At 53.3% G+C, this 140234-nt stretch overlaps 1 protein-coding gene across 2 annotated transcripts; it reads left to right on the top strand.

Moving 5' to 3' along the window:
• The first annotated feature begins 24730 nt into the window (after nt 1–24730).
• COLEC12 (collectin subfamily member 12) lies at nt 24731–137297 on the top strand. 2 transcript variants are annotated; one of them, XM_068165453.1, is made up of 10 exons: nt 24731–24902; nt 40307–40357; nt 114221–114343; nt 122730–122828; nt 126221–127267; nt 130015–130503; nt 131499–131635; nt 133261–133370; nt 135036–135181; nt 136389–137297. In XM_068165453.1, exons 1-10 carry the CDS (start codon nt 24896–24898, stop codon nt 136406–136408), a joined length of 2229 nt encoding a protein of 742 aa, XP_068021554.1. In that variant the 5' UTR covers nt 24731–24895; the 3' UTR covers nt 136409–137297. The 2 variants fall into 2 exon arrangements, with proteins under 2 accessions (XP_068021554.1, XP_068021555.1); XM_068165454.1 differs by lacking the exons at nt 24731–24902; nt 40307–40357; nt 114221–114343; nt 122730–122828 and adding an exon at nt 124839–124882.
• The last annotated feature ends 2937 nt before the right edge of the window (nt 137298–140234 follow it).

Here is a 140234-nt window from a genome sequence, read left to right as displayed (position 1 = left end):
GCACCGGGAGACAGCTCTGCCCTTAGCTTGCTTCACAGCAGTTTGTTACCCTGTCCCGCACCCTGATGGGGTTACACTTCAGCGTGAGAGCACACTGGATGATGCAAGGTAACTGTGCTCCCATGTGAAAAATGCTTCTCTGCTGGCATTTTGATGTTGCTGGTGGGAAGAAGACCCAAAGAGCAGAAGGGATTTCATGTTTAAAGCCACTAGGACAGTCTCACACCCAGAGCTCCTCAATGTGTGGTCTCTGAGACAGCAGAAGGGAGGCTGAGAAACAGTTGCAAAAAAGTCACCAGAGCATCCCTGGGCAGACACATCCAGAGGTGCAAACAGCTCCCCAGTGTGCTCTTCAGCCTGAGGCTTGGTGAAAGCTATCTTGGCAGCCTCTGCCCTTGGACTTCATTCTTTTTCTCCCAATCCATTGCACAGAGTCACAGGTTGCATTGGGTTTGAAGGGACCCTCAAGGTCATCTTGTTCAAGCCCCTGCAGGCAGCAGGGACACCTCCAGCTAGAGCAGGCTGCCCAGGGACACAGCAAGTTTGACCTTGGATGCCTCCATGGATGGATCCTCCACCACCTCCCTGGGCAGCCTGCTGCAGTGTCTCCCCAGCCCCACTGTGCAGAGCTTCCTCCTGATGTCCAACCTAACTCTGCCCTGCTCCAGTTTCAAAGCATTGCTCTTTGTCCTATCCCCACAGCCCCTTCTGAACAGTCCCTGCCCAGTCTTCCTGTGGGTGCCCTTCAGATAATGAAATGCTGCTCTGAGGTCTGCCTGGGGGCTTCTCTTCCCCAGGCTGGACAGCCCAAACTCTCTCAGCCTGTCATCAGGTGGTAGCTCAGTGAGGGGATGGATGGATGAGCACTGCACACCTGTAGTGAGGGCAGGACCTGCACCAATAAAAGCAGTTTTCTGCTCACACGGTGACAGAACTTCACAGCAGAACATCACAAATGCTCACAGAGATGTCCCTCCATGAGTGCTCCTCTCTGCTAAGATACAGGCCAACAGCACCTCACAGCATGCCTCTGGCCTTCCACCACCAGGCAGGAGGCACTGTGGATGAAACAAATCTGCTAGGAAGTGCAGCTGGGGTTTCTTGTAGCTGTAATGGGATTCTGCTTTGGAGGAAACTGCATCCCTCTGGGCCGCTCCTCCAGGAGTTAGTACCTGCAATGCCCTGCCCCTCCTGTGAGCACAGAAGAGATGGGCAACATCCAAGGATTCCTGCTGCTGCAGCTCTCTCTGATCCTCCCCTCCCACCTCTGCAGGGCAGCAGGTGCCAGCTGGGAGGAAACACAGAAGAGCTTCTGCAGGGCAGCTGTCTTGCTCTCTGCACCTCTTCAGGCCCTGGGGTGACACAGCCGAGCCAGGAGAAGCCTGCAGGACAGCCAAGCCTGCAGTCAGATACAACAAAATGCTTCTGTGCCCACCTCCCAATTTATACAGAGCCCCCACCCACAGCACCACTTCTGCTGCTGAGTGCTCACACACATGTGCTCAGCTGATGCAGCTGCTGCTCCCATCAAAGCTTTGCTGCTGCTTCCTCATGGCCATCAGTGACTTTGACTTGTTCCTTCCAATGCTGTGCAGCTCGCTCTGGCCAGCTCTCCAAAGTCACCAATCAGAGCTGACCTGAGCTGCTTTTCTTCTCCTTTTTCCTTTCTTTTGCTGTGCTTTCATTAAATTCTCTCCTCTTTGCTCTTGTGACTGGAAGGAGCTCATGCAGGTGTCCTAAGATGAGGGAGAAGAGCCAAGAAATCCCATATGGTATCACCTCCATGTGGGCTGATGTGTCTGAGAGCACTGAGCTCTTCCCTGTCTCTGCCTGTCTCCTTCCCTCAGGTGTGCTGAGTCCAGTTGTTTTCTTTGCCATGAGCTCCCATGTGGGGACTGGTGGCTCACCACCAAAACAGTGCAGCAGAGGTTTAGAATGCACTACAGAGCTTAGTGATGAAAAATGTGCAGACCAAAATAAACCTAAGTCTTACTTTTGGGCTGGGACTCGTGGAGGGAAGGTTGTTCTTGCATTTAGTGTTCAAGGCTTCATCCAGTGATGTGATGGAATCACAGAATCAACCAGGTTGGAAGAGACCTCCGAGATCATCAAGTCCAACCTATCACCCAGCCCTATCCAATCTACTAAACCATGGCACCAAGTGCCTCATCCAGGCTCTTCTTAAACTCCTCCAGGGATGGTGACTCCACCACCTCCCTGGGCAGCACAGCCCAATGGCCAATCTCTCTTGCTGGGAAGAACTTCTTCCTAACACCCAGCCCAAACCTCCCCTGGCACAGCCTGAGACTGTGTCCTCTTGTTCTGGTGCTGGTTGCCTGGGAGAAGAGACCAACCCCCACCTGGCTACAACCTCCCTGCAGGGAGTTGGAGAGAGCAAGAAGGTCTCCCCTGAGCCTCCTCCAGGCTAAGCAACCCCAGCTCCCTCAGCCTCTCCTCACAGGGCTGTGCTCCAGACCCCTCCCCAGCTTTGTTGCCTTTCTCTGGACACCTTCCAGCATCTCAACCTCTTTCCTAAACTGAGGGTCCCAGAACTGGACACAGGACTCAAGGTGTGGCCTGCAGAGCACAGGGCACAATGACTTCCCTGCTCCTGCTGGCCACACTGTTCCTGATGCAGGCCAGGATGCCCTTGGCCTCCTTGGCCACCTGGGCACACTGCTGGCTCATGTTCAGCCTACTATCAACCAGTATCCCCAGGTCCCTCTCTGCCTGGCTGCTCTCAGCCACTCTGACCCCAGCCTGTAGCTCTGCCTGGGGTTGTTGTGGCCAATGTGTAGAACCTGGCACTTATGTGTGATTGCACTCAGGATGTCCTGTTCCATAACCTTGCCTGGCACTGAGGTCAGGCTGACAGCTCTGGAATTCCCTGGCTCATCCAACCGGCCCTGCTTGTGGATGGGCATCACCTTGGCAGTTTCCAGTCCTCTGGGACCTCTCCAGTGAGCCAGGACTGCTGAAAAATGATGGAGAGTGGCTTGGAGCTCATCTGCCACCCTAGGCGCTCTCTCAGCACCCTAGGATGGATCCCATCCAGTCCCATGGACTTGTGAGGATCCAAGTGGCTCAGCAGGTCTCTAACTACTTCCTCCTGGATCAGATGGGTACTATCCTTCTCCCTGCCTCCATCTGCCAGCTCAGGAGGCCACTTGTCCTGCAGACAACCTGTCCTGCTATTGAAATTTGAGGCAAAGAAGGTGTTAAGCACCTCTGCCTTTTCCTCACCTAGGAAGCTATCTGCTTTGGTTTCAGCTTTGCAGAGCTCTTCAGATGCAATTGTCTGTAAGAGGCAAAAGCTACACTAATCATGAGACAACAGAGTCAAGGCAGCTCTTTACTGTCTGCTTCCAATAGACTAGACTAGAGTAGAATAGAATAGAATGGAATGGAATGGAATGGAATGGAATGGAATAGACCAGAACAGGTTGGAAGAGACCTTCAAGATCGTCGTGTCCAACCCATCAACCAATCCAACACCACCTAAACAACTAACCCATGGCACCAAGCACCCCATCAAGTCTCCTCCTGAACACCTCCAGGGATGGTGACTCCACCACCTCCCTGGGCAGCCCATTCCAATGGGCAATCACTCTCTCTGTGTAGAACTTCTTCCTAACATCCACCCTAAACCTCCCCTGGCACAGCTTGAGACTGTGTCCTCTTGTTCTGGTGCTGGCTGCCTGGGAGAAGAGACCAACCTCTGTCTGTCTATAACCTCCCTTCAGGTAGTTGTAGACAGCAATAAGCTCTCCCCTGAGCCTCCTCTTCTCCAGGCTAAGCAGCCCCAGCTCCCTCAGCCTCTCCTCACAGGGCTGTGTTCCAAGCCCCTCCCCAGCTTTGTTGCCCTTCTCTGGACACCTTCCAGCAACTCAACATCTTTCTTAACCTGAGGAGCCCAGAACTGGACACAGGACTCAAGGTGTGGCCTAACCAGTGCTGAGCACAGGGCAGAATGACCTCCCTGCTCCTGCTGGCCACACTGTTCCTGATGCAGGCCAGTCCCAACTCTCTCAGCCTGTCTTTACAAGAGAGGTGCTGTAGCCCTTGGACCATCTTTGTGGCCTCTTCTGAATCTGTTCAGCTGAGATCTTTGTTTTGAGCATGGGATAGTCACAGTTTGACAGCAGGCAACGTCTTTAGCACATCACAGAAGGCTTAGCAGACAGGGGGACAGCAAATAGATGTCTCTTAATCACACAGCCAAGCATTTAACTGTGACCAGCAGCACAGGGAGGGGATTCTGCCTCTCTGCTCTGCTCTGCTCAGACCCCACCTGCAGCACTGCCCCCAGCACAAGAAGGACCTGGAGCTGCTGGAGAGGCTCCAGAGGAGGCCATGAAAAGATCAGAGGGCTGCAGAACCTCCCCTGTGGGGCCAGGCTGAGAGGGTTGGGGCTGTTCAGCCTGGAGAAGAGAAGGCTATGGGGAGACCTCAGAGCAGCCTTCCAGTAGCTGAAGGGCTCCAGGAGAGCTGGGGAGGGAGTTTTGACAAGGGCTGGGAGTGACAGGATGAGGGACAATGGCTTTGAGCTGGGAGAGGAGATTGAGACTGGAGATGAGGAAGAAATTCTTTCTAGTGAGGGGTGGGGAGACTCTGGCACAGGCTGCCCAGGGAGGCTGTGGCTGCCTCCTGCCTGGAGGTGGGAGGTGTCCCTGCCCATGGCAGGAGGGTTGGAACTAGGGAACTGAGATCCCTTCCAACCCAAACCATTCAATGATCCTATGAGTTGAGCTGCAAAAGATGATTGTGTCTAACATAAACTAACAAAGAAGTGTTTTGTCAAGGCCTCCCAAGATGATGTCACACAAAAGAATATACAAACAGAGGAAAGAATCAGTGAGGTTTTGCACTCCTGACAGGACAAAATGGATCTTTTTCCACAGAAGGAAAGTTGATCCTAGCAGCAGACCAGAGACACTTTCCAAGCAAGACATGTGGGAAGGAGGCTGCATTGGGTCACAAATAGCTCAGATCTGTGCAGACCTTGGGAAAGCTGCAAACAAAGCAAGCCTGGAACCTTGCATCAACAGACTGGTATGGATGGAGCAGGAGAGGGAAGGCAGTGGTGGAGAAGCACCTGGAGAAGCAGCAAGTCAATGTTCATGAGTGCAGCTGCTGCTCATGGTGCCTGCACCAGCAGCCCATGGAGAGCCCATGAGGCTCAGCTGGGGGTGATCTGTGTACAGCTTCCCAGGACACCAAGTCTGGGAGCCAGAGGTAGGCCAGGCTGGAGCAACCAATGCCTCTCAACACCTGCATGGTATGATAGAGGCAATAGAAACCCAGGCCACATCACCAACTTAAGCAGAGACTAAGAGATGTCAGGAAGCCTTCAGAGGTGGCATCCCTTGTCCTAGCTGCCAAGCAGTCACGATGAGACCACCTGGGTACTCACATCTGTATGCCAGAATGCATTAGTTTGGGTGTATGCCCTCCTGCTGCTGCTCAGGCACAGCACATGGGCAGAGAGGTGTGATTGAGAGTGAAAGTTGCTCCCTTTCTCAAACAGAATCACCTTCTCCTCTCCCCACCATTGCTTTCCTCATGGCTAGGGCTGCAGGCTTCTCTCCTACAGCTGGGTGGGAAACTCTGGCTGTCACCCCCCTGAGCGGGCTGCTCTAAATCAGCAACCCTGCTGCTGCCTGCTGCCCATGAGCACAGGCAGGTTCCAGCTCCACTTGCCTCTAACAGGCATGCAAAGAGGATTTGCACATCCAAACCCAGGGGCTGTTTGTTTAGCTGTAGTGGATTTGCACGGCTTTGCTTCCTGCCACTGAAAGACAACACGCAGTGAAATCCTGGCTCCACTGAGACCGGGGGCAGAAATCCCACTGACTTCAAAAGGGCCAAGATTTCAGCAGTGGCTTCTGGGCTTCCAAGCTATTGATTGTGAAAGTTTAATATTGTGAATCTTGTGTCCAGTCCTGGGCCCCTCAGTTCAAGAAGGATCTCAAGGAACTGCTTGAAAGAGTCCATCCCAGAGCCACAGAGCTGCTGCAGGCAGTGGAAGATCTCCTGTGAGCACAGCTGAGGGAGCTGGGGCTTGGAGCCCTCATTGCTGGTGATAAAGACGTGCAGGGCAGTGCTGGGACGATGGAGCCAGGCTCTGCCCAGGGATGTCCAAGCACAGCACAAGGGGCACTGGGGACAAGCTGGAGCAGAGGAGGTACCACAGGAACAGGAGGGTAAACTTTGTCCCTGTGAGGGTGCTGAGCCCTGGAGCAGGCTGCCCAGAGAGGTTGTGGAGTCTCCTGCTCTGGAGCCTTTCCATTGCACCTGGATGTGTTCCTGTGTGACCTGCCCTGGGTGCTCTGCTCTGGCAGGGGGTTGGACTTCCAGCCCCTAACTTTCTGTGGCTCTGTGATTAATGGCAGCTCATCTCTCAGGGAACAAGCAGCAGCATCTCCATCCCTGTCTGCACAGGTCCCTGTCATGCTCAATCCCCCCACACTCAGGTTTGAATAAACTGCCTGAGAACTGTACCTAGATGCAGAGTTCCCCACCCAAACATCTTCCCATACAGTGGCTCTTTCGTTTCATAATGGAGACACCTGGCAATGCAAAGGAACTCCACTCCTAAAGGCCTTCAGCACAGATGTTGACTATCTCAAGGAAATAAAATGAATGATACATTAATGAAGCTTCAGTTCAGTCTCCTGGAATCACAGAGTCACAGAATGCTCTGGGCTGGAAGGGACCTCCAAAGCTCATCCAGTCCAACCCCCTGCAGTCAGCAGGGACATCCCCAGCCAGATCAGGTTGCCCAGAGCCCTGTCCAGCCTAGCCTTGAATAAGTCCAGGGATGAGGTCTCAACCACCTCTCTGGGCAGCCTGTTGCTGTGTTCCAGCAGTGCAGAACTTGCTGCTATTTGCCTTGCATTCATTGTCAAACCATTTCTGTAACTCACAGCATGTCACACACCACTGCAGCTGGCACTGCCAACGTGGGATGATGTAGTAACAAATAACATCATAGCTGAAAGGTTTCATCACCTTGCTGAGTGGCAATAGCTCTTACATTCACCTCTGTGCCCTGATTTCTGTCACTGAACGCAGCCTCCTGCCTCGTGCTCTTGCAGTGAGCTGCTTCAGCCCTCCCGGCCAAGCACTTCCTGTTTGTGTTGGAACTGAGCACTCTGATAAACTGCTTTGACTCAACAGAAACAGAAGACACTGAGAAGACAAAATGCTTTACTGAGTAGTAAACAGAAGCCCTACTTAATGATTTCTGAAAATAGCTGAATAAAACCTAGTGCCACTGCAGTGAAATCCTGTTCCAAAGTACTGAAACCAGTCCAAATACGACAACAGAAACACAAACCAAGGCACACAGCCATTTCAAAAGCTTAAACCAGCATCTCAAACTCCAAACCAAAAAATACAGCATGGCTCAGGCTGGAAGGGGCCTCAGAGATCCTTTACTCCAGCCCCTCTGCCATGGGCAGGGACAGCTCTGAACTAGACTTGGCTACCCAAGGCCTCATCCAACCTGGCCTTGAACACCCCCAGGCAGGAGGCAGCCACAGCCTCCCTGGGCAGCCTGGGCCAGAGTCCCACAATCCTCCTACTGAAGAACTTCTTCCTCAGCTCCACTCTAACCCTGCTCTGCCTCAGCTTCAAACCCTTCCCCCTTGTCCTGTCTCCAGACACCCTCAGGAGAAGTCCCTCTGCAGCCTTCCTGCAGGATCCCTTCAGGCACTCAAAGGCAGCTCTGAGGTCCCCCTGGAGCCTTCTCCTCTCCAGGCTGCACAGCCCCAGCTCCCTCAGCCTGTGCTCACAGCAGAGCTGCTCCAGCCCTGGGATCCTCTCTGTGACCTCCTTTGGTCTCCAGCAGTTCCATGTCCTTATGCTGGGGACACCAGAACTGGAGGCAGTACTGTAAGCACCTCTGCAGCATGAGGGGCAGGGGCAATAGGCTTCAAAGAGAATTTCTCTTTAGATTGAAAGTGCCAACATTTCCTGGACATCCCATGTTTTGTCCAGGACAGGGATTTACACAAACAAGGCAGAAGAAAACTGCTCTTTCTACAACCCACCAGGTGGCCATAAACCAGCATGAATCGAGCAAGCATCTCATCAGAGCTGTTTGAATTCGGAGTGGTATTAACAAAGCAGGAAGGAATTCAGTCACTGTTCCACTCCCACTTCATTCATCATCACCACGCACGGTGCAGGGCTACACAGATTGCTCAACAGCCAAGAAGGCTGCCCATAAGCACAGTCAGGAAGCACAAAGCCAAAGCAGAGTCTCACAACTGCACACAATCCATTCCAGCTCCCCTTGCCAAGAAAAACAGCAGCAAAACACTGGCTGCATGACCAGTGAATTCCTGCAGACAGCCTGCTGCACCACACCGTCAGCAGGGCTCCTCACCTGGGATGCCTGAGCCCTCCAGCCCCACACTGGCTGCACATCTGTCCAGGCTTGGGTGTAAATGAGATTAGACATCAGTGGCTGACAGTCACAGGGCTACAGAAACCCCAAATCACAGGCTGACAGCACCAGCAGCAAGAGACAAAAGTCCAGAGTCATTCAGCTGATTCTGTATCATTGGGGTCCAGAACCAAGCAAATCATAGAATCCCAGAACTGTCTTGGTTGGAAAAGCCTCTGAGATCATTCAGCCCAACCAGCAACCCAGCACCACCAGGCCACCAAATCCTGGCCCCAAGGGCCATGGCCACACCTTTCTGGAACACCTCCAGGGATGGGGACTCCACCACCTCCCTGGGCAGCCTCTGCCAGTCCCTGACCACTCTTGCAGCAGGAAACTTTTCCTCATTTCCAACCTCAGCCTCCCCTGGCACAACTCCAGGCCATTTCCTCTCCTTCTATCACCTGAGACAAGGGAGCAGAGCCCAACCCCAGCTCACTGCAGCCTCCTCTCAGGGAGCTGCAGAGAGCAATGAGGTCTCCCTCAGCCTCCTCTTCTCCACACTCAACACCCCCAGCTCCCTCAGCTGCTCCTCCTCAGCCCTCTTCTCCAGACCCTTCCCCAGCTTGGTTGCCCTTCTCTGGACCTGCTCCAGCCCTCAATGTCCTTCTTGCAGTGAGGGACCCAAAGTTGAATCCAGCACTCAAGGTGTGCCTTCACCAGTACCCAGTACAAGGGCACAATCCCCTGCTCCTGCTGGCCACATTATTCCTGAGCCAGGCCAGGATGCCACTGGCCTTGGCCACCAGGGCACACTGCAGGCTCATGTTCAGATGGCTGTCAACCAGCACCCCCAGGTCCCTTTCTGCCAGAAAACTTTCCAGCCACTGTGCCTGGAGCCTTCATGGGCGTGCTGTGACCCAAGGGCAGGACCTGGCAGCCACACCTGAACAGCTCAGTCATGGAGGTGTTTTGCATGATGAACATTAGGCTGCCATAAAAGCTGCAGCAATGGAGTTGTTATTGTTTACCTTAAAGTGTCACCAAAACATCCGCCCACCAGGGCCCACCTGGACACAGCCAGGGTGTGAACCTTTGCCTTCCACATCCATTCTTTGTGGTTGCAGCCTTGTTTTCACAAGGCTTCAGGTTCAGTGACCTCTGGGTAAGAGGAAGTTGTTATGAGAACTGCCAGCACCCTGGAAAAACCTCCACTGGGATGAAGTGCTGCAACCTGCTTGGTTAGCAGAGTAGATCACAGCCCAGTGCTGCATTCTGCACATTTTGACCCCACCACTCATCCCAAGAGTTCTTCTCTGGTGGTCAGATGCCCACACAGTTCTGTCAGTGGCTGCATCATCCCCTCCTGGAGCAGTGGTGTTGCAGAGGCAGCCACCAAAAGCAGCACAGAAGCTCCCAAGGCCTGGCAACGGAGGGCTCTCAGGAGCAAGCTGCTCCTAGCTGGCTGGCTGGTGATGGCTCATGGCCATGCCATGTAAGATAGGAATATGGATTGTACCTGGTGTCAGTGCTGAGATGGTGATGGTGTTGCATGGATTTAAAGTTGAATTGGGACTGAAAGACACCAACAGTGTCACAGACTCCACTTTTGTCCCAGTCATTGATGCAGAATCCATGTTTGTGATGTAGCTTCAACAGCTCCTCATGGGCACAGCAAATGCATTGCAGTGAGTGGAAACTGGGCACAAGACGGTATTTGTGCTCTGCCATCCTACTGCATGACTGACTCTCCTCTGCTAGGTTGGACTTGATGATCTCTGAGGTCTTTTCCAACCTTTTTGATTCTGAGATTCTGAGCACCTCCCACACTGGAACAGGAATATGCATTTGGAGCTTTACTGAAATGATTTCTTTGATTCAAAGGTTGAAGATGTTAATGAAGGGGGGTTGGAGTAGATGACCTTTAGAGGTCTCTTCCAGCCCAGGTGATTCTATGATTCTAAGTGGGCACATGGGCAAGCACTCACCCTGTGCAGCTAACCAGGCTGGCATTAGAGCCCCACTGTGACTTGGGACGTGTGTCAGGACAGGGGAGGCCTTACCCGTGGGAAGGGACTGGCCACCCATCAGCTCCTTCTGGTAGATGTTGGACCCTTTTTCTGGAACTGGAGGTTGCACTTCCATGTCCCTCTCCTGCATGCCAAGACTGTGGGAAAGCCCAAGGGCATCAGCAAAAGTGACCAGGAAGCACTGGTGACCAGAGGGAGCCCAGGGCCTGTGGGAGGGGGAAAGGAGAGCTGGCTGCAGCAAGCGCCCAGGCTCTGCTAGCTGACTCCACGTGCTGGCAGCAGCTTGGTTCCCCTCGGGCAAGGTAAGGTTTGTCCTGCAGCCAGCAAACACAGGCAGTTCTCACCCTCCCTCTTGGAGGCACGGGGCTGCTGCTGAGCCAGGCTTACACAAAGACAAATGAGCCCAAGGGGAAGGGACAGGGACGTGGAGACAGCTCACAGTGACAAACTGAGAAACACAGAGTTACAAATGCAGAGCTGATAAAAGCCATCTGCACTTGGGAAGCTCTGTCAGCAGAGCCTGGGAAGTCCTTCCTCCCCAGGAATTCATCTCCTATAGCATCCAAACCTCAAATTCCTCTCTGGAAACGCATTTGGATGGGGCTGTATTTCCCTGTGGTTATTGCTGAATGACTCAAAACTTTTCCCTCCTTTTTCCTGTGGGACCAAGGGGCTACATCAACCACCAGCAGAATTCTGCATTCTGTGTTCCAGTCCGGTGAGAGAAGCAGCATCTGGGCCAGCAGGCCATGGAAACAGCTCCTAAGGTTCAGCTTTTCCTTTCTTTCCTCCTTTGTTTTTGTATTGCAAACACAAATACCATCAACATGCAAAACACAACATTATAATGCAGTCAAGAGCTTTGGCTGCATTTAGGGAGGCTTGCAGAGGTCAGCAGATGCACAGCTCTGTAGCAGATCCCTCAGACCAAAGCAAACTGCCTTGAAGCATCTCTGCTGTATTGCCTCAAGCAGCCCACACCTAATGTATCTGGGCAGGTCTCCAGCAGGTTCTCCTTAGAGAGGCCACCACTGTCAGCAGCACTTGGAGTGTCCAAGCTGGGCCCCACTGCTGAGTGCTGCAGTGCTAGAGGATGCCATGCTGATCACCTCCTTGCCTTGGTCTTCACCAATAAGGTCTCTCAGGCCTTTGTGCATATCAACAATGGTCAGGGAGAAGGGAAACAGAACAGAGAGACAAAGAAATCAATCTGTGCTCTCTTGGGACACCTCGGTGTGTGTGTGTCCATGGAGCTGGAGAGGGTTTGGCCAAGGGTCCCAAAAGAGCTACTTTGTGTCACTGTAATGTCCTTGAAGGCATCTGTAATCTCTGACAGGGCTTGGAGAAGAGGTCATCAGTGACTGGGGAAAAAACCCTTCTTGCACCCATCTTCAAAAGAGGGCAAGGACCCCCTGGGGAACTACAGGCCAGGGAGCCTCAGCTCAGCCTCTGGGAAAAGCCCTTGGCAAGGCTCATTGGCAATGGAGAAGGTGGTGGCTGGGAAGAGAGGGTAAATAATGCCTGGCCAAGCTCAGTGCCTTGTGCTGAAGTGCCTGGACCTGAGGATGAGAGGGCAGCAGTGGATGTCACTTACCCCATTCAGAACAGTTTTGGTACAGTCTCTGTGTATCCAGGCTGGGCTGTGGTGCAGATGGGTGACCTACTAGACTGATGAAAAACTGGCCCAAGGGGCAGCAATTAATGGTTCCCCCTGCCCTTGTCTGGAGACTGGCTCGAAGTGAACTCTGTCCTATTTTAGCCTTTCCTCCTGGCCTGAGGGAGTTGATGGGGCCTCCTGTCACTGAGGCTGCAGGTGAAACCCAGCTGGGGAGAACAGTGACTGACTGTGCTTGGGAGCAGTGCTGGGACCTAGGAAGGTTGGAGGAATGGACCAGCAGAAATGCTTTGAAGTTCAAGAACAAGTACAGGTTCCTGCCCTTGGGGTGGACTAATCTGCTGCAGTGGGACTGAGTACTGGGGGCAGCTGGGGAGCAGCTCTCCAGGAAAGAGCTGTGGAGGACAGCAAGATGAGTAGGGGCTAGCAGTGCACCCCAGCAGCTGAGCAGGTGATAGCAGCTTCTGAAGAGGATGTTAAGGAGAACATAGAGCTGGGCTCTTCACTGTGGTCCATAAGGATGACAGCAGGCATGAGGTGAAACAAGAGAGAGTCACAGTACCACAGTATCACCAAGGTTGGAAGAGACCTTGAGGATCATTAAGTCCAACCTGTCACCACAGACCCATGACTAGGCCATGGCACCAAGTGCCACATCCAATCCCCTCTGGAACACCTCCAGGGATGGGGACTCCACCACCTCCCTGGGCAGCACATCCCAATGAGGAATGACTCTCTCGGTGACAGGATGTAAGGAGAAACTTTTCAGCCTGAGTATGTCCAGGCAGGGGCACAAGTTGCCCAGCAAGGCTGAGCAGTCTTCATCCCTGGAGGTTTTCAAGACCCAGCTGGGCAACCTAGTTTGATCTCATAGCTGATCCTACTTGGAACAGGACACTGGACCAGAGACCTGCTGAAGGTTGTGTTTCAGTTTTGCTGCCCAGGTGATTTTTGTTCTCCGATGCTTCTGCATGTCTTTGGATGTTTGTTTCTCTGCAAGTGCTTTGACAAGACTCCTCTAACAAACACAAAGATGGGATTTGATTGCACAGATCTGTGTCTCAGGGGGAAAACCAAAGAACACTGTGAGCAGCCCAGCTGCTTGTAAAGCTTTTAAAGGCTAAAGCAACATTAAACTAGCAACTCTCCTAAACTCAGACAATTAAATGGCAGCAGAGGAACCAAGCCCGTCCATACTTAAACCCCCAGGGAAGAGCAGTCAGATGGTGCCTCCTGTGCCTTGCCTTCTTCTCCCTCCCCTGGGAAAATGTTTCTTGCCTGCACTGCATGTGGCACATGGACTCAACAGAACCTCTTGCTGCTGCATACTTCACACTGTTCCCTGCTCTTATGGCTCTCCATTGCCCAAGAAACCCCAGAGACTCCTTGAGGGAAAAGTTGGCGTGAGCAGGTGTCCATAGACTTGTTCTGCACTTCCTGCTGACTCCCTGCTGCTTTCTGGCGTGTTTAGATCCAAACCTGCTCAGTCCCCAAGCAGATCTGGTCTCCCTGTGGAGGGCACACTATCAGAAACGACAGCATGAAAATGCTGCACTTCCAAGGTTTATTTTCTAACCCTGTAGCAGAATCCTCTGCTCCCCACCCCAAGTGTCCCTGCAGTAACAGCACAGTAGGATGAGCTCTGTGCCTTGGGCCCCCCAGAGAGAGCTGCTGGCCTCTGCTGTTAGCTCAGCAGATGTGCTGCTGCCAGAGCAGGAGGAGGCTTCAACCCCAGTACCCCTCTGCAGCACCTGCACTGAAAAGGGCTGCTAACCACTCTTGTTTGCTGACCTTTCAACTGAAATGCCAGCACGATGAAGTGCAGCTGAGCACTCATCTTCAAATAAGAGGAAGGGCGGTCCACATCCTGCCTGGGGAGGTCTGTGTGGTGGTGCTGAGCCAGGGGGCACCAGCTGGAGGCTGTAACTCGCTGCACAGGCAGCCTCCTAGGTAATCTGATGTGGATCCCAGACAGATACAGCTGCAGATATCTCTTTTAAATAAACTTCTCAAGGAGAGAAAATGGACTTTGCTGCTGGGGGAAGAGAGCTTTGTAGTGCTCTTAGAAGACCTGACACTCTGGAGTGACAGAAGACAGGTCACAGAACACATCCAGCTGGGAGAGAGCTCCAAGCTCAGCCAGTCCAACCCAAGGCCCAGCACTGCAGGCTCAGCACCAAACCATGTCCCTAAGCCCCAGGGCCACAGCTGCTGGAACACCCCCAGGGATGGGGACTGCAGCACTGCCCTGGGCAGCCTCTGCCAATGGCTGAGATCCCTTCCAGGGCAGAAACATTTCCTGAGCTCCAGCCTGAGCCTCCCCTGGGGCAGCTTGGAGCCATTGCCTCTGCTCCTGTCCCTTGCCACCAAGGAGCAGAGGCTGTCCCCTCCTCACTGCAACCTCCCTTCAGGGAGCTGCAGAGAGCAAGGAGGTCTCCCTCAGCTTCCTCTGCTCCAGCCTCAACACCCCCAGCTCCCTCAGCCCTCCTCTAGCCCAGGGGCTCCAGGCCCTTCTCCAGCCTGGCTGCCCTGCTCTGGACAGGCTCCAGCCCCTCAGTGTCCTTCCTGCAGGGAGGGCCCAGAGCTGAGCACAGCACTCGAGGTGTGGCCTCCCCAGTGCTGCCCACCCTGCTTCTAGAGTCTTTGAAGCATTCTCCTCACTTGTAAAGCTCAGAGAAGAGGCAGGGGAAAGGAGACATTCTTGTTTTCAAGGCTGGTGGCTTCAGTGCTACAGAGCAAGACTCTGACCCTGCCAGGCAGTGCCTGTGTGATGTCAGCAGCTGTGCTGGGTCTGGTCAGGGTGCAGTTTATGTTCTTCCCAGCACCCTGCATGGTGCTGTGGTTTGGATTTATGACCAAAGGAGTGCTGATAACGCACCAGTGTTTCTGAGCAGTGTGTGCACAGTACCAAGGCCTTCTCTGTTTGCAAGTGAGAGGTTGGGAGGGGACAGCTGGCCTAAAACTGCCTGAGATGTTCCATCATCATGCTCGGCAACAAGGCAGGGATTCCAAAGGAGCTGCTGCTTGGAGCCTGGCTGGACATCACTCTGCTGCTGGGAGGTGATGAGTGTCTGCCCTTGCATCAGCTGGGAGAAGTTTCTTTCTGTTCCCTCATTAAACTGCTTTCATCTCCACCCACAAGTGTTTCTCACCTTTCTCCTGGTTTCAGCTGCAATAGAGCTGATTTTCTTCTCAGCATTTCACTGCTTACTAGCAAGGCCAGGCCTTTGTGTTGGAGTCAGCATGAGAATGCTGATAATGCACTGATGGCTTTAGCTGTTGCTAAGGGATCAGGACTTTGCAGCTTCCCACCTTTAGCTGGTGTGCAGGAGCACAAGAAACCAGGCAGAGCACAGCCAGGAGAGCTGACCCCAACCATCTCCTTCCACAGCATGTCCTGCCCAGGATATCAACAGGGGGGGATCACTGCTGGGGCTGCTAAACAATTGTGTTGAACATCATCTGTCTTTGCTTGGCTCTTAGATATCTCTATTCCCTTCTGTTCTGTCCTGGTTTTGTTCTGTTCTGTCTCTGATCTGGTCCAGAAGAGGGCCACAAAAATTCTCAGAGGGCTGAAGCACCTCTCCTACTAGGACAAGCTGAGAGTTATAGACAGACTGAGAGAGATACAGAAGTGCTACAGGCATAGAGGAAATGAAGTATTTCCTCTATGAGCAGAGTGTGGATGTTGCAGTGACTGGGACCTGGAGGAACAATGAAGAGAAGATGAAATACTGAATGGGTGCTCACTCAGTGAGTTTGGGCCCTTCTCTGCACTGAATAAATGAAGTTACTGGAGAAACATTATGATAGTGTTATACATTACCATCCATATCAATCCTGTTTACCAGTAGGAACAAGGACACCTTGACAATAACTCCAAACACAGGCAGGTCAGGGAAGGTCCCATGGACATCTTTCTCCTGGCATTTCCTAGCTTGTGAGGGCTCCATTTCATCACCTCAGCAGTGTCCTGGGACAGCAAATCTGTGTGTGGTATTTCTGGAGCCTGACCAAATGAGAAAGCCACAGGATGTCCCCAGAGCTTCCATGAGTATTTCCAGTGAATACCTAATGCCCTGTGAGCTGCCTGGAAGCAGGGAGAAATGCTGCAGCAGGGGCAGCTCCTGAAAATGGATTCACAGAATCACAGAATTAACCAGGCTGGAAAAGACCTTTGAGATCACCCAGTACCTTCTCACCAGCTAAACCACAGCACTGAGTGCCTCATTCCCACTCTTTTTAAACACCTCCAGGGACAGTGACTCCACCACCTCCCTGGGCAGCACATTCCAATGGCCAATCTCTCTTGCTGGGAAGAATTTCTTCCTCACATCCAGCCCAAACCTCCTCTGGCACAGCTTGAGACTGTGTCCTCTTGTTCTGTCGTTGGTTGCCTGGGAGAAGAGACCAACCCCCTGGCTACAACCTCCCTTCAGGTAGCTGTAGAGAGCAATAAGGTCTCCCCCGAGCCTCCTCCTCTCCAGGCTGCCTCAGCCTCTCCTCACAGGGCTGTGCTCCAGACCCCTCACCTCAGACAGACAAGAGCTGATCTATCACTATCTGTCCTTTGGTTCATTTGTTCCTTTTGAAGTCTCTTCACTCTAAAAATGCAAACCTGGTAAACAGGAGTGAAAATGCTTATTCAAGTGGCTACCCTTTATTGTCCTTGTACCTCTACAAGCAAAACTTCATAGCTCAGCATTCTCCATAAGCAGTAACTGACATAAACTACAGACCTGCTCTGCATCAGGAGGAAAATGCTTGCAAAGTGCAGTCATGATGTTCCCCATCTTCAAAGCCTTTTTCTGCACTTCTGGGGCCTAAGTCAGAGATGAAGAGCTCTACTTTAATATTCTCCTGGGCCCACTTACACCCACTTGAAGCATCAGGGAGCAGTGGTGGGTGTAACTCACAGGCTGAAGAGCCAAAATACACTGCAGTGATGTTAACTGAATGTTGTCTTTGATTTGCTTCTCTTGCTGTGCTCCTCTCCCAGGGCCAAGCAGTATCCAAGCTGTACTCACTAAGATCTCACAGGATCACACATCAGAGGATGTTAGGGGTTGGAAGGAACCTCCAGAGGTCTTTGAGTCCAATTCCACTGCCAGAGCAGGACCAAGGAATCCAGCACAGGTCACACAGGAACACATCCAGACAGGGCTGGAAAGGCTCCAGAGGAGACTCCACAGCCACTCTGGGGAGCCTGCCCCAGGGCTCTGACCCTTACAGTAAAGAAGTTCTTCCTCATGTTGAGGTGGAACCTCCTGTGCTGTAGTTTCCACCCATTGTCCCTTGTCCTGTCACAGGACCCCCAGCTCTCAGGTATTTATAGACATTGATCAGATCCCCTCTCAGTCTTCTGCAGACTGAACACCCCCAGGGCTCTCAGCCTCTCCTCCCCAGGCAGTGCTGCAGTCCCTTCAGCATCCTAGGAGCCTCCCTTGGACTCTCTCCTGCAGATCCCTGTCCCTCCTGAACTGGGGAGCCCAGCATTGGATGCAATATTCTGAGTTAAGCAGAGGCTGCACTGCAAGGCAAGAGGTCAGGCAGCCCATGTGAGATGCATTTGGACTTGCCATGTGGGTCTGTATTGGCACCAGCAGCCAGTCTGGAGATGGGCACAGCCAAACACCCACCTGTGTCTGTAAGTGCAGGGCCTCCGGTGCCAGGTGGCCTTCCAGAGGCACCTCTGTGCAGCACCTTGCCCCTGGCAGCAGCTGCACAGCCAGGCAGGAGCGTGCAGAACTCAGCCTGCCGGCCCTGAACCCCAGAGGCAACCTGTGGCATGTAAGGACTGCAGAAGGATGCTCCTTTGTGCTGGCAGAGACAAGTTGGGGTTCTTGCCTGCTGGCTCCCATTGAAGGTAACTGGAAGCTGAACACCACCAGAATTTGGTCAGTCTGAAAACACAGCAAGATCTTTACCTCCCCACATCAACATGAGCCAAACCCTGGCCAGTAAGCTTGGTAAGACTCATGCAATCAGACATCATTTCTGAGGAAATCAGAATCCTTTGACCCTGTGCTGGAGCAGCACACATTACAGACAGCCCAAGTGGCTAGCAAACAAACTGTGTCTTTTATCATGTGTAGACATCTACTTCTGCAAGCATCATCATAACATCTAGTCACTTGGTCTTGGGTTTGCTGTCTTCACTATTTAAGCTCCATAGCAGCAATGGAATTTTCATTACATGCAGTTTTGGCACACAGAAGTTGAATATTTTATTGACTTCTACTCAGTAGACACAACAGCTACAGCTGTCTTCAGTGATATGCAGAAAATATTGTGCAAGCAGATTGGTCCATAAAGTGCCACAAGAAAATCTATCAACTTTCTGAACCAGAAGTTATTGCTCTTCATCCAAAACATGAATAAAACTCGAAATGATGGTTCATCAAACATCAGAAATGTAGGACTGGTTCCTGATCACCATCTGCAGCCATTGTAACAGCAGTACCTTTAGTTGCATTCAGTATAGTTTAGTTCAGTATTCCTAAGGTTGGAAGGGACCTCAAAGATCATCGAGTCCAACCTGTCACCACAAACCTCATGACCTCCTCAGGGAGGATACTACTGCCCACTGTAGTCTTGAACTCACAACCTTCCCATTAAGGGTCTGATGCACTACCAACTGAGCCACAGCTTCCCCCTGAATCACAGGTGATTAAGGGTTGGAAGGGGCCTCAGGAGATCAAGTCCAACCTCCATGCCAGAGCAGGGACATAGAATCCAGCACAGGTTGCACAGGAACACATCCAGGTGGGTCTTGAAAGTCTTCAGAGACGGCGACCCCACAACCTCTCTGGGCAGCCTGCTCCTGTGCTCTGTGACCCTCACAGTGAAGAAGTTCTTCCTTGTGTTGAGGTGGAACCTCCTGTGCTGTAGTTACAGCATTTTGCTTAGCTTTACATTTCAGGCTATTCCAGAGCTGTCTTGTTACTCTTCCAAGAAATCCATGTGAGCAAAGATGACAGCAGTTGAAAGCCAGAAGACCTGGCTCATGGACCTCTGTGTGATCATGTCCTGGGTTGAGGCCTGTGTCCTAACCATGGAGATGATTCCTCCAGATCCCAGAGGGCACAAGGAGCTGAACAGTCCAGCCCAGTGGGTGGACACAACAAACGATGTTATTCCATTCCCAGAATGCCTGCAGCTGCCCTTTCTAAGAGAGCAGCACAAGCTGTCCCTCCTCCTTCTCCCTCACTCTCTCCCATCCCAGCTGGCTCCCTTCTCTTTGGGATGTGTGGGAGTGGGGCTGGAGCAGCCTGGCTGGGGCCTGCAGCTGGCAAGACGAATTTTAGCTGTGTCACTTGGGTTTGGTATGGGGAGTGGGTAGAGAGGCATGGGAGGGACATTTGAGGCCTGGGGTTTGGGGCTGGTTTGGAGGAGGTCTGTGGAAAGCTTTGACCTGAGGAGGTCTCCTTTGGAGAGCTGTCCCCGAGGCATGCTGTGGATTTGTGCATCTGATGTGCTCTGCACTGCAGGATGCAGTTATGAGCAGCATTCCCAGTTAAACTTCCCAGCCCTGTCCAGTCCTGTGTGCAGTGCTTGCTTTAGCTCCTCTGAGAGGGGTTAAAGAGCTCTGTCTTGCTCCCTACACCCAAGGCAGATCAACACCCAAACCACAGCTAGAACGAGTCTGTGTCTCTGACTAGGTGGCACCTGAGAAGAGAGCAGCTGCTTTGCTGCCTTCAGAATCAACATCAGTTTGCCAATTAATCAACTATGGGAAAGGAAAAACAAAATCCCAACCTCATTGGTCAGAGAGAAGTCAGACAAAAGTCTACACAACTGGATGCTTTCCCATCACAGTCTCAGTCAGCCAGGTCAGTGCAAGGCTCATCATGGATCTGCCAAGCTATTAGTAAATAACTCTGCCGTTTGTTCAGGATCATTTGAAAACTCATTGCCCAGATCCAAGGATAATGTCTTCACTCTGGGCAAGGACCCAAAAGGGTCATTAGTATGAAATTCTTGTGCAGAAAAAGATTTATCACAGAAATATGGAATAATATTCAACTCTTCCTTTGTAAATGCACATTTTGTCTTGAACCCAAGCGAAGCTTCACACAGATGACCTCCCACGTGTGGCTCCCATGTCACATGCAGCTCCCCTCCATGATTCATGCAATTCTTTCCCAAATGTGTTCATTTAAATATTTCCCTTTCTCTTGGAGGTGAGCTCTGGCAAGGAGAAGGCTGCCACTCCAGAGGGAATGCCATCCACACCTCCATGCGCCCGCCGGCAGCTCGAAGCCTCACCAAGCCAGCAAAAAGCCTGAGGCTGGAGAATAGAGGAGCCACGCTGGGAAAGTGTTGTAAGCTGGGCTGTTGGACAGAGGTGAGGGCAGGAGTCCAGTGAGAAGTGGAATCCAAGTGAACAGGAACTGAGCACATTACCTCTGGGTTTAGATCACTTCAGCAGAGGCCACACAATTTATTCTACAGCACATGCAAGGAGATTAAATTTGCATCTTTTTTCTTTTGGACTGCTGACAAATTCAAACACACTTTGCAGAGCAAAGGGGGGAAGTATTCAAGAGAAGGAAAAATGAACACCACACACATGGCTGGTGAGTTCTTAAAGTCACACTGTGGCACAGCAACTGCAGAGCACTGCTTAGATCCCTTGTTTAGCATGTGATGGATAAATTGTGATAGCTCCCTATCAGCCAGGCTCAGGAAGCCAATCTGGAAACACTCCCAAACAGGGATGGTTGGTTTGGACCCTCCAGACTGAAGCTGAGCCTGGAGGTGGTGGCAATGTGGGGTCACTCTGTGGCCTGTTGCAGTAGCAAGCTGTAGTTATATTATTGTTATTGCTATTAATGTTAATATTGTTATTGTGATCTTGTTGTTGCTCTCGTTGTTCCTGGTGATAATGAAACCAGCAACGCTATTGACAGCAGGTGTCACCATTTGTGTCCTGAACGAGGGTAACAAAGAAGTAGCTCTGAGAAATTACATTTTCCTAATCTAATTTCCCTGAAGTTAAAATAATAATAATAATAATAATTAACAAAAAGAGAGACAGAAAACATGCTTAAGACTTCTCCTGCAAGGGTCAGTGGGCAGAAGCAGAGAGGCAGTGTGTACTTAACTCTCTTTGGCAAGTTCCACCACAGCCTTAAACGAAACTTGAAAAACATAACAGGGTATAAAAAGTTCAAGCCTGTGAAAGCCCAGGGCCAAGCAATGCCAGTTACATGTTGCTCCCTGGATCACCTGCTCTATTCTACCCTAAACATGTATGCACTTAGCTACTGGGAGCATCTCTTGAGCCCCTTGCTGTAAGAAACGGAGATAAAGTTCAAGGCCTGGGAGGTCCAGCTTCATAGAATCATGGAACAGTCCAGATTGGAAGGCATCTCCAAAAGTCACCCAGACCAATTTCCCCTGCAGCAAGCAGGGGCATCCCCCACTTAGATCAGGTTGCCCAGAGCCCTGGGACCATAGAGGAGCTTCCACCTAAGCAGAAATGAGAGGAAGCTGAATGCAGCACCTGATTTTGTTCAGGGTCAGCATCTGCCTGAAATGCAGCCAGCCAAGGGATGCTGGTGAGAGGCTGCTCTGGTGACCCAAAATCAAATGTGCTGGGGGATCTGCAAGGCAGATCAGGATGAAACCTCAGGCAATTGATCTCAATTTCTTTTTGGGCCAAGGGTTGTGTCTCTAGGTCCTTGTGTCTGAGCCTCCTTCTGAGCAGAGCTCACAGGACATGGGAATAAAAAGGGAGAGATGCCCACCTCTCAGTGGAGCCACACCAGCCATCTCTGAGCAGTCCCCCTAAAGCAACCCAGTGTCATCCGAACCAGAAGTATCTGAAAGCTTGGGACCTGCAACTCCACTACTAACTAAATGGTGCTGACAGGTTCGCTGGCAGAAGTGCCACAGGGACTGCTGTGCCTCTGTTGGCATCGCCCACTGCAGCAACCATCCCCCGGTACCTTCACCGTAGCCTGCCCCAGGGCACACCAACAGCCCTGCAAGGGGCTGCACCCCACAACCCACCTCCTGCAAGCAGGGTGGTGTGCTGGATGCCAGGCTAAACATAAAGCAGGTCTCCCCTGGACACAGTGGCTCAGATCATCATTTTCAACCTGGAAATCTGGGGAGCTGTTCATACAGAGACAATGGAAAGTGCAGAGCCAAATCCCTCCAGGAATTGAAAGGGACGTGGTCTCCTTGCCTTCTAAACCAGTAGCTGTACATGATGCCACTCAGTGGCAGATGTGGGGGTTTTAGGATCAAGAATTCTCCTGTTTAATCAAACTGGCTTTGATGAAGGCAGCACATGCTCCATGGCATCCATAACCCACTGGCATCCAGCTCATGAGCTCTGCTTGCTCAGTCACTTCATCTCCATGAGCCATCAGCAGTCTGCCTGCCCCTTCATGAATCCCACCAAAGGGTGGCCACCGTGTCCAACAGCTCTGCCTCCTTCTGGGGGACAGAAGGAAAAAGGAACACTTATTTCAGAACCCCAAACTCTCAGTACTTGTTTGAGGAGGGACTGCACAGGTGAAACAGTTTGTGAGCTTCCTGAGCGTCTTCACTAACACAACATTTCCAGAGCAGCTTTGGCAGAAGCCTGGCAGCCACATGCTTAAGAGATATCCAGTGTGGAATCTGACTGACAGAATAACAGGTAATACAGAAATGTACCTTGGAAATAGCAAGTGTCCTGCCCTGCCCACCACTGAAAGCACTCTGAAGTCCCAAGGATGGGGGCAGATTTCAGGCCCAATGAATCACTCTATAGGAGTAGAACTTTTTATTATTTATTTACATATTTTCTGTGTTGTTCCTTCAGTTAGTAAGGAAAATGTTTTTCTCCACCACAGCAGCTCACTCAGCAGCCTCTGCAAGGTCTGGTTGCTGCCCTTGAGTCACCAAGGTTAGTCTGAAGAACTAGAGAAGTGCCAGTGGTCACAGCTTTGGAGGGACTGTCTGAACTCCTTGTACACTCCCTGGCAATGTTCTTTCTTCTTCTTCCTGCTCTGGCAAGGGAGTTGCAGTGGATGATCTTTCAAGGTCCCTTCCAACCCCTAAGGCTCTGTGATTCTTCGTTTAAAGCACACCCTCTGCACTGTGCTGCTTCTCCTTCAGAGGAAGGGAGCTTCATTACCGATCTGCGAGGATCAGTGGGAGGATTTCTTCTAGGGTTTGGAGCTGAGCCTGGAATAGTTTTTCTTTGGGAAGCTGAATTATATTGATTCTTCAAAACAAAATGTGTAGGTTAACTTAGAATCAAACATTAATCAAACAACTGAGCAAGCTTCAATGGGTCTTACAAGCCCTACAAGAACTGAGTCCAACACCACAGCTCATCCATAATGACCTGGTGACTGCAGTGATTTAAATGTTTTACTTAGGACTTGTACCAAAAATAGATATTCCAGTGCATTACCTGAGGGAAAACTAAGAGCTGAGTCAAGTCCTTTTGATAGCTGAGCCTGGCTTTCAAGTAGCAAATGGCTACCACAGCTAGCAGCTCCCAAACTGAAGGCACTGCCTCCAAGACAGCAAAATACACTCGAGCAGGTGCCCACTGAAGTCATCAGACCAGATGAAGGAATCCAGGTTTCTACTTTTGTTCTTTAATTTCCCCCCTAGAATGGTTATTTTTTGTGGCTCTAATCTTCCATTTCTTGCCCAGATGAGACTGCACCAGAGAGGTTTCCAGTGGTTTTTGACCTTGTATTAAACTAATGCTGGTATATTGCACCATGACCTCTCTATGGCCCTTAGCAGAGCCACAGACCCCCTGAAAAGACCACGCAGCCGAATTATGTCTCTGGGCATTCCCTCATTCAGCAGACCTGACACCAATAATTGCACATACAAAGTTCTGTGCATCTCCTGTCAGTGAAAACAGCAATTCTCTGATGCCTCTGCTACTGTTTATCCTCAGAATGAGCTGCTGTGGAGTGCTCTGCTTCATCAGCACCAACCTTAAGTGTTGAAGCTATCCCTGAAGGCGTTCCAGAAACGTTGGCCATGGCACTTGGGGATACAGTTTAATGGCCATGGTGGAGTTGGGTTATGTTTGGACCAGAGGACCTTCGAGGTCTTTTCCAACCAGAACAATTCTATAAACACTTACTGAGATCCTCATAGGCTAAAACTGGGCTGGTTTGCGGAAAATCAAAACTTGCCTTTCACGGATACAGGCTCCTGGAAGCGATTCACCACTCCTGCCAACGTGCAGAGCCAGAGGGGCAGGAGGTGAGCAGCCTGCCCCTTCACAACCCCCCAGATCATTCACAGGCGCTCTCCACTGCGTGACCTGTCTGCAGCTCCCCCGAACCCACCCGGACCGCTCCCGGTGCGTCCCCCAGCGCAACGCCTCCGGTCGCGCTGCCCCTTCCAGGCCGGCGGCCGTCGGGCACAGCCTCGGGCTCCCGGGTTCCGCGTGGCGAGCCCGGGTGGCGCAACTTCAGCGTGAGCCCAGAGCCCCCGGGGGCTGCCGCTGCGAAGCCACGTCCCGCTCAAGCTCCCCGGTCACCGGTGGGTGCCCTACGAGCGCTGTCCCCGGCTGCTCCGGCTGCCGGCGGAGGGGGCTCTGAGCCCGCCTCCCACCGCCCGGCCCCGGCCGTAGCCTCGGCCCCTTCCCCGGGGCGGAGAGAGGGAGGCGGGGCCAGACCGCGGCTTCGCGGGGCCGGGCCGGGCCGGACTGGCGGCGAGAGCGCGGGTCGCCGGCAGCCGAGCAGCGAGGGCGAGCGGCGGCGGCCGGGGCTGCGCAGCAGTGCCCGCGGCAGGGGCGCGCCCGGCCCCGGCATGGCCTTGCAGTAGGCAGGGAGCGCCGCCCGCCGCGCCCCGTCCGTCCCCGGAGACCCGCCCGGCGCCAAGATGAAAGGTGGGGACGGGAGCGGAGACCCACTTCACCCGCACGCGCGCGGCCCCGCACCGGGGGGCGGGATGTGGGGCGGGATGGGAGCGGGCAGGGTACGGGATGGGAGCGGGCAGGCAGGGTGTGCGATGGAAGGGCAGGCAGGGTGTGCGATGGGAGCGGGCAGGGTACAAGCGGGGTGCGGGATGGATGTGCAGACAGGAGACGGGATGGGAGTGCAGGGAGCAGACAAGGTGTGGGCAGAGGGCAGCTGAGGGAGATTGCGGGCAGGGTGCGGGCAGCTCCGTGTGCGGGTGCAGTGCGAGCAGGGTTTGCTGGACAGGGGCTGGGAGCACCGTGCAGGCAGGGTGCGGGCAGGACAAGCTGGGTGCGCGCAGGACGCCGGCAGGGCGCAGGCAGTCGGTGCCGGGAGAGGCAGCGAACGGCGGCTCCGCGGCTCCGCGCATCGGGCTCTGCTCCGCCGCTCTGGCTGCGCTCGTGTCGGGGAGCCCCGGTCCGATGAGCTCCGTGTCTGTGTGTTCCCTGCACGTCCGGGGTGCTCTGCCTAGCACGCTGTCTCTCGGCACCCCGCTCTTGCCTCTACCCTCCCCGGGCTCCTGAGAGACTTTTATTTCTCCCTAATTGATTTGTTTATTTTTTGTCAGCGTTTTTCGGTGTTCTTGGTGCTGCCTCTAAACATCTGGCAGTGATTAGGTGCCAGCAGAGCCTTAACGGGCTTGTGAAATGTATTTGGCATATTTCTCCTCAGCATCCACCGACTGGAAAATATTTGGTCTTCACTTTGCATCTGTTAAAACTGCAATGTTGTTCTTTTCTCTTTCTTCCCCCCTTTTTGTTTCAAGTGGGCAAAAGGTGCACTTCAGGTTGACCTCATCCTGCAGAGTTCTGACTATCCGGATGATACACTTTTACAAACCAAATGAAGGAGCAGGACTGCCAGAGTGCTGCACTTCCACCTATTAAAGATGTATTAGGGGAGTTGCAAGGAAGCCTTCTGTGTGTGAAAATTGATAGCCTCACAGCAGAAGGCAGAGGGAATACTTAAAATGAGAACATCAAAGGGCATTATGGAAAGTTTAGGAAGCTGTTGGGACTTTGTGAGAGCTGAATCTAGTTTGTCTTCAGAGGCAAAAATAAACTCGAAGGGTGGAAGGAGAAAACCATACACAGAAGAAAATTGGTGTGGGGCACCAGTGTGCCTGTGCTTGAATTGCAGAGTTTGATGCCAGATGCCAGGAGCCCAGTAAATATGATAGTTACACTGAGTTTCCAGGGGCTGGGATAGCAAATGATGTGATTATTTATTCACTTGCCAGAGCAGCTGCCTGAAGGCAGGACCTTTTGGGTTTTGAGGGGGGGGATTTTTGCAAGCCCACACAGGCTGTTTATTTCTGACACAGCCTCTACAGGGCTGTGCAACGTATTACAAACAATGTATTTACAATGTTCTTTATTTACAGGCATGTTTATATGCCAAAAGCGTTGTCAGCAGCTTGTCATTGTCACCATTAATGTAATGGCAAGAACAAACCGAAACAGTGAGGATCCAGTCATGTAGACTCGTGGCTGTGATCACTGAAAGCCTCACACTCTGCTTTTGCTGGGGCTGAGCCTGGGCCAGCTTGGGCAGAAGGTGGGATGCCAATAACACAGCCCGCATCTCCTTCCACCCTGCCTCCCTCGCTCCTTGCAAAGCAGGAAGGTGGCAGCTGGAGGGAAGATGCTGCTCCTGCTGGGAGCAGGAGTGGGTGACCTGGACTCCATCCAGCAGGAGGGAGCCGCTGGTCCTTCCCTGAGAGTGCTCACAGCCACCCTGCCACTGCACCTCGCAGCTGTGGAATCTGTAACAAAAGATGCAGAGGGGAACCCTCGAATTGAGAGACTGCAAACACATCATCACATCAGGTGCCCTTGCCAGCGATGAGGAAGCCAGAGAGCCAAACCAAATTTTAATCCTGGGATTTCCTTTTCTGGAACAAACAGAGCACAGACCTGATCTTGCAGGTCTTGTCCTTCATCTTGGTGGTGGTGGCCATGGCAGGGCTGCAGAGCTTGCTGGAGTTACAGGCTTTGCTCAATAACAGCAGAACGAGCTGTTGATCGCAGCTGTCTCTGTGAGACCCTCTCTGGAGAATGGGAGAATATCTAAATAATTACATCACTAAATATCTGTAAGGGAAAAAAAGTCTCTTTTCCATTGCTGGTATTCATCATTGGCTGTGTTTTACATCAGTAAAAGCAATGGAAGTGTAGGGTTTAATGTAGTGGTGAGCTCCACTGAGCTCTCAACCTGTGGCACTTTTCAGTACCAATTCATGTGATTGATAAAGGGGCTTGGCCACCTTTGGGGCAGATGTGTCTTTATCAAAACATATTCCTAGGCTGTGGATGTTTATTGGGGTGTGAGGGACGATTTGTTGCCTGGGAAATGAATGGGAACAGCTTGCTCACAGCCAGACAGCACCACCTGTTCAAAGCTTTGGCCTTCGTTTAGGGTAGGTGCAGGCGTGCTTGGAGCTGAGAACTTCCTCCTGCCTGTGATGCATTTTGTAATTATTACTTCCAACTGTGTCTGAAATCACTGCTGTCAGTGCTGGTGCTGAGTATCTCCATCTGAAATGTGGGTATTGTTTGGTTGACAGCTTAATGCTAGTGCTCCAAAGTGGGCAGTGGCAGCCAGGGTGGTCATCTGGGGGCTGTTGCTCCAGGATGACAGAGCAGCACTGAATGACAACGCTCAAGGTAGCTCAGCTGCTTCTTTCCACTCCTCCTCCTCCCCCACTTTCCCTTCTGCCATCACAGGCACCTAGCTGTGTACCCCTTGTACACCCCCCTTGTGCAGCAGTGGTGCTGGAGGAGGAAATGGCTGGTGTCTTGTGCTTGAGAGCTGAAGTGTGACCATATGCCCTGGCCTGCGCAGCTCCTCTACACTGAAGAGTGAACCAGTGGCACAGGTTCATCCTCGGCTGCACTCTGCTGGCACTGGTGAAGCCAGCACTGCCTCAGGAGTGGGCTGCTGTGGGTGCCCAAGTTTCTTAGCAGCCCCCAGTCTGCCTCAAAGGCAGCTCTGTGTGCTTTGTGCACAGGGTTTGTAGCACAGGGAGTACACTGAGCTTTTGTGGGAAGTGCCAACTCCTTGTACTTCAGGTTTGCCTTACACAGTGCACCCTGTAACTACAATTGTGATGCACCAGCCCATAGTGCTGGAACAACCCCTCCTGTGTTTTAACTTGGAGCCTGGATGTGAGGCAGAGCCTCCAGTTGCAAAAGCTGAGCCTGTGTGCATGCAAATTCTAAATATCCTGATTCTGGGGAGAAGGGCAGAAGTGTCTCTCTAACCTTTGTGTGCAGGAAGGCAAGGGAACAGTCACCTGCAGCTAGAGCTCTCCTGGAGAGAAACTTCACATTTCAGAAAAAATCCAGTCCAGAGCATTTTGCAGAAGCCAGAAGGCATCTGAAACCCAAGGATGAGTGAAGGGATCCAGCAACCTCTGCTTAGTGCAGTCAGCACAGAGTTTATATGAATACAGTGACACAGACATGAAACATGCGCAGGAGCTGGGAGTGGTGTGGGGGCCGTGTGGCAGGACCCTCCCAGGGAAGTTCAAAGGCATCAGCAGTTACAGTAAATGTGTGAGACAGCCCAGAGCAAGTCCTGGGCAGTGCTGCTAGGCAGTCACTGTGCATGCTGAACACGGTGGTGGCACAGAGGGTTTGCAGCATAGGGATGAGGAAGGTGATGGTGCAAGCCCCTGTCAGATGTTCTTATTGATGCTACGGAGGAAAGCAAAGTGTAGGAAGCTGTGGAAGTGCGAGAGAGGACTGGTGCTGCACGGTAGGAAGGTTGCTGTGCAGCAGCGAAGGACACTGAGCAGAATCAGCAGGGGAGCTGTTGGTGACAGGAGAGTTTTCAGGGGAAGCTGCAGTTCATCTCCCCGTGCCATGCTCTGCTTTTCTCAGGGGGCTGAGCCTGGCCCTGTGAGGAAGGGACTTGTGTAACATCTCTTGTGGCTCTTTCTTCTCTGACTTTGGAGAACATAAATTTACTCTGAGGGGTAGGGGTCAAGTGGAGAGGGCCAAGCTCTTTTGGGTGGCACACAGTAGTAAGCCAAGGAAGAATGGAGACAAACTGGAACATGGAAGGTTCCACCTCAACGTGAGGAGAAACTTCTTCGGTGTGAGGGTGCTAGAGCTCTGGAGCAGGCTGCCCAGAGAGCTTGTGGAGTCTCCTCTGGACACATTCCAAACCCACCTGGATGCATTCCTGTGCCGACTACCCTGGGTGACCCTGCTCTGGCAGGGGGGTTGGACTGGGTGATCTCTGGAGATCCCTTCCAACCTCTAACATTCTGTGATATTCTAGATTGACTTTGCTGCAGCTGGAAGCTGAACAGAGCCCTTTATTGTCACAGCCACTTAGATCTGCACGTGAGGACCATTGTGCCCAGAGATTCCAGCACCTTTGTCTGCTGGAATAAAGAGGGAAAGGGAATCTGCAGAGGAAAGTCAGGGCTGAATAACGAGAACTGGCAGAAATGTCAAGGATAGAAACATTTCAGTGCCGTGGAGGATGTGTGCCCAGTTATCTTCAGCTTCACAAAACCTTCCTTATCCTGAGGTTCTCTGTGTTGGAACACAGATTCTGCCCTTCCAGCCCTCCCCCTTGGAAAGCAGAATAAAGATGCTTTTCTACCAGGCACTGAAAGTGAACCTAATCCTCCTAATAATGTGAGCATGGTCTGTATGAGGGAGGGATCAGCCCAAGATTAATTGTCTTTGGAATTTGACTGCTTCCACCTAAAACTGCAGTCCCTTTTGGTGCATGAATTTAAGGTGAAGACTGGGACCTCGCTGGGGAGCAACGTGGATGAGTTCTGAAGGGTAACAGAGGCTGTGCTGCTCAGAATGTGAGGGCCATCCAGTGCCTCCTCTAACATCCAGACAGGGAAGGGCAATTTTTCAGTGCCCTAATGAGAACAGATCTGTTTGCTCTTAAACCATTACACTGAAATAGGAGAGGATTTAAGCTTCCAGGTTCTAAGGTCGACCCTCCACACCGCCGCTGGTCCTGACCCCAGCACTGTGGCAGTGCTGTGTGGGGCTTTAACAAGCTGTGTTCTAGAAGCACTCCTGTTGGCTGTCTCCATGCTGCACAGAAAAAGCAGATCTAGCACCTTTGTTCTTACACCTCTGAGGTTCTTAAATCTTCTCTCTCTCCAGTTTTGTTCAACATCTTTATCAATGACTTGCATGAGGACACTGAGTGCCCCCTCAGCAAGTTCTCTGATGATACAAAGCAGGGGTAGGGGTGGCTGACACCTGCCAGGCTGTGCTGCCATCCAAGCAGAGCTGGACAGGCTGAGAGCTGGCTGCAGGAAGGTCAATAAGGAGAAGTGCAGGGTCCTGCACCTGGGGAGGAATAACAGCAGGCACCAGGACAGGGTAGAGGCTGCCCTGCTGGAGAGCAGCTCCATGGAGAAAGACCTTGGAGTGCTGGTGGGCAGCATGGGACAGCAAAGTGTCCTTGTGGCCAAGAGAGCCAATGGGATCCTGGGAGGCAGCAAGCAAAGTGTGGCCAGCAGGGCTGGAGAGGTTCTGCTCCCCCTCTGCTCTGCCCTGCTCAGACCACACCTGCAGCACTGTGTCCAGTGCTGGGCTCCCCAGCTCCAGAGAGACAGAGACCTGCTGCAGAGAGGCTAAGGGAGAGCCAGGAGGATGCTTAGGGGACTTGAGCATCTCCCCCATGAAGAGAGACTGAGAGCCTGGGGCTGTTTAGTCTGGGGAGGAGAAGGCTGAGAGGGATCTGATCAATGTCTATCAATAGCTGAGGGGTGGGGGGCAAGTGGAGGGGGGCAAGCTCTTGTGGGTGGTGCACAGCAATAAGCCAAGGAGCAATGGAGACAAACTTAAACAGAGAAGGTTTCAGCTCAACATGAAGAGAAACTTCTACGTAGTGGCAGAGCCCTGGAGCAGGTTGCCCAGAGGGGTTGTGGAGTCTCCTCTGGAGACTTTCAAAACCCACCTGGCTGCCTTCCTGTGCAGCCTGCCCTGGGTGCTGCTGCTCTGGCAGGGGGTTGGACTGGGTGATCTCTGGAGGTCCCTCCCAGCCCCTCAGGTTCTGTGATTCTTGCATTCTCTTTCGGGCCTAGCAGTCTGGGAGTGGATCTGCAGCAGAGCACTCAAACACACCTACTTGTCATCATTCTTTGTTTTGTGTGGGGTGATGAGAGACACAATCCATGTCTTAGAGAGGATCTCTGGTCTGGTGCCTTACCACTGCTTCCTTGTGATACTGAAAGCAGTTACAATCCCAGATCAGTAACTGAAGGACAGAGGTGGGGAAAAGCATCAAGCTTCTTGTTAGAATCCAGGCTCAAGCAGCATCCCAAAGGATGACTTCCTGCTGACTCCCAGGAGTGGCTCAGCTGAGTTTGTGCCAGTGCTCCTCTGAAGAGCAGGTACTGTGCAGATGCAGGGTCTGTGTCACTCCTGTCTGGAAGAGCTTGCTGTATGACCTGGCTGGGAGACACACACTGCCAGCACAGTGCTGTGGCAGCAGGGAAGGGTTTGAAGTGTGGGGTAGGTTTTTGTGAGGGAGAGTTTACCAAAATAGAAGCAAGGAGAGAAAGACTTGAATATGAAAAGGGCCAGTAGGAGAAGCCAGCAGAGAGACAGAGCAGGAGGAGAAGTGAAATGAAGCATCTGTGGAGAGGAAGGGGAATGAGCAGCACTTCAGCACAGGCAGGAGACTGTCCAGAGTAAAAGCTGTGTCCAGAAGAAGTGGAAACCGATGGGGCTGATGAAGTCATCGATGTCTTGAAGGCCACTGGTGCTTGCTGTGCTTCTGCTGGCTCAGTTTCACCGCTGGGTCAGCACTTTGAATGCAGAACCAGTTCCTAGTGATCAGAAATGCACAGCTCTGGTGACCACTCACAGAGCTTTGGGAATGTCATCCGGGAAATGCATTCTCTCAGTTGTTGAGCAGGGGTTACTGTGAGGGAAACCTCACAAGGGGACAGGTTTGGCTTTTCCCTGGGAGGGCTGAGATGGACAGAGTGGGCAGAAGGAGCTTTTTGACACCGCAAGTATTCCCCCCAGCTAGGCCCTGGATGCAGCTGTTCCACAGCTGGAAGCAGAGTTCTGCATCCATGCTGCTTCAGCTTTCCAGATGGTACCCAAACAATTTATCCTTGGTTGCATTAACATTAACTGTACAGGGTTGCAGTCAGTGGGGAACATGAGGCCCTAACCACTAAAGCTTTGTGAGGGAGCTTTGTTTTGAAGGAAACTCTTGCACTGCATGTCATTGTTACTGCAAATTGATCTCACAGCCCTGAGCTCCCAGCATGGTGCTTGGTTGCCCAGGGAGGTGGCTGGGGCCTCATCCCTGGAGGTATTCAAGGTGAGGCTGGACAGGGCTCAGGGATCTAGTTGAGGATGCTCCTGGGTTGGAGAAGGTTTGACTGGATGACCTTTGGAGGTCCCTTTCAACCCAGACTGTTCTGTGTGAGTTCTAATGTACTGCAAACCAAATTTTCAGAGGGATTGTGAAGGGGCTTCTAAAACCTGAGCTGAAAGTCAGCAGGACAGTTTTCAGCCCTGATGATTGTCTCCTGGAACAGATGTCCTCAGATTTGGAAATGCCATGTAGGATATCAGTGTTTTCCTTAATGCAAGGCTTTAAAACAAAGCCTTTAAACAAAGACCTTCAAGCCATGTTTACTGCACACAGCTGTTGTAGACATGATTGGACACCACCTGTCTGCAGGTGGCCAGCATCTGCATGCCATCTAGGAGGGCAAGGAGGCTGGGGAGGGGTCTGGAGCACAGCCCTGTGAGGAGAGGCTGAGGGAGCTGGGGTTGCTTAGCCTGGAGAAGAGGAGGCTCAGGGGAGACCTTCTTGCTCTCTACAACTACCTGAAGGGAGGTTGTAGCCAGGAAGGGGTTGGCCTCTTCTCCCAGGCATCCAGCACCAGAACAAGAGGACACAGTCTCAAGCTGTGCCAGGGGAGGTTCAGGCTGGATGTTAGGAAGAAGTTCTTAAGAGAAAGAGTAATTGGCCCTTGGAATGTGCTGCCCAGGGAGGAGGTGGAGTCACCACCACTGGAGGTGTTTAAAAAGAGTCTGGATGAGGCACATGGTGCTATGGTTTAGTTGATTGGTGCTGGGTGGGAGGTTGGAATTGATCTCAAAGGTCTTTTCCAACCTGGTTAGTCCTGTGGTTCTGTGAATGACTCTGCGGTCTAGTTTACTTCATTAGTGAATCAAGTGGCTGGGCAGGGTGTGCTGTTAGAATCATAGAATCAGTAAGGTTGGAAAAGACCTCAAAGATCATCAAGCCCAACCTGTCACCCAACACATCCTGACAACTCAACCATGGCTCCATCCTCTTGAACACCTCCAGGGATGGGGACTCCCCCACCTCCCTGGGCAGCACATTCCAATGGCCAACAACTTTCTCTGTGAAGAACTTTCTCCTCACCTCCAGCCTAAACCTCCCCTGGCACACCTCAAGACTGTGTCCTCTTGTTCTGGTTCTGCTTGCCTGGGAGCAGAGACCAACCCCCACCTGGCTACAACCTCCCTGAAGGGAGTTGGAGAGAGCAAGAAGGTCTCCCCTGAGCCTCCTCCAGGCTAAGCAACCCCAGCTCCCTCAGCCTCTCCTCACAGGGCTGTGCTCCAGACCCCTCCCCAGCTTTGTTGCCCTTCTCTGGGCACCTTCCAGCATCTCAACCTCTTTCCTAAACTGAGGAGCCCAGAACTGGACACGGGACTCAAGGTGTGGCCTCAGCAGTGCAGTGTACAGGGGCACAATGACTTCCCTGCTCCTGCTGGCCTCACTGTTCCTGATGCAGGCCAGGATGCCCTTGGCCTTCTTGGCCCCCTGGGCACACTGCTGGCTCATGTTCAGCCTACTACCAGGTCCCTCTCTGCCTGGCTGCTCTCAGCCACTCTGACCCCAGCCTGTAGCACTGCCTGGGGTTGTTGTGGCCAATGTGCAGAACCTGGCACTTGGATGTGTTCAATCTCCTGCCCTTGGCCTCTGCCCATCTGTCCAGCCTGGCAAGAAGGTGCCACCTGGACATGTGTGCTAAGCAGCTTTCTGCAACACCTTCAGTGTGCCAGCAAGGACACCCTCAAAAGAAAGAGGATGAAATGGAAACCGATTCCCTAAACCCAGATTGCCCCCAGGGCTCCTCAGCCCCGAGGCTGTGGCGGGGAAGGGACCAAGCATTCCAGGGGCTGTAGGCTCTGTGTAATCCCAGGGCAGATTTGGCATCCTTCTTGGCTCCAGGCCAGCTCTTTCTTACTTGACCTCAGAGTGACTCCTAAGTGGTCCATGATTAGTTTATTGAAGCTTTAAGAACAAGAAGTAGAAATTACCTAGCTCTGCTCCGCAGATTCTTGCTTTGCCTGCAGCAAATTCATCCAATGAGAGTCTAAGGTGGTTTGGATTCAATGAGTTCCCTCTGTTTGCTGTGCTAATCCCCAACTGCACTGCTGGTTTGTAATTTCCACTCCCTTCAAGTATTGTGCTGTAACTTATTTAGCTGTAGAGCTGTATTTATGAGAGGTGTTGCAGTCATAGTTCGTAATGGGAAGGCAGCAGGACTTGGCATCGGGGCTCTGCTGGGAGGGGTCTTGCCAAAATGCCTGAAAGCCTCAGAGACCAGAGCTCTGGCTTTGAACTGACTCTGCAGTATTTGATGTACTACTGCTGGGCTACAGCAAGCCACTCATCTGTAGCAGTTTGCTGTGAGCTCCACATGGCAATCTGCTGCAGCCCCCGAGGAGACCCTTGTAAACCTGATGGAATGGGAGACCCGCGGTGGTCCTTCCCCTGCTTGGCTAATGCGATTGATTGCACACATGTGTTTGTGTCCTGCCCAAAGTTCACCTCTTTTATGGACCTTCCTTCTCCCAGAGCTCAGTAAAAGTCAGTGCAATAAGCAGTCACCTTTGAACCAGCCTTTCATGCTCCTGCATTTCATTCTGGCTTCCCTGGCTTCCAGCTCACAGCTGAGAGCAGAGCAGCTTCCAGCTCAGGCGTGGCTGGGGGCTCCAGCACTAAAGGGTTAACTGTTCCAGCTGGAGCACAACAACTGATCCTGCATTATTGCCTGCTTCAAGGAGGAGTCTGCCCTCGGTATTTCTCACTCGGGGAAATCAGCCTTGCCTATAAATAAATGTACATGTAAGGGAAACACTGCTCTCGTTCCAGCCCTCTGGAACCAAGCAGGGCTGCATCTAAGCTAAAGACAAATTTCTGCCTTCCAGCTTTTTGCAATGTCAAACAAAACCCAGCTGCAGCCCCACTCAAGTGGATCAGCACCCCTGAAGTAACCCCATACCACTTCCCTCTGCAGTGTCAGCCACCAGTGCTCCAAACATTGGTTTCCTCCCCTCCGATTCCTGGTTCAGCCTTGAAAGGCACCAGGCACCAGAGCCTGCCGGAGCTTTGCTCACTCTCTGCCTCCCTCCTTGGAGTGTGTTCTCTTGACCTCTGGCCCTCCTCACAGAGCACATTTCCATCCTTTTCTCCAGAAGAGCTGCTCCCTTCTCAGTGAAAGCTTGGGCACTCTTGTGTTTGCCTGAGCCAAGGCTATCAGGAAGCTTTTGAGTTCTTGTAAAACCAGTAACAAAGCTTCCATGGCTTTGTGAAGGGAGCAGAGAGCTGAGGGTCAAGGCTCTACTGCCTCCAGCGAGTGCAACAGACCCCTGAAGGCATGGGCTGGGCAGCTGGCTTTGCCTGGCACTGGCATTGGCAGGCTTGGTGTCAACTTCATTGGGAATATTTCAAACACAGGCTGGTTTGAGCATCCCCCTTCTGAGGAAAGGCTGAGGGAGCTGAGTCTCTTCAGATTGGAGAAGAGGTTGTTCAGCCTGGAGAAGAGAAGGCTCCACAGAGACCTCAGAGCTACATTTAAATGTCTGAAGGACACCCACAGGAAGGCTGGGGAGGGGCTGTTCAGAAGGGCCTTTGGGGTTAGCACAAGGGGCAATGGTTTGAAACTGGAGCAGGGCAGATTTAGGTTGGACATCAGGAGGAAACCACAGTGAGAGTGGGGAGACACTGATGGTTAAAGTCCCATCCCTGGAGACATTTAGGATGAGACTCAATGTGGCCCTGGGTAGTCTGATCTAGCTGGGGCTGACTGCAGGGAGGTTGGAGGGTCCCTTCCAACCCAATGCAATCTGTGAATCTGTGAGCCTGGGGGGTGGGGAGGGCTCACTGCTGGTGCTAAAGATGTGCAGGGCAGCGTGGGGAGGGCAGAGCCAGGCTCTGCTCAGTGGTGTCAGACCCTGGAACCCAGGAAGTTCCACCTCAACATGAGAAGAAGTGTGAGGATGAGAGCGGCCTGGAGCAGGCTGCCCAGAGAGGTTGTGGAGTCTCCTTCCCTGCAGATTTTCAAAGCCCCCCTGGATGCATTCCCCTGCACACTGCCCTGGGGGGTCCTGCTTTTGGCAGGGGGCTTGGACTGGATGATCTCTGGAGGTCCCTTCCAATCCCTGATATGCTGTGATTCTTTTGAAGCAGGGCTTCCAGGCAAGTCCAAGGTGCTGTTCCTTTTGGAACGCTGAGTCTAATCTTGGTTTGTTCCTTTTCTTCCTCCCATCTTGATTTTCCTTAAGCTCTTTACATTACAGCTCATGCTCTGCAATATTTCACTGGCATGTGACTTGAGCAAAGTGCCTGGTGGCAGCTGGGACTGGAAGATTGCTAAGCTCAGTCTGTGAAATATTTTTGTAGTAGACTTCCCTAAAATGCTGCCTGCTGCTGGATCAACTCACAGGGACTGAAGGGAGATTTTTCTGATGTTTTAGCTTTCAGTGAGCAGAAGCCAATATGCCAGCTGACAGAGCTGGCCTTGCCTGCCTCCACTTCCTCACAAACACCACAAGGACTCTTCCAGAGTCAGAGATGAAGAAATGAGGTACTCAAAGCTTACACAAATGACAAACACAACCACACCTTGCAGCACAGCAGGCAGTGCTGCTGACATTTCACAGAATCACAGAGCCTTAGGGGCTGGAAGGGACCTCCAGAGAGCCTCCAGTCCAACCCCCTGCCAGAGCAGGGCACCCAGGGCAGGGCACACAGAACACATCCAGGTGGGGTTGGAAAGTCTCCAGAGCAGGAGACTCCACAGCCTCTCTGGGCAGCCTGCTCCAGGCTCTGGCACCCTCACAGGGACAAAGTTTCCCCTCCTGTTCCTGTGGCTCCTCCTCTGCTCCAGCTTGCCCCCAGTGCCCCCAGCGCTGTCCTTGGCCATCCCTGAGCAGAGCCTGGCTCCAGCCCTGCACATCTTTATCCCCAGCAGTGAGGGAGGCCTCAGGCTCCTCTGCTCCAAGCCCCAGCTCCCTCAGCTGTGCTCACAGGGAGATGTTCCACTGCCTGCAGCAGCTCTGTGCCTCTGGGATGGACTCTCTCAAGCAGTTCCCTGAGGTCCTTCTTGAACTGAGGGGCCCAGAACTGGACACAAGATTCCAGCTGTGGCCTCAGCAGGGCAGAGAAGGGAGCAGGAGAGCCTCTCTCCATCTGCTCCCCACAGCCCTTCCAATGCACCCCAGGATGCCATTTCCAGTACATCTGTGTGGATGGAAATGGATCTGGATACAAACCACACAAATGTTTGTCACCAATAAAGAAAGCTGCAAAGCCCCTAACTATTGTTACAGATTCAGGGCCAGAGGGCAATGTGTGGAAAAACAAACAGCTAGGGAAGAGGCTGGCAGTCTGGGAGGAAGCTCTTGGGGCATGGGATGGAGCTGCAGGATTTAACCCCAGCCTGGAGGCCTGTGACACATATGCATCAGATAAGGCAGGTTAGAGCCCTGAGAGACAAAGGAGGGCAGGGGAGGGCAGGAAGCTAAGAACTCTGGTGCTGATAATCTTTCTTCTGTGCAGTGTCTTATCTTTTGTGCCAGTGGGGAAGGTCTCTCCAGAGTAGCTCCCTGCTGGGATGAGAAGCTTGGCTGTTGCCTGCTGTGGTTTGCTGTGTCAGGTGACCCTTGCACATTAGGCACAGTTGTGAGGCTTTGGCTCGTTTGGGGGTTTAGAAGGATTCTTTTTACCTTCAGAACCAGGATGTCCACTGGTTCTTCCATTTCTCACATGCACCCTTGAACTGGGGGGTCTAGCTTAAGCTCCAGACAGGAGTGCCCCTGGCAGTGGGCAGGATTTGTGCAATTTGGTGAATAAACAGACATTCTGAGCTATCTTTTCAGAAGTGCTGAATAAAGGCTGAAATTCTGCAGAGTGATGCCTGTGAGGGACTCTGCTGCTGCTTCAGGCAAGGCTGGCCTCAGACTTCATTGCAGGGCCCCTTTGCAGGTCAGGAGGAGCTGCAGGTCAGATTTGCTGCTGGACATACATTCAAATGATTCAGACTTTGCTGAGTCTGGCTGAGGACCATCTCTTCACCTTTGAATCCATCCCCCTAGGGCTCTCAGTCTGGTCTCATGATGCAGAGCAGCCTCATGTGCAGTAAGTCTGTGGCTAGCAAAAGTCTAACTGAGCACAGAGCTCTCAGTCCATGACATCTCTTCATCTGCTCTGACCTTGCTTTCCCACTGCCACTCATTAAATGTTCACTTCTGGGGAATCCCTTAACTGCCTTTTTGCTTCTGTTTCCATCACCCTTCATGTCGGGGAAGGCTCTGGATGGAGAGGTTGCATGGGAGTGAGCTTCCTTGGCACCCCATTCTGGAAGGCTGGTAGAGGGTGGTGACCTCCTGCTGAAGCTTCCCAGGGTGCTAAGTCCACCTCCCTGCTGCTGCAATGCCAGCAGAAGCCCAGGAGTTGCCCAGGAGTTGCTGGGTCTGGGGGAGCGCAGGGGTAGGGCTGCCCAGCAGTGCTCTGGCAAGCACCGCGAAGGTGCCGTGGTTCCCGGGGGCTGCCTGGGGGCTGAGCAGCCAGAGCTGTGCTGCCTGCCAGGGCGCTCGGGCTCCTGGTGCTGTTGCCTTCTCTGACTCAGCAGAGGGAAGGCTGTGCTGGTGGCAGGAGACTGAACAGAGGGAAGATGTATGCAGTTCTGGAGCCCCTGTTATAGGAAGGATCTGGAGGGGCTGGAAGGTGTCCAGAGCAGGGCCAGGAGGAGCAGAGGGCTGGAGCTGCTCTGCTATGAGCACAGCCTGAGGGAGTTGGGGTTGTGCAGTCTGGAGAGGAGAAGGCTCCCAGGAGACCTTCTTGTGGCCTTCCAGGATCTGCAGGGGGCTCCAAGAAAGCTGGGGAGGGACTTTTGAGGGTGTCAGGGAGGGATAGGACTCGGGGGGATGGAGCAAAAGTAGAAGTGGGGAGATTGAGATTGGCTGTGAGGAAGAAGTTGTTGCCCATGAGGGTGGTGAGAGCCTGGCACAGGTTGCCCAGGGAGGTGGTGGAAGCCTCCTGCCTGGAGGTGTTTGCAGCCAGGCTGGATGTGGCTGTGAGCAACCTGCTGTAGTGTGAGGTGTCCCTGCCCATGGCAGGGGGTTGGGACTGGCTGATCCTTGAGGTTCTTTCCAACCCTGACAGTTCTGTGATTCTAAGATTGTGCTGGTGAGGGAGGCTGAGCAGGGGGCAGGCTGAGCAGGGGGCAGGCTGTGCTGGTGAGGGAGGCTGAGCAGGGGGCAGGCTGAGCAGGGGGCAGGCTGAGCAGGGGGCAGGCTGTGCTGGTGAGGGAGGCTGAGCAGGGGGCAGGCTGAGCAGGGGGCAGGCTGTGCTGGTGAGGGAGGCTGAGCAGGGGGCAGGCTGAGCAGGGGGCAGGCTGTGCCGGTGAGGGAGGCTGAGCAGGGGGCAGGCTGAGCAGGGGGCAGGCTGTGCTGGTGAGGGAACCAGAGGGCTTCAGTGGGTTTTGTTTTCCTCATCTCTTTGAGGTTGTCAGCTCTGCTTCCATGTTTATTGGCTCTTGCCTCTTCAGGCCAGGCTGTGGGAGGTGGTGGATGGAGGGACAGCCATGCCCTCTGACTCCTGTCTGGCTACTCCCCATAGCTACATGTGGCCCTTCTGCAGCGCCCCCAGCTGGTGCTGGATGACCTGAGCCTGACCACCTGGGCAGCACAGGCAGCGAGCTGGGGCGAGTGCCAGGGCATGGCTGAGCCTGCCCGAGTGGCGGCCTGGTGGCAGCTGTCATGAGGAGGGATGTCTGCTCTGTTCTGTACTTGGGTGGCCAGGCAGGCCTCAGGACAGCTGGCAGGTGACAAACCATTTGTAGTCTGGATTCTGCTGCAGGTGGTGCCCGGGGGAAGGTCTCTGAGCTGCCTTTCCTGCCCCGGGACAGGGGTGGTGTGGGTGGTGTGGGAGGTCAGTAAGGCACCTTGCAATGAAGCTGTCCTGTGCATCAGTTCATCAACATCCACCTCTCAAACTTCTTCCCATCTGTTCCCGGTGGCAGTAGTAGTAACCTGCTGCTGTGTCTTCCTTTTTGCAGACGACTTTGCAGAGGAGGAGGAGGTGCAGTCCTTTGGCTACAAGAGGTTTGGTAAGTGGCCGCAGCGCCTCCTGCACCCTGCTGTCCTGGGGCGCTTGGGGCGAGCCCAGCACCGGCTGGGAGAGCCTCCCTTGCTGGCAGCATGGAGACACACGGGTGCAGGCCCGTGGCCCCTGCAGCCTGCGCAGAGGAGGGTGTGAGTTCCAGGCCTGGCTCACTCTGCTGGTGCTCAGCACGGCTCAGGAGCAGCCCTGGGCAGAGGGCCGTGGTTGGTTTCATTGCTGGCTGGCGGTGTGGCGCTGCAGGTCACACCTGAGCAGAAGGGAAGGTCTGGCTGCAGGACAGGACCCACGGGCTCTCTCTGCCCAGGCTTGCCTTTGGGCTGTGCAGTGGGCTTGGCAATGTGGGACCTTCTGTAGGCTTGCAGAGGTTGCAGTCCCAGCTGAGCCAGGAGGTGTGCTGTGCTCGCCTCTCCAGGCAGAAGGCTGTGGTGGGAATGCCTTCTGATGGCAAGAGCTGGGACCATGAGGTCAGGCAATTTCTTGTTTCTGCTGTCCTTCCTTTCTTTGGATGTTTGCTCACTGAAAAGGGCCTCCTCTTGGGAAGGCCACACACCTCTGAGCAGGAGGCAGCAGCCTGTGAGGTTCCTCTTTTCAAGGCTCTTATCTTCCCTTTCCCTCGAGGAAACATTTCAGTTTCTGCAGCCAATGGACTGAGGCAGGCTGACTTCTGTCACTGTGTCCACAGGGAGGTGACTTGGTGGCCTCTGAGCATCCACAGTGCCAGCTCTGTCTGAAGCAGCCAGAGGAGTTCATCCTTCGTGCTGCCAGCTGCCTGTCCATCTCTAAGCCTGTGGGAGAAGAGTTTGCTTTGTCTTTTCTCTCCTGTGAAAGTGGCTGCAACAAGAGTCACTTTCAACTTGCCTGCTTGGCAGAGGGATAGGAAAGGCCAGCTGAAAAGGAAAAACAAGTCCATGCCCAAAGGAGCAGTGCAGGCAGTGTAAGGCGATGTGGCATCTGGGAGGGGGGGTCACATTCCTGTGCCCTCTTCTACCCCTGAACTCCTGTGCTGCTCCCAGCTGCTGAGCTTTACTTTGGACAGCTCAGTCACAGAGCCAGCGCCTGTGGCTTGGCAGGTCCTGCCCTAAGGTTGCACCCAGGGCTCTTTCCTACTCTTGTGTTGGGTTTTTCTCTGGGGTAGGCCTTGAAACATCACACAAAGAAGAAATGTCTTGTTCAGTGGGCAGGAATGTTAGCTGTTCCCTTCTGTCCCCTCAGCTGAGTGCAAAACACTCACTACAGTAGCAGCTGTAAAAAAGCTCCCTGGCTGTCCCTGGCCAGCCTGCTCCTGCAGTGGCCTGTGGGAGGTTGTGGGCAGCAGTGGGCAGCCTCTGTGCTGCCATCCCAGGGCACTGCTGTGGCATTTTTTTGTAGCTGGCTTTCATGTCTTTCTCCTGGGTGGTGTGGTGCTACCCATCTGCACTGCTTCCCTCCTGAGACGTGCCAGGTTACTCTGAGCACTGCCAGAAACACCTCTGCTCTTCTGCCTGCTGGGGCAGGAGGAGAGGACCAGCAGGCTGGCAGTGGGCGGAGGAGGAGACTTCACCACAAAAGGAGGAGACAGGGTAGTTCCACCCTTAGGAAACAGCCATAACCTTCTGCTCCTTCACACAAACAACACTGCTGAGGTGAGGGAGCTGTCCCAGAAGCCTGCTGCATGGAAGAAGAGCCTTGACTAAAAGGGGAACAGGGTCATGAAGCCTTAACTTTGGCACTGGTGAGAGCTGTGCAGTTCAGTGCACAACTGAATGTCCTGCTCCGAGAAGCCTTCTTTGTCTCTACTGCTTCTGAGCCCAAACTTCCTCCCATAGCCCTCCCTCATCTTTCCTCATCGTGGAGCAGCACAGGAAGGAGCTAGCTTGACCTGGTTTCCATACATCCCTGCACCAGCAAGTTTGCCTGCAAGGGCTTTTGTGTGTCCCCCCCTCAGGACACCCAGCTCAGTGCCTTCCCTTTGCTGCAGTCCCTGACACGTTTTCAGGCAGCCTCTGAGCCACCTCTGCAGGGAGTGAGAGCCAGCAGCCTCCAGCAGCACTGGCTGCCTCACCTGGCACCAGGCCCTCCCTTCAGGAGGGTGACCTGCATGTCCTTTACAGCCCCAATGCCCTGGCCAGCTGGGTTGGCATTCCCAGGGAAACCCCTGAGGTTGCTGTTGGGGCCAGCAGGCAGCTGAGCTGCTCCAGCTGCAGCCTGGCTAGCAGACATGTTATGGCTGCTGTCCTGATGGTGTTCACTCACCTTTTACAGAAGGCAAGGCAGGGCAAGTCCAAGGCAATCCCCATGTTTTGTGGTGCAAACTCATGAGAAAAGGTGATTTTGAACGGAGTGCTGCCCTGGCTGCTGGCTGCTGCTGCAGCAAGCCCAGCTCTGTCTGCCTATAGCCTGCTGGAGTGGGCAGCAATAGAAGCTGACAGAGTGTGGGGGTTGCTTCGTGGTGTAAGGGCAGTTGGGTTAATATTGTGTGGCCAGAGCAGTCCCTGTGTGCCTCACTGACAGGAGACATGGGAGGAGGACCATGCCTCAAGTGCCTTTGACTCCATCATTTGGAAGTGTTAGGCCTCCTTTGGAGCAAAGTGTGCTCTGAGGGGGAGATGGCTGAAGTGTGACAGGCTTATAAAACACAAAGGCAGTGCTGGCAGCTGGGAACAAGTCTTGGTCAGCACTTGGCAGGCAAAGCCTTGACCAAGCTGCTTTCCTAGAGTTCAGCTGAAGAGTTTATTATTAGCTGCCTTGTTGCTAGAGCCTGTAGCTCAGTTCGAGGAAGGAAGAGGTCTACAAGGGGAGGGAGGGAGAGAGTGAGGCCTTCTCCAACAGTTCTTATTTCCACAGTTATAGAATCATTTAGGCTGGAAAAGACCTTTAAGATCATGGAGTCCAACTCTTAAGCTAACACTGCCGACTCCACCAGTAAACCATGTCACTGAGCACCACATCTACACATCTTTTAGATCCCTCCAGGGATGGTGACTCAATCCCTTTCCTGGGCAGCCTGTTCCAGGGCTTCACAACCCTTTTGGTGAATAAATTTTTCCTAATATTCAACACAGACCTCCCTTGGAGCAACTTGAGTCTGTTTCTTCTGCCCTATGGCCTGTCCTTGGGAGGAGACTGACTCCCACCTAGCTACAGCCTCCTTTCAGGGACCTGCAGAGAGCCAGAAGGTGTCCCCTCAGCCTCCTTTTCTCCAGACTGAACACCCCCAGAGGGGCCCAGCACTGAGCTGAGTACTGGGGGGTGGCCTCACTGGTGCTGAGCACAGAGCACAACCACTTCCCTGCTCCTGCTGGCTGTGCTGATCCAAAAGATGAAGCTTCTGAACAGAGGACTGGATACAAACTGTCCTGCACCACTTCCCCTTTCCTGGCCCTCCTCCTCAGATAAACTAATTTCAGAGAATTTGTGAGGCTCCTTTATTTTTAGCTCAGCAGCCTAGTGACTGCCCATAGGAAGCACAGGAACACAGGAAGCACAGAGCACCAAGGTGCTGACTAACAGTGCACAGAGGTGCAGCCAGCTCCATGGTGCTAGGAAAACACACACCAGCACTCTCTCTCCCTTGAGCCTGGGACAGATCTGCTGCAGGGGCTGAAGGAGGCTGAGGGAAACTCCTTCCAGCTGACTGGTGCTGTTTACTTCTTCTCAATGGATGCTGCAGATGTGCAGGGATGCTGCCAGGAGTGTGATGCTCAGCTGCAATGCCTCCAGCTTGCTGCAGTGGGGAAGCACTGAGGAGGGCAGTGTGCTGCTTATCATCATCACTTCATCACAGCATGGCAGAGTGGGGGGGTTGGAAGGGACCTCTGGAGATCACCCAGTCCAACCCCCCTGCAGAGCAGCATCATCCAGGGCAGGTCACACAGGAATGCATCCAGATGGGGCTTGAAAGCCTCCAGGGAAGGAGACTGCATCAGCCAGTGCTCAGGCTGCTTTGAAGTTGTCTGCTGCAGATACCAAGCTGTGCCTCTCTGCTGCCTTCCCCAGCACACTGCTGCTGCTCTTCCCATCCCAAGGCAGCATCCTTGGCTCCCTTACACACCCCACTGTGGGGAAGAATGGTGAGGAAAGGCCAAAACACCTTGGCAGTACTGCGCAGTGTGGGTAAGTCTGCAGCTGTGGAAACCTTCAGGCCTCCCAGAAAGGAGCTGAGAGCCCTGCTGGTGAGGAGAAAGCTCCTGAGGAGCCTGAAGATAGGGCCAGTACCCTGCAGATGAGCAGAAGGCTAAACAGGAGTGAGATAATTGCACCTTGCCCGTGGCAAACACAGCCATGCCCTCCATGGAAGGACCCATCTTGGGCACTGCCATGCTCTAGGTCATGGGTCAGGGGCCTCCCTGCTTCCCTTTGCTGCTGAGCCAGGGGCAGGGGACAGTCCCTCGTGTCCCTGGGTATCTTCAGTGCAAGGCACTGGTCCTGCAGTCTTCCCCACACCCTGTAGGTCAACAACTGCCAGGCAAGGAGGGGTAAAAATTACCTGGGGGCCTCCTCAAGTGAAGTAGGTCCTCTTAAAGGTATCTTCTATAGGGTTATATCCACAGGCTGGATGTGGCTCTGGGCAACCTGATCTAGTGTGAGGAGTCCCTGCCCACGCAAGGGGGGGTGGAACTGGATGATCCTTGGTGTCCCTGCCAGCCCTGACCACTCTGTGGTCCTGCATGCAGGAGGTCATCAGTCAGGATGTCTCTCTTGTGCAGTTACAGCAATCTAGCTCCTGAGCATGGCTGCAGGTGTGAGAGAGGGGTGAATCTAGGCACTTCTGGGCCAGAAGTGGATGAATTATCCTGCCACCCAACAGTCAAATCTGCTATGCTACAAAGAGGCGAGGGGGAAATGGAAAATAGGGTTTTTCCCTCTGCTGAGTGGCCTGGGAGCAGCTGAAGCAGCCCCTTTCAGGAACTGCTTTCTTGTTGTTGTTTATTATTTGATGCAATGAGGAGCTGTTTGATATTTCTCCACCTTTGATCAGATACAGCTGGGGAATCTTAGGGGTGTAGCAACAGATAAAAGCCTTATGAGTGGCTTACAGATAAGAAAAACTTTGAGAGAGAAAATATTTTCAGCCAACATGACCATGGTAACCACAGCTCCTGGCCTGGAATTGTGCCAGGGGAGGCTTAGGTTGGAGATTGGGAAAACTGGTTTTGCTGCAGGAGTGGTCAGGGACTGGCAGAGGCTGCCCAGGGAGGTGGTGGAGTCCCCATGCTGGAGGTGTTCCAGAGAGCTGTGGCCATGGCACTTGGGGCCAGGGTTTGGTGGCCATGGAGGGGATGGGCTGATGGTTGGAGTCAATGATCTTGGAACAGTTCTGGAACAGTTCTGGGATTCTGTGATTCATGGCCTGTTCACCAATGGCATTTATCCACTAACACTGCACAGATGGAATCACTTCAGACCTTGTCTCTGCATACCTCCAGGCCATTGCTCACATCCACAGTAACATGCACCAAGAAATGCCTGGCAGCAGCATGGTGATGTGCTGTATCCACACTAACCTTAACCCTCCTACAGAACAAGCAAACACTAAAGTGTTTTAAGCTGTAGGAGTTTGTCAGCTCTTCCCAGGGAGGGATTCCAGGTGCCACAGGGCTCATCCCTCCCTGGGCACTCTCTCACAGGTGTGCCTGCAGCATGCAGGCTTCCTGCAAAGCCACAGAGTCTCTGTGGAAGGCAGAGGGAAGCCAAGCACCTTGGCTGCAGCTCACTGCCAGGCTGTGCTTGTCAGCTGAGGTGTGCTTACATCTGCACTGAGCAGTGCTGCTCCTGTGGCTGCTCTCCTTAGTCCAAGACATTTCATTTGGAGAGGCCCTTCAAATTGCCATGGCCAGCAAGGTGGAAGGTGGTGAGGCTGCCCTCTGCTAGGTGAGCCTGAGTGCCAGGGAGACTTCAGTGTCCCCAGTGGCTCCTGGCTTTGTGTTGAGGCTCCAGTCCAGGGGCTCCACACAGAGGGTCCTCCTGTCTGAGTGCTCTGTGGCTTTTGTTTCCAGCAGGCACTGAGTGCTGGGGAAGTTGACAAGGAATTGCAGTGCCAGTTTCAGTGTGTGTGTGAATGTTGAGCTGCTCATGAGCTGTCAGGTATCTGCATGCCAGCAGTGTGCCCTCTTTGGTCAGTCTGTCTCTTGTGATGTGAAGGCATAGGTGAGAAACTGCTGATCTAGCCAAACCACAAGCTGAGCACCACCAGTTTCCTAAAGATGGAGAATAGTTGATCCAGCCTGAGAATCCCATCTGTGTCAGGCAGCAGTAGTAAGATGCCAGAAGGTATCAGCTGTGTGTGTCCTGTGCTCCCTCACCCAGGAGCTGTACCAGCCCTGCAGGTCTGTGGGTTTGGAGCTGCCCCCCTCACCTGCTGTGCCTGGCTGAAGGCACTTCTCCCTCTAAGCCAAACCCATAAAGAGGCCTCTTAGCAGCACCGTGGGGACTCAAGTCATTCCAGCTGTGTGCTCTCAGGCAGGCAATCTATTTTATCTCTGCTACAGAGCTTTCCCCTGCAGTAATTCAAATTCTTGAGGTGTTTCTTCATATGCTGCATTTGCATGCTTGAAGCAGCACCTGTTTGGGGCTCTGCTCCCTGCAGGGGTGCACTGAAGAGTGGTGGTCACCATCAGGTGTGAGTTTTGCTCTGTGTTATTTATTAGAGCTATAAAGTAGGTGTGTGGGCTGAGCACAGGAAACACAGGAGACTTTGGGAGAAATGAGCATTGCAGATGTGAAGCCATCACAAGGAGGGAGGAAAGCATAGCTGGAAATCCTGGCAGTGGAGTCTCCCAGTGCTGCTGTGGCACACACTAGGGCGAGTCCTGAGCTCCTCTTGCCTCCTATTCCAAGTGCCAGTCTGCATCTGAAGTCATCTGCTGCTTTACTGCACACTGTTAACCACAGGCTTGCAAGTGCTCAGATGTGTCCAGGTGTTCCTTGGCTTTTCTGTACCTACTTCAGAGTCACAGACACACTGGTGTCTTGGGAAGGAGAGGATGTGTTGTTAGACCAGACACACAGACCTGAAGGGGCCTGCAAGAGGGCTGGGGAGGGACTTGTGACAAGGGCTTGTAGTGCCAGGATGAGGGACAATGGCTTTGAGACTGGAGATGAGGAAGACATTACAGTGAGGGTGGGGAGACCCTGGAACAGGTTGCCCAGGGAGGTTGTGGATGTCCCCTCCCTGGAGGTGTTCAAGACCAGGCTGGATGAGGCAACCTGGGCTGGTGGGAGGTGTCCCTGCCCACGGCAGGGAGTTGGAACTGGATGAGCTTTAAGGTCTCTTCCAACCCAAACCATTCTAGGATTAACTTCTGGAAGAATAATCTCTGATGTCTCTTTCAGCTCAAACCACTCTGTGATTTCATCCTGCAAATGAAGCACCTGCCTGCAGGGTGCTGCTTATGTTGGTATCCCTAGAGTCCTTCTATGTCTTGGGAATTGCCTCAGAATATCCTGGAGCTCTGCCACCCGTGGTAGCTGATGTGGTGGAGGTGATTCTGCAGAGCACAGAGCCCTTTGCACATGGTGCTCAGCACCACCCCACGGAGCCAGGCCACTGTGACAGGCAGTCTGCAAGAGGTGGTGCTGCTTCCACTCCTCTGCCAGCAAGTTCTGAGCATGAATGCTATCAGCAAGGAGCTCTGTGCTTTGAACTGCACAAGTTGGTGCCAGTTAGCTTGACAGACACACTGACAGCCCATGCACAGCCTCATCCAAGAAGCCTCTAGCTGTCAGGTTAGGAAGTCTCTCTGCCATTGGCTACCTTGCCCAGAAGCCCTGCAGTTGTTGCTGCTTGCTGCAGTTACAGGAGCAATTGTGTCTCCTTCCTGCACATTTCAGCAGCATCCCAGGAAAGAGGAAAGGTCCAACTGAATTGTTAGTGTGGTGCACCAAGCTTGTCTTCCTTTCTGTGGCTGGTGCCTGCTTCCCCATGAGCTGGGGGAGCCTCTGTGAAGAGAATGCAGAACCAAACCACCTTGACCCAGAGCTGAGCCTAGACAGAGACCCAGAGCAGCAGCCTCTGCTGTCCCCAGCTGTCACACTCAGCAGTCATAGAATCACAGAATACCTCTGGTTGAAGAGACCTCCAGTCCAACCCAAGACCCAGCACAGCAGGAGCAACACCAAACCATGTCCCTAAGCACCAGGTCCATGCTGCTGGAACACCCCCAGGGATGGGGACTCCAGCTCTGCCCTGGGCAGCCTCTGCCAATGGCTGAGATCCCTTCCAGGGCAGAAACATTTCCTGAGCTCCAGCCTGAGCCTCCCCTGGGGCAGCTTGGAACCATTGCCTCTGCCCCTGTCCCTTGCCACCAAGGAGCAGAGGCTGTCCCCTCCTCACTCCAACCTCCCTTCAGGGAGCTGCAGAGAGCAAGGAGGTCTCCCTCAGCCTCCTCTTCTCCAGCCTCAACACCCCCAGCTCCCTCAGCCCTCCTCTAGCCCAGGGGCTCCAGGCCCTTCTCCAGCCTGGCTGCCCTGCTCTGGACAGGCTCCAGCCCCTCAGTGTCCTTCCTGCAGGGAGGGCCCAGAGCTGAGCACAGCACTCGAGGTGTGGCCTCCCCAGTGCTGAGCACAGGGGATGGTCACCTCCTGTCCCTGCTGCCCACCCTGCTTCTGACCCAAGCCAGGCTGCCAGTGGCTTCCTTGGCCCCCTGGGCACTGCTGGCTCCTGCTGACAGAAGCAGTGCTAAGCCCAGGCAGTGCCCTGGGACAGGGGACACCACCATGCAGTCCATCTTCTCCTTGTGCCTGGCAAATTTCTTTGCCATTTTCAGAGGAAATTTCACCTCTGAAGCTTGGCTTCCATATGATACCTGGAGACAGGTCTTGGACTGGGAGTCACTGCAACTACTTTGAGGAAGCCTGGACATGTACCTCTTTAAAAACATTTGTCCTTACAATGGCAGTGTCAAAGAGAGGCTAATGCTGCCAGGAAGGGGCTCCCATGGTGAGCAAACCCAGCACATTCTTGGTTGTGTTTGAGATGCAACAGAGAGATCTTCATCTCCAGGTCTCTATATTACAACAGGATCACAGCTCACAGGATGTTAGGGGTTGGAAGGGACCTCCAGAGGTCATTCAGTCCTGAGCAGGAGCATAGGATCCAGCACAGGTCACCCAGGAACACATCCAGACAGGGCTGCAAAGGCTCCAGAGAAGGAGACTCCACAACCCCTCTGGGCAGCCTGCTCCAGGGCTCTGGGACCCTCAGAGTCAAGAAATTCCTCCTCATGTTGAGATGGAGCCTCCTGTGCTGCAGCTTACAGCCATTGCCCCTTGTCCCCAGGGCACAAGTGAGCAGAGCCTGTCCCTGTCCCTTCCTTCCTGACCCCCAGCCCTCAGATATTGATAGACATTGATCAGATCCCTCTCAGTCTTCTTTCCTCCAGACTAGGCCCCAGGTCTCAGCCTCTCCTCACAGGGCAGTGCTGTTATGTCCTAATAAAGGCCTAGAGAAGCCTGTGAGGGAAGACAGTATTCTCTAAGTATTTCAGGCTGCTGCAGACACTAACAAGGGACACTGTTACTTTGCTCTCCTGTGCTGCAGTACGAGAGATGAGCCAAAGGAAAGCCAGAATAAAGTTGTACCCAGGCTCTGTTAGCTCCTGCACGTGGGTAAAACCTAAGTGAAGCATCCAGGAAGGAGGAAATTTCCATTTGTCCTGTTTTAGCCTGGGTTAAGTGAGTGGGCTGAGATTCTGGAAGGCAGAGAGGGGTCAGGAGGGAAGCATGAGTGGGAGGGAGTCTTGCTTGGAGCCAGCATGGAGGAGTGTTGTGCAATGGAGAGGTTTGTGTCCTGCAGATCAGCCTCTTCGGCTCAGTCAGAAATGCATCTGAGCAATCCACCCAGCAGAGACAGAGAGGGGTGCCTTAAGTAAACAAAGCATGAATGTGTGCTTTGTGGCTCATCTTGTGAGGCAGCTGGAAGGCTTGCAGGAGGTAAGGTGCAGGGCACAGAGATCCCCTTCCCTTCAGCCCAGCTGAGGCTGGTCAGGAGGTTTGGTTCCAGGGCTTTGTAACATCTCCTCTGACGGCTGTTTTGTGATGCTGGGAAGATGCAGGATGGGTCTGGTGTCCTTTAGGGATGTCTGGGCACTAGGATCTGCTCTCAGGGCTGCACTGCATGTCTGCCAGAATCTGAGCCTGGAGAAGTTTGGGACATGCTCACCAGTGTGCTCTGTGTAACCTGTGCCTGTCTGCTGGGCTCCAAGGCTCAGGAGCACGCAGGACTCTGCCAAGCTGGGTTAGCCCAGGACTGGCCAGGGATGCTTTCACTTGCCAGGCTCACTGAGGCCAATATGCCCTGTGCCTGGCAGTGCTCAATGGCAGAGCAAATCCTTGCTTTCTGTGTTTTGCTGTGAGGTTAAGTTATGTTTGCAGACCACCTGTGTGCACACAGGGGACAGCCAGAAGCCGAGGCGTCCCTCACCTACGTTTACTGACTGCTGCTGATTCTTGCTGGGACATAGTTCTCCCTCCCTAGAAGCTAATTGCTTCAAGGGGAAAATCTAACTGATTATTTCATTTTAAGTCTGACCTGTAAACTTCAGTGTCATGGCTTGAGGCTGGGTGCCTTTAAGACACCACAGAGAAGTCTTCCAGAAGGACTAGAGAGGGCCAGGGGTGGACCAGAACGTGTACCTCTTGTTCTTTCACTCCCAGAATCCTGCACCTGGCCTTTAGAAGGGGACAGCACAAGCTGCCTCTTCCCTGTGTCTCTGCCCCTTCCCTTTGTCTCTGCCTCTTCCCTTTGTCTCTGCCTCTCTGCTCCTGGGAGGATGCATGGAGCCTTATCTGGGGTTTGGTGCAGGGCAGTGAGAGCTGGCTCACCCCAGAGCTGGCGAGCTGGAGTGGTGACTGCATCGTGTGAGCATGGGGGCGTGCAGAGAGAGTTACTGGGGGGGGGCAGGCCTGGGGTTTTGGGCTGCTTTGGAGGAAGGTTTGTGGAAGTTTTGGCCTAAAGAGGATTTGGAGACCCGTGCCCTATGGCCTGCTTTGTGTTTCCTGTGCTTTGCACTGCAGCATGTAGTTTATGAATAGCATTTCCACTTCCCAGTGCTATCCAGAATTCATTCCTGTCCTGTGGAGTGTTTTCTTTAGCTCCTTTGAGAAGAGTTAGAGAGCTCTGTCCTGCTCCCTAAACCCAGACACTCAGCTTTGGTGAGGGAAGAATCTTGCCCTTGATTGAGACTTTGAAGTCTGAAGCCAGAATAATCCAAACAGCTGCTGTCAAGGTTTCAGCCCAGCATCTGTGCACAGCTACATTCCCCTGTCCCCAGCAGTGATTGCATGTCCCTGCTCGTGTGCACAGGTGTTTATGTTCAAACCTGTGTGCTCTGCCTCATGGGGATTCAGCCCAAGTGCTCTGGGTCAGTGTGCTGCACTGCCTGACAGCATGACTTCAGATAGACAGAATCCAGACCCACGGGCCAGGCTCTGGGTAGGTTCCAGCTGGACATTTGTGCTCCAGACCTGTTCCTGGATCTGTTGTTCTCCAGGTTTGAAAAGCCAAAAATCTGAGAGGTGATTCTTGTCCTCCCCCTATCCCAAGTACCCAGCACAAGCCCTCTGCTGCCTCAAACAGGGCAGCTCATCATTGCTCTGTAGCTTACTTGTCTCCTTAAGAAGGCAGGTCTCTGCTGGATTGCTGATGCCACAGGGTTGCCCTCTTGTTAAAACCTGTACAAGTGACCATCTGCATATTCCAGCACTGGGCAAAACTGCCTTGCCAAGTGCCTTGCAGAAAGCAGCAGAGGCAAGGACTGGAGGACTGCAGTGTGGCTCACTTCTAAGGGGAAGCAAACAAACCAACATCAGCTGCCTCTGCTCATTCCAGAGCATCAGCAAAAGGGTCATAGAATCATAGTATCAGTCAGGGTTGGAAGGGACCACAAGGATCATCCAGTTCCAACCCCCCTGCCATGGGCAGGGACACCCCACACTAGAGCAGCCTGGCCAGAGCCTCATCCAGCCTGGGCTTAAACACCTCCAGGGACAGGGCCCCAACCACCTCCCTGGACAACCCATTCCAGGGCTTCACCACTCTCATGGGGAAGAACTTCCTCCTCCCCTCCAGCCTGAATCTCCCCACCTCCAGCTTCATTCCATTCCCCCTAGTCCTAGCACTGCCTGAGATCCTGAGCAGTCCCTCCCCAGCCTTCTTGGAGCCCCCTTCAGATCCTGGAAGGCCACAATGAGGTCACCTGGAAGCCTTCTCTTCTGCAGACTGAACAGCCCCAACTCCTTCAGTCTGTCCTCACAGGAGAGGTGCTCCAGCCCTCTGCTCATCCTTGTGGCCCGTCTCTGGACACCTTCCAGCCCCTCCAGATCCCTCTTGTCATAGGGGCTCCAGGTGGGGTCTCCCCAGAGCTGAGCAGAGGGGGAGAATCACCTCCCTTGCCCTGCTGGCCACACTTCTCCTGCTGCAGCCCAGGCTCTGATTGGCTTTCTGGGCTGCAAGGGCACACTGAGAGCTCCTGCTGAGCTTCTCCTCCCCCAGCACCCCCAAGGCTCTCTCCTCAGGGCTGCTTTCCAGCCAGTCCCTGCCCAGCCTGCATTTGTGCCTGGGATTGCCTCCACCCAGCTGCAGAACCCTGCCCTTGGTCTTGTTGAACCTCCTGAGGTTGGCTTGTGCCCACCTCTGCAGCCTGTCCAGGTCCCTCTGGATGGATCCCTTCCCTCCAGCTGTCTGCTGCACCACACAGCTTGGTGTCAGCAGCAACCCTGCTGAGGCTGCACTCAGTGCCACTGTCCATGGCACCCACAGAGATGTTGAACAAGCCTGGTGCCAGGACTGATCCCTGAGGGACTCTGCTTGTCCCTGGCCTCCCCTGGGACATGGACCCATGGACAGCCACTCTTTGGGTGCAGCCATCAAGCCAGTTCTGTATCCATCCAGTGGTCACCCATCACACCCATGTGTCACCAGCCTGGAGACCAGGATGTGGTGCGGGACAGTGTGGAAGGCTGTGCTCAGGCCCAGCCAAACGACATCAGCTGCTCTCCCCTCAGCTCTTGATGTTGTCACCTGTTCAGAGAAGGCCACCAGGTTGGTCAGGCAGGATTTGCCCTTGCTGAAGCCATGCTGACTGTTCCCAATCACCTCTTCCCTATTCTTCTGAGCCAGCAGTGCCTCCAGGAGGATCTGCTCCATGATCTTTCCAGGCACAGAGGTGAGACTGCCTGGCCTGGAGTTCCCTGGTTCCTCCTTCTTACCCTTTTTGCAGATGGGGGTGATGTTTCCCCTGTTCCAGTCTGTGGGGACTGCCCCAGACTGTCATGACTTTTGAAATATAATGCCATGACATTCCAGTCATGGGAATCATCCCACCAAGTGTCAGTAACAGCCACTATGTCGTGGCATCCCAGCAGCACAGTGCCCTTAACTCATCCTGTTTGTTGCCCCAGCTGTGTGCATTTGCACAGAGGCACTTCAGCTGGGCTGGCCCTGTCCTCCTCTGCTGCCAATTCCCCTTGGTTTCCACAGTGTCCTGGTGCATCATTCCTCGCTTGCCTCAGGGCAGCAAGTTGACTTGCCTCAGGGCAGCCTTACCAGCTCTCCATCCCTCTGCCTCTCTGGTGAGCTGCCCCTCTGTCTGACACAGGCCAGCAGGAGACTATTAACCCCTTCCCCCTTCAAACCTAGTTTAAAGCCCTATCAATGAGCCCTGCCAATTCCTGCCCCAGGATCCTTTTCCCCCTCTGGGACAAGTGCATCCCATGAGTTGTTTTCAGCTCTGGTGCCTTGAAAACCAATCCATGATTGTAGAACCCAAAGCCCTGTCAATGGCACCAGCCCCTGAGCCATGAATTGACCTGTTGGCCCTTCCTCAGTGTTCCCTCATCCATTGCTGACGTTAGAGGGATAGCAGAGAACACAACTTGAGCTCCTGATCCCTTTAGCAGTTGCCCTAAGGTTCTGAAGTCTCTTTGAATTGATTGTGAGCCTCTCATTGTTGCATCATCACTACCCACCTGAAAGACCAGCAGTGGGCAGTAGTCTGAAGGACTCAGGAGGTTGGGAATTTTCCCTACCATGTCCTTTACTTGGGCACCAGGGAGGCAGCTGACCTCTCCCGGAAATGGCTGTGGTCTGCATATTGGGCCCTCTGCTCCCTTCAGTAGGGAGTCTCCTAGGACGACGGCCCTACGAGGTTTCTTTGCCGGATCAGTGATGCAAAGGTACTGAACATTTTACAGCTGTGCATTTGAAACAGCTGCTGAAGGTTAGCTGGGTTAGGAGAAAACTCTGAGCTGTCAGAGTAGTGAGTTTGGTGTTTGTCAGGGTCTAAATCAGCTGAAATACTGCAGGAAGAGAAGGAGGAGTAAGCAGGTCATAGAATCACAGAATGTGAGGGGCTGGAAGGGACCTCCAGAGATCATCCAGTCCAACCTCCTGCCAGAGCAGGGTCACCCAGGGCAGGGCACACAGGAACACATCCAGGTGGGGTTTGAATATCTCCAGAGAGGGAGATTCCATGACCCCCCTGGGCAGCCTGCTCCAGGGCTCTGTCACTCTCACAGGGAAAAAATCCTTCCTCCTGTTTCCATGGCACTTCCTCTGCCTCAGCTTCCACCACTGCCCCTTGTGCTGGCATTGGGCATCCCCCAGCAGAGCCTGGCTCCAGCCTCTGGGCATCACCCTGCACAGCTTTAGCAACAGCAAGGAGCTCACCCTCAGGCACCTCCTCTCCAAGCTCCAGAGCCCTCAGCTCCCTCAGGCTCTCCTCATGAGGAAGATCTTCCACTGCCTTCAGCATCTTTATGGGTCTGTGCTGGACTCTCTCAAGTAGTTCCCTGAAGTCCTTCTTGACCTGAGGGACCCAGAACTGGACACAAGATTCCAGATGTGGCTTCAGCAGGGCAGGGGAGGAGAACCTCTCTGACCTGCTGACCACAGCCCTGCTAATCCACCCCAAATGTCATTGGCCTTCTTGGTCACCAGAGCACATTGTCTCTTGGCTCAGCAGACAGAACTGACCTAAAGATCATTTCTTAGAGACCCCTCTTTGCTCCATCCCTGCTGGTCCTGGATCAGACACATCCTTTCTGCAGGGTCCCAGACAGCTCCTGACACCACATCTGTGAAGGTTCCTCTGTCTGGTGTGGTGTTCACAGCTCCAGTTTCACTTAATTGGGGAGCAGAAAGCAGCATGGTTTGTGGGATACTGGTCTGTGGTACCCTGGTCTGTGGTACCCTGAGGGACCCCCATGTTCTGCTTTTTCTGTTTAAGAGGTAGCAGAGGCAAAGCAGAGCATCATTCCTCTCTTTTTTCTGTTTAAGTGAAAAATTGCTTCTCACTTCCCCATTCCCTCTACCACATGGAGTAGAAGGGAAATCTGGAAGCTGCCATTGTCAGAGGGTGATTCGCACCCCTTCAACTCTGCAGCCTCCACTGCTTGCTTCTTGCTTCACCAGATCCTGGCTCCGATGATGGAAGAGTTTGAACCTCTGTGCCCAACGTTGCCACTGTGAGTGCAGGGTGGGAGGGTGTTGGCTGGGGCCCACCCTTGCCGCAGCAATCACATCTACTCCTGCTCTGCATCTCAGCTCCTGAGGCACTCATGCTCTTGGCAAGCTGCTCTGTGAAACGCAGCATGCTGGAGGTTACCCTGCCTGCTTCTGTGCTTTAATAAACAGGCGTGGAGTTGTGCTCTACACAACAAGCTCTTTATTGCACTGGGTTTGAACAGCAATTGAGCCTCTAATCATGTCTGCAGTGGGAAGAAGACCCCTTCTGAAAGCCTTTCATTTACTGCAGAGAATGAATTTTCACATGCCAGAAACCAGATTAGCCAAAAACCCCAAAGCCCAACCTTGTAAAATAACCAAGAGATCTCCCAAGAGTGTGGGTAGACCCAGGGGGTGTTCAGGGTGGCCTAGAAGAGAAGTGGAAGTGTCTTTGTGAAAGGAAGCAGAACAGCTGACTGTGAAATAGCTTCTGAGTCAAAGCAGTGCTTAGCCACTGCAGCCCTCTCCCCTCGGAGCCCGCTGCTTGTGCTGATGTGGCACTGGCATGGTTTTATCTCTCTCCCCTTCAGGAGGTTTCTGAAGCAGTGGTTAAGGAATAAAAATAAATGATGCCTAATGTCTTTGCAGTTGTTCTTCTGGGAGGCTCTGTGGTGAGTTAAGAGCAAATGCTGAGGGAAGCTGTGAATGGGAGGTGCTGGCAGGGTGGGTGTGCTCTGAGGTTTGTTTGGGTTTACTCTACTCTTAGGTCCTTTTTTAATGGTTTCCATATGCTTTCAGTGCAGTGGATGCTGAATTAAGAAACTCCTCCTTACTCTGCCAGTTAAGGGAGCTTTGCAGGGTAGCATCACAGCCTTTGCAGATGCACCTCTCAGACAGTTCTGCTGGAAGGAGGCCAAGGTCCTGTGCTGGCTCTGCAGCCTTCACTCAGAACGATTCCCATCAAGGGTTTTCTGGCAGGCACTTGGCTCTTCTTTTACTGTAGGATTTGTGTAGGGGATGGATTCAGAGCCCCTAAGTGACTGCCTTCCACCTCCTGAGATGGCTATTTCCAGACTGTCAGTGTGAACCAAGGATAGTGCTCATTATGGTCTGGTGAGGAATGTCCTCTCTTCCCCACACATCAGTTTGCAGATCCTGCAGCTTGCTCCCCTTCACTTCGTGCCACAGGAAGGCCTTGTTCCTAAAGCCTTCTACCACAAAGAGAAAATCTAACACCTGAGAGCAGGTCAGTGTGGGGGCACTCAGTGATGTGTTCACACAGCTCCCTTTAAGCTGTTGTAAATGAGAGTCCTGCAGAGCTGTTGTGTTTCAGGAGAGACATCCCCCCTCGCACAGACGCTGCAGTTAGCTCGGCCACCAAAGCCCAGCAGTCCAGGCCACAACTGCATTTGTGGTGCTGGAGTTAATAAAGCTGCGTGGGGTCAGCTGGGGTTTTCCTCCTGCAGCCGGGGGAAGTGCAGTGCTGAGAGCAGCAAAACGCGGGGGGCCAGGCGGGAGGGCGGCGGAGGCGCTGCGCCCCGGGCAGGCTGCAGCCCTGGCGGCAGCCAGGCACAGCCGCACGGAGCCGGCAGGGAGCAGCAGCCGCAGGGTCGTCCCGAAGCGCAGCCCAGGGCCGCAGTCGCGGCACTTTGGTTACTCTTGTTTGGATGCTGGTCGGCAGGGCTCAGATTTCCATTCATAGAAAGTGATGTGAAGCTCTTTGCCTGCTCCAGCTGCTGCCCCTTGGTGCTGTTCCTCAGCCGCATCGCTTTTCTGTCGTGTGCTGGGGTTGACTCCATGGGAGCAGTGTGCCACACCGGCGTGCTTCAGGACAGGGTTAAGCCCACAGGCAGCCTGGAAGCCAGCAGGGTCCCTGGGGAGGGTGTGAAGCCCGGGGAGTGCTGATCTGTTTCCTGCCTTTGTTATGATTCCTGCTCTTAGCCCGGGCTGAGCCTGGCCCAGCTGTGTCAGCAGGGCAGAGACCTCCACTGCTGCCTCTGCTGGAGGCACCACCAGCCTCTGAAGCCTGGCAGACAGCTCAGCAATGTGCAGCTTAAGTTGTGCTGGGTCTGCCCCCAAATCCTGGGTGCCCTCCCCTGTGTGCTCCACAGACGAGGTGGGTGCTGTGTGCCCCTCTGAAAGGGAACAGGGCTGCAAACGGAACTCCCTGCTTTTTAGATGGTTCTCAACACAACCCCACAGAAAATGGCATTTAAGGCTCTGGGTGGGGACCCTTTTTCCATCTTCACTTCCAAGGCTTTTAGGTTTCATGTCCCTAATGAGGAAAGAGCATCATCTGCATGCTTGTGCATGTTGTTGGCACAGCACTGCCAGTGTGGTCTCACAGACATGAAGGATAAAATGTGTGATGTACAGAGCTGTGCCAGAGCTGGGCAGTGCTCACGCTTGGCACAGCCCTGCAGGGTTTCACCTCCCACCCTCAGAGGCAGCTGGGTCCTACCTGCATGTCAGCAGTCTGCCTGCAGGCAGGACCAGTGTCCCTAGATCCCATGGCTGGAGGAGAATCCCCCAGGCTTGGTTCCTGTCCCCGGGAGTGGCAGCCCCGCAAGGAGGGCACCGAGAGAAGAAGCTGCTGCCAGAATAGAGTCTGATGAATCCCTCTGGGAAGAGGGATGGGGTGGAGATGTCTGGCATGGTCGTCCTCACCCTGCTGCCCCATGGCAGCCGTGCTAAGATGTGCCCAGGAGCTTTCTGCGTGTGTGGGTAGCTTGAGGTGTTGCAGCAAGAAAACCTCATCTGCTCCGTTTGTTTATTTCTCCTCTTTCTCGCAAGGCTGCTGTGAGCTGGCCCTGCCATCTGATCTGCCTTTGATCTCTTCCTAGCAGGGCCTGTGTGTTTTCTGAAGCCTTTCACTGCCAGAGCTGACCACTGCTAAGGGAAAAAGCAGTCGGAGGACTTTTCCACTTAGACATGTGCTAGGTTAAAGCTTTGAAGATGACATTGTTTGTTTTCCAACCAGCTCAGAAGGATGTTGACAGCAGATTTCCAGTAAAGTGGACAGTGACTCAAAGTGGCTTCTCTGAAATATTTGGACAGTGGCATGGGGAGGGTTTGGTGAATGATGGGGTGGAGGAGAGGGCAATCTGTAATTTATCTGCAGCTCTGCTTGGTGCTGATGAGATCCCCACAGCAGACCATCATTCTCGGCAGGCTATGGTTTGCTGTCAGGGTTTGTGATTTCCCACACTGGTTTCCCAGACCTTCAAGTACTGAGTACTGATTTTGGTTGGTTGCTGGGTTTGGGGGCTTTGTTCTGGATTTTTTTGCTTCAGGCTCTTATTGAAACCCACAGGAGCTGTCTGTAAGAGCATTTTTTCATTGTCAGTTTTAAATGACTTTTAGAAGTCTGAGGAGGATGGAGAATTTTCTGACTGTTCCTCACAAAGCCCTTTCCCAGGTCCCACACAGCTCTGCTGTGGGGTGGGTGTCTGCTGTAGGTACAGCTCCATTGGTCAAAGCAGCATCGTCCCTGCCAGGGGAACAGCTTGACTAGATTTGTGTGGCTGGTGGAAGGCAGGGAGTTAGGAGTCAGCTGCAAGGCCTAGTCAAGTACATTGCTTTAAATCACAGTAAGAGCCATCTTTTATTTTCTTTGTGTTTAGTGCCTTGGAGCCCAGCCTGTGCTGGACAGGACTAGATTGCTCTGTAACTGCACACACCTCAGAATTGTATCAGAGAATGGTTTGGGTTGGAAGGGTCCTGCCCATGGGCAGGGACACCTCTCACCAGCCCAGGCTGCTCAGGGCTTCATCCAGTGTGGCCTTGCACACCTGCAGGGAGGAGGCAGCCACAGCCTCCCTGGGCAACCTGTTTAGTGTCTCCCCACCCTCACTGCAAAGAATTTATTCCTCTGCAGTCTCACAGTCTCACAGTCTCACAGTATAACTAAGGTTGGAAGAGACCTCGAGGATCATCGAGTCCAGCCTATGTCCCCTATGTCCCCTCTTCCAGATCAAAGCCATTGCCCCTTGTCCTACCACTACAAGCCCTTGTCAAAAGTCCTTCTGGCCATCCTTTAACACTTGTCAGAGGAGCTTGGGTTATGGGTTAAAAGAGCCCAGCCCCAGGTTCCTTTGTTCCATGGGTGAGCTGAAGGAGGCTGTCAGATTGGAAGAGAGAATTCAGGGTTTCCACTCAGAGCGCAGGAGCTGGACCGAGACACAGGCACTTGTGCAGCAGAGCATTTGTCAGCTGTACAGGGGGAAAAGTGCAATATTCCAGGTGATAAGGTAAAGCAAAGAGATTCCTGTGTTCTGTGGGTGAGTTGCAAGGAGACTGTTGGAAAGGAACAGAGAGTTCAGGGCTACCACTTTCTCTGCAGGGGCTGGAACATCTGCAGTTGTGAAGCAGAGCCCTTTCTTGGCCAACACTGGAAGTTAAAAGCTAAAGCAAAGAGCCTAGCCCCAGATTATTTTGTTCTGTGGGTGAGCTACAAGGACAGTGTCAGAATGGGAGAAAGAATTCAGGGCTGCCAAATGTTTCTGCAGGAGCCGCAGCAAGGCAAGTCCACCTGTGAGCCAGAGCCCTTCTCTGCAGCACCTAAGGCATCAAAGTGTGCTTTATGATCTCAGATACCTTTGTGGATTGGTACCTGGACGTTTTAATTTTGCAGCCTTGTACTGTGTTGTAGATACTGTAGAAGTGAGGAGAGGTTGCATTATGACAGCATTCTATCTGTGAACTCCCACAGGGTCCTCTCTCCCCAGCCCCTAGCTCAAGAGCATGATACAACTGCACAAGCCGCAGTTTGCTACCCCCTGAATGCTATCGCAGTGTTACTGCATCTCACTGTGAGTGTTGGGAAGTTTTGGAACAGTGAAGTTAGTCCTGTCATGGTGTCCTGGCTTTAGGAGCAAGACAGAGCTCTCTAACTCTTCTCAAAGGAGTGAAAGGAAAACTCCACACAGGACTGGATAGAATTGGGAAGTTTGAATGGAAGTGCTGCTCATCAACTACATGCTACAACTACATGCTGCAGCATGGAAAATACACATAATCCCTCGGCGGGGCTTAGCACAGGAGCCCATTAAGCTAAAGCTTTCCCCAACCTCCACCAAACCAGGCCAAAAATTCAGGCCTCAAATGTCCCTCCCCTCCCCCAAGCCTCTCTGCACCCCCCCATTCCCAAACCCCTGTGATGCAGATGCAGTTCTGCTCACCAGCACCAGGCCTTTGCCACCCCAGGGCTCACTCCCCTGCATCACAAAGATGAGGCAGCAGCATTGGGAAAGAGAGAGAGGCAGGGGAAGGGAAGAAACTCTCCATGCAGCCAGTTTTATGTTGGAGGTGCAGGCATTATGAGAATGAAATAACAAAAGATTGCAGTGTCCTGTCCACCCCTGGATGCTCTGGACCCCCTGAAGTCCTCAACTCTTAAAGGCACCCATGTCAAACCATGACAGCTGGAGATTTGCATCATGCCAGTATGGGACTGAGAGAACTAAACAACATTTTGTTCAGCACTGGATCTTCTCAATAAGAAATAGAATTAAGAGAGTGTTTCCCCTTGCTTACCTAACCCATTGGTATTTACTGCAGGCTGATTTGAGATGGATGCTCCTGCATTCCCATTGCTGTGCTGTTGGTGGTTAATGCACAGATGAGGTGAGGAATGTGGTCCTAGGTGACTGGATGGTAAAAGGACTAAGAGCTAAACTTGGGTTTATGGTATTTTGTGTTTCAGCCAGCATGGATTTAGGAAGGGCAGATCCTGCCTCTCCAACCTGATCTCTTTCTATGATCAGGTGACCCATCTGGTGGATGTGGGGCAGGCTGTGGATGTGGTCTACCTGGACCTCAGCAAGGCCTTTGACACCGTCCCCCACAGCAAACTGCTGGCTAAGCTGTCAGCCCGTGGATTGGACCATTACACTCTGTGCTGGGTTAGGAACTGGCTGGAGGGCCGGGCCCAGAGAGTGGTCGTGAATGGTGCCACAGCCAGCTGGAGGCCAGTCACCAGTGGTGTGCCCCAGGGATCAGTGCTGGGCCCTGTCCTCTTCAACATATTCGTTGATGATCTGGATGAAGGGGTAGAGTCAGTCATCAGCAAGTTTGCAGATGACACCAAGTTAGGGGCAGATGTTAGTCAGTTAGAGGGTAGAAAGGCTCTGCAGAGGGACCTCGACCGACTGGACAGATGGGCAGAGGCCAACAGGATGGCATTCAACAAGTCCAAGTGCCAGGGGCTGCACTTTGGCCACAACAACCCCAGGCAGAGCTACAGGCTGGGGTCAGAGTGGCTGAGAGCTGCCAAACAGAGAGGGACCTGGGGGTGCTGATTGAAAGCTGCCTGAACATGAGCCAGCAGTGTGCCCAGGGGGCCAGGAGGGCCAATGGCATCCTGGCCTGCATCAGGAAGAGTGTGGCCAGCAGGAGCAGAGAGGTCATAGTGCCCCTGTACTCTGCTTTGGTTAGGCCACACCTTGACTCCTGTGTCCAGTTCTGGGCTCCTCAGTTTAAGAAGGACATTGAGAGACTTGAAGGTGTCCAGAGAAGGGCAGCAAGGCTGGGGAGGGGTCTGGAGCACAGCCCTGTGAGGAGAGGCTGAGGGAGCTGGGGTTGTTTAGCCTGGAGAAGAGGAGGCTCAGGGGAGACCTCATTGCCCTCTACAACTACCTGAAAGGTGGTTGTAGCCAGGAGGGGGTTGGCCTCTTCTTCCAGGCAACCAGCACCAGAACAAGGGGACACAGTCTCAAGCTGTGCCAGGGGAGGTTTAGACTCGAGGTGAGGAGGAAGTTCTTCACCGAGCGAGTCATTGGGATGTGCTGCCTAGGGAGGTGGTGGAGTCATCGACCCTGGAGGTGTTCAAGAGGGGACTGGACGTGGCACTGGGTGTCATGGTCTAGTCATGGGGTCTGTGTTGATAGGTTGGACTCGATGATCCTCGAGGTCCTTTCCAACCTAAGTGATACTGTGATACTGTGAGACTGTGATACTGTTTCAAAACTATATCTAGCACCATGTGTATTTGGTAACATGTGTGATCCCATTCTGACATTTTCTTAGCTTTTATTGGATAAAAGGTTGTAAGAAACTAGCTGCAGAGCTCAGAGACTGTCACCTTGCACCTTTGTTCTCCAAGTATGGTTGTTTCTTGCAGTGTATTGAGGAGCCATGTTAGTTACTGCTCCTTATGCCCCATCTGACTCCACATCTATGCCAAAGCAGAAACATCAAGGACCAGGCTTCTTCTATTTTGCTCACAAAAGCATCTATACTCACTCAGCTCCCTTGAGGCAGTCCCCTGTCCTCAGCTTGGTTTTAGAAAGTTGTTGCTGCTTTCCTGTATCCAGCCCTCTTCATAGCTGAGCTGCTGCAGCCTCCTTTGTGCTCCTACCCTCTCCCTCTGCAGGGGTGGGCAGCATGGGGCAGAGCATCCCCAGGATAACTGCCTAAAATGCATAGGCAGAAATGGAGAGGTGAGCAGGCAGGAAGGCTGAGCCTTGCTTTCGACATGGAGTGTGGCTCTCAGTGTGATCCTTTGGTTTCCCAGGGGCTGGTGCAGGATGGGGGCTGTGACACCTCCCTCTCAAGGCCATCTCTGTGGGCCAGGTGTCTGTGAGGCTGTCCCAGTGTCTGAGCCAGGTCTCAGGGGTGCCATGTCACCGTGAGCCCTGCTTCCCAAGGCCCAGGGCAGTGTTTCAGGTAGTGCCATGGGGCACAGGGCAGCTTTCCAACCATGCAGTGGTTGCTCCCACTGCTGTGAGCACAAGGCACTGCCTGGGTGGCTGGTGGCAGTGATGGGGTCATCTGCCAGGCCTCTCCACATCTGTATGGCAGCCCTTGCCCTCTGTACCACAGCAGCTTCGACTGCTTGGCTTGTTTGCAGCTGCTGCTGAATCCCTCTGTGCATTAAACCCAGTTTTCAGTGCTTGCTGGTTTCTTGCTTTCTCTTCTTTCCCCCAGTGTTGGTAGGCAATGCTGCTTTCCCCCAGGATTTTCTTCTTCCCTAAGCAGATTTCTATTGCATGTAGGTATCTGTAACATCACAGCCAACTACACTCCAAATATCTGCCCTACAGGATGGGAGAAAAAAGGGAAACCACAAGAGGAAGAAAAGTAATCATGGGAAAAGTCTGTGAGGGCTAAATGCACTTCCACAAAGAAAAATGACCATTAAGTGTGTACAAAGCTTGAGCAGAGTCACATTCAGATCCTTTAAGTCTTGGAAGAGAAACATTTGTAAACCATGTAGTGCTCCTGTCCAGAGCAGGGCAGCCAGGCTGGAGAGGGGCCTGGAGCCCCTGGGCTAGAGGAGGGCTGAGGGAGCTGGGGGTGTTGAGGCTGGAGAAGAGGAGGCTGAGGGAGACCTCCTTGCTCTCTGCAGCTCCCTGAAGGGAGGTTGGAGTGAGGAGGGGACAGCCTCTGCTCCTTGGTGGCAAGGGACAGGAGCAGAGGCAATGGCTCCAAGCTGCCCCAGGGGAGGCTCAGGCTGGAGCTCAGGAAAGATTTCTGCCCTGGAAGGGATCTCAGCCATTGGCAGAGGCTGCCCAGGGCAGTGCTGGAGTCCCCATCCCTGGGGGTGTTCCAGCAGCTGTGGCCCTGGTGCTTAGGGACATGGTTTGGTGCTGACCCTGCCGTGCTGGGTCTTGGGTTGGACTGGCTGAGCTTGGAGCTCTCTTCCAACCAGAGGTGTTCTGGGGAAAAAACTAAAACAGGAACAAAAAAGCCAAACTGAAGCCCCCAAACTTGTCACATTCTTCACTGTGGTTTAATCAGCAGGGATCTGCTCTAAAAAATACTACAGGCTGCCCCTCCATTTCCAGGAATGATGCAGTTCCTGTCTGCAGGGATTTCATGGCTGCAGTGAACAACCTCCCAGTGTGCCTGAGGATGGGCTGTAGCTCTTACTCCTGGTGCTTTTTCCAGCAGCATCTGCTGCTAACCAAAATAAATGGTAAGAAGCGTGCAGGGTCCCAAAGAGCTGGTGGTCAGCACTGCAGACAAGCAAAGAGCAGGTCATGATCTGCAAGCCAAGGGAACGGTGTCACAGCAGCAATTATAACATGCCTGCTCTCCTGGCTTCCAGGCTTGAGATCTAAACAGAGCAGAAAGAGAAGACAGCAGAGTTGAGTGCAGGTTGTTGCAGCACTGCAAGATGATTCCTGGAGAGCCTCCCCACTGAGTGGCTGAGTCCTTCAGTCTTCAAGAGCAGGGGACAAGGTAGCTCTGTTGTTAGCTGCCACTGCAAAACACATTTCCATCTGTAGCGCTTGTCACAGCAGTGCTTGTGAGCAGGGAGTTGCTTCTAGGACAGCTGGTGAAGAGGAGGCTGAAGGGTCATGCAGCAAACTCACAATTGTTTGTTTCATCTAACATCTCTCAGTGGAACAACTCAAACATCTCTTGGTACAGACTGAGGAGGGGCTTTGTGTGGTGATCATCTTCATCTCATCATCTGGAGCCAGCTCAGGGACCTCTTCCCTAAGAGGTTTCCAGTTCAGTTTGAATACCAGACTACAGTGTCAGCTGGTCATGCACAACCAAAACATCCCTGAGAGAATGTGTGGTAGAGCTCCAGGCATGGAGAACAAGAACCTCTCTAAAACTGGGAGATCTCAGAGGCTGGGGGGGATGCAGCATTCCCATTTCTTCTGACCAGTCTGGGGAAGGTTTAGCATCAAGTGAAGGAGCTGTGGCTGCAGAGCTGCTCAGCTTCCCACACTGACCAGGGCTGTGCTGGCTGAAGTGTTGTTTGCTGCCAGGACTTGTTGACAGAGTGCTCGCTGCAGCAGCATCATGGAAGGTATTACAGCAAATTCAGCACGTCTCTGGCAGGGGCTAGGAAGGTTTGAGGCTTCTGTGGTCCCACATCAGCGTCTGTGAGAGCTGACTCAGCTCTTTATAAGCAAATACAAAGGAACCAGTTCAGGTTGTACAAGTTGCAGGGGTGATGGCAGTGCTCAGTGGCAGGGCAGCAGTGGTACCTGCCCAGCACAGAGGGACAGTGTTTGTCCTGATGGCCTCAAGGGCAGGGAAGGGAAGAGGGAACCTGCTGCAAACTCATTTTTACTCTGATAAAATAACATCCACAAAGTCACTGCATTTCTGCTATTTACCTAATTCTGTTCATCACCCCAAAGGATGGCATGGGCCACTTCCTCCTGCTGTCCTCTCTGTTCAGATCACTGAACCAAGCTGCCTGGCGTTGGACTGCAGCAGAAATCAACAAACTGAGATTTATGATGAGTGAAGAGAGTAGCAAATGGGAGCTGAGCCTCAGGCAGTGCTTCCTGGCAGAAATCCCTGATATTAAATTGTGTCTTTGCACTGTGGCTGTGGAGCCAGGCAAGGTGCCTGCTGAGCCTGAAGACAGGCTTCCCTTGGGCTATTGAGGCAGCAGAGTCAATCAGCTCTGCTTGGTTTTTCATCTGAATTAGCTTGGATATGATGTAGCCAGGTGTGGTAAAGCAAGCTGGGCAGATCCTGCATCATTACTCAACCTGACATTCAGCAGGCTCTTCAGGGACCTGCAGCCCATCCTGCTGGCTGGTTGTGGGTGGGTGCTGGCTGCCTTCACTTTCCCAGCCAGGCTGCTGTGAGGGCTGCAGCTCTGCAAAGGGAGCTCAGCCTTGAGGGCTCTCATGGCACATTGCAGACTGGTCGAGGAATCATCTGTGAGCAGTCAGAGAGCTGCAGCTTTGTGCCTGAGCTGTTGTGACCCAGCTCCAAAACGTGTGACATGAACACAGTGAGCATTTTGCTGCTTCTGGAGGAGTCTTGAAGGAGTCTGACTGACCTGTTGTATTCCTCTCCAAGAGCTCTTGGGTGACTTAAAGGAGCTAGGGAATTGCTGTGTGGGGGTGTGTGTGTGTGTCAGGGATTAAATTGCAGGGAAGGTTTTTAGAGTCAGTGTAGGGAGTGCTCAGTGCTGAGGACTAATGAAGTGTAGCTGTCCTTGACTGGCAGAGGCTGATTCACCCGTGGCTAGGTCAGGGGGGTGGAGCTGCTTCCTCAGGGAAGAGGAGCTGCCCTGGGGTGATGGTGCTGCTGGAGTCTTTGCACTTTGGATGCCTTCAGAAAATGCACTGCAGGCTTGTGCCAGTGAGTAAGAAATCTTCCTACCCAGCTCACTTGGCCTCAGGACTTGCTCCTCCCTTGCCCTGCCATCTCTCCAAGCCACACCAGGCTTTCTCATGGAAGCTCAGTTTCTGGCTCCCCTGGCTGGAGAGAGAGTGCCCCTGAGATGCCCCTGTGCCTGTTGTGGTTTTGGGGGGGTAATGCCAAGTACCAGGGGGTTGGACTTGATGATCTCCAGAGGTCCCTTTCAACTCCTTCCATTCCACGATTCTATGACTTAGAGATGGCCCAGGTCCATGTAAACTAAACCCTTGCTGCCTCCCCAGGGACCTGGGGGCTGGACATGCACCATTCCCTTTTCTGCTCAGCGTGCTTTTGGGGTGGCCATAGCGCTTCTGAAGCTTGCATGGTCTGCACCCCAGGCAGTCTCCGTGCCTGGACCTCTCTTTGGTCCACCACCACCAGGTCTGGGCAATATGCTAACAGGGTGGGTGGCAGACTGACCACCTCCAGGTTAACTCTATGCCTGTGGTCAGTGGCAGAGGTCATGGAGCTGCATTTCTGGCTCCGCCCCCACATTTGAGCCTTGTCTTTTTCATACTGAGGAGTTTTCACTTCACCACCCTGACCTGGCTCATGGCTATTGATGACTTGCTTGGACAGCAGCACTCTGAGCTGGGTTAGGAACTGGCTGGAGGCTGAGCCCAGAGAGTGGTGGTGAATGGTGCCACAGCCAGCTGGCAGCCAGGCACCAGTGGTGTGCCCCAGGGATCAGTGCTGGGCCCTGTGCTCTTTAACATCTTCATTGATGATCTGGATGAGGGCATTGAGTCCATCAGCAGCAAATTTGCAGATGACAGCAAGCTGGGAGCATATTTTGGTCAGTTAGAGGACAGAAGGGCTCTGCAGAGGGACCTCGACCGACTGGACAGATGGGCAGAGGCCAACAGGATGGCATTCAACAAGTCCAAGTGCCAGGGGCTGCACTTTGGCCACAGCAACCCCAGGCAGAGCTACAGGCTGGGGTCAGAGTGGCTGAGAGCTGCCAAACGGAGAGGGACCTGGGGGTGCTGATTGACAGCTGCCTGAATATGAGCCAGCAGTGTGCCCAGGTGGCCAGGAGGGCCAATGGCATCCTGGCCTGCATCAGGAAGAGTGTGGCCAGCAGGAGCAGGGAGGTCATAGTGCCCCAGCACTCTGCTTTGGTTAGGCCACAGCTTGAGTCCTGTGTCCAGTTCTGGGCTCCTCAGTTTAAGAAGGACATAGAAACACTTGAGCGTGTCCAGAGAAGGGCAACAAGGCTGGGGAGGGGTCTGGAGCACAGCCCTGTGAGGAGAGTCTGAGGGAGCTGGGGTTGCTTAGCCTGGAGAGAGGAGGCTCAGAGGTGACCTCATTGCTCTCTCCAACTCCCTGAAGGGAGGTTGTAGCCAGGTGGGGGTTGGTCTCTTCTCCCAGGCACCCAGCAGCAGAACAAGAGGACACAGTCTCAAGCTGCACCAGGGGAGGTTTAGGCTGGAGGTGAGGAGAAAGTTCTACACAGAGAGAGTTGTTAGCCATTGGGATGTGCTGCCCAGGGAGGTGGTGGAGTCCCCATCCCTGGAGGTGTTCAAGAGGGGATTGGATGTGGCACTTGGTGCCATGGTCTAGTCATGAGGTCTGTGGTGGCAGGTTGGACTCGATGATCCTCGAGGTCTCTTCCAACCTTGGTGATATTGTGAGACTGTGAGACTGTGATACTGTGAGACTGTGAGACTGTGACTTTTGTAATGGCTCACTGAAGTAAGGAGGTATTGATGAGAGAACATTTGTGTCCTGAATCCCCCATGCACCATTACTGAAAGATGACAGTGAACTGCAGACCTTTTCCACTCTTTCCCAGTTGGCACAGGGATGTCTCCATGATGAGACTCAATGACCTTCCTCAGGATGTGGGCAATGGGGTGAAGGGCACAGTCACTGGAAGAGGATAGAGCAGCCTGGAAGGATGTTAACCTGGGCACTGAGAGAAGCTCTGGATTCCTGAACACCTCTTGCAGGAGCTCTCCCAGAGCCTAGGCAGCTGCAGTGCTCCATGCCTGTTCCAGCTGTTGGTGGTGATCACCTCCGCGTGCATGACTCACCCTGCATCCCATGGTCTGTGTCTCTCTGCCTGTTAGATCACTGGCACAGGCAGTTTGCCATCCATTGAAGGAGACCTGGAAGCAATCATTCAGCATTCAGCTGGATGCTGTTAGTGTTAAACACCAGGGCATGTCACACACAGTTGGACTGAGCAAGCTACACGGAGGAGTACAGCAGGGCCAGGGAGACAAGGGCTGGTGCTCAGCAGAGGCTGCTGCCTGTGGAGCTTCAGTGCTCATGGCACAGAGCCACGGTGCACATTAGCCAGGGCCATTCATTTTGGCTCAGCCTTCTCTTCTGGTACAAGAGAAACACTGAGATTACCAGGGGGTGACTAATGGCAAATCAACCCTGGCCTGGCATGGGGGAACAGGAGACTTCTGTCGCCTAAGGTGAGCACATGCCCAGACTAAGAGAGGATAGAAAGTATTTCAGGCTGGTACTTCTGCTTTGTCACTGGGGTGGGTGTGAAGGTCCTGGGGAGGCCTCCATCCCTGTGTAACAGAACACTGGGAGCCACACAGACCACTGTCAGCAGAGCTCAGCAGGGACTCCTCCTCATGCGTGTGCCTAGCGCTGTGCTCCCCACCTGCCTGTGTAGCTGCAGTGCAAGGCAGGGACACACAAACACACCTCCCCTGGTGCCATCAGCAGCCAGAGCAGTGATGCCAGGCAGTGTCTGGGGCAGGCTGCTTAGTCTCCAACTCCACCAAGCACCAAGCCTGTTCCTGACTGCCTTGCATCCAGTGTGCAGCTTGCACTCAGGCTTGGACTGTGAGTGAATTCAGTCTGCTGAGCTCCTCTGGTCGGGGGTCAGCCTTTGCTCTGGCTAGGTGCAAGCCTTGCCAGTGGAGCTGTGCTCAAGGGCTCACTAAGATTTCCTCTTAGCACTTGGAGCTCTGTGCATGTGTGATTTGAAAGGTTGGGGTAGAAAATGCCTCAACATCAAGGCACTCTGTCTGCCATTTCATGTTCTCAGCATCAGTGCACTGCTGCACTGGGCCAGTTGTAGCAGCTGCAGTCCACCACAAAGAGACAAAAAGGATTCACCTTTAGTCAGTTGCTGAAGCTTTCCTTGTTGATGTGGTTGGTAAAGGAAGCTTCCTGACTTTTTAGTAAGCAAGAAATAAAGTAGCTGTGGAGTTCAGTTTATACCTCACATGTTGCAGCACAGCACGGGAGACAGGGCCAAGAGGCACAAGTGCTGACTGCAGTGATGGTGGAATTAGACTTGGTGGAGCTAGGGAAGCATCCTGGTGATTGTTGTTGCTCTTCCTGTTTCATCAGAGGCCATGATCCTGCCACCTTGTGTTCCAGAACTGGACTTCAAAAGCGATTCAGGGACTGCCCAGCTGTCTTTCAGAAGATGCCATTCTGGCAGCAGGCAGCTCCACAGGAGGATGCTCAGCTGCATCGTGCACATCCATCTGACTTATTAAAGACAGTGAAGACAAAGCAATCATTTGCTAGCCACTCTTCTATCAGAAAGAGTGAAATCACTCTGTCACCAGCATGGGTCTCCTGTGTCCTGCCACTGGCAGACTGCACATTCATCACTAAGGTGAGGGGAGAGGAAGACTTTTGATGGAAGTCTTTCCCTCAGCAGCAGTAGGAAAGTGGTGGTGGTGTCACAATGGTCACTGGAGGGGATCACCCCCTGTGCTCAGCACTGGGGAGGCCACACCTCGAGTGCTGTGCTCAGCTCTGGGCCCTCCCTCCAGGAAGGACATTGAGGGGCTGGAGCCTGTCCAGAGCAGGGCAGCCAGGCTGGAGAAGGGCCTGGAGCCCCTGGGCTAGAGGAGGGCTGAGGGAGCTGGGGGTGTTGAGGCTGGAGAAGAGGAGGCTGAGGGAGACCTCATTGCTGAGGGTGTTCCAGCAGCATGGACCTGGTGCTTAGGGACATGGTTTGGTGTTGACCCTGCAGTGCTGGGTTGAGGATTGGACTGCATGAGCTTGGAGCTGTCTTCCAACCAGATGTGTTCTGTGGTTCAGTGATTGATCCTTTCAACAAGGCCAATATGTGTCATCATTCTCTGGGTACTGGAGAGGAGTCTGGAGCCAAGACAAGGAAGCTGTTGGCAGTTGTGGTAGATCAGTGTTCCTGAGGAGCCTGTGCAGCAACTAGTCATGAATTTGAGCACTGATGTGGGGCAGAAAGAGGGTCAGGACAGCCTGAGGGACTTTAGAATAGAATAGAATAGAATAGAATAGAATAGAATAGAATAGAATAGAATAGAATAGAATAGAATAGAATAGAATAGAATAGAATAGAATAGAATAGACCAGGTTGGAAGAGACCTTCAAGATCATCAAGTCCAACCCATCAACAATCTAACACCACCTAATCAACTAACCCATGGCACCAAGCACCCCATCAAGTCTCCTCCTGAACACCTCCAGGGATGGTGACTCCACCACCGCCCTGGGCAGCACATCCCAATGGGCAATCACTCTCTCTCTGTAGAATTTCCTCCTAACATCCAGTCTGAACTTCCCCTGGTGCAGCCTGAGACTGTGGCCTCTTGTTCTGGTGCTGTTTGCCTGGGAGAAGAGACCAACCTCTGCCTGTCTACAATCTCCCCTCAGGTAGTTGTAGAGAGCAATAAGGTCACCCCTGAGCCTCCTCTTCTCCAGGCTAAGCAACCCCAGCTCCCTCAGCCTCTCCTCACAGGGCTGTGTTCCAAGCTCCTCACCAACTTCTCTGGACACCTTTAAGCAACTCAACCTCCTTCCTAAACTGAGGAGCCCAGAACTGGACACAGGACTCAAGGTGTGGCCTAACCAGTGCAGTGTACAGGGGCAGAATGACCTCCCTGCTCCTGCTGGCCACACTCTTCCTGATGCAGGCCAGGATGCCATTGGCCCTCCTGGCTGCCTGGGCACACTGCAGGCTCATGTTCAGCCTACCATCACCCAGCACCCCCAGGTCCCTCTCTGCCTGGCTGCTCTCAGCCACTCTGACCCCAGCCTGTAGCACTGCCTGGGGTTGCTGTGGCCAATGTGCAGAACCTGGCACTTGGATGTGTTCAATCTCCTGCCCTTGGCCTCTGCCCATCTGTCCAGGTCCCTCTGCAGAGCCTCTCTACCTAGACTTGTAGGTCTAGTGAGAAGGCCTAAGTTATGTTGGGAAATGCACTTCATATCTGTCTGAAAAGGTAAGGAGAAACCACTGTACAGCAGCTGTGTGGCTCTCAGGTGCTCCAGATCTGGCAGGAATCTGTGGTTTTCAGAAAGATAAAACCTTAAACTCCTGGCTAAGAGAGGCTTCTGCCGTCCAAAATAAGTTTGTCCATGTAGCAGCTTCTTCAGTCCCCTCTGGGAGCTGTGCTTGCCTGTCTGAGGTGAAGGAAATGTCCAGCTGCAGGAGGTAAGCGTAGGACAGCTACACATTCTGCACCAGCCACACCACTGGCTGAAGAGATCACCTGGGAGGCATTTTCAGACAATCCTTACTGCTGTTTCCAGGTAAAATACTAAACACAAGTGCTGTTCCTCAGGGCTCAGTGCTGGGACCACTTCTGCTTAATCTCTTTGTTGATGATCTGGATAAGGACACAGAGTGGTTCAGCAGTGAGTTCACAGGTGGCACCAAGTGAGGTGGAAGTGTTGATCTGCACCAGGGCAGGGAGGCTCTACAGAGGGACTTGGATAGGTTGGATCCATGGCCAAGGTTCCCAGGAGGAGCTTCAACAAGGCCAAGTGCCAGGTCCTGCACTTGGGGCACAACAACCCCAAGCCAGGCTCCAGGCCTGGGGCAGTGTGGCTGGAAAGCTGCTGGCAGAAAGGGACTTGGGGGTGCTGAAGGGCAAGCAGCTGAACAGGAGCCAGCAGTGTGCCCAGGTGGCCAAGAGAGCCAAAGGCCTCCTGGCTGGATTAGAAATGCTGTGTCCAGCAGGAGCAGGGAGGGGATTGTCCCCTGGCACTCAGCCATGCCTGGATTGTGCTGTTCCTCAGCCCCTTCTTGGATCCATTGGAGCTGCCATGTCCATAGGCTGGGAATAGATTAATGTGTGGTTTCCAGCCTAGTGGAACAAGCCCTGCCCAGGTGTATGCAGGACCTAGGACAGAAAAGCAGCCCCATGAGGCAGCAGGGAAAGTGCAGCTCTTTTGCTGCTGGTTGCTGGAAATGAAGTCTGTCTTTACACAGCAAGGATGAGAGCTGTGCTCTGTGACTCCTCCCTGGCAAGGGCAGTCTCCTTGTTTGCTAGTGTTCACCACTCTCCTTAACCTTGGGGAAGAGAAGCTTTGGAGGAGAGTTTCATCTGTTGGCATGCTTGCTTGCTGAGCTGGCTGAGACTCGTTTCTTGCTTATGGAGCTCCAGATACAACCTAGCACTTCACAAACTGTTGAGAGAAGTCACTCACGGACACCCAGCCAAGGTGGCCATGGAAAAGCAGCGTGGCTGGAAGGGCTGTGGGAGTTCCTAACATGGTTTTCAACACCCTGTGCTGCAGGGGGGAAGGCACTGATGAAGCAATGCGAGTCCTTTGTGGTGCTGTAACCTGGGGAGTCAGCTGCAGGATGGTTTGGAAGCTGCAGTCCTGCTGGAGGGGAGGCTGCAGCCTGCCAGGGCCAGGCACTGTCCTTGGCTCATCAGGGATGTGGCAGCCTGTGATGCCAGCTGCCAGCCCAAGGGTTGCTCTTTGAACTGGGGACCCCAGAGCAGAGTTTCTTGGTTACACAATAAAATAACCCAAAAGCCAGTTAATGTTGAATTAGCAAAGGACTATTTTTGGCTGTCTCAGAGGCAGCATCTGTAAATAATCAGGAGAGGCCTTTCCATAAAGCAACACGGCAAAACCTCAAAGAGCATTTAGATTCTGCAACATTTAAACAAGATTCTGAGCTGGTAGGGAGGCCAACATCAACACAATGCTTCCTGCACATGAAAGCATGGAATTTCTGAGCAGTGTGGGGGCCATAAATGACTATCACATTTCCCTCCTTGCTCAAGCTAAATATTTTTTCAATGGAAATAGTAATATTGATGGAAAAAAAGACAGGAGGGCCATCAGTTATGTAAGAACTGATTTCAGCTCTGCTCTACCACGCAGTGCAGACCGGAGGGCAATGAAAGGGAACCCTGAGCAGTTCAGTTCTGCTTTAGTTGTGCTCCGAGCACATCAAATGTGCCAGCCGGGACCCCTCTTGTAGTCATCCACATTCATGACCCAGCTTTGGAGTTCATTCCTGCTGCTCTCAGCCAGGTCCAGCCCTAATGCAAACAGAGGAGGTGAATTATATACTCTTCATGATGTCAGCTACAAAGCCATGGGGACAGGGTGATTAAGCCTGGCGCTGCATGCTCTGGCCACAGTGTCTGACCCCCAGCGTGCGTGGACCCGCGCCTCTCCGTACCCACGTGCACGTGGATGGCTCATTTGCTAAGGAGAAATGTAAACGCTCTCCAGTGTAAGAAACTGCCCACTTCACTCAAGGAACCTTGGCCTCCTGGCTCTTGCTGTTGGTTTGAGGGGCTGCTAAATCAGGTTCTAGTGCATTTGAGTGGAAAACTGCATATGAGCAGCCCTATGGCTGCCCTCCTGGGCAGTGGGTTGGCCTGGCTGAAATCTGCAGGACCTGGGACAGGGGGACCAGTGCAGGCACACAGAACCTGGGGAGGTGACCATTTAATAGGCTCCCTGAGCTAGCTGTATGTGTTCACAAACCAACTCTGGCCTGGGAACTGAGAGGGCTGAATGAAGTGTTTATTCCCACTGTGTGTGAAACTCTGGGTGAAGAAGCCAAGCTCCCAGTTGCTGTGTGCCAGTCTGATTAGTTTTCAGCTGTAGTTTGTGAGTTGTTGGGGAGGGTGACTGTGTAGCTTCCTACAAACAGCAGCTTTGTGTCTTTCCCAGATGAGGCACTGTTACACAGTGAAGCAGGCAGGATGAGGGCATGCCTAACAGTGCCTTAGTCTGCTTTTCTCTGCTGAATTATTCACTCATTTTGGTGTTCTGAAGGATGCCAAAGCAGTTTCCCAAAACCTGGTGCTTGCTTCATGGGCAGAGGAAACAAAAGGTTGTGGTTCAGACACGGGGGAAAATGGTCACAGAGGCACTGAGCTTCCCAAAGTGCATCCATTGGAATCACTTCCCAGCACCCTCACTCAGTGGGGCCTGGGAGGCTGGCACAGCTGTAGGACACAACTATGGCCCCTGGCCACCTCCTGCTTTCAGGCTGCCCCAGGCAGGCAGTGCTGGAGCACAGACATGGAGAGCTGTGCCCTTCCCCGGGCTGGTCATGGTCTCTCTGGAGGTCAGCTCAGACACTTCCAGAGGGACAAAGGACATCTAACCTGGATTTATGCTGGGAGGTCATTCTGCCCTGTGCTCAGCACTGGTTAGGCCACACCTTGAGTCCTGTGTCCAGTTCTGGGCCCCTCAGTTTAAGAAGGACATTGAGAGACTTGAAGGTGTCCAGAGAAGGGCAACAAGGCTGGGGAGGGGTCTGGAGCACAGCCCTGTGAGGAGAGGCTGAGGGAGCTGGGGTTGCTTAGCCTGGAGAAGAGGAGGTTCAGGGGAGACCTCATTGCTGTCTGCAACTACCTGAAGGGAGGTTGTAGCCAGGTGGGGATTGGTCTCTTCTCCCAGGCAAGCAGCACCAGAACAAGAGGACACAGTCTCAAGCTGTGCCAGGGGAGGGTTAGGCTGTAGGTGATGAAGAAATTCTTCTCAGCAAGAGAGATTGGCCATTGGGATGTGCTGCCCAGGGAGGTGGTGGAGTCCCCATCCCTGGAGGTGTTTAGGGAGAGACTGGATGGGGTGCTTGGTGCCATGGGTTAGTTGATGAGATGGTGAGTGAGGCTCCTGGGGTGAGGGCCCAGAGCTGAGCACAGCACTCGAGGTGTGGCCTCAGCAGGATGTAAGCTGCCATCAGAAGGGCACAAAGGCAGCATCAGTTTGCTCTCCCAAGTGGCAGAGTGCAGGGCTGCAGGTGTGGCACAGCAGTTTGCTTTCTGGTTAGTGTGTCTTGGGGCTTTGACATTTTGTTGCAGTCACATTGACGGTTTAAGAAGATCTCTTCCAGATTCTCTTCAGGAGGATGCCAGGCAGAGGAACTCACACAGGAGGCAGCAAAGCAGGGCAATGCTGCAGCCCTTCAGAGTCGAGTAGGAAAGTGTCACTTGGCTGCCACGTGTTGATGGCAAGGTTTAGGAGCTAAGTTCTGCACGGGACAGCAATGTGCCCTGGTGGCCAGGAAGGCCAATGCTTTCCTGGGGCACATTAAGAAGAATGTAGGCAGCAGGTTAAGGGAGGTTCTCCTGCCCCTCTGCTCTGCCCTGGTGAGGCCATACCTGAAGTATTGTGTCCAGCGCTGGGCTCCCCAGATCAAGAGGGACAGGCATCTGCTGGAGAGTGTCCAATGAAGGCTACAAGGATTGGGGTTGGTGTGAAGAAGGGGCCAGGCTCTTTTCATTGTGGTCTGTGATAGGACAAAGAGGCAGTGATACAAACTGGAACCCAGGAAGTTCCATCTCAGCATGAGGAAAATCTCCTTTGGTGTGAGGGTGCTGGAGCCCTGGAGCAGGCTGCCCAGAGGGGCTGTGGAGTCTCTTCTCTGGAGACTTTCCAACCCCACCTGGATGTGTTCTGTGTGACCTGCCCTGGGTGACCCTGGTCTGGCAGGGGGCTTGGACTCAATGATCTCCAGAGGTCCCTTCCGGCCCTACCTTGGCTGAGTCATGTCTTCAGTAGGCTCCCAGGTGACCTCATTGTGGCCTTCCAGTATCTGAAGGGGGCTACAGGAAGGCTGGGGAGGGACTGCTCAGGATCTCAGGGAGTGACAGGACTAGGGGGAATGGAATGAAGCTGGAGGTGGGAAGATTCAGGCTAGATGTGAGGAGGAGGTTCTTCCCCATGAGAGTGGTGAAGGCCTGGAATGGGTTGTCCAGGGAGGTGGTTGGGGCCCTGTCCCTGGAGGTGTTTAAGCCCAGGCTGGATGAGGCTCTGGCCAGGCTGATCTAGTGTGGGGTGTCCCTGCCCATGGCAGGGGGGTTGGAACTGGATGATCCTTGTGGTCCCTTCCAACGCTGAATGAAACTATGAAACTATGAAACTGATACAAACTGGAACCCAGCAAATTCCATCTCAGCATGAAGAAGATCCTTTGGTGTGAGGGTGCTGGAGGCCTGGAGCAGTATGGTCTGATGATGACAGACTTTTAGTGCCTGAACTGAAGACAATGCAAGCAGCCACCTTTCCCTGAGTTACTTGACCCCCCCTGGCTCATGCTGCTGCATTTCATACAGCAACTCCAACTTCTCACATTCCATGCAGCTCCCATGCAGGTGACAACTTCTCATGGGACTTTTCATGAGGGCAGAAAGTCAAGGTAGGAACAGGGTTGATGTAGCCTCATAGGTCAAAAAGCAGCAAATGAGGTCCTGCTGTTCAGGTGCTATGCAACCTTTTCCATCATCTTAACTCAACAGGTAATGAGCACAGTGAGAGCAGCAGAGAAGCAGGAGGATGCAGCTTGGGTTTGCATTCTTTGTTCACATCTTGCCCATGCACTCTCTTCATACCATGCGGGTAGCAAGCAGATGGATCACATTAGACTGTGTTAAACCCTGTGGAGGCAACAGTCCTAAGTGCTGTGTCAAATATTTATGATGTGGGGTTATTTTAGGAGAGGAGCCAAGAGCAATATGGCTTCCTTCATGGTGCCTCTCCTCTGTTTGTCAGCGGAACTCAGCTACTGCCTTAAAACTCTGCTGCTTCCCAACCTTCCCCATCCCTTCTCCTTTGTCACCATCTGAATATCTTCTACTTGTTAGCATACATTAGGGTCTCTGTTGCTTTCTTTGCTTTCTCTTACTGAAGCTAGGAAGGACCAAGTTTTCAAAGGCCCCTTTGGGACCTCACCTGGGTGGGCAAGACCCCAGTCTCTTGTGCCTGGGAGGTGCAGCTCACACGTGGGGAGGGCAGGCACCCAGCCTGTGCCCCCATCTTTAGCATGGCCACAGCTACAGACAGGATGCTGGGCACAGCCTGCCTGTAAGTCATCAACACAGCCTCACAGCCGTGGCAGGGGGCCCAGGACTTGGCTTCTTGGTGCTTTGGGTCCAGGCATGAGAGGATACGGCGCAGGTTGTAGGGCAGACAAATAAGCCTGGCACATCCTGCCAGCTGTTCCACACTTTGGGCATTGGAGGGATGTGAGAAACTCTCTTCTGTGCCAGCACACGAATAATTTCAGTAGCAAAAAGGAGTTTCCACTCTGAAAGCTTTTTCTGCCTCTTTCTTTCTCTGCCTTTATCTGAAATCCTTGCTCTGCCTGACGCTGTGTTTGTAGGCAGTGTGCTGCTGCTCTTATTGCTCTGCACAAATGGGGATGCCAGCAGCCTGTCCCAAAGACATCTGAAGTACCTGCAGCTTCCTCTCCTTACACATCTGAAGTACCTGCAGCTTCCTCTCCTTGCACATCTGAAACACCTGCAGCTTCCTCTCCTTACACATCTGAAACACCTGCAGCTTCCTCTCCTTACACATCTGAAGTACCTGCAGCTTCCTCTCCTTACACATCTGAAACACCTGCAGCTTCCTCTCCTTACACATCTGAAGTACCTGCAGCTTCCTCTCCTTACACATCTGAAACACCTGCAGCTTCCTCTCCTTACACATCTGAAGTACCTGCAGCTTCCTCTCCTTACACATCTGAAACACCTGCAGCTTCCTCTCCTTACACATCTGAAACACCTGCAGCTTCCTCTCCTTACACATCTGAAGTACCTGCAGCTTCCTCTCCTTACACATCTGAAACACCTGCAGCTTCCTCTCCTTACACATCTGAAGTACCTGCAGCTTCCTCTCCTTACACATCTAAAGTACCTGCAGCTTCTCTTCAGACAAGCAGCTCGCTGGAGGAGGTTGCTGTTCATCTACAGCCCTGTGCCTGCTCGCCATGGCTCTGTCTCGCTGCCAGCATTCTGCATGCGTCTTTCACTTCTTTGCCTCCCTTCCCTTCTTTGTACACAATTCATCTGCAGCTCAAGTTAGCCACTAGAAATTCTTTATTTAGAAATATTGGCAATGTTTTTCTCTTTACTCAGCAATGTGTTTGTTACTGACCCAGCTGTGTGACTGGCTTCCAAACTCAATTGTTTAGTTCCTTTGGTTGCTGTTTTAATCAACCCACACGTGCAGGGGCACAGCTTCTCGCTGTGGCACCCCACAAGGGAACATCCTATGGGTTGTGGATGGTCTTCTGCTTTTTTATCATGTAGATGAGTTTTGGAGCATCATCCTTGCCTACAGTAATTCACAGGGTTTGAGCTTGATTGTGGCAGGCTGGGGAGGGACTGTTCAGGAGGGCCTGTGGGGATAGGACCAGGGGCAATGGTTTGAAACTGGAGCAGGGCAGAGTTAGGTTGGACATCAGGAGGAAGTTCTGCACAGTGAGGCTGGTGAAATGCTGGTGCTTGAGGACCCATCCCTGCAGACATTCAGGATCAGATTGGATGTGGCTCTGGGCAGCCTGCTCTAGCTGGAGGTGTCCCTGCTGCCTGCAGGTGACTTGGACAAGATGACCTTGGAGGGTCCCTTCATGCAGTCTGTGACTCTGTGAAAACGGAACATGTCAGGAGATGCATAGTAGCTCATGGACCAGAATGAGAACATTGCTCTTCATAGCTGCCCTGAGCCCAATGGAGAGCTTGGTGCTTCCTTCTGTGCATGGCTAAAGTAGCTTGGAGGATGCTCAAGCACAAGGGAGCAGTGAACCATTGAGGAGAGGAGAGGAGAGGAGAGAGGAGAGGAGAGGAGAGGAGAGGAGAGGAGAGGAGAGGAGAGGAGAGGAGAGGAGAGGAGAGGAGAGGGAGAGGAGAGGAGAGGGAGAGGGAGAGGAGAGGAGAGGAGAGGAGAGGAGAGGAGAGGAGAGGAGAGGAGAGGAGAGGAGAGGAGAGGAGAGGAGAGGGAGAGGAGAGGGAGAGGGAGAGGGAGAGGAGAGGAGAGGAGAGGAGAGGAGAGGAGAGGAGAGGAGAGGAGAGGAGAGGGAGAGGAGAGGAGAGGGAGAGGGAGAGGAGAGGAGAGGAGAGGAGAGGAGAGGAGAGGAGAGGAGAGGAGAGGAGAGGAGAGGGAGAGGAGAGGGAGAGGGAGAGGGAGAGGGAGAGGAGAGGAGAGGAGAGGAGAGGAGAGGAGAGGAGAGGAGAGGAGAGGAGAGGAGAGGAGAGGAGAGGAGAGGAGAGGAGAGGAGAGGAGAGGAGAGGAGAGGAGAGGAGAGGAGAGGAGAGGAGAGGAGAGGAGAGGAGAGGAGAGGAGAGGAGAGGAGAGGAGAGGAGATGTTACTTTACTCTGCACAACAGATGTACATCTGTGGTGCCACTCCTCCCCTCTGCAGGGGAGAGCATTCAGTGCAAGTGCTACCACTTGGAAAATTTTCTCCACATTTAGGAATTTGAATATTCAACTACATCTTGGTATTTTATTGATATTGCCTTGTATTTGAGCTGATTTCCAAACTAAAATCAACATCTTCTCTATTCTAATGGTCACTGTAGTTTGAAGGGGGACAGCTATAAGCAGTGAGTAGCAGGGAAAATGAGGACAGCCTCCAAGTTCCTCTGTAAGGACCTTGCAATAGTCCCAGTCCCAGATCCTGGTGTGAAAGTACCACAATTGCTATCATGGTATCTTATCCTTGTCTGCACTGAGAGAGTTGTGGTCAATGGCTCAGAGTCCAAATGCAGAGCAGTGGCAAGTGGTGTCCCTCAGGGGTCAGTGCTGGGAGCAGTGCTGTGGAACAGCTTTGTCAGGGCCATGGGCAGTGGCACTGAGGCTCCCTCAGCAAGGCTGAGAGGACACCAAGCTGTGTGCTCTGGCTGCACACTGGAGGGAAGGATCCATCCAGAGGGACCTGGACAGGCTGCACAGCTGGGACCAAGACAACCTCATGAGGTTCAACAAGGCCAAGGGCAAGGTCCTGCAGCTGGCTCAGGGCAATCCCAAGCACAAATCCAGCCTGGGTGAGGAGAGCAGCCTGCAGGAGAAGGCCTTGGGGGTGTCAGTTGGTGACAAACTCCCCAGGAGCCAGCACTGGTCCCTGGCAGCCCAGAGCCAGCTGAGTGCTGAGCTGCAGCCAGAGCAGGGAGAGCAGCAGCACAGGGAGGGGATTCTGCCCCTCTGCTCTGCTCTGCTCAGCCCCCACCTGCAGCACTGCCTCCAGCTCTGGGGCCCCCAGCACAACCTGGAGCTGCTGGAGAGGCTCCAGAGTAGGCCATAAAATTATCAGAGGGCTGCAGAACCTCCCCTATGGGGCCAGGCTGGGAGAGTTGGGGCTGTTCAGCCTGGAGAAGAGAAGGCTCTGGGGAGACCTCAGAGCAGCCTTCCAGTAGCTGAAGGGCTCCAGGAGAGCTGGGGAGGGACTTTGGGCAAGGGCTGGCAGTGCCAGGATGAGAGGGAATGGATTGAAACTTGAGGAGGGCAGATTTACACTGGAGAATTTATTTCCAGTAAGGGTGGGGAGACTCTGGCACAGGCTGCCCAGGGAGGCTGTGGCTGCCTCCTGCCTGGAGGTGTTCCAGGCCAGGCTGGATGAGGCCTTGAGCAAGCTGTGCTGGTGGGAGGTGCCCCTGCCCATGGCAGGGGGGTGTTGGGAATACATCTTTAAGGTCCCTTCCAACCCAAACCATTCTATGAATCTATGAATCTTGACAACCTTAATGCTCTCTGCTGGCACAGATTGTGACCTGCTCTTCAGACTCTCTGCCTCTGGAAATGGCAGCTGCAGGGCTGTTATTCCAAAGGCAGCTGGAACAGAAGTGTCTGGCACACAACTCCAAGTTGCTCTTATTTTTTGTTTCCCAAATTCAGTGTAGCATTTTCTCATTCCACAACAAAATAACTCTGAGGCTTCCAGCTCCTCTGGGTGGGCTCCAGTGCCACTGAAGCAGAGAGGTCATTTCTGCCAAACTCGTCTCAGATCTTGTGTAGCAGCTCCTGAACACCATGATTTGCAGCACCTGAGGCACAGAGGCTGTCAGTCGGCACTTCTGAGGTGCCAGGGCCATTCTGAACATGGATGAGCTGAAAGGGCACCCACAGGCTGCACTCAGTCTCCTCTGCAGTCACCCCCACACCATCCCTGGCCCTGGGTTGTGTTTGCAATTCAGTCAAAAGGGAGACAGCTCCAAGCTGAGACCATTCAGCCTCTGAGCCTCTTGTCAAGCATCGTGTGAGGTGCTCATGAAACTGTCTAAATGTCCAGGTCTCACTCAGACAGCAGTGCCTCAATTGTCAGCCTGGATTGCATTTGCCCTCCCTCCAGCTCTGCTGTATTTATCATTGGTTATAGTTAATAAATTAGTGTGCCCAGGGGGCCAAGAGGGCCAAGGGCATCCTGGCCTGATCAGGAACAGTGTGACCAGCAGGAGCAGGGAGGTCATTCTGCCCCTGTGCCCAGCACTGGTTAGGCCACACCTTGAGTCCTGTGTCCAGTTCTGGGCCCCTCAGTTTAGGAAAGAGGTTGAGATGCTGGAAGGTGTCCAGAGAAGGGCAACAAAGCTGGGGAGGGGTCTGGAGCACAGCCCTGTGAGGAGAGGCTGAGGGAGCTGGGGTTGCTTAGCCTGGAGAAGAGGAGGCTCAGGGGAGACCTTCTTGCTCTCTCCAACTCCCTTCAGGGAGGTTGTAGCCAGGTGGGGGTTGGTGTCTTCTCCCAGGCAAACAGCACCAGAACAAGAGGCCACAGTCTGAGGCTGCATCAGGGGAGGTTTAGGCTGGAGGTTAGGAGGAAGTTTTACACAGAGAGAGTGATTGCCCATTGGGATGTGCTGCCCAGGGAGGTGGAGGAGTCACCATCACTGGAGGTGTTCAGGAGGAGACTTGACAGGGTGCTTGGTGCCATGGGTTAGTTGTTTAGGTGGTGTTGGATGATAGGTTGGACATGATGATCTTGAAGGTCTCTTCCAACCTGGTCTGGTCTATTCTATTCTATTCTATTCTATTCTATTCTTCTATTCTATTCCATTCTATTCTCTGTGGCTGCTGTGCAGCTCATGCAGGCCTGTGTGTGGCCTGGGTCCATGCAGCACCTGCTCCAGGGGCAATGAAAACAACCCTGGGCAAAACCCATAACTTGTACAGCACCTGTTTTGCTTTCACAGGACCTGGACTAGGTGATCCCAAACAAATTCTGCTTTTCTAACTCCCCTCTCAGTGTTGCAAGGTGATGCTTTCAGTGACTCTCTGATTTCAGCAGGGTTTAGTTCTTGAGGCACTCCCTTCAGGCACAGAAGGTTTGCATCTTCAGATGGCAGAGTGCTTTAGAGAGGCTGTGCCTGAAGGACTTGCTCTGACCCCAGCAGAAGCCAACAGAAGGACATTGTCCATTTCAAGCCAACTTCCTGGCTTCTGAGCTGGTTTTCCTTGGCTGTGCCAAGGAAAATGTGGGAATAAAAAGGAGGAACTGGGGGAAATGTCAATTAAACCATTAAAAAATGAATTAGTTAGGCCAATTACTTTGTGCAAATTGTGGCACCTGGGCCTGAATCCTCCTGAAGCCACCTGGTACTTCTTAGGCCCTGAAGAGCCATTGCAGTCTGACTAACTGGAAGCCCTGCATCCATGCTGAGTGTGCTGTGCTGTCCCTCTGCTCCCTCCAGCAGGCTTGAAGGGGGCAATTCTGCCAGTCAGGCCTTCTGATGTATTATCCTCTGCCCTACTCAATGCCTGCTATGACAAACAAATCAGCTTCATTCCTCACATATTTTCTCACCATTTGCCTGTCATTGTTCATTAGTGTTCCAGACACAGGAGTGGCTGGGTGCATGGTGTGTGCTGCTGGCTGGCAGCCCTGAAGTTAATTTAGTGCCTAGCATTCTTCCAAAGGGTTTCTTGCCAAAAGCATTCAGACTCTGGGTGTCTATTTCATGGATTTACATCTTCCACATCCACATGTGATGACAAAAGTAATACCTGAGTTGGAGATTTGTACTCTGGTCTTTTAGAAGTAGACATTTGCTGACCATATATTGTTTAAAGTGGTGAATGCAGCTGCTGTCCTGCCAGTTGTGGCCTCATCTCCTTTTCTTCATCTCCAAAATATGGAAATGATTTAATTTCTAGTATTCATTCGTACTCCCAAGTAGTATTTTTATAACAAGCCAGTAACAGTTTGGTTGGATGGTGCTGAATGCCACTTAGAGCTTTGCCTGGTGGCTGAGCTGTCACTTCACAGTCTCACAGAATCACCAAGGTTGGAAGAGACCTCAAAGATCATCGAGTCCATCCTGTCACCACAGACCTCATGACTAGACCATGGCACCAAGTGCCACATCCAATCCCCTCTGGAACACCTCCAGGGATGGGGACTCCACCACCTCCCTGGGCAGCACATCCCAATGGCTAACAACTCTCTCAGGGAAGAACTTTCTCCTCACCTCCAGCCTAAACTTCCCCTGGCACAGCTTGAGACTGTGTCCTCTTGTTCTGGTGCTGCTTGCCTGGCAGAAGAGACCAACCCCCACCTGGCTACAACCTCCTTTCAGGTAGTTGTAGAGAGCAAGAAGGTCTCCCCTGAGTCTCCTCTTCTCCAGGCTAAGCAACCCCAGCTCCCTCAGCCTCTCCTCACAGGGCTGTGCTCCAGACCCCTCCCCAGCCTTGTTGCCCTTCTCTGGACACCTTCAAGTCTCTCAATGTCCTTCCTAAACTGAGGGGCCCAGAACTGGACACAGGACTCAAGGTGCAGCCTAACCAAAGCAGAGCACAGGGCACAATGACTTCCCTGCTCCTGCTGGCCACACTCTTCCTGCTGCAGGCCAGGATGCCCTTGGCCTTCTTGGCCCCCTGGGCACACTGCTGGCTCATGTTTAGGCAGCTGTCAATCAGCACCCCCAGGTCCCTCTCTGTTTGGCAGCTCTCAGCCACTCTGACTTACAAGGGCAGGGCCATCAGCAAGGTTGTGCTTGTTGTTGGTAAAGGTTGTGCTATCTGGCTTACAGAGTGGCACTCTGCTCCTCCCCCAGGAGTGAAGTGCAGCTCAGCTAACAGAGATGGCTGTGGGGAGCTTGCTCTGGCACAGGCATGGGAGGGTGTGCTGGGGAAGCCCTGCACTCCTGCAGAGGTTTGTCAGGGCTTTCCTGGGGGAACACTGATGCCCCAAAACATTTAGTGTGATTAATAACAAATGTTGGATTGGATATAAGGAGAAGAATGTGCTTGTAAAATGAAAGCCAGATCTAGCTTTGGGTCAGTCTTCTGCCAATGCTTGGCTCTTGCAGCCCTGATTGTATTAATCAATGCAGAGGAACTGGAATGCCTTGGTGATGAATATCGGTTGGAGAGAAAGAAGGGAGCTCAAATGCACCTCCTTCCTCTTCCTCATTTTTCAGCACCTACATTGAATAAGGTCCAAAAGACCAAAGCAGATTCCTTTCCTGGTGCTTCTTTCTCAACTGATTTTACCTCTTTTGGACAGCTGCATCTCAGTGCAAATGCAAAATGTGAGCTCCCTGCTGAGTATCACGTTTGGAATAGCTCAAACCTGATCTGAACTGCTCCCAAGCCTCAGTGCTGCCACCAGCCTTTGTACACATATGCAGGGCAAGCTTTTGGTTTTTTAACAGGAACATTATTGAAAGAAACGTTTTCCTTGACTGAACACTGATTGTGCTTGATGTCTTTAACTCCAAACCATCAGTGCCACGGGTGACCATCAAACGCTTCGGCTGGCAAGCAGAGGCCATCTCTTTATTGCAGGTTTGTCATGTAAATACATCTGTCTCTCTCCTAAGGCTTACAAACTACGTGCAGCCAGTAAGGGTGCTGGGAAAGGTGCACTGTGCTCCTGTGTTGCTGTCTACACACCTGCAAAACACACCTGTGCTGCACATAGCCAAGTGGCACCCGACACAGCTCAGGTACCTCACTGGCCACAGTTCTGCTGGGTAAGTTAGTAGTAGGTTTCCAATCATATCCTGCATGTGTCACACTGGGAAATAATGAGAGCTTTCCAAAAGACTCTAGATAACACAGAACTATTTTAGCAGCTGTGGCTTCAGTTACCTTTAATTCCCCCTGCAGCTCTAAATGAGGAGCAGCTCCTTCTGTCGGTGGCATGGTAATGTAATGGAGGAAATGTGATTGTTAATTGAAGACAGTTTCTTCATGGATTATTCATGATTTCCTGTCACTATGGAGCCAGGCTCTGCTGGGTGATGCCCAGTGACAGCACAAGGGGCAATGGTGGAAAGTGAGGCATAGGAAGTTCCATGGAAACAGGAGGAAGGATTTTTTTTCCCTGTGAGGTGACAGAGCACTGGAACAGGCTGCCCAGGGAGTGGAGTCTCCCTCTCTGGAGAGGGAGAAGAGAAGGCTCAGGGGAGACCTCATTGCCCTCTACAACTACCTGAAAGGTGGTTGTAGCCAGGAAGGGGTTGGTCTCTTCTCCCAGGCAACCAGCACCAGAACAAGAGGACACAGTCTCAAGCTGTGCCAGGGGAGGTTTAGACTCGAGGTGAGGAGAAAGTTCTTCACTGAGCGAGTCGTTCGTCATTGGAATGTGCTGCCCAGGGAGGTGGTGGAGTCCCCATCCCTGGAGGTCTTCAAGAGGGGATTGGATGTGGCACTTGGTGCCACGGTCTAGCCATGGGGTCTGTGTTGATAGGTTGGACTTGATGATCCTCGAGGTCTCTTCCAACCTTTGTGATACTGTGATACTGTGATACTGGGACCTGCCTGGAGGTGTTCCTGTGTGCCCTGCCCTGGGTGACCCTGCTCTGGCAGGGGGTTGGACTGGATGATCTCTGGAGGTCCCTTCCAACCCCTCACATTCTGTGATTCTGTGGTTCTGTGGTGCTGTGATTTCAGAATGTTCAGCCCTAGATTTTTGCCAGCTGACACTGCTAAAACAGTTAACTTAGGTGCTCGAGAGCTGGTGAGATAACCTCCACCATGGAAACAAATGGTACTTTCTTTTCCCTAAATCGTTTCCTTGGCTCAGTGACCCTGACCCCTCTGAAGTCAGAGTGTGGCCTGATCTCTCTGAACACATTGAGCAGATGAAAACGTCTCCTAAAGAGTATTTCTTCCTCTCACATATAGGACACATTCTCAGCCCCCATTCACACCAGTGTGCTTTTAAAAGATCTCAGATGGAAGCTGTAGTGCCCCTTCACATCTCCCTGGGACCGAGTGCTGTGTCCCTGCTGCTGCCCACAGGCAGTGCTTCAAGTCTCTGCCCTCGGACTCTTCAGTCAGGTCAACAAAAGCCACATGGAGCAGAGTGAGGTTTACAACACCCTGGCCTGAGGCTTGAGGGTTAATTTTTGGTATTATTTTTGTTTAAACAAACACACATCAATAAATATGTCTGACTTGTATGCTGCTGAGTGAGGAGGAGGAGTGGTGTCAGTCTGGAATTCATTCCCTGTGAGTGAGCTTCAGCCTGGCAGGCTCTGTGAGATGGAGTGCAGTGGATCTCAGTGGGCAGCAGGTCTCTGCTGGCTTTGTTCTGCACATTCTGCATCATTTAATTAACTAAAGACTTGTTTCTCTTGTGACCACAAACGTTCCAGTTTGCTCTGTTACCCGAGGTCAGAGCTCACCTGACCTCCCTGGCAGAGGAAGAGAAGAGTAAGGAAATTGGGGAAGAAGAGAGTAAGCAAATCAGTTCAAGGAAGCCTTGTTTCCCTTACCCCGAAGCCCAGCCGAACAGAAAAGGCTGAATTGAAAGGAGAAAGGGCTAAGACTGATTAATTAAGAGAGGTCCAGCCTGAAGAAAAGGCAAAGAATGAAACAAGTAAGACAGAGAAAAATAAACTACAGTAAGAGTGAGCTCAGATGAGAGAATCGGCTGCTGGCCAGGAGGGAGCAGCTGCAGCAGAGGGCCGGATCCCACTGGAGCTGAAAAGAGGCCATCTCTGCTGGAGTGAAAGGGGAAACAAAAAGTAATTCACCTTTAAAGGCACAGAAATGGGATTCAGGGCTAGCATGAGGGCAGAGAGGAACGGGAGTTTGTGCCTGAGATGAGGTCTGTGCTGTGGGAGCCAGGCAGAGGCTCTTCAGTGCTCCCCACGAGCTGCGTGACGGCGCAGATGAATCAGAGCGGCCGGCACAGGGACACTGCTCCCAGCAGCCTCATGGTGCTTCAGGGCTCTTGAATGAATGCTGAGCATCCAGCAAACCTCCCATTTTTAGCAGGAGAGATGAGGCAGATGACATACCATAGTGATGGCATCATGCCTTGCTCCAGATGTGAACAAAGGGGGAAGAAAGCGGGAGAGGGATTTTTCTTCCCAAGCCAGAGTAATCCTCAATAGCAAGGGGCTGCAAAGCTCAGCACACTGAGCTTCAACAGCATGAAACAAACAGAGAGGGAGGCTCTAAGTGAAAATTTCAGGTTCAGGGAACAAAAACAGACATCTTGGATTGAATATTCTTGTCTGCTAGCAGACTGAGCGTGTGCATGAGCAAGTGCCACAGGGTCAGAACAAAAGGCTGCTGTGCACTGTGTGAATCTGGTAACACAGGCTGGGGGAGAAGCAAAGGGAGGGGAGAGAGCAGGCACCTGGATGTGTCCATGAGGAGGTGAGTTAGAAAGCTCCTGAAAGCACTGAGCTGCTGCTACATGATACTGGATATCCTGCTTCAAGAACTCTTCCCAGGGGAGATGCTCAAGTCCCCCAAGCATCCTCCTGGCTCTCCCTTGGCCTCTCTGCAGCAGCTCTCTGTCTCTCTGGAGCTGGGGAGCCCAGAAGTGGACACAGTGCTGCAGGTGTGGTCTGAGCAGGGCAGAGCAGAGGGGGAGCAGAACCTCCCCAGCCCTGCTGGCCACACTTTCCTTGCTGCCCCCCAGGATCCCCTTGGCTCTCTTGGCCCCCAGGGACACTTTGCTGTCCCATGCTGCCCACCAGCACCCCAAGGTCTTTCTCCATGGAGCTGCTCTCCAGCAGGGCAGCCTCTACCCTGTCCTGGTGCCTGCTGTTATTCCTCCCGAGGTGCAGGACCCTGCACTTCTCCTTCTTGACCTTCCTGAAGTTTGCCTGCAGCCAGCTCTCAGCCTGTCCAGCTCTGCTTGGATGGCAGCACAGCCTGGCAGGTGTCAGCCACCCCTACCCCTGCTTTGTATTGTCAGAGAACTTGCTGAGGGGGCACTCAGTGTCCTCATCCAGGTTGTTATTAAAGGTGTTGATCAAAACTGGGCCCAGTACAGATCCCTGGGGAACACCCATGGCCACAGGCCTCCAAGCTGACTCTGTGCCACTGGTCACAACCCACTGAACTCTGTTGTGGAGCCAGTTTGCAACCCACCTCACAGTCTGTGCCACATTTCCTGAGCTGTTCTATGGGGATGTTATGGGAGACAATATCAAAAGCCTTGCAGAGGTCAAGGTAGATGACATCCACTGCTGGTGATGTATCAATAAGGCTGACAGCTCCTGGGACAGTTCTGGAATCCATGCACTGAAGTGTGGGAAATGGAGCATGCAGCCTGAGCTCAGGCTGCCTGCAGGCAGCCCCTCTGAGTCTGGCAAAAGGGAGTGAGCAATGCTGTAAATCCTTCAACGTGGGGAGGGTGCTGGCACCTCCTTTGCTTGATCTCAAGATGTCTTATACCTCTTTTTCACCATGGTAGAAGTTACTGAACAGTGAACTGGTTTGAATCTCCTGGTAGTGTTTGCCTCACCTTTGGAGAGGTGACTCCTCCTGTGTGCCTGCAGGAACACACAACTGGCCCAGGCATGGCTGCTGCTCAGCACTGCATAAATTGTCCCCAGGTTTCTGCTGACAAACTACTCACAAGCATCCTGGGATTTTGCAGTGTGATGGTGCATGCTCAAAGCTTCCTCCAACTCTAAAGGTGAAGTCCAAAGAGAGGCTGTTGTGAGCAAACAAAGCCATGGGAACAGCTGCAGTCAGCAGTGGGAATGGGCAGCCTCAGGATCAAAAGAAGGGCAGGCTGAGGTCAGGCAGTTATGGCTGTGTTCTCAGGTGGAAGAGGTTGGTTGGAGTTTGAAAGACCCTATCCTGGCTTAGTTGTGCCAGGCTTTCCCTTGGAGGGTGTTTGAAAGACCCTATCCTGGCTTAGTTGTGCCTGGCTTTCCCTTGGGGTGTGTTTGAAAGACCCTATCCTGGCTTAGTTGTGCCTGGCTTTCCCTTGGGGTGTGTTTGAAAGACCCTATCCTGGCTTAGTTGTGCCAGGCTTTCCCTTGGGGTGTGTTTGAAAGACCCTATCCTGGCTTAGTTGTACCTGGCTTTCCCTTGGGGTGTGTTTGAAAGACCCTATCCTGGCTTAGTTGTGCCTGGCTTTCCCTTGGGGTGTGTTTGAAAGACCCTATCCTGGCTTAGTTGTGCCTGGCTTTCCCTTGGGGTGTGTTTGAAAGACCCTATCCTGGCTTAGTTGTGCCTGGCTTTCCCTTGGGGGGTGTTTGAAAGACCCTATCCTGGCTTAGTTGTGCCAGGCTTTCCCTTGGGGTGTGTTTGAAAGACCCTATCCTGGCTTAGTTGTGCCTGGCTTTCCCTTGGGGTGTGTTTGAAAGACCCTATCCTGGCTTAGTTGTGCCTGGCTTTCCCTTGGGGTGTGTTTGAAAGACCCTGTGCCTGGCTTTCCTGCTGCAATACAGCCCTGAGGAGCTGTGCCTCAGCTTTGGCTCTGTGATGCCCAGCACAAGACCTGCACCTGGCACAGGCCTTACCTCTGCATCCCTGCTCAGCCTGGTGCCTTCTGAGCCATGCCTTGGTTTCCCGAGGCAAGCAGGGCACACACAGCCTGAGTTACAGCTCAGCAGCCAGCTCTGCAGGGACCTGAGCTTGCATTGCACCCCTATGTGACAGTGGCCCAGCAAGGAGAGAAGGCAGGAGGGCAGAGGGGCTCCACAAAGCCTACTGATGAGGCCTGTGCAGATGGATGATCCTGGAGCAAAGCAGCAGCAGAGGGCAGAAGCTCTAGCTCTAAAGGGCTTCACTGTACCCAAAAGTGAGATGCTTCCTAAGCCTTGTGTTGATCCTCCCTTGGCTTTCCACCCTCAGCACAAGGATACCAACATCCTTGTGTCTCTCCCCGTCCTGATCAATGAGCTTTGAGCATGCAGGATGGGAATCTGTACAGCCTGCTGACAGAGTTGTTGTGACATGGTGCCTGTGGTGAGCAATTCCCAGCAAGTGGGAAGCCACAGTGTTTGCCAGCTGCTGCCTCTGATCTTCAGGGGCAGCTCCAAGTTTTAGTGCATTGCAGTAATTAATTGTGGATGAAAAAGTAAATGGAAGTGGAAAGCTTTAATTAACTATGGCAGGACCTGAGCCTGAAGAGAAGGCTGTAAAGCTCCAGTGAAGCAAATACTCTGTGGGGATTCAGTAAGGGAAGTGTAAAGTCTGCATCTGGGGAAGAACAGCCCCATGGATCAGCACAGGTTGGGTGCTGACCTGTTGGAGAGCAGCTCTGAGGGAAAGAACCTGGGAGTCCTGGTGGACAACAGGCTGACCATGAGCCAACAATGTGTCCCTGTGGCCAAGGCAGCCAACAGCATCTTGGGATGCCTTAAGAGGACTGTGGCCAGTAGGTCGAGGGAGGTTCTTCTCCCCCTCTACCATGTGCTGGTGAGGCCTCTCCTGCAGTGCTGGGTCCAGTTCTGGGCTCCACAGCTCAAGAGGGACAAAGAGCTACTGGAGAGAGCCCAGCACAGGGCCCCTGAGATGCTGAGGGCACTGGAACAGCTCTCATGGGAGGAGAGGCTGAGAGCTGGGGGTGGTTAGCCTGGAGAAGAGGAGGCTGAGGGTGAATCTGATTCATGCTTACAAATACCTATGGGTGGGAGTCAGGAGAATGAGGCCAGACTCTTGTCAGTGGTGCCCAGTGACAGGACAGGAGGGAATGAACATAGACTTGACCATAGAAGTTTCATCTAAACAGGAGGAGGAACTTCTTTACTGTGAGGGTGACAGCCCTGGAGCAGGCTGCCCAGAGGTGGTGGAGTCTCCTTCTCTGGAGATGTTCAGAACCTGTCTGGACATGTTCCTGTGTGACCTGCTTAGGTGACCCTGCTCTGGCAGGGGGGTGAGACTCAATATTCAGAGGCCCCTTCCAAGCTCTACCATTCTGTGATTCCCAGTAGCAGATCAGATCTCCAGCTCTTGAGCTTCTTGGGTGCAGGGGGAGTCAGAGTCCTCAGCAGCAGCAGCAGAAACAAACCCTGATCTGTGTCACTGCTCTGCACCACTGCAGTCACATCCCAGGTCAAGCCTCAGCACAAAGAATCAGTCCAGTCCCTGTTCCTGTGCAAGGCAGGAAATAGAGAAGTAAAGGGAACTGCCTGCACTGCTGCAGTGGCTCCAAAGGCACATTCTGCCTCTCTGGCAGCCCTGGGATCTGCAGAACAAATGGCAGTCACGTTTTCCATCTTCATTTGGTTTCTTCATCTCTGTTCTGTCCATCCACCCTGGCCTGGTCACTGCAGTTTTAATGTCCCTTTACTGACAGAACAGAGATGCTTGCCCCTGGACTGCTTTCCAGTGCATTGCATTTCAACTGCAGTGCAGCTGAGCCGTTGTTTAAATCCAGCCCCCAGCTCCCTTGGTTTTCTCCAGACACAGCCAGAAACACTGACTGCAGGCAAGCCTTATGCTAGTTTGGGCACAGGAACATGAGAACTGAGGCACAGTGCAGGTTAGACCTAGCTTTGGGCTTGACCTGTCTGTACCCCAGGGCTTCCTGGTTAAGTTTGCCAGTTGCCTGTCTTGGGTTATTAATGAGCAGGAGGCTGTGAGTGGCTGTGCAAACATCCCCCAGGGCACGAAGCAGGCAGCCTGCTTGAAGCTGTCAGCTGCAGAGGCTCCTCCACAGGAGGCACTGAAATCCTGGTGACATTCACCTGTGTGCACTCTGATGAACTCTCTTGGGCTGGGTGGGAGATTTTCATTCTTTTGGGGGGTTGGTTAAATGAAAAAGATGGCAGACACCTCCTGTCCCCTCCCTAGTGCTGCTGGTACTGCAGGGAGCAGCTTCAGATGACTTCTCACATCTGAGCTGGAAGTCTTGAGCCTGGCATCGTAGGCCTCTCCTCTGTGTCCTGTTGCAGAGATGTCCTTTGGGAGCAGTGAGAGCTCCAGCAGCCTCACCTGATGCAAAGCCTTTGGTACCAAACAGTGCGGGGAGGCAGTCTTGGCATTCTTGAGGTTTCCTGAGGTCCCATGGAGACTTTCAAACAACTTCTTAAGCTGTTGAAATACTTCTAGGTCAAAACAAAAGCTAGAGAGGGGTCACTGGTGGCAGTATTCATTTCATATTAGACAGCAGGAAGCACAGAGCTCTGCTCTGACTTGCAATCATAAACAATTACCTGCAGGGCTGGCCCTGCACAGGTTTTCTAGAGGGTTAAGAAAATTATGAAGAGCTTTCTCCTCTGTGCAAGGAGGAACCAATATCCTTAGCATTTTGCTCCAGAATGGCAAAGGTCTGGAGCTGATACTGCAGTTTGCTCTCTGAGACAGAGAGGAGCTGGATACTGGCTGTAAGAGCAGAACCTGAAGTGGATTTCCTGAACATCAAAAGTACTGAGTGGAGCTGTGTCGCAGGGTTGGACGGGTAAGGCCAAGAAGCCTCCTCCCTCCCCCCAGTAAAGTAAAGGGAAAGAAAATTGAAGGGAAAGGAAAAAAAACCTCACAGCTGAATTAGCAAAGCAGTGGAGCTGTATATTTACAAAGCAATGCAGGATATGCAGGGGAATATATACAAATTTACAATATTTACAATATATACAAAGATATACAACAGAGTAGCACAGAAATGAGAGTTCCCCCCTCTGCTGAGGGGGGTCCCCACCTCCGCTCTCCCCCCTCTCCCCCCTTTCCCCAGAGCGGGTTAGAAAGAGAGAGAAAGAGAAAAAAGGTTAGAAGCAGTTGTGTTAATTGGAAAGCAGTTAATACAGGCCTTATCAGTTTCAATTTTCAAGGCCAAAGCCTTGGCTGAAAGCCCAGGAGCTGCAAGCTGCTGCCCGAAGGAGAAGCAGAAGAAAGACTGAAGATAAAGGTGCTGGAGTGCCCAGGATACCCTCCTGCACTCCCAGTTCAGAAGGTGCTTCCTCCCACTCCACCAATGAAATTAGTTTAGGTCCTTCTTTTCGTTTATCAACTTCCATCCACCATATTCCCTTTCTTCAGGGGACAGCATCAACCGGTCACAAGCTGCTGCTATCATATGGCCTGAGATGCATCTCAGACTCTGAGCTGAAGCTTAGTCCTGCATCAAGCTTCATGCTTCACAACAAGCAGGGCTTCCTCTGAGCATTCTGCCCTGATGCAGGTGTTTGTCCTTGTGCTAAGAGGAACACAAGGCTTGTCTGGCCAGCTAAGCAAAAGGGTCCTGCAGACTGTGTGCACAGCCTGCTGTGAGAAGCTGGTCTCAGGAGATGCCATCCTGCCACAGTGCAGGCAACCAGCATTTGTCAGGGTTTGATCTGAAGGCCTTTGCCCAGGACCATTGCCACCTCTCCCTGGCCCCTCATTGTTCCTCACCACACATTACCATCAGGAGGTGCCTCAGCTTTGAAGCTGCCTGTGCAGGGAAGTGAAAGCTTTGTTATTCTTCTGAATAAGAGGAACAAAAAACCCATGAGGCCTTAACTGCTTTAATTCACATGCAGTGTGTCCTTACGTCTAATTGATTTATCTTAGCTCCCCCAGGTGTCCTCACCCGGGCATGCTGCAGCCCAGCCCGGCGGGAGGGGGTGCAGCCTCATGGCTAAAAGCTGATGGTGAGTAATTAAAGCTAGCAGCAGTGAGAGCCCCTGAGACACACTCTTTGGCAGCTCTCTACACCGTGTAGTGAGCTTGGGTCACCGAGGGCCTGTAAATAGCATCGTAATGACTGGTTGCTCAGCGGGGATAAACATGTGCTTTGAGTTTGCTAACTGATTCCGAGGCACGCTGTGAGATAACTACTGATAACAAGCAGATGTGAACTGTGCCGCTCAAGACAGGGAGGCTGGGGCAAAGGCAAGCAGGCTCCGCCTGACGGTCCTCTCTCACGGAGCAGTGCTTGAGGATCCTTAAAGTTCTTCCTTCGTAGCAGGGGAGGAGCTCAGCTGTGTCCAGCGCTGTTCTACAGCTGCCCTGGTGAGGGCTGGTGAGGTCCGGTGGGCACAGCCTGCGGGGAGCTTGAGCCTGCAGGGCGAAGCAGGAGGTCGCTCTGCAGTTAGGATGATGCTGTCCTGGCAAACCCACGGCACGTCTGCATTTCCCAACGCTTCCCCAAGACTTGCCTTTGTGCAAGCCCTTCTTCAGGTCACTGACCCCAGGGGTGGGGGGGGGCTGGGCACCGGGCACAGGGTGCCAGGCACAGGAGGCTGGGCACAGGGCACTGGGCACCGGGCACAGGAGGCTGGGCACAGGGCATTAGGCACAGGAGGCTGGGCACAGGGCACTGGGTACAGGGCATTGGGCACCGGGCACAGGAGGCTGGGCACAGGGCACCAGGCACAGGAGGCTGGGCACAGGGCACTGGGTACAGGGGACCGGACACAGGAGGCTGGGCACAGGGCACTGGGCACCAGGCACAGGAGGCAGGGCACAGGGCACTGGGCACCGGGTGCAGGAGGCTGGGCACAGGGCACCAGGCACAGGAGGCTGGGTACAGGGCACTGGGTACAGGGCACCAGGCACAGGAGGCTGGGCACAGGGCGCCAGGCACAGGGCACCCAGCCGAGGTGTGGCGCTGCCATGCCCAGGCTGGTGCAGCAGCACTGCTCAGTGGCACCGCTGCAGCACGCTAAGGTGCTGCGAGACCAGGGCCAGGGCAGGCTGAGCCCGGGGCTCTCAGAGCTGCTTCTCACATCTAGCAGGACAGAGACACAGCAGTGCTGTGGGGGTCACAGAGTCACAGACTGCAGGGGGGTGGGAGGGACCCTCCAGGGGCATCTTGTCCAACCCCCTGCAGGCAGCAGGGACTCCTCCAGCCAGAGCAGGCTGCTCAGGGCCACATCAAGCCTGATTTTGAATGTCTCCAGGGCCTCAACCCAATCCCTGGGCCACCTGTCCCATTCTCTTGATACAGAACTTCCTCCTACCGAAATCTGCCCTGCTCCAGCTCCAAGCCCTGGTTTTTAATGGGTGGTGCATTTGTCAGGGCTCCAAAGGAATCTGCCAGCCTCCCACCTCAGAGGCTCTCACCTGGTCACTCGCTCTTGCTCAGGGAGGTTTGGAGGTTCATCAAGACTGCAGGAGTGCAGTAAATTGATGATCTTTAAAGCCAAAGGACATGTCAGGCTTTCCTCTGTTACAAGAGCTGCCAGCAAACTGAAAGGTGAAAGCTGTCTTGGTGTTCAGTGCCATGCAGTGAGAGAAGTGGCTGCAGCCATGCCTTGCCCACAGTGACTCCTCTGGAGCCTGCTGGCAGAGGTGTGGCAGTGGCTGTCAGAGCAATTCTTCTGTCTGCTGGTTGGGAGTTCCCTCCCAAGGCTTTACCTGGTGCCTCACAGGACTTTCAAAGAAGGTTTTTCCTGAAACACCAGAGGAAGAGGAAAAGTTTCTCCCTGCCCTTCTTTGAGGTGCCAGAAGAGACATCACCAAACCATGCTGGGGCTCCTTGGCTGCCCGGTGTGCCTGGTGCCTCTTTGGCTTTTGCCTTGTCCTGGATTTCCCAGCAGCATGCATTGGTTTCTCCTGAGCTATGCCTGCTGCCACACTTGGAGTGCTGGGTCCAGGTCTGGGCACCTCAATCCACGAGAGATGTGGAGGTGCTGGAGCCAGGGCAGAGCAGGGCAAGGAAGCTGGGAAGGGCCTGGGGAAGGAATCTGCTGGAGAGCAACTGAAGGAGCTGGGGAGGGTTAGTGTGAAAGAGAGGAGGCTGAGGGGAGACCTCCTGGCTCTCTGCAGCTCCCTGAGAGGAGGCTGTGCAGAGGTTGGTGCTGGTCTCTTCTCACAGGCAATTAGCCCCAGAACAAGAGGGAAGGGCCTCAAGCTGCACCAGGGCAGGGTCAGACTGGACACAGGAAACATTTTTCCCCTCAAGAGTGGTCAGGCACTGGAGCTGCTGCCCAGGGAGGTGGTGGAGTCACAACCCTGGAGCTGTTTAAAGGTCATTTGGATGTGGTGCTTGGGGCTATGGTTTAGGGGTGACCCTTGCATAGCAGGGTCAGTGGTTGGACTTGGTGACCCTGAGAGACTTTTTCAGCCTGAATGTTTCTGATTGTGGAGCAAGCCAGGTTTTTAGGCTGGGAGTCTCCAGCACAGTGTGGCTCCTGCATGCCCAGGCAGACTGACCGTGGCCAGCCTCACCACCTGGCTTTGCAAATGCATGTCCCAGCTGAAGGGCAGCCACTGAATGAGAGAGAGGAGGCCTGGGTGGCTGCTTGGTGCAGCAGGAAAACTGCCTTCAGTTTAAAACCTTTCCAAACACACAACATGAATAAGCATGAGGTATTATGAAGATGTTTCCTTCCTGATCTCCTGCAACCTGAAGAGGAACCCAGCATGGCTCAGGCAGCCTCTGTGCCCTCAGGGAGCCTTTTGCAGAGCCATCCATGTGGTATCTGTATGTTTGCTTTTGAGCCCAGTTCATTTCCTACAAGCACAGCAGCTGGTTGCTGGGTACCCTCTGCAGCCCCTCCATGCAGGCAGTGACTCCTTTGGATGATCTTATCGTGTGCTACAGCTATCTGCCTTCAAGAGCTTCAGAAATGCAGTGGATCATGACCAGAGGGGACCCTTCTGATGCTGCAGCCTCACCTCTTGTGTAATGCAGAATCACTGCTGCTTGGTGTCCCTCAGTTCTATGTCTGTATTCGCTGGAGCCAACCTTCTGAAACGCTGATTTTCAGCATCATTTCTTGCTCTGAGTCAGTGACCTCTACTTGAAGTCCTTCTGGTTACCCCAGAAAATAGCTTTAAAAAACAAGGCCAGAGCTTTTGGACATGGCTTCTACAACTGATTTCCAGCAGCATCTGAACTATCCCATGCTGATTTGTTTTCACTTGTAGCAGTTTAAATCTGGAGTTACTGCCCTGGAGCTTCCTTGCATTTGCATTGCTGTAAGTGAAGAGTTTGGCACTGCTGTATTTTCCCAGCCTGTGTCAAGTCACCCAAACATTATTCTCCCCTTGTACTTTTCCTCGTGCTCTGCCTACACTTCAAGGGGAACGCTGCTCTTTGACAAAAAGACCTCACCTGCAGACTGTGCTGAGCAGCTCTGGAGGAGGCCCTGCAGGAGGACCTCACTTGCAGACTGTGGTGAGCAGCTCTGGAGAAGGCCCTGCAGGAGGACCTCACTTGCAGACTGTGGTGAGCAGCTCTGGAGGAGGCCCTGCAGGAGGACCTCACTTGCAGACTGTGGTGAGCAGCTCTGGAGAAGGTCCTGCAGGAAGACCTCCCCTGCAGACTGTGCTGAGCAGCTCTGGAGAAGGCCCTGCAGGAGGACCTCACTTGCAGACTGTGGTGAGCAGCTCTGGAGAAGGTCCTGCAGGAAGACCTCAGCTGCAGACTGTGGTGAGCAGCTCTGGAGAAGGCCCTGCAGTCTTTAGGACTTTGATCCAGCAAAAGGGAAAACCCCAAGGGTCAGGATGATAAATGTCTCCTTGCACCCCTAGGTCCTCTTGGCAGCCCCTGGCCGAGGACAGCCAAGCTGCAGCCTGCAGGTGGTGCCCGCTTCCAGAGTGAGCTCTCAGCAGCAGGGCTGAGGGAAGTCACCAAACTCGTGGTGTTTTCTGGCAGCAACACAGGGCCGTGGCTCAGTACAGGGGACTGTCCCTGGGGCATTCCTCCCATCAGATTGACAGAAGAAAGCTTTTGTTCCAGCCTCTATTCCTTTTGATTCTCTCTGGTTTGTCCCCTGGCCAAACTCATGTTTTATAAGGCATAAATAAATCCCTGTGCTCCAGCGTACAGAGCTGCCCTGACCTTTATCATTTGCTCTCCCCATCCAGTGCCATAAACCATCTTGTCCTAATCCTGAGCTCAGCTGGCTCCAAAACTCATGTCCCCCTGGGGGCAGGGAGACACCTTGTCATCACCCTTGATTTCCCCTGAAGGCAACTTCCCTGTGCAGCAGCCCAGAGCAGGCACACAGCAACTGCCAGCTGCAGGCTTCAGAGCCAAGACACTTCACTGCTCTGGCCTCCTGTGTGTGATAAGCCAGACAATTAGATCCACTTACTCCCCTACAAAGTCCAATGACTCTGCTTTTGGCTAAAGCCTATCTCTCAAGTGGGGAGCCAGGCTTGATCTGAAGAGATGACAACCCAGGGAATCCCCTGTGATGGTAATGTGTTCCAGCTGCAATCACTCCCAGGGCCTGAATTTTTGTTCCATTTCCAAGAGGTATCTTTCTACCTCCAACTTGCAGCCCGGGGCTTATGTTTCTCCTTCTGCCTCTTCATAACAGTGCCCTTCAGTGCCAGTGCTCCCTTCAAGCACCAAGGGTCTGCAGCCAAGTCTTCAGCTTTTCTTTTCTTCCCAGTAAGCAAAGCATTTGGTTCAATTCAAGGCTCTCCCTGTAACCCCCAGTCCCCTGTCGAGAGGGACAGTGGAGGAAATCCCTGGTTCAGACTTGCAACCTCCACTCTACAGCCCTAAGGAGCTCCCTCCCTCCCATATGTGCCACCTTGCAGCCAGTGACCCTCAGAGGTGCTCCCCCCAGGAGCTGCCCTAGGTCACCAGCCCCAGGAGACCTTTTCTCTTGACTTGTGCATGAGCAGCTTGGCCCTGAGCCGTGAGCCTGTCCAGGGGCACCCAGGCTGCAGGTGCTGCCTGCAGGCTGGGCCTTAGAGTCCCTGTGCTGAGCTGAGTGCTCAGCACTGCTGTGATGCACAAGAGCCATCCAGCTGCCAGCAGGACAGGAAGCTGCAGAGGCTCTTTCTGCCCTGACATTTATCTTCTCCGTGGCAGCTTTCTCCATCTCACTCCTGATAGCCTTTGGAGCCAGCGCTCCCCAAGCACAGCACACAGGTTGATGCCTTTCTTCCCATCACTTTCTGTAAGTGGTCCCAGCCTGTCCTGCCATTCAGCTTCCTTCAGAGGCTGCCCCATACTCCTCATTAGCTACACATTAGGTTTGGTGCTGGAAGCCTTGCACAGTTTGTGTCCACAGCTGAGACAGGCCAGAGAAGGCTCTCCCACCAAGCAGTGTGCCAGCCCTGTGGAGCAGTAAAGCAGTTCAGTAGCTAATGAAATAATGACTGAAAACAAAGTGCTCTGCTGTCCTCTGGCTTGTTCTGTCCTCTGGCTTCCATCCACCTACAGCAACATTTTGACCTGAGTTTGCTCATGCACCTTGGCAGAACACTTAGAGGAAACTCTCATGACAGCCTTCAACTTTTCTTTAACAAAGCTCTCAGGAAAACAAGGAGTGGAAGTGAGAAGAACCTGCACAAAAGATCAGCCTACCCTTACAATTCCTGCAGGGCTCTAGCCTCTCTGCTTGGCAGCTCCTCTCCCCTCTGCTGATCAAGGGGATATTTATCCAGTGGTCACCTTGGAGTGCTGGTGGGCAGCAAGTTCTTGCATGTGCCCAAGAGAGCCAATGGGATCCTGGGGGGCAGCAAGCAAAGTGTGGCCAGCAGGGCTGGGGAGGTTCTGCTCCCCCTCTGCTCTGCCCTGCTCAGACCACACCTGCAGCACTGTGTCCAGTGCTGGGCTCCCCAGCTCCAGAGAGACAGAGACCTGCTGGAGAGAGGCCAAGGGAGAGCCAGGAGGATGCTTAGGGGACTTGAGCATCTCCCCTGTGAAGAGAGACTGAGAGCCCTGGGGCTGTTGAGTCTGGAGAGGAGAAGGCTGAGAGGGATCTGATCAATGTCTATCAATAGCTGAGGGGTGGGGGGCAAGTGGAGGGGGGCAAGCTCTTGTGGGTGGTGCACAGCAATAAGCCAAGGAGCAATGGAGACAAACTTGAACAGAGAAGGTTTCAGCTCAATGTGAGAAGCTTCTTTGGTGTGAGGGTGGCAGAGCCTGGAGCAGGCTGCCCAGAGAGGTTGTGGAGTCTCCTTCTCTGGAAAGCCACCTGGGTGCCTTCCTGTGCAGCCTGCCCTGGGTGCTGCTGCTCTGGCAGGGGGTTGGACTGGGTGATCCCTGGAGGTTCCTTCCAACCTCCAAGGTTCTGTGATGCTACTCTGTTTTAGAGGTACATTTGAGACGTGCACAAAGGTTTCTAACATTGCACAGGCATTTATCTCACCAGTGAAAGCCAGCAGCCATGTCCTGGGGTATGGAGGAGCTGAGTCCATTCATTCACCTTCAGAACAGTTTTGTTTCACAGCATCTTGGTTCAGAGCGAGACAGATTTGCTCTTTTGCCTCTTCCCAAAGGGCTAAAGGAAAACCACTCACACAAAGGGCTGGGTGGGATTGGGGAGTTTAAATGGAAATGTTATTCACAACTGTACACAACAGCAACACTGCAAAGCATGTGAGATACACCAAAATCCATGGTCTGGGCTTAACACAGAAGCTCAGTGAGCCAAAGCTTCACACAAAGCTCCCTTTAAACCAGGCCAACCAACCCATGCCTCCATGCCCTCCCTACCATTCCTCTCTCCCCTCCATACCACACCATTGTGACACAGCTAAGATTCAGCTGGGCAGCTCCAGGCCCCAGCTAGGCTGCTCCAGGCCTAGTTGGCAGCATGGCCAAGGCTGACTCCAGGCCTTCTCTGCATGAGGCAACAGCCTGTGCATCCTCCTGGGAGGAGAGAGGGAGGAAAAAGAGAAGAAAAGTGACTCTGCAGCCCGTTTTGTAGGGATGCAGGACTTATGGGAATGAAATACACCTCCTGGTCTACCCCCTGGACCTCCTGGAGGTCTGCAATTTGTGGTTCTTAAAGGCACCTAGCCCCTAAACCATCACACACTGCACTGAAGAAAGCCTCAGCAAAGCTATCTGCAGAGAGCAACACAGCAGCCAGAGGAGCACAGGGCACACTGTTTGTCTTGTGGAGCAGGCCAGCAGTGCAGAACAAGCAGTGCAAAGGTAATGAACACCTTTGGTCTCTTGTGTGCGAGGGCTGTGTCTCACAAAGGCTTGAGTAAGGCTCTGTCAGAGCAGCAGGAGGTGGTGCTTGAAGGCTGCTTAGCAAACAGAACACACTGCAGGAGATGCTTCTGCTCCCACTGCCAGCCCTGCTTGCCACAGCTCTCTTTGCAGGCTGTGCCTTAACTGTAGTTTAGGGATCTCAACATTTCCAGCTCTGCTTTTGAGGAATATATAGCTCAGCCATGTGAAAATTCATCCTGGGCTGAAATTTGGCATGCAGGAATCCAGCCAAGGAAGAAATGTTCTAAGTCCAACAGAACTGCTGAAGCAGGAGTGATCTAGCAGAGACTTTTAGCCTTAATACACAAAAGTGATTTTTCAGCCTATTGCTTATAGGTCTCAGAGCAGCACAGGGACTCAGTGCCTGTGGTGGACAGGAGTCATTTCCAAGGGTATTGGATTTGGGAAATAGGTTGTAGTGCTGTGTGCTCATTTTTGGATCCTGAGTTTCCACTGAGCTGCCACTTTGGCTGCTTCACCTGCTGTGCTTTTAGCTGCTCATGGAAGAAAACACATTCCCCAGCTCCCTGGCTGGGTGTGCAAAGTGCCTGTGGTAGTGTGGGAGGCAGGGAAGTTGCACACTTGGGTAACTGGAGCTGATAGGCAGCAAGAGAGTTCAGTGCAGTTCAGTGCTGAACACATTTGGCAGTGGTGTTGAGCACATCAATTACAGTGTCCACACACTTAGATTGAAAGCCTGTGGGTCAGGGGTGTGATGTATTTCTCTGTTGGAGTTCAAGAGAGCAGCTGCAGAGTATGGCATAAATAAGTCAATATTGACTTCTTTGGGAGGGAAAAGGCAGGATGTATTGACCCTGGAGTTAATTATTGACCCCAGATTTGCTTCTGTCACTTCTATTTTATTTTTCCCCTTTAAGAGCCAATAAATCTTGGTATTGAGAAGCAAATGCAGGCTTGACACAAATCTGTGCAAAGCTCTGAACTTTTCAAGTGCTTGCCACCCTTTACAATAAGCACAGAAAGGGACCTTCTGCCTCCTCTTGTCAGTGGTGCATCAAATCCAAGGAGGGAAACCTGATTATTACTGGCAGCATTTGAGGGCTTCAACACCTTCAACATGTTAAATGTACAATAAACTCACAAGTGAACTTTGGAAGTAAATGAACAAGTTACTGATGTGTGCAGCTGGAAAGCCTTTGGCATTAAGAGCATCCAGCACAAGGACCTGGAGCTGCTGGAGAGAATCCAGAAGAGGCCACCAAGAGGATCAGAGGCTGCAGAACCTCCCCTGTGGGGCCAGGCTGGGAGAGTTGGGGTTGTTTAGCCTGGAGAAGAGAAGCCTCTGGGGAGACCTCAGAGCAGCCTTCCAGTACCTGAAGGGGCTCCAGGAGAGCTGGAAAGGGACTTGTGACAAGGGCTGGGAGTGACAGGATGAGGACAATGGCTTTGAGCTGGGAGAGAGGAGACTGAGACTGGAGATGAGGAAGAAATTCTTTGCAGTGAGGGTGGGGAGACTCTGGCACAGGCTGCCCAGGGAAGCTGTGGCTGCCTCCTGCCTGGAGGTGTTGCAGGCCAGGCTGGGTGAGGCCTTGAGCAGCCTGGGCTGGTGGGAGGTGTCCCATGGTAGAGATGTTGGAACTGGATGATCTTTAAGGTCTCTTCTAAGCTAAACCCTGCTCTGAAGCTGTGAGGTGTGTAGGGTGTTCAAGTGCCTCATCACAACCTCAGATTTTGTAATAGTTTGGTACATTTTTGGACCACCCCTAAGAAAGCACTGAAGATGCTGCTGTCCTCCTGGTAAATTGAAGCCATGGTTTAGTTGGTCAGGAGGTGTTGGGTGACAGTTTGGACTTGATGACCTCTGAGGTCTTTTCCAACCTTATTGATACTATGATTCTATACTTCAGATCAAAATAGCAGAATCCTCATCCTGGCACTCCCAGCCCTTGTCAGAAGTCCCTCCCCAACTCTCCTGGAGCTCCTTTATGAACTGGAAGGCTGCTCTAAGGTCTCCCTCTGGCAGTCTCCTCCTTGTGAGTCAGCCTAAGTCCTTCTCTGTTGGGATACCCGTGGCTGGCTTGCCACCACTCAACAGGTCTCTAACGCACAGATTATTGTTATCTTGTTTTAGCTGGTTTGGTTCTTCTGTTATCTTCTGAGCAGCCTGATTAGATCTTTGGGTTTAGCTGCAGACATGCTTTGGGTGACCCCACTGCTAGGTGTGCAGGCAGTGAGGAGAGACAGACCTCTGCTTCTGGCCAGCTGTTTAAAGGCACCAGCACTCGCTGGGTTTGTTATGGTTTGAGTCAAGCTCTGAAGAGGTTCTCAAATCTGGTAGTCTCTGTGCTGTTGGAGCCTCTGGTGGTGTGAGATTCTTCCCACACTGCAAAGGCTGCACCTTAAACTGTTGCAAATCCCTCAGCTCTGTTCATAATAGCTCCTGAGGTACAGTTTCGAGGCTCAGCAGGCTTTGCTTAGCCTCTTTTGCGGTTGGGCTTTTTGTGTCCTCTCAATTAAGACATTTAGTGCTTAATCACAGCAGACACTGTTTGGTAATGCTATATAATGAAGTGGGGACGGCTGCTGTAGTGTGTAATTAGGGTTTCTGACAGCTCATTGTGAATCTCTGGTCTGCTGCGAAGGAGAACAAAGGCAGAGAGAAAATACTGCCTAGGTTATATAAATAAGAGACGATGGTCAGGCTGAAAATGAGTGTTCTCCCCTGCTTTAATGAAAGGCTTTGTGTACATTACATAGAATAAAGTATTTCTTAAGCTGAAAGCTTTCCAGAGATAACAGTGCTGGCCCTCGGAGGCTCTTTATTGTGCAGATGTGGGATGGGGATTTACGGGAAGCTGCCTCCCAGCGCAGGCTTGGGGGTGGGGGAGGAGGGTTTGCCCCTCCTGCCTGCAGAGCTCTGGGCTGCAAAAGGATCAGCAAGGGTAAGGCTCTTCCAGAGAGTCCCAGAGACAGAGACTCCCCCATCTGAACTGCAACCCCCTGGGCTCTTGGGACAGTGTGGCCCCTTCCAGCTTCAGGGGCCATGGGTGCCCTGCCAGCCTACCCCCTGCAGTAGTGACAGCAGCTCTTCAGGGCAGGACTGTGACTGGTCCTGCCCATGCCGGGTTCCCCCACTGCTGGGGCCTTAGGGAAGGACACCTCCCTGCTTTGCCGGTCCTAGCAGTCTAGGAACGTGCTCTTTTCCTAACACACAACTGAAAGTTTCCCTCAATTGTATAGCTGCAAAGTCCTAGAGTCACAGAATGGTTTGGGGCAGAGGAGGCTTTTAAAGGTCATCTAGTACAAGCAGGGACATCTTCAACGAGATTAGGTTACTCAGGGACCTGTTCAGCCTGACCTGGAATGTTACCAGGGGTGGGTGGGACATCTACCACCTCTCTGGGCAGCCTGGACCAGGTCTCACCACCCCACTGTAAAACATTTCTTCTGTCTCTCCCATCTGAATCTCCCTCTTTTAGTTCCAACCATCCTCCCTTGTCCTCCTCAGCAGTCTGTCCCTATCCTTCTGATTTCCCTGTTAAGCATTGGAAGGCTGCTCTATGGGAAAGAGCCACCAGAAGCTCTCCCTGGAGCCTTCTCCAGGCTATTCAACTCCAACTCTCTCAGCCTGGCTCCCAGCAGAGGGCTTCCAGCCCTGCCAGCATTGCTGTGGCCTCCTCTGGCCCTGCTCCACCAGGTCCCTGTCTGTGCTGAGGACTCCAGAGCTGCCCCAGCCCTGCAGGGGGGGTTTGGGAAAGCACAGCAGAGGGACAGAATCCCCTCCCTGCCCCTGCTGCCCACACTGCTGGGGATCAGCCCAGGACAGGCTGGGGCTGAGCTGGCAGCACTCGGTGCCAGCTCCTGTCCAGCTTTGCACCCCCAGCACTCCCAAGTCCTTCTAAGCAGGGCTGCTCTTCAGCCCCCAGCTGGCATAGACCTGGGCGCTGCTCCAGCCCACCTGCAGGACCTTGCACTTAGTAGGAAAGGTGCACCAAGGGGAAAGGAGGTCCCAGAGTGTGAGACTCAGATAATATCCCAGGCACTGGCACCAGAGGCCCCAGCAGGAGCTGCCCAGCACTTCTGAGGCATGAATTCTCAGAACAGGTTTTTGAGGTCTGTGTTTTCCTCTCCAGGGGACATCCTTACAGGCTGCAAGCCATGCAACAGGGGGACTGGGTTATGCAGGCCACTAGAAACCTGTGAGGTTGCAGTGGTTTGGGGCTGGCTCATTTATTTCGTGGTTTATGAAGACAGGGGCTCTGTGCCTTGCAGTGTCTGCCTGTCCTGTCCTCTGTCTCGCTGCCATGGTTCATGATTGTCCACTTGGCAAACGGGCACAAGTGGGGTGGGTGCCTGCCCACCACTGGTGTCAAGTTTTCCTTCTTTATTTTCATCCTAGTAAACAAGCAGAGCCCTTTCCAAAACAAGCACAGCTTCCCTTTTCCCCTCTTTGATTGCAAAACCAGAAGCCAACCTGGTGAGTTCCAAGGGCAGTGACAGTGAGGTTGTGCTAAATACCCTTCCCAGTGTCAAGAATGAAGCTGGGCAGCTGTAGCAATCCACCTGCCACAAACCAGCACTGTGCCACCTGGGTGAGCAGGGCCATGGCCAGCATGGAGACAGGCCTTGGGAGAACAGGGATGTGGGAGCAGGCTGCCAGCCATGGCTCTGCAGGGCTGAGTGGGGAGGAGATCCCAGCACAGCCAGCGAGGAGCGATGCAGGGGTGGCAGCAGACACAAGCTGCTTTATGATGTGCATTAAAGGTCTGCCTGGTCAGGAGCTCTGCCCCAGCAGGCCCTGGGGATGGATGTGCAGAGGTGAGGGAGCTGTGGCCTGAGGAGCAGCTGGGTTTAGCAGCATGGCTGCATCCCAAGGGCTTGGTGCTCTCCTGCAGACAGCTCCTGCAGTAACCCTGAGGCTCTGTCAGCCACACTCCTGCCCTCAAAGGGTTGTCCAGCAGCACTGCAGGTGCAGGGATGGCCAGGGGCTGAGGAGGGGCAGCTGCTCAGAGAGGACCCAGTACCTGCTGCAGAGGCAGACTCCTGCTGAATGCCCACCCAAGACTTGGAGGTGGGCATGGACCTTTATGCATCAGCTAGGACAAATGTAGGGCATCTGTTTGCACTTAGTTCAAGTTACAGCCTTACAGTGTGAGAAAGTCATCAGAACTGAAGGAAGAATTGTTTTTAAAGGCATGGATTAGCCTCAGCATTTGCCATTTCAACCATTAGAAAGGGCAGTTGCTTTCTGAGGCAGGTTAGTCAAGAGGAGCTGCCAAATCACCAGTTTGGTGACTGCCATGAAACCATTCATGGAGAACCAGAGGAACAGAACTCCTGGAGAGCAGGTTAATGACCTGCAGTACTGCCTTGGGTGTAGGGAGCAAGACAGAGCTCTTTAACCCCTCTCAAAGGAGCTAAAGCAAGCACTGCACACAGGACTGGACAGGACTGGGAAGTTTAACTGGCAATGCTGCTCATAACTGCATCCTGCAGTGCAGAGCACATCAGATGCACAAATCCACAGCACGCCTCGGGGACAGCTCTCCAAAGGAGACCTCCTCAGGCCAAAGCTTTCCACAGACCTCCTCCAAACCAGCCCCAAACCCCAGGCCTCAAATGTCCCTCCCAGGCCTCTCTACCCACTCCCCATACCAAACCCAAGTGACACAGCTAAAATTCATCTTGCCAGCTGCAGGCCCCAGCCAGGCTGCTGCAGCCCCACTCCCACACATCCCAAAGAGAAGGGAGCCAGCTGGGATGGGAGAGAGTGAGGGAGAAGGAGGAGGGACAGCTTGTGCTGCTCTCTTAGAAAGGGCAGCTGCAGGCATTCTGGGAATGGAATAACATCGCTTGTTGTGTCCACCCACTGGGCTGGACTGTTCAGCTCCTTGTGCCCTCTGGGATCTGGAGGAATCATCTCCATGGTTAGGACACAGGCCTCAACCCAGGACATGATCACACAAGAGAGAAGACCAGAATCTCACTTTGAATGTTGTGCCTGGCTGGGTGCAGTCATCTCAGAGGTACTCAGAGCTTCCTGTTGGCAAAGGTGGGTCTGGGTCTGCCATGTGTGTGCTGGGCTTGTGTCAGTGCAGCATCTCCTCTGTGACAAACACGCACACACATCTGCACATCCACACACATGTGAAGAGAAACACTGTGTGTGCTCAGGCTCCTGGGCCTGGGTGGTAGAGATGGGCTCCTCACAAGGCCATAGGCTTTTGCTGGTGAGACAGGCACCCACCCTCACGCAGCTCTGCATGCTGGAGAACCTCTCAGTATTTGATTCCTACTTACATGTTGAAGCACAGAAGAGCTTGGGCTGGAAGGGACCTTTAAGATCATTCAGTTCCAGCTAGTGCCATGGGCAGGGAGAGCTTCTCCTGGCAGCAAAGCTGTAACTGGGTAGGTGTAGTCTGCTCAGGCCCCTTTAGATACAAATATCAGACCAGTTTTTAAGACATTGGCCTGGAGACATTTCTCCTTGGCAGGTGGAAGGCAATCTTCCTCCTGCAGTCCAAGCTGTGTTGTCTCTCCTCAATGAATAATAGAATAGAATAATAGAATAAACCAGGTTGGAAGAGACCTTCAAGATCATCGAGTCCAGCCTATCACCCAACACCACCTAATCAACTAACCCATGGCACCAAGCACCCCATCAAGTCTCCTCCTGAACACCTCCAGTGACGGCGACTCCACCACCTCCCCGGGCAGCCCATCCCAATGGGCAATCACTCTCTCTGTGTAGAACTTCCTCCTGACCTCCAGCCTGAACTTCCCCTGGCGCAGCCTGAGACTGTGTCCTCTTGTTCTGGTGCTGGCTGCCTGGGAGAAGAGACCAACCCCCACCTGGCTACAACCTCCCTTCAGGTAGTTGGAGAGAGCAAGAAGGTCTCCCCTGAGTCTCCTCCTCTCCAGGCTAAGCAACCCCAGCTCCCTCAGCCTCTCCTCACAGGGCTGTGCTCCAGACCCCTCACCAACTTTGTTGCTCTTCTCTGGACTCGTTCCAGCATCTCAACCTCCTTCCTAAACTGAGGGGCCCAGAACTGGACACAGGACTCAAGGTGTGGCCTAACCAGTGCAGTGTACAGGGGCAGAATGACCTCCCTGCTCCTGCTGGCCACACTCTTCCTGATGCAGGCCAGGATGCCATTGGCCCTCTTGGCTGCCTGGGCACACTGCAGGCTCATGTTCAGCCTACCATCAACCAGCACCCACAGGTCCCTCTCTGCCTGGCTGCTCTCAGCCTGTAGCACTGCCTGGGGTTGTTGTGGCCAATGTGCAGAACCTGGCACTTGGATGTGTTCAATCTCATACTGTTGGACTCTGCCCATCTGTCCAGCCTGTCCAGGTCTCTCTGCAAAGCCTCTCTACTCTCTAGCAGATCAACTCCTGCCCCCAGCTTGGTGTCATCAGCAAATTTACTGATGATAGACTCAATGCCCTTATCCAGATCATCAATAAAGATGTTAAAGAGGATGGGGCCCAGCACTGAATCACACTGGGAAAGCCTCTCTCAATTCATGCCTGGCATTTCCTTCCCCACACTGCATTTCTTTGGTCATCTGAGCAGCCCATTTTGTGTCAGGGTGTCAGAGGGACCCTTGCATCTCTGTCAATGCTGAGCTGCCAGCAGAAACACTCTGAGGCCACCTAAGATCCTGCAGCAAGAGACGAGGAAAGGGCACAAAGGCAAAGACTTTAAAAGTACTTATTTAGCAGAAAGGGAAACATGTGAGTGTGTGTGACACCTGAGTGTGCACAGCCAAGCTCCTGCAGCACACAGCTGGCAAGGGCACAGCATTTTGTAAGGGGCTTACACCATGCCAGAGAGCAAAGATGTTCAGTGTCCCATTAAAGAACAACCAACAACAGGGGGGGGAGGAAACAACAAAGCAACCACCAAAAAAAATCCAAGCAAACAAAAAACCAAACCCAGGCCCAAAGCAAACAACCCAGCTGCTCCCCAGCAAAGCCTTTGCATACTTGAGCCCAAGAGGAGCCTGCAGCTGTACACCCCTGGGTGAGAGCAAAGCCTGCAGCCCCTGGAAGGCGAGGGCAGCAAAACAAACGCTGCCCAGCCTGCTCACAGGAGGATGTCTCACTTGCATATTTTTGTGTGACCATCTTGGCTTGCAGTGAGAGGGCTCCCCAAAGCCTGTCAGCCAGCAGGGTCCCTTTGTACCGGGTGGCTGGCTGTTTGGCCAGATGTCTTCCTAACAGTGAGACAGCAGCACCACAGCTCTGCTTTTAATAAGGCAGGGGAAGGAATGGAAAAAATCCTGTGTCCAGCAAGATGAGGCACGTTGTGTCCCATCTGATAGCTATTAAACCCTGATCAGATCAGCAGTGGGAAATGCACATCACGTGGAAGGGACCCTGGCTGCTTGGCTTTGGAACTTAGTGACAAATGTCTGGGAGCAGCCCAGTCCTGGAAGCCTCTGCAGGACACAGAGAGGAGCCTGAGCTCTAGGAGCAGCACCAGCAGATGGAGAGGAGGTGACTGCAGCCCAGGACCCCCCTGCTGCAGGCTCTACAGGTGGCCTGTGGGGTCTTGGTGCATTTATCCTACAGCTTCCTAGGGCAGAGGTTGCACACCTCCAGGAACACCACCACAATGCAGGGAAGCCATGGAAGCAAGCAGTGCAGTGGGTAAGGCTGGGGATGTTTTGTCAAATTAAAGCCCCAGCAGAGACTCCTTCAAGCCCTGACTCAGCACTGGGGACTTTGTGCCATGCAATCACGATGAACATGTGAGATGGTCTCCCAGCTGCTCAACTCAGTGTGTTGGCTGTTACAACTTTTCAGAGCAGCCTATCACAGAAAATGTCTTCACAGCATTTATAGAATGTGCCTTCTGTGTCAGAGCAAACTTATTTGGGCTTGTTCATTAAAGAGGTTAGAGGGGAAGAGCAAGGTGAAGCCAGGCTCCAGAGGTGGTGAGGTGGTGAGCCCTGATTAGACTGAAAATACATAGGTTCACAGAATGGGTCTGGGGTGGAAGGGACCTTAAAGCTGTAGTCCAACACCCCTCTGCCATGGGCAGGGACACCTCCCACCAGCACAGCTTGCTCAAGGCCTCATCCAGCCTGGCCTTCAACACCTCCAGGCAGGAGGCAGCCACAGCCTCCCTGGGCAGCCTGTGCCAGAGTCTCCCCACCCTTACTGCAAAGAATTTCTTCCTCATCCCCAGTCTCAGTCTCCTCTCTCCCAGCTCAAAGCCATTGTTCCTCATCCTGTCACTCCCAGCCCTTGTCCAGAGTCCCTCCCCAGCTCTCCTGGAGCCCTTCAGCTACTGGAAGGCTGCTCTGAGGTCTCCCCAGAGCCTTCTCTTCTCCAGGCTGAACAGCCCCAACTCTCTCAGCCTGGCCCCACAGGGGAGGTTCTGCAGCCCTCTGATCCTCTTGGTGGCCTCCTCTGGAGCCTCTCCAGTAGCTCCAGGTCCTTCTTGTGCTGGGGGCCCCAGAGCTGGAGGCAGTGCTGCAGGTGGGGGCTGAGCAGAGCAGAGCAGAGGGGCAGAATCCCCTCCCTGTGCTGCTGCTCTCCCTGCTCTGGCTGCAGCTCAGCACTCAGCTGGCTCTGGGCTGCCAGGAACTCAGGTAACAGGAAGACATTCACAGATTGGGCTCAGTTCTTCAACTTCTATCAGGCCAGAACCTCCCAGAGCCTTCCAGAAACCTCCACCCCCCTCAGCCTCAGCAGCCCAGGAGCAGCCAAACTGCACCCCCAGAGCCAGGCCTGCCCCAGGCTTCCCCAGGCCTTGTATCACAGTCTCACAGTATCACCAAGGTTGGAAGAGACCTGAAGGATCATCGAGTCCAACCTGTCACCACAGACCTCATGACTAGACCATGGCACCAAGTGCCACATCCAATCCCCTCTTGAACACCTCCAGGGATGGGGACTCCACCACCTCCCTGGGCAGCACATCCCAATGGCCAATGACTCTCTCAGTGAAGAGCTTTCTCCTCATCTCCAGCCTAAACTTCCCCTGGCACAGCTTGAGACTGTGTCCTCTTGTTCTGGTGCTGGTTGCCTGGGAGAAGAGGCCAACCCCTTCCTGGCTACAACCTCCCTTCAGGGAGTTGCAGAGGGCAATGAGGTCTCCCCTGAGCCTCCTCTTCTCCAGGCTAAACAACCCCAGCTCCCTCAGCCTCTCCTCACAGGGCTGTGCTCAAGGCCTCTCTCTCCCCAGCCTTGTTGCCCTTCTCTGGACACCTTCAAGTCTCTCAATGTCCTTCCTAAACTGAGGGGCCCAGAACTGGACACAGTGGTGTAGCTGAAACTGGTTGCCAGCCCAGGCCAGGAGAAAGCCTCTGCCCAGCATAGTTTCATAGTTTCATAGTTTCATTCAGGGTTGGAAGGGACCACAAGGATCATCTAGCATCCCACAGGGTAAGAGCAGAGAGAGCTCTGGCTGGGCACTGCCTTAGGGAGACACAGGGAAGCAGCACAGAATGGCAGAGTGCAGGCTCCTGGCACCAACTGCCTGTCCCCTGGGACTCTCTAGCCTCTGGAGGACTTTTCTTTGTGGTTGTACCAATTAACTCTTGATTGCCCTTAACCTAACACACAAATCTATAAATGGGTTGTGCCCATGTCTGTGCCAGCTGCCCTCATTCCCACCTGCAGACACCAGCACAGAAGCCTGGGGTTTCTGTTCATGTCTACAAGTCTCAGCCACATCCCCCTCTAATGTCCCTCTTCCTGAAAAATAAAGAGCAGGTGGTTCCAACTGAACTTATTCCTGGACCCCAAGGAACATCCTGGTCCACAGTGTCATCTCCATGGCCTCCCTTGCACCACAAGGCAGCAGAACACAAAATCACAGCCAAAGAGCTTGGGTTGCCAAACGTGAGGGATGCATTGCTGCTCCAGCCTCGACTCCTGTGTGTGCAGGGGGAACTGAGGCTTGGACTGGATGCTCTTTGGGGTCTCTTCCAGCCATGTGAACATGCCTGCCCATTTTGGCTAAACCCTCTTCCCAAGGCACCCCAGTGTGGTACTCCCTTCTTCCATACCACAGGCTTCAGGAGGTTGTTTGAGAGAGAAATGCAGGGGAGTGATCCTGCTGTGTCAGTCAGCTGTCCCCTGTGTGCCCAGGGCAGTGCCCCACGCTTGTGCCTTTAGACTGCACAATGGAAAACTGCCTTGCAGAACTTCATGAGCTGGGGAAAGTGAAATCAGCTGTGGGCTGTAACTTACTCATGAAAAGCTATGGAGCAAGGTTTGATGCGTTAAGTGATCTGGTACATGTCATTGATTAGACTTAAAGCTTTCCTGTGGGACTCCCCTAACAGCACACACACACAGTAAATGCCAAAGGAATGCCTTTGCTGAACCCTGGCTTGCTTAATGCACATCAGGAGGAGGGATAAATCCCATCCAGCTGGTCCAGTTTCCATGTTTTTACATGTTTGGGTTTCTAATCATTTCTTGGTAACTTAATCAATGCTTCCAACAGTCTCAGGCTGCTTCCCTAATAGGCTCAGATGGAGCAGGCTGCCCTGGGGGGTTGTGGAGTCTCCCTCTCTGGAGATATTCAAAACCCACCTGGATGTGTCCCTGTGTGACCTGCTCTAGGTGACCCTGCTCTGGCAAGGGGCTTGGGCTGGATGAGCTTTGGAGTTCCCTTCCAGCCTCTAACATCCTGTGATTGTGTGGGATACCAAACCATTCTGCTGCAAGCTCAGATACAAAATACCAAAGGCTTGTTTGCTCTTAGCTTGAGGCCTTTCCCTTCAATGTGCTCACAGGGGAAGCTCCCCAGGGCCTGCATGTAGGTGCACCACTACCTCCAGCAGCACTCAGCCCTTGCTGACTGTGCTAACATCTCTGGACCCCCAGAAACAGGAGCAGTCTCTCTCAGTGTGGAGGTTCACGTGGCCAGGATGGGTGGTACTGGTCACCAAGCAGGACCCAGCTGCTGCCAGGTTTTCACAATGCTATTCTATTCCTCTCTTTTCCTCCTGAGCATTTACTGTCTCCTGTTTGCCCCAGGAGGAGACTGGCTGCTGAGAATGAGCTGCTGTGACATGGTGCTTGACAGGGGAGATGCTACTAAACAACTGACTGCAAAAGCTTTCTTAGCACAGCTGGACAACAGTTCTGCCTCTCAGGAAAGCCACAGGTTTGCCAGGGAAGCAGAACCTGCTTCCTATCCACATGCTGAAATCCCAGAGGGTTGTATCACCCTCATGGAGGCTGTCCTGGCAGAACAGGCAGAGAGGCAGCCATGTGCCCCTGCTTGGTGGAACCAGTGTGGCTGAGAAACTGGAGGAGAGGAGGTGGGGCAGGAGCCCAGCAGTGTGCTTTTGCTGTTGACTTAAAATCCTGACCATCTTCTTTTGCAGGTATTCAGGAGGGGACCCAATGTACCAAGTGTAAAAACAACTGGGCACTGAAGTCTTCCATCATCTTGCTGTATATTTTGTGTGCCCTGCTAACCATCACAGTAGCCATCCTGGGATACAAAGGTATGTATGCATCATGCCCAGCACCCCACTCCAGCACACTTCCATGTGTTAGATAGAGAAGTGCCTGACATTTCCCCCTCAATAACAACACCTTGGCAGTGCTGCCATTTGGCACACAGAGAACAACAAGGTCCAACCTTAGCTTTTCAATTTCAAGCCATTAGAAAGTCTTGAAACTAGATTAGACATTTGAAAGAGAAGGAAAAAGTTCTTAGAAGATGGTCACTTGTCCAGCACAAAGGAGCACTCTGCCAGCTGCTATCCCTTGATGTCTCTGAGCTCTCTTACATGTGCCACAGAAGCAGAATGGAAGGCTTGGAAGGGACGTTTAAAGCTCATCCAGTTCCACCCCCCTGCCGTGGGCAGGGACACCTCCCACCAGCCCAGGCTGCTCAAGGCCTGGATAGCCTGGTTTTGGGTACTTCCAGGGATAAACTATGCATCAAATACAAACCAAAGATCCACCAAGTGTTGCACCTTTCCAGCAAAGCTGTCCTCAAGAGTGTTCTGTACAAGGCTGTCAGTTCTGAGGCTCACCAGGAGACCTCACTCAGCATCAGAAACGAGTTGGAGAGGCATCAGAGCTCTGTGTCTTGCTTTGTGTGTGTGTATGAGGAAAAGCAGTAAGGAAACTGTCCAAGGGGTCTCTTTGGGAGAGGAGTTCCTCTTCCTTATCTCAACCCACAGCTTTCAAGCTTCTTTCTCCAAGGGGAGCCTCTTGCACCATCTTTTCCCCAGGCTTTGTTCTCACCTTGAGTTCCCAAGGTCTCTGCTACACTCACTTCTAAACCTCTCTCTTGTAGTGAGTGCTCTTTGGTGCTGTCCATTGGTCTTTCTATCTCAGCAGTACCAAATCACATCTCTCCAGGGCGAGGACAAAAGAATTTCCTCTCCCACAAAAGAAGTGGGGGAAAGATTATAGGAAGGTAGATAATGGACATCCTGCTCCAAGACCTTAAAACATCTCAGTGACCACTGCTCCACCACTCACCAAACGGTGACTGCTCCTGAAGGCCAGAGGAAAGAGCCATGAGCTGGAGCAGAGTCATCGTAGGAGCACAGAATGGCTCAGGTTGGAAGGGATCTCAGAGATCATCTGCTCCAACCCCACTGCCATGGGCAAGGGACACCTCTCAACTAGACTTGCTTGTTCAACACCTCAATCAACCTGGCCTTAAACCCCTCCAGGGAAGGGGCATCCACAGCTTCCCTGGGCAGCCTGTGCCAGAGTCTCACTACCCTCCTACTGAAGAGCTTCTTCCTCAGCTGCAGTCTAACCCTGCTCTCCCTCAGCTTCAAACCATTCTCCCTCATGCTCTCTGTAGACACCCTGTGCAGCCTTCCTATAGGATCCCTTCAGGTCCTGGCAGGCAGCTCTAAGGTTCCCCTGGAGTCTTCTCCAGGCTGAACACCCCCAGCTCCCTCAACCTGTCCTCACAGCAGAGGTGCTCCAGCCCTTGGATCCTCTTTGTGGCCTCCTCTGGACTTGTTCCAAGAGGTCTGTGTCCTTCTGCTGGGACACCAGAACTGGAGGCAGTATTTGAGGTGGGGTCTGACGAGAGTCCTGTTTAGACCAAAGTATCCCTTCTGTACCACCAGCAACAAATGTTCACGTCAGGCATTGCTGTCACCCTGTGGAAGAGCTCCATTAGTTTGCAGGAAAACAGAAGAGAGACAAAACTCCAGTTGATGGTCCATAGTCCAAGGAATTATGGCAGCATTCCTGATGGCTGGGAAGGAATTGGGCCTTAAAGGTAGAACAAAAGCTCTTGAACTCTTCTATCTGCACCAGAGTTTGGCTTGTCCCTCTTATTGCAATGTTACACTGAGAAGGAATTCTGCTGGCATCAGGGATTCTTGGGTTCTTAGCTAAGTTTCCATTACATTTACCTCCCACACTTCTGTTTATAAAGCCCAAGAGGCCTTTTAAAACTTTCATTTCCTACATGGTATTTAGATATCCTTTGTGATTTAAAGCATTAAGCCCTCCCATCAGTGGATTCAATATGGCAGCAGAAAGTAGCTCCATGGGAGGCAAAGTCAACACACAGCAAACCTCCAAACTGCTAGTAAAAACAGAGGTTTGGAGAAACCTGAAACCATGAACTGACCATCCAGGCCATGAAGGAGGAACAAGCTGAGTGTGCTGTGAGTGTGCTTTGAGGAGACATAACACAGGAGTGATAAAATCCTTCCTGAGCCAGTCTGTAATTATTTACACATAGTTGTGTGCATGAAGTATCTGCCAAACACCACGGCAGAGTTTGCTGCCATCAGCCAGGGCTGGATTCACCTGTGAATGATCTCCTTGAGACTCAGGCTAGTGAGGGAAGCTCACATGCTCTCAGCTTCAGTTCCTGGAGGTTCTCATTCTCTGAGCAGGCCTTCTTTTTAAGTTTCTTGGCTGGTTTACAGTATGAGTTTCATCTGTTTCTCTGGTCTCTCTCCAAGACAGAGCTTGCCTGCAGCTACCTAGAGCCAGCACACCCTGGTTCTCACCAGGCACACTTTGGCCCTGCTCACCTGCAGCCAGCCCTCCCTGTACCACTCACCAACTGTTTGACATCTGGGCTTCTTTTGCAGGGTCTTTACCATATTTTCCACTTTGCAATGGCAAAGTAGAGAGAAACTGAGCATTAAGGTGAAGTTAACCCAAAGGAAGTGTAAGGCACAGCCAGGCTGCATTTCTGAGAGCAGCAGGCTGCTGGGAGCAGCAGAGTGGCCCTCATGAGGAATGTCACAGCTGCTCTGCCTGCTTTGCCTTTTTCTGGGAAGATGGGAAGTGGTTGTTCAAGCCCAGAGGCTTACTTCCACTCCTAAGAGTGTTCCATATGCTCACCTACCACTGCAAGCTCCATCCAGAGGTGGTGGTGAAGGTACTGCCAGGGAAGGAAACACATTCAGGACATCTGTGACCCCTTTTGACAGCCAGAGCTACCCAACCCACTTTGGTTGTCTGCCCATTCTCCCCAGAGTTCATCCTTTCCACTTGCTGGGCAGTAGGAAGAAAGTAAATAAGCTACAGCTTGCTTGGGGCAGTAGTTTGGGCAGGAGTGCAGCGAGGAGCAGCCTGGGTCTGTCTGTGGGGTGACAGTGTTCAGCTCTGCTGGGCATCCCTGCAGAGACCTCAGCTCCTGCGGCTGGAGCGGAGTGCTCCGAGCTTGGCTCTGGCCTCTCCTCTGCACTGCACAGCACAGGGCTGGAACAGGAACCAGAACTGAAACAAAGGACATGGCTTGCCTGGCACAGCTGATCCTACACTCTGCATCAGTCCCTTGTCAGATGCACAAACCCCAGCTCCTGGTGTGTGTGCAAGCAGCCTTCTCTGCTCAGCCCCTCTGAGCCAGCACCCAGCTCTGTCATGCCAGCATTCCCCATCCAGGGCTGCAGCCTGGCACCCAGCTACACCCTAGAGTGGTACTCAAGCTGCTGGGGACTGAAGAACCTTTTAGCAGTGTTCATTACTGATCTGCCAGGCATGGCCCAAGCAGGGTCATCCCCTTGTCTCACAGCCAATTGTCAATAACTCCAGTGAGACTTCTGAGTGAAGACTTGCTCTGGCACCTGTTTGGAGTGCTCCACACAAAACATCTGCAGCCACAGCCCAGCTTCAGGCTTTTTGGTGTGGGGTAGGTTGGTTAAAACACCATACACTGTTGTGTCTTGTATTCATAGAGTCACACAGGTTGGAAGGGACTTCCAAAGGGCATTCAGTCTAACCCCTCTGCAGTCAGCAGGGACATCCTCTGGTTGTCCAGAGTCCTGTCCAGCCTCACCTTGAATATCTCCGGGGATGGGACATCAACCACCTCCCTGAGCAACCTGTTCCAGTGCTCTTCATTGTAAAGAACTTGTTCCTAACATCCCATCTCAATCTGCTCTGCTCTCACTTCAGACCACTGCCCCTCATCCTGTCCCTGCAGCCCTTTGCAAACAGTCCCTCTGCAACATTCTTGTAGCCCCTTCAGGTTCTGGCAGGCTGCTATTAGGTCTCCCTGGAGCCTTCTCCAGGCTGAACACCCCCAGCTCCCTCAGCCTGTCCTCAGAGCAGAGCTGCTCCAACCCCTTGAGCATTTTCATGGCCTCCTCTGGACCCTCTCCCTCAGCTTCAGGTCCTTCCTGTGCTGAGGGCTCCAGAGCTGGATACAGCCCTGCAGATGAGGTCTCCCCAGCACAGAGCCCCACCTCCTCCCCTCAACCTCATCTACCTGCCAGTACAGGCTACTGCATTTTGAGAGGATTCCTGCCAGTTTCATCTGCTTTTGGCTCTTCAAACCAAGGTTTGAGTGTTAGATTTCATTCATTCTTCTTGTTATAGGACAGCCTAAAATCTGTTTTACAAACTTCAGGGCTGAACCTGATGTTCATTGGAAGGGCAGAAGGCAGAAGCTAAGTTTTCCTCTCACTGTGGGTAAGAGCTAATAATTTGCCAACTTTAAGGGTATCACATAATAGAGAGAAGAGGGAAATGTTTGTCCAGATCTGGATTAACTGCCCCACAGGTGATGAGTGCAGCAGTAGTCAAGGCACAGGTCCAGCAGACACAGGTGGGGCAGGCTCCAGGTGCTTTCACAGGGCTCTCTGAGTGCCCTTCACAGTGACTGTCCCTAAACAAAGCAGAACACCACAGGCTGAACAAGAAGCTGCCTAGAGCCAGCCAGAAGGAATCACAGAATGGTGGGGTTGGATGGGACACCTGGGGATCATCCACTCCAACCCCTCTGCTGAGTTAAGGTCACCCAGAGCAGGCTACCAGGACTGCCTGTCCAGGCAGCTGTTGAAAACGTCCCCAGCAGGAGACTCCACAACCTCTCTGGGCAGCCTGCCCCGCTGCTCTGGCATCACCCAAGAGGTTTCTCCTCGTGTCTAGGTGGAACTGCCTGCCCAGCCCTACCTTCATCACCTCCACCCTTTAGATATTTATTGATCAGATCCCCTCTCACTCTGCTCTTTCCAGGGCTAAACAGCCCCAGGTGCCTCAGCCTCTCCTCATCAGAGAGATGCTCCAGGCCCCCCAGCATCTTTGTAGCCCTTTATTGGACTCTCTTCAGTAGTTCCCTGGCCATTTGTAGCTCTTCATTGGACTTTCTCCAATGGTTTCTTGTCTCAAATTATGCCCAGAACTGGGCACAATACTCGAGGTGTGACCTCTCTAGGGCAGAGTAGAGGGGCAGGAGAACCTCCTTCAACCTGCTGGCTATAGTCTTAAGGCACCCCAGGACCCTGTTGGCCTTCTGGGAGTGCTGGCTCAGCACTCCCAGATCCTCCTCCCCAGAGCTGCTTCCCAGCAAGTCAACCTCTCACCTGCAGAGGTGCAGGACTCTACCCTTACCCTTGTTGCTCTTGATGAGGTTCCTGTTCCCCAGCTCTCCAGCCTGGCCAGGTAGTGCTGGCCTGGGGGAAGCACTAGCAGCCTCCTGTGTAACTGTGGTGCCCAGACTCAGACAAAACAGGGCAAAAGTGCATGAAGAAGCAGCACTTGGTGGACTGCACTGTCAAGGTCTGGGGTTCTTGTTGCTTGCTCATGAGCAGCAAAAAATCCTTTAACTTTCCACTCCTAGGAAAGCCCCAAATCTCTACATAGCAACAACTTCTGTGGGGCTATTTCCTAGATGCAGAAGGAGTTAGGGGTAGCCCACACAGGATTACAGAATTGGTTTCTCAGTCTCAGGACATGGAAGCACCACATTGTTTCTGTGAGGAAAGAGGGGAGCTAGCACATTCCCACAGGTAACCTCTCCCAGGGCTGGTTCAGAGCCATTCTGCTCCCTGTAGCCAAAGGGCTCAACATCCTGTCAGGAGAAGGAATGTGTGCCCTTGGCTGTGGCTTGAGTGCACCAGAGAAGGTTTGGTGTGGAAGCTGAGGGCTGCCTCTAACCTTGCAAGCATTGGCCACGTTGGTCACCCTGGGCTCTTCATCTGTTGCTCTGCTTTGTCTGTTTCCATATCAATCCCATCAACCAACCAGGCTGTCCCAGTGACAGGAAGAGTGATTCAGGGGTTACAAAATAAAGATCACATCAGCCATTGTTAGAGGTTCAACGAGCTGGGATGTCTGAAAGCAGAGAGTACAGACCTCCAGAGCCTAGACAGGTCCAGTGTCATCTCTTGTTATTTCATTGCCAGCATGCCTGCATCTGCTCTTCATACATGAGCAGCACAGGCTGTTCAGGCCCCTTCTCCTCTCCCTGCTGCCTCATCTCAGGTTTGCAGGGGAGTGGGGCCTGGAGCTGGCAAGCTGAATTTCCAGCTGCATCACTTGGGTTTGCTATGGGGAGGCAGGCAGGGAGGTATTGGGGGGGGACATTTGAGGCCTGGGGTCTTGGCCTGGTTTGGAGGGACATAGTGGAAAGCTTTGGCCTAAGAAGGTTTTTAGAGAACTGGCTGAAGTGGACTAGGGCTTGGTGTATTTGACAGGCTTTGTGCTGCTGTAGGTAGCTATGAATAGCACTGCCATATAAAAATCATAGAACCATAGAATCACCAAGGTTGGAAAAGACCTCAGAGATCATCAAGTCCAACCTGTCACCCAACACCTGACTACTAAGCCATGGCACCAAGTGCCACATCCAATCCACTCTTGAACACCCCCAGGGATGGGGACTCCACCACCTCCCTGGGCAGCACATCCCAATGTTGAACCACTTTCTCAGTGAAGAACTTTCTCCTCACCTTGAGCCTAAACCTCCCCTGGCACAGCTTGAGACTGTGTCCTCTTGTTCTGGTGCTGCTTGCCTGGGAGAAGAGACCAACCCCCAGTTCTTTCCAATCTGGTGTGGAGCTTTTCCTTTAACTCATTTGAGAGGGGTTAGAGAGCATTTCTCCACTCTCAAAACAAAGACAGCCCTCAGTCTGTACCTGCTGAGTGACCATCCCTGCATCTTCACGAGGCACAATGGTTTCAAGACCATTTTCAGTCATCTTCACCATTATCAAATGTTGCAAATTTGACCCCCACAACCTTTGTCAATGGCATCACCAAACTGCTGCCTCAGCCCAAAGTTTGCTGTCCAGGTGACAATTTCTAATGAATGGAAGGCACAGGAGTAAAAACACCAGACCAACCCAACCCAACCAAGGGCAACCTTCTTTTTAAGGAGAAATTACTGACAGGGGAATAAAAGGAGGCCTTCTGTCAGCAATCAGCCTGCGCCACGCAGCACTGTGCTTGCAGCATGAGAACACTGCTAAAACAAAAGGAGCTGCTTGATGAGGAAACCCACAGAGGGATTTCCACATTCAGCACAGAGTGCTCACAAGCAAAGAGATGTTTGTGGACTGCTTGAAGACTGAAGGACTGGAAGGATGCCAAGTCCCACTCTCAGAAAGTGGTTTGGGCTGGAAGGGACCAACAAAGCTCATCCAGTCCAAGCCCTCTGCGGTCAGCAGGCACATCCTCTGGATCAGGTTGGCCAGAGCCCTGTCCAGCCTCACCTTGAATATCTCCAGGGATGGGCTCCAACCACCTCCCTGGGCAGCCTGTTTCATAGTTTCATAGTTTCATTCAGGGTTGGAAGGGACCACAAGGATCATCTAGTTCCAACCCCCCCTGCCATGGGCAGGGACACCCCACACTACATCAGGCTGCCCAGAGCCTCATCCAGCCTGGGATTAAACTCCCCCAGGGACAGGGCCCCAACCACCTCCCTGGACAACACATTCCAGGGTTTCACCACTCTCCTGGGGAAGAACCTCCTCCTCACCTCCAGCCTCAATCTCCCCACCTCCAGCTTCATTCCATTCCCCCTAGTCCTATCACTGCCTGAGATCCTGAGCAGTCCCTCCCCAGCCTTCCTGGTGCCCCCTTCAGATACTGGAAGGCCACAATGAGGTCACCTGGGAGCCTTCTCTTCTGCAGACTGAACAGCCCCAACTCCTTCAGTCTGTCCTCACAGGAGAGGTGCTCCAGCCCTCTGATCCACTGTTCCTCATTGTAAAGGACTTGTTCCTAACATCCAATCTCAATCTGCCCTTCTCTACTTTGAAGCCATCGCCCCTGGTCCTGTCCCTGCAGGCCTTTGGGAACAGTCCCTCTGCAGCCTTCTTTTAGCCCTTCAGGTACTGGAAGGTTGCTCTAAGGCTTCCCTGGAGCCTTCTCTTCCCCAGGCTGAAGAACCCCATCTCCCTCAGCCTGTCCTCTTGCTGAGTTGCACACAAGCAGTTGTTGCCTTGGTATATTCTGTGTGAGAAGCTGGAGGCCGCAGGTCTCAGAGGACTCATAGTGCCAAGCCCAAGAGCAGAGTGCAGTGGGAAGCAAGGGTATGCCAGGGTGGTTTCTTTGTTTGTTTGCTCATAGTGATGGGTTTTGGTTTGCTTTGTTGTTCACCAGACTATTGTCATCATTCCCCTTCCCTCCTTCACTACCACACTGTTCTCTTTCCCCTAGTTGTAGAAAAAATGGACAATGTGACAGGTGGCCTGGAGACGTCCCACAGAAGGTACACAGAAAAGCTCACAGAGGTGGAGAGTGACCTGAAGAAATTAGGTGAGCTACACACAGGAGAAGCCCTTTTGTGTTAGGGCTTTGGGATGTTCTGGGAGAGAGTGGCAGGAAAACTGCCTGGAAAATGCCTGCTTGTGACAATGTCCTGCACTGCTGGGCCAGCTGTGCAAGCTCTTGGGAAAGCACTTGAAAGAGTTCAGCTCAGCACTGCCTGGGACTGCATTTTAAGCATACTTCAATATTTACAGCTCCCACTGAAGCCCCTCTGAAATGATTTATGCTAAAATAAACAGAGGTTCAAGGGTTATCCTCAGGGGAGAGTCTTCTCTGAGGCAGAGATGTAAAACACAGCAGAAGCTGTGCCACAGCAGCAGAGATTCTCTGTAAATGAAAATCTCTCACCCAGGCATTTTGATTCTGGTTGTACACATTCATAGAATGGATTGAGCTGGGGGGACCTTAAAGGTCATCTGGTTCCAACCCCCTGCCATGGGCAGGGACACCTCCCACCAGCACAGCTTGCTCAAGGCCTCATCCAACCTGGCCTTGAACACCGCTGGGGAGGGGGCAGCCACAGCCTCCCTGGGCAGCCTGTGCCAGAGTCTCCCCAGCCTTACTGTCTTCCTTATCTCCCCTCTCAATCTCCCCTCTCCCAGCTCAAACCACTGAGCTGGAACCATCCTGGCACTCCCAGCCCTTGTTCAAAGTTCCTCCCCAGCTCTCCTGGAGCCCCTTCAAGTACTGGAAGATTGCTCTAAGGTCTCCCTACAGCCTTCTCTTCTCCAGGCTGAACAGCCCCAACTCTCCCAGCCTGGCCCCACAGGGGAGGTTCTGCAGCCCTCTGATCTTTTCATGGTCTCCTCTGGAGCCTCTCCAGCAGCTCCAGGTCCTTCTTGTGCTGGGGGCCCCAGAGCTGGAGGCAGTGCTGCAGGTGGGGGCTGAGCAGAGCAGAGCAGAGGGGCAGAATCCCCTCCCTGTGCTGCTGCTCTCCCTGCTCTGGCTGCAGCTCAGCACTCAGCTGGCTCTGGGCTGCCAGGGACCAGTGCTGGCTCCTGGGGAGTTTGTCACCAACTGACACCCCCAAGGCCTTCTCCTCCAGGCTGCTCTCCTCACCCAGGCTGGATTTGTGCTTGGGATTGCCCTGCCCCAGCTGCAGGACCTTGCCCTTGGCCTTGTTGACCTTCATGAGGTTGTCTTGGTCCCAGCTGTGCAGCCTGTCCAGGTCCCTCTGGATGGATCCTTCCCTCCAGTGTGCAGCCAGAGCACACAGCTTGGTGTCCTCTCAGCCTTGCTGAGGGAGCCTCAGTGCCACTGCCCATGGCCCTGACAAAGCTGTTCCACAGCACTGCTCCCAGCACTGACCCCTGAGGGACACCACTTGCCACTGCTCTGCATTTGGACTCTGAGCCATTGACCACAACTCTGAGTGCAGCCATCCAGCCACTTCCTTATCTTCATTTGAATTTTGAGTCTCCACTTTCTCAGTAAGGATTCAAAACTCAAGGCCATTTTAAATGATGCCAAAGCAGTCACCTGCTCAAACTCTTGTCTCTGAGGCAAGGTGACTCCTTTCACAAAATGTTTCTCAGCCATCTGGGAATACAGGACACAGGGTGGGTGGATTTCAGACCTCCCAGGCTCTATCTCAGTTCTCAATTTGCAGGATGATGGAAAAAGATCATGGGTAGGGATTTTGTTCACTGCCATTTACCTTTCCTCCCTGTCTAGGAAAACAGACTCCTAGTTTGTGCAATCAGTTCTGTGTCAATGTTCTCATACCTGGGGGTGCTCCTTGAAATCAGTGTTGCTTAGCTCCATGACCATGCCCTGAGAGATGGATTTCTAGGACAAATTACCTGCACTGAGTTGTGGAACATGAAGTTTCTCAGTGTCTCCTCCTCTACTGGGCCATACCCTGCAGGGTCACTTCCTAACCCACAGGCAGGTGTTTGGGTTCTGTTTGGGGTTTGTGCTGTGCTGATGATGTTTTCACACCTTGGAGCACCTTTGATTCATTCATGCCCATTCTTTCCATGCTGCTGGATGGATGGCCAGGACAATCAGTTCCCATTTAAATGGACTTGCCATGGAGGAAGGTAAAAAAATGGTGGGGCAGTGTGTGGGGGAGGCACAAAGGAGAGCAGGGTCACAGCATGTGGTGAAGGAAAGGCAGCCCCTCGGGGGTCAGCTGTATGTGGGGCTGGCTGCTGCCAGAGCTGTGGGGAGCACAATGGAATTTGAGCTAAATCCAAGAGGCAAACATACAGTCAGAGCTGAGAAGAACCTGGAGTGAGACAAGTGGCAGGGATAGAGCTGTGCTCAGGCAGATGTCTATCCACTGAAGGCTCTGTAAACACTTCAGACTACGATCTCACAAGCCACCACTGGATGTTCTCCATCATGACTCACTCAGACACAGCAGAAGCAAGCTCCACACACAGCTGCATTCACTGTAGCTTATGAAAAGCTTCCTGCTCTCCTTTGCAGCCATCTGAAATTATGGAGTGCAGAATGCATAATTCATAAATACAGCTCCCCTTGATGGGGACACAAATAGATGGGCTGCATGTGGGAGAGGGAAGTGTTTGAGGTCAAGGGAAAAATTCTTCCCTCAAAGTGAGTGTTGAGTGCTTATTGCCCTGGTTTCTGTGTCGTGGCTGGGGAGCTGGGTAGCCTCAGAAGCTTAATCATAGCCAGACAGGCTTCCAGAAGCATTCTGCAGGGCAGTGCAAGTGAAAGCAGAGCAGTTCCACATGGATGAAAGGTTTTGCCTTTCTCAAACTGGGGCCATGAGGAAGCAGTAACAGCAAAATCAATGGCATTTGAAGCAGTAGTGTTGGAGAGGAAACCAGGAACACTTGATGTCCTGTCATGCCTGGGGTAGCCTGTGGGCAACGCTGCTGTCTCTAACCCAGACTGCTTTAAAATAGGTACTGGAGATTTCTGTTAAGCTAAATGCAATCTTTTAAACAACAGAGCTAGAGGGACTGCACCACAGTGAACGGGGGAAGGAAACAGGAAAAGCTGAAACTTCCTCCTGAGCTTCCTGCAAAGTGGAGCTGCAGTGCCAGAAGAGCCTCACTGGTGCCTCTAATGCTCTGAACTCTGCCTCCAGTCAGTTCTCATTCCAAGTGCAGCACAGCTGACTGCCTGTGCTCAGCAGTTTCTAACAGCAGTCCTTCCCATGTTTGAGGGCAGAATCACCACTGTGCTCCCCCCACCAGCACACGAGGTCTTACTGATGCCTCTTGGAATCTTCCTCTACCTAGTGGCAGACATTTGCTCCTTTCTCAGGAAGACAGCCCAGAGGTTCTGTTAGCAGCATCCTGACAACCTGAGTGTGCTTAAAATACCCTGTGCTGTGCTGTGCTGCTCTGAGCTGTGCTGTGAAAAACTCCCCCTGAAGCTTTCCTCTGTTTTTTCCTCTGCACTAGATGACCAAGCTGGACAAAAAGCCATGGACACTAACACTGAACTGTCTACCTTCAGAGCTGACATCCTGGCCCTCCGCCAGCAGCTTCACGACATTGTGGAGAAAACCAGCAGGAACAAAGTCACACTGGAGAAGCTGCAAGAGTCTGGCAATGTGCTAGATGACAGACAGAGCCAAATGAGGAGTACTTTAGACAGTAACTCTTTCATGATCATCAGTGTCAATAAGACTCTCCAGGCATACACTGGCTATATCAACAATCTTCAGCAGGACACGAGCACGATCCAGACAGCGCTGCAAAACCAAGTGCACTCCCACAACGTGGTCATCATGAGCCTGAACAACTTAAACCTGACCCAGATACAGCAAAGAAATCTGATCAGCGTGCTGCAGAAGTCAATGGAAGACACAAGCCTGGCTATCCTCAGAATCAAGAGTGATTTCCAGAACCTGCAGCAGGTGGTCCTGCAGGCCCGGAAGGACACTGACTGGCTCAAGGAGAAAGTGCAGAACCTGCAGACTCTGGCTGCCAACAACTCGGCGCTGGCAAAAGCTAACAACGATACGCTGGAGGACATGAACAATCAGCTCAGCTCCTTCAGTGGCCAGATGGAGAACATCACCAGCATTGCCCAAGCCAATGAGCAAAACCTGAAGGACCTGCAGGAGCAGCACAGAGAGTATGAAAACAGAACCTCTGCCAAGTTCAGCCAGCTGGAAGAGAGGTTCCAGGTCTTCGAGACCGACGTAGTCAACATCATCAGCAACATCAGCTACACCGCGCAGCACCTGCGGACTCTCACCAGCAACCTCAACCAGGTCAGGACCACCTGCACAGACACCCTGAGCAAGCACTCAGACGAGCTGGCTTCCATGAACAGCACCCTGGCCAGCATCCGCTTGGACTCTGCATCTCTCAAGGTGCAGCAGGATTTGATGAGGTCCAGGCTGGATGTGGAAGTTGCCAACTTGTCAGTGATCATGGAAGAAATGAAGCTAGTGGACTCCAAACACGGCCAGCTCCTCAAGAACTTCACCATCCTGCAAGGTATGCAGCCTCCCAGCAGTGCCTAGAGAGGTCTCTGCTGAGTTCCTGCTTGCATTGCTGCTTCAGCTCTGTGGAGGCTGATCCTTGCCAGGGCAGAGTGCTGGAGCTCTCCATTAGCTCATCCTGAGCTCGGCAAAGGCTGGGGTTTTCCATGCCGATTGTCCTGGGCCTTCCTTACATAGCTGGGATGGGGATGTTGTGAAAGAAGCTTCTGACTTAGCAAAATTGTATTCTGACAGGATCTGCTTTTGATTTAGTTTCTAAAACAGGCCATGGAAGGTGTGGAGCCTGAAGAAACCAATCCCTGCTCGGGAGGAAACAGCTAAAAACTATCTGTGGGACGGTTCCCAGAAGGGCCCACCCTGACTGAAACAAACAAGCTGCTCTTTCACTCTAAGCCAGTAGTTAGGCTGCCAGAAAGCATCCTGCTTTGCCTAGTTTTTAATCCTGGGGTATTTTCTTCCCTCCAGAAATAAATAGCATCAAGTTTAGGAGGCTCCTCCCAGTCCAGCATTACCCCAGGGGCAGGGAACACTCGGAGGCCTAGCACTCCGATCACAAATGTAAACCCATTGCTCCAGATAAACTAAGGCTGAAGTAGAGCCAGGACTACACAGAATCATGGAATTGTTTGGGCTGGAAAAGCCCTCTGCAGCCACCCAGTCCAACTGTCAGCCTAACACCACCGTGGCCACTGAACCCTGTCCCCAGGTGCCATGGCCACACGGTTCTTGGAACACCTCCAGGCATGGGGACTCCATCAAGTCCCAGACTGTTCCAATCCCTGACCACTCTTGCAGCAGAGAAATTTTCCTCATCTCCAACCTCAGCCTCCCCTGGCACAATTCCAGGCCATTTCCTCTGCTTCTGTCACCTGAGACTAGGCAAAAGAGCCTCCTCTCAGGGGGCTGCAGAGAGCAATGAGGTCTCCCTCAGCCTCCTCTGCTCCACACTCACCACCCCCAGCTCCCTCAGCTGCTCCTCCCCAGCCCTCTTCTCCAGACCCTTCCCCAGCTTGGTTGCCCTACATGTCAGTAACCTTCACCTCTCTCACTGCAACCAGGCCTAAGTGATTCCAGTTTAGGAATTTATGTCTGGAGGATTTGAAATTCCGTGGACTGGGGGAGGGGGCAGGGCACTGGCAAGGCATTTGCTCATCCATTACCAGAATCCAAACTGACTGTGCTGCTTACTGCTGTCAGAAGGCTGCTGTTCCCTCTCTTGGCTGTTCCAGCCAGACAGTTACCAGCTGAGTCCTTCCCAGTGCTGGCCTGTCCCTGTCTGTGCCTCAGCTTCTCTCTTTTTGACAACCCACTGCTGCCAGAGCAGCAAACTGAGACCCTGCAGGCAGAGGCTGAGAGCAGTGAGATGTGGCTGGAAAGCAAGGGGAGCAGAGCAGGGAGCAGGGCAGGGAGCAGGGCAGGGAGCAGGGCAGGGAGCAGGGCAGGGAGCAGGGAGCAGGGCAGGGAGCAGGGCAGGGAGCAGGGAGCAGGGCAGGGAGCAGAGCAGGGAGCAAGGCAGGGAGCAGGGCAGGGAGCAGGGAGCAGGGCAGGGAGCAGGGCAGGGAGCAGGGAGCAGGGCAGGGAGCAGGGAGCAGGGCAGGGAGCAGGGAGCAGGGCAGGGAGCAGAGCAGGGAGCAGGGAGCAGGGAGCAGAGCAGGGAGCAGGGAGCAGGGCAGGGAGCAAGGAGCAGAGCAGGGAGCAAGGAGCAGGGCAGGGAGCAAGGAGCAGGGCAGGGAGCAAGGAGCAGGGCAGGGAGCAAGGAGCAGGGCAGGGAGCAAGGAGCAGGGCAGGGAGCAGGGCAGGGAGCAGGGAGCAGGGCAGGGAGCAAGGAGCAGAGCAGGGAGCAAGGAGCAGAGCAGGGAGCAGGGCAGGGAGCAGGGAGCAGGGAGCAGGGCAGGGAACAGGGAGCAGGGCAGGGAGCAGAGCAGGGAGCAGGGCAGGGAGCAGGGAGCAGGGCAGGGAGCAGGGCAGGGAGCAGGGAGCAGGGCAGGGAGCAGGGCAGGGAGCAGGGAGCAGAACAGGGAGCAGGGCAGGGAGCAGGGAGCAGGGAGCAGAGCAGGGAGCAGGGCAGGGAGCAGGGCAGGGGGCAGGGCAGGGGGCAGGGCAGGGGGCAGGGAGCAGGGCAGGGAGCAGGGAGCGGAGCAGGGAGCAGGGAGCGGAGCAGGGAGCAGGGAGCGGAGCAGGGAGCAGGGAGCGGAGCAGGGAGCAGGGCAGGGAGCAGGGCAGGGCAGGGGGCAGGGAGCAGGGAGCAGGGCAGGGAGCAGGGCAGGGAGCAGGGCAGGGAGCAGGGCAGGGAGCAGGGCAGGGAGCAGGGCAGGGAGCAGGGAGCAGGGCAGGGAGCAGGGAGCAGGGCAGGGAGCAGAGCAGGGAGCAGGGCAGGGAGCAGGGAGCAGGGCAGGGAGCAGGGAGCAGGGCAAGGAGCAGGGCAGGGAGCAGGGCAGGGAGCAGGGCAGGGAGCAGGGAGCAGGGCAGCAGCAGGCAGTGCTGCAGGCAGCAGCAGCAGCAGGCAGTGTGCCTGCAGGGCCCGATGCCTGCGCACAGGACAGGGCTGTCCGGCCGGTGTCCCCGTGCGGGGCTGTGGGTGGCTCAGCCCTGCGGCGCAGGCTCGGCTGTGGCGCTGCCGGGGGCTGCCTGCTCGCCGGCTCCGCTCCCTGCTGCCTGCCCGAGCTGTGCCCCGCCGGGGCCCCGGGGGCTTCGCCCCTGCCTCTCCCCGAGGCCCCACCTTGCACGCTTGTGTCGTTTCAGGTCCTCCCGGTCCGAGGGGACCTAAGGGTGACAGAGGCCCTCCAGGTCCCCTGGGCCCCGCTGGCCTGAAAGGACAGAAAGGAGAGAGAGGAGAGCCTGGGCCGCCGGGACCTGCAGGTGAGAAGGGTCCCCCTGGGCCAGCTGGGCCACCCGGAGAAAAAGGAGGGAAAGGCTCCAGAGGCTCCCCCGGCTCCAAAGGCCAGCGAGGCTCCCCCGGGAAGACAGGGCTGCCGGGACCCAGCGGCGTGCCGGGGCCGCCGGGGCCGCCGGGCAAGGACGGACCGCCGGGGCCGCAGGGCCCGCAGGGATTCCAAGGCCTGCAAGGAACTGTGGGAGAGCCGGGGGTACCGGGACCGCGAGGACTGCCTGGGGTACCCGGAGTCCCCGGGCTGCCCGGTCCAAAGGGCCCACCCGGCCCGCCGGGGCCACCGGGACCGGGGAAGCCAATGGCACTGCAGAGCGAGCCCACGGCAGAGCCCGAGGCCAACGGTAAGCTATGGACACGGCGCCTGCGCCCCCTGCTGGCACAGCGCTGCGCGGGCGCTGGGCACCGCTGCTGGGCGCCGCTGCTGGGCACCGCCGCTCCGCGCAGCTGCTCGGTACCGCTGCTCCGCACCGCCGCTCCGCACCGCCGCTCCCGCACGGCCGCGCTGCCCCTGCGGACCTGGTGCGCTAGCAGCCAGAGACACAGGGCAGTGGTGCAGCTGGTGTCATCAGGAGTGGACAGAAACGACACTTTACCCCCCAAAGGAGAGCAAGGCACAGACACTCACACACGGGATGGGGAAGCCTCGGAGTGAGATGGAAGAGCTGTTCCCCGCTCTATAACGCACAGAACACCACTTGCACATTCAGCCCCAGCCCAGGCCTGCCCCCTGGGCTCACAGCAACCTCCTTGAGCCAACAGCCTTCTCAAAAAACCCTCCCCCACTTAGGCCAAAACTCCAGGCCTCAGATGTGCCCCCCGTGCCCATGCCTGTCCGCATCCTCCATTGCTGAACCCACGTGGCACCGCACCAAGTTCAGCTTGGCACCTCCAGGCCCCAGTCAGGCTGCCCCAGGCCCCAGCTGGCAGCATTGCCAAGGCTGAACCAGGCCTCACTCCCCCAGAAGGAGATGGCAGCCTGCATGCCCTGCCAGGAGCAGAGAAGGAGGGGTAAGGCAGAGCAAGCAAGTGCTTGGCTTTATAGAGATGCAGGGCTTATGGGGATGAAACACCAAACATTGCCATTTCCTGTCCACCCCTGGATGCTTTGGACTTCCTGGAAGTCTGTAACTTCATGGTTCTTAAAGGCACCCAGCCTCAGAACCATAACCTCTGTGTTTTGACTGAAGAGTGAATCCCCAGCCTGTTTGTAAGTACCTCGGGTGGCAGCGTGGTGTGGGTGGGCATGGGACCCTCCGCTGTTGTTGTCCCTGTGCAGTCACTGCTGGCCTGTGGAGATCCCAGCACCTGGCTTAACATAAAACACTTCCCATGGCAGGTTGTTCACCTCACTGGAAGAACTACACAGAGAAGTGCTACTACTTTTCAGTTGAAAGAGAAATTTTTGAAGAGGCAAAGGTGTTCTGTGAAGAGAGGTCATCCCACTTGGTTATCATAAACAACAAAGAGGAGCAGGTAATTGCCTTCTCTTTCTGTTTCTCAAGAAGAAAGTTTGGAGCCAGAGGGCAAGTGGGAAGCTGAGAGCACTTGCATGCAGTGAAGCACAGTGACTGGATCCCGTTAGCATTTTGCCCACCCTCTGTCCCCTCAACAGCTTCTGCACATGCAGAGAGCAGTGTGAGCAGAGGTGGTACTGACCCATAAGGTGGTGGGCACAGAGCAGCCAGAAAGGGTGGTGAGAACTGAAGGAGTTTTGAATCTTTAAGGATGGAGTCTGCTATGCCTTGAACATGGCCCAAAATGGGTTGGGTTTTTGTTGTGTTTTTTATTCAGTGCTGAATATAATTGGATTGTCAATTGTCTGCTTTAATACTGCAACCAACTGTTGTTCATCTACCCATCAATCTAGCTGCACATTTAGTGGTGCTCAACAGAAATAGACAGTGCAAGGCCCAGCTTGACAGGGTGCTGGGCCAGCTCATTTCATGAGGTTCAACAAGACCAAGGGCAGGGTCCTGCAGCTGGGTGGAGGCAATCCCAGGCACAAATCCAGGCTGGGCAGGGACTGGCTGGAGAGCAGCCCTGAGGAGAGAGCCTTGGGGGTGCTGGGGGAGGAGAAGCTCACCAGGAGCTCTCAGTGTGCACTTGCAGCCCAGAAAGCCAATCAGACCCTGGGCTGCAGCAGGAGAAGTGTGGCCAGCAGGTCGAGGGAGGTGATCCTCCCCCTCTGCTCAGCTCTGGGGAGACCCCACCTGGAGTCCTGTGTCCAGTTCTGCAGCCCCTATGACAAGAGGGATCTGGAGGGGCTGGAAAGTGTCCAGGGAAGGGCCACAAGGATGATCAGAGGGCTGGAGCACCTCTCCTATGAGGACAGACTGAAGGAGTTGGGGCTGTTCAGTCTGCAGAAGAGAAGGCTCCCAGGTGACCTCATTGTGGCCTTCCAGGATCTGAAGGGGGCTACAGGAAGGCTGGGGAGGGACTGCTCAGGATCTCAGGCAGTGATAGGACTAGGGGGAATGGAATGAAGCTGGAGGTGGGGAGATTCAGGCTGGAGGGGAGGAGGAAGTTCTTCCCCATGAGAGTGGTGAAGCCCTGGAATGGGTTGTCCAGGGAGGTGGTTGAGGCCCTGTCCCTGGAGGTGTTTAAGGCCAGGCTGGATGAGGCTGTGGCCAGGCTGATCTAGTGTGGGGTGTCCCTGCCCATGGCAGGGGGGTTGGAACTGGATGATCCTTGTGGTCCCTTCCAACCCTGACTGATGCTATGCTATCATACTATTTCAACTCTGTTCTTACCCTGAGGTCCTTTCCAACCTGGTATTCAATCTGTGAATAATTCTTTGGTGGCTACATAGCAGCAGAGACATCAAGATCCAACTGCTTACTGTTTGGGGGGAGGGGGGAGGTGTTCCAGTTTGTGCCTATGAGATGCTGGCTGTGACTTTATAGCTGCCCAGCTCCCATGCAAACACTGCAGTGGATTCCAGTGCGGGCAAGGGGTCACAAGGCCAAAGCCTGAAACACATCCTCAACACTTCCCTGGCACTTCCTCTCCTGGTAACAAAGATGCTGATGAAAGCAGAGTAGCCTTTTGGCTCCCAGAGGTGGCTGTGTTTGTTATGGACTAAGATCTCTCTTCCACAGCAATGGATCAAGAGGCAGATCTTTGGGAAAGGCAGCTTCTGGATTGGCCTCACGGATTCAGAGAAGGAAAACGAGTGGCGGTGGCTGGATGGGTCCTTGCCAGTCTACAAGTATGTAAATAACCCCCAGGGTGCTGAGTTCCTGCAGGTGCTGCCAGTCCTGCTGACACTTCCCAAAGCAGCCTCTAGAAATCAGCCAGTGGCTCCAGAGGGTTCTGGAGGCCAGTGAAGTAATTGTGTGCTGAGGGTGCTGCCGAAGCGGGCTTTTCCCTCTCCCTTCTGCATGCACAAGGCTTCCTTTCCTTGCCAGGAAGAGAGCTGAATGTTGAGTGGGAGAATGGCAGAACTGCACAGCACACTGCTCCTTGCCAGCACACTGCTCCTGACTTGTCTTAGGAAGCTGAGATCCAGTGTAATGCAAATAAGGCAAATTCAACCCAAGACATCTCTGCTTGAATTTGCTGGGCTTGCAATACAGCTGGTTGTAAACTGAGTGCTGGTTGTGATAAGGAGTGAGCAGCCTTTAGATAAAGCCCAAACCCGAGGGGAAAGCACTGAGCACAGGCAGGAAGCAGGGGTGGCTGTGCCTGGGCCTGCTGGACGCTGAGCTGGCAGCTCTCCAGCAGTCCCAGGGCTGCACCTCATCTGTCCCAGCCGGACAGGTTGCAGCCACCCACGTGTTCCACCCTGAGGAGCAGGCTGAAGGGTTTATAGAGCCGAGCATGCCGTGCTGCAGAGCAGCAGCCTGCAGGCAGATGTGAGGAAGTGATTCACTGGGATCTCCTTGGTGTGTGTGCTGAGAAACAGGGAAGCACTGCAACAGAGCTGTCATGCAGTTCCCTTCCTCTCCCTGTTTTCATCTTTCCTTCTCTTTATGACTGACTCCCTCTTCATCCACTGCTTTCAAGAGCTTTCCACTACGCTGTGCTTTGGGTTTAGGTGCCCTGTTGTAACCTCAGAGCTGTCACTCACTGAGCTCCAAAGTATTTTGTTGCCTCTGGAAAGCTGTTTTGTGCTCCCAGGTGCCTGCTCAGATGCCCTGTGGCAGGCAGGATGTTTTCAGCTGAGTGTGGACCATGCCAGCCAGCAATCACAAGCTCCCTTCAGCAACCTGTTTTCAGGGAAGTGGAGCTTCTCAGTCCTGGGGTTGGAAGCACTTCTCACTTGTTAAATGAAAACAGGATGGGAAAACCCTTGCTGCAAGCTTTTCACATGCTGTGTGAAGTTTCACCATGGAAGCTAATGACCTCCAAAGATAGGGGTGTAGAGACTTGCTACGTTCCTTCTGAGTCCAAAAACTCTCTTCCCATCCAAGCACTGCTCCATAGAACAAGTAAATCTCTTATGTCCCTCCCAAAAGACTGGCCCCAGTGCAGGCAGGGGGCTGAGCAGTCAGCAATGGCAGAGCACTGCCACCTTGGCAGCACTGTTGCCAGCTCCCCCGAGTCCCCTCTGGCAGCAGAAGTGCAGGCAGTGCAGGCTTGGGGGCGGGCAGGTGAAGCACAGAGCACTGCCACTCTGTGTGCATGGACATCCAGAAACTAAACTAAAGTTAATGGCTCTAATTTTAGGTCTCTGAGTTTTGGCAGCCTGAGGCCTAGTAGATTCCCTTCCCTGGACTCCATCTGTTTCCCATTTTCAGTCAGTCATGTACTGTTTGTTTCAACATCCACTTCCCGCTCAGAACAGATCTCATGATGTTTTCCTGCATTGCTTGTGGTGAAACACTGCCCTGTGTCAGTTGTGCAACCATATCTCTTGCTTTTTGCTTGAAAGAAACTGGAAAACTGGGCAGCCTGATAACTGGAGCCATGGGCACGGGCCAGGGGAAGATTGTGCTGGACTGATCTATGCTGGGCTCTGGAATGACTTCTACTGTGAAGATGTTAACAATTTCATTTGTGAAAAAGACATGGACAAAGGTAAGCAAGGGCTGGGTTGATGATTTCACCCAGAATGGTACAGCTAGAGGAGAGAGGATCCAGGCTAGATGCAATGGCAGTGCCTTCTGAGGAAGAGGGGGAATCACATGGAGCACTTCTACTCAGATCCACCCCACTGTGCTGGGCAACAGGGAAATCCAGGCTGGGTGAGGAGTGGCTGGAGAGCAGCCTGCAGGAGAAGGCCTTGGGGGTGTCAGTTGGTGACAAACTCCCCAGGAGCCAGCAGTGGTCCCTGGCAGCCCAGAGCCAGCTGAGTGCTGAGCTGCAGCCAGAGCAGGGAGAGCAGCAGCACAGGGAGGGGATTCTGCCCCTCTGCTCTGCTCTGCTCAGCCCCCACCTGCAGCACTGCCTCCAGCTCTGGGGCCCCCAGCACAACCTGGAGCTGCTGGAGAGGCTCCAGAGTAGGCCATAAAATTATCAGAGGGCTGCAGAACCTCCCCTGTGGGGCCAGGCTGGGAGAGTTGGGGCTGTTCAGCCTGGAGAAGAGAAGGCTGTAGGGAGACCTCAGAGCAGCCTTCCAGTACCTGAAGGGGCTCCAGGAGAGCTGGAAAGGGACTTGTGACAAGGGCTGGGAGTGACAGGATGAGGAACAATGGCTTTGAGCTGGGAGAGAGGAGATTGAGACTGGAGATGAGGAAGAAATTCTTTGCAGTGAGGGTGGGGAGACTCTGGCACAGGCTGCCCAGGGAGGCTGTGGCTGCCTCCTGCCTGGAGGTGTTCAAGGCCAGGCTGGATGAGGCCTTGAGCAAGCTGTGCTGGTGGGAGGTGTCCCTGCCCATGGCAGGGGGTTGGAACTGGGTGAGCTTTAAAGTCCCTTCCAACCCAAACCACTCTGTGACTCTATGAAATGTCACTAGACCAGAATTAAATTCCATCCATGGGATTTCCCCTAAAGCAAAGCAAGACAGAGCTGCACTCAGCTTGGCTGGGATGTCCAGGGAAGGACTGTGTCAGCAGCAATGCAATTTGCTCTCCTTTTCCTGCACACATTTGTTATCTCAGGAGCACTTCAAGGTTTACAAATCTTTCTCTTCCAAGACTTAAAGGATTTTAATGTGACTCTGCTCAAGCTTTGCACACACTTAATGGTCATTTTTCTTTGTGGAAGTGCATTTAGCCCTCACAGACTTTTCCCATGATTACTTTCCTTCCTCTTGTGGTTTCCCTTTTTTCTCTCATCCTGTAGGGCAGATATTTGGAGTGTAGTTGGCTGTGACGTTACAGATACCTACATGCAACAGAAATCTGCTTAGAGAAGAAGGAAATCCTGGGAGAGAGCAGCATTGCCTACCAACACTGGGGGGAAGAAGAGAAAGCAAGGAACCAGCAAGCACTGAAAACTGGGTTTAATGCACAGAGGGATTCAGCAGCAGCTCTTCCCCAGCATCTTGCCAGCGTCTGAGGCCTTTCAAGCCACAGCATCAGGAAATGCCATTGAACTCCTTCTGCTAGAGATTTTCTTCCCAACCAGTGCCCAGATGCAGAACCAACTTTTGTGTTCTGAGAGAAGGCCTTCTGTCAGCCTGAGACTGGTGGTGACTGCTCCACAAGATCACAGAAGGCAGCTGTGTAAACAGCCTCCTTTGCTAAGATCCCAACTGTAGGGAAGCGATTCAGCTACACCAGTATATAGATGTTCTACAAGTGTATTAGAGCCCAGCTCCTCTCAGTAATCTGGAATATACTTTAAAGAGCTTTTAAAACTTTGTATTTTTGTACAAAATGTTTTGCTTTTTACAGGTGTTCTCTCTTGTTGGGTTTTTTTTTTACTGACTTGGGTTTGTTTTACAAACATAGTGCACAGGGGCCAAAGAAAACAATCAAGGTACTGATGGCTCAGTAAGGTTTGCTGCCAGCCTAGCTCAGCCACAGAGAAATCCTTCTCCAGATAGAAGTATTTGTCATTTCCCAGGTGCCTTGCTCTGGATAAATAACTTTTGAAGCAGATTTTAGGTAGCCATTTCCTTACTGTGTGCAGCCCATCTGCATGTGTAACGCTTGAGCTAAGGACTAACCACCACAGCTCTGGCCACAGCCAGACTTCCAGCAGGGTAGCGTGCAAAGGCCTTGTTAATAAAAGCTTTTCCTTCCTTCCCTCCTGCCTGCCTGCCTCTTTTCTGCCTTCCTTCTGCTCCTGGGAAAAGGCCACAGCAGTGAATTGCTTTGCAGAATGATTTGGAAATGCTTCCATTCCTTCACCCCTCTGGTGAGGAATTCTGCCCTGGGAGGTGCTACCTACAGTGCAAGTGAAGGCCAGAGGAAGAGAATGGAGAGCCAGGAGCTGCACACACTGAAATATGCTTCAAACTCTGGGAAGAAAGCCCATGCCTTGCTCAGAAAAGTTCAATCTTGCACTTCTCAAAGTGCTCTGTACATGGATCTCTGTTTTCTGGGACCAGTGCTTCCCTCTCAAACAAACTAGAAAATAAACTATGCTGCAAAACAGAATCTGTGTGGCCAAGGAGCTGATTCCATCACCCAGCCAGGTTCTCTGAGCGCCCAGAAGCTGTTCTGGGCTGCAGTGCTGCTTATCAGGAACCTTAAAAGGTAGCAACCCATTACAGCTGATCAGCAGAAACCCTTTGAGTCACACTGTGGACAGCCACACACTGTGGACACACCAGGTGGCCAAGGAAGCCACTGGCAGCCTGGCTTGGGTCAGGAGCAGGGTGGGCAGCAGGGACAGGAGGTGATCATCCCCTGTGCTCAGCACTGGGGAGGCCACAGCTCAGAGCTGTGCTCAGCTCTGGGCCCTCCCTGCAGGAAGGACACTGAGGGACTGGAGCCTGTCCAGAGCAGGGCAGCCAGGCTGGAGAAGGGCCTGGAGCCCCTGGGCTAGAGGAGGGCTGAGGGAGCTGGGGGTGTTGAGGCTGGAGAAGAGGAGGCTGAGGGAGAGCTCCTTGCTCTCTGCAGCTCCCTGAAGGGAGGTTGGAGTGAGGAGGAGGTTGGGCTCTTCTGCCTAGTCTCAGGTGAGAGAAGGAGAGGAAATGTCCTGGAACTGTGCCAGGGGAGGGTTAGGTTGAAGATGAGGAAAAATTTGTTTGCTGCAAGAGTGGTCAGGGTTTGGAACAGGCTGCCCAGAGAGGTGGTGGAGTCACCAGAGGCAATGGCTCCAAGCTGCCCCAGGGGAGGCTCAGGCTGGAGCTCAGGAAATGTTTCTGCCCTGGAAGGGATCTCAGCCATTGGCAGAGGCTGCCCAGGGCAGTGCTGCAGTCCCCATCCCTGGGGGTGTTCCAGCAGCTGTGCCCCTGGGGCTCAGGGACAGGGTTTGGTGTTGAGCCTGCAGTGCAGCCTTGGGTTGGACTGGCTGAGCTTGGAGCTCTCTTCCAGCTGGATGTGTTCTGTGGTTCTGCACCCTGGGGGAAGTTGTTTGGGTTTCTGGGGAAGCAGAGTTGTTTTTCCATTGCCTCCTGGCCTGCCCTTTCCCTTGGCTGAACGCAGAGAGGTTTGCTGAAATCCTTCAGCTCTCTTACAAACAGATGAGATTGGTTTTTCACTTCAGTGCTGCTCCCAGGACCAAAGGACTGCAGCCTGCTGCTTCCCTGCAGCCCACACTCCCTCTAGCCTTGCTTGGGCAGGGGCAGCTGCTGAGCAGCAGAGTTTCTTTAGGCAGGTAACCAAAACCTGACACTGGGGACTGGCACGAATTAGACATGGGACAGGAGCAGCACTGCAGATGTTTAATCACCAGTGCAAGGTCTGTGGGGTACAGGTGCACAAAACATCTGTTGACTTCTTGGAGGCAGAGCTTTTCTTATCACAGAACTGTCTGGGTTGGAAAACCTCTCCAAGATCATCAGTCCCACATCAACCCAGCACCACCATGGCCACCAAACCCTGGCCCCAAGTGCCATGGCCACAGCTCTCTGGAACCCCTCCAGGCATGGGGACTCCACCACCTCCCTGGGCAGCCTCTGCCAGTCCCTGACCATTCCTGCAGCAAAAACAGTTTTCCTCCTCTCCAACCTAAGCCTCCCCTGGCTATTTCCTTTCATCTTATCACTTGTTACCTTGGAGCAGAGCCCAACCCCCACCTGGCTCCAGCCTCCTCTCAGGGAGCTGCAGAGAGCAATGAGGTCTCCCTCAGCCTCCTCTGCTCCACACTCCACACCCCCAGCTCCCTCAGCTGCTCCTCCCCAGCCCTGTTCTCCAGACCCTTCCCCAGCTTGGTTGCCCTTCTCTGGACCTGCTCCAGCTTCTCAATGTCCTTCTTGCAGTGAGGGGCACAAAACTGAACGTTTTGTCATGTGCTGAGGTGCCCACAACTGACAGTCTGGGTCTGCTGAGACCTTGCTTTTGGCTTTTCCGTCAGGTTTTGAGCACCACTTGACTCTGGCCTGCACTCAGTACCTAGGAGCTGTGCAGAAGTGCACACTCTCGTGTTCACACACACAGTGGTGTCTGTGGAGCTGGTGTCAGAGATGTGTTTGGCTAAGGAGGTACCAAACTATTGCTGTGCCTCACACACCCTGCTGAGCTGACTCAGAAGCACTGCCAGCTTGGGTTTGAATGTTCATTTAGGTGCAACAAGGCCGTTCTGAGCACCTGCCATGTGTGCTCCCTGCCTTGTCCTGATGGGACAGACTGCTGCCAACAGAAGGACAACTCCGTGCAAGGCTCAGCTGCACTGTGTCATAGAACCACAGAATGGGCTGGACTGGAAGGGACCTCCAAAGCTCATCCAGTCCAAGCCCCTGGCAGCCTGCAGGGACATCCTCCACTAGATCAGGTTGCCCAGAGCCCTGTTGTGGTGGTTTGAGCCTTAACTGGGACTTAAGAGCTCAGATGGGGGCCAGGCTGAGAATCCCTCCCCAGCTCCTCTCTCCCAATGGAGAGGAGAAGGAAGGAAAGGAGCAAATCCACCAAGAAACAATTTGGGTTTGGCTTGGAAGTGGAGAGGTAAAGAATTTACTTTAAACAGTATGTGTGTCTGTCTGTCTGTGTCTGTGTGTCTGTCTGTGTGTGTCTGTCTGTGTCTGTGTGTCTGTCTGTGTGTCTCTGTATCTGTGTTTCTCTGTGTCTGTGTGTCTGT

Source organism: Melanerpes formicivorus, unplaced genomic scaffold (genome assembly GCF_026170545.1).
Source record: "Melanerpes formicivorus ecotype bairdi unplaced genomic scaffold, bMelFor1.0.p_v2 SCAF_89, whole genome shotgun sequence".
NCBI classification, from domain to species: domain Eukaryota; kingdom Metazoa; phylum Chordata; class Aves; order Piciformes; family Picidae; genus Melanerpes; species Melanerpes formicivorus.
The sequence above is the reverse complement of the archived record's forward strand: the minus strand, read 5'-3'. Positions and strand labels throughout refer to the sequence as shown.

Bases quoted from the DNA above. Each gene is read 5' to 3' on its own strand.
- COLEC12 (XM_068165453.1), top strand. The intron at 40,358-114,220 runs GTAAGTGGCCGC...CTTCTTTTGCAG, and splicing joins CTTTGGCTACAAGAGGTTTG to GTATTCAGGAGGGGACCCAA. The intron at 131,636-133,260 runs GTAATTGCCTTC...TCTCTTCCACAG, and splicing joins TAAACAACAAAGAGGAGCAG to CAATGGATCAAGAGGCAGAT.